This window comes from Pyrus communis, chromosome 15 (genome assembly GCF_041283825.1).
Source record: "Pyrus communis isolate YQ-2024b chromosome 15, ASM4128382v1, whole genome shotgun sequence".
In the NCBI taxonomy this organism is placed as follows: Eukaryota; Viridiplantae; Streptophyta; class Magnoliopsida; order Rosales; family Rosaceae; genus Pyrus; species Pyrus communis.
The window spans coordinates 882,255-1,020,028 of record NC_142579.1 but is presented as its reverse complement, the minus strand read 5'-3'; the positions used below and the strand labels follow the sequence as shown (position 1 = coordinate 1,020,028).

Here is a 137,774-nt window from a genome sequence, read left to right as displayed (position 1 = left end):
GCCCCAAAAGGCTTCCTCAAAGGGTACCACCAGGCATGTACATATAAGGCCCAAAGACCACACCCTCACGGGCGATGTGGGATACTACAATCCACCCCCCTTAGGAAGCTCGACGTCCTCGTCGGCACACCACGACCGTGAGTCTGGCTCTGATACCAAATTGTCACATCCCGGTCTCCCGCCTTGAGGATATTGTCCGCTTTGGCATTCCTGGCTTGGACTTGGTCGCAGACACCAGGCTACCGCACGGTTTTGTTTTTGCAGGCAGCAGCCCCAAAAGGCCTCCTCAAAGGGTACCACCAGGCATGTACATATAAGACCCAAAGACCACACCCTCACGGACGATGTGGGATACTACAATTATTCATTGAGTGTATTAAATTGACAAACATTCATTGAATAAATTAAATAAACTGTGTACCACCGTATTTTTTAAAGATGAAGTTGCTCTAATTACGAAATGAGAATCGAATGCTCACTTTCCATTTTTTTTTCATTGTAATTAAAAATATCTTTAGTGACAATAATCTGGTTTGGTCAGTTACGAAAATGTAACCATAGTTATTGCCGGGAGCCCAACTAACATAGGCTTTACCTGCAACATCTATAGCGCACACTTACAGTTACAGCCGAGATTCTGTGTCCAAATCAAACCATGATTCCACACAGAAAAGCAAGATGATCCCCAAATCTTCCATACCCTAGATCTCTCCGATCCATTCGATACTGAAGAAGGTAACTCCTTCTCTCTCATTTGTTTTACCTTTTGATTTTTCTGATGGATTTTTTTTTTATTTGAACGAATTAATCAATTTTGGAGCTTTTTAGCTTATAATTACTGCTCTTATTTTATTTTTGTAGTTTGAATTAGTTGGAGATATTTTTGAGGAACCCAGTTTGATCTGACTGATTTTTTATTTTTTATTTCTTTTGATTTGTAATTTTTTTGAAGTTTGTTGGTAGATCATGAAGCGGAAACAAGCGTGCAGGGGGAGAGGACGGCCGCGAAAGAACCCGAATGTGGTGAGTGAAAGGGTGGTGAGTGAGAGGGTGGTGAGTGAGAGAGTGGTCAATGAGAGAGAAAATGCTTTCTTGAATTTTGTAAGTCACAATGTTGAAGAAGGAAATAATATTCTTGAGTATTATAAAACTGATGATGAGGACCGCAATGATGAGGAATTTAACCCCGAATTGGAGATTGATTCGGGGAGTGATTCTTCTTCAATGAGGAGTGAATGGTCAGATGGGGATCAAAATGTGAGCTCTTTGGATAGGACAGTGCAGAACTTGCTTAAGAGGTATGGTGAAGTGAATCACCAGATGGCAAACTCATCGAAGCAGATTGATGGTGCGCAAGTGAGTCCATTGGCAGTCTCGGGTTCTAGCTGTAGGTTCCAGAATGAGCAAGAATCGCCTACACATGAACCTCGCTCTAACAAGAAAGAATTGGGTGCTGCCCTTGCGGTATGATGAATATTTTGTAATTGGTCTCTGTTATAACATTTTGGTTTACAATTTTAGGCCCTGCTTATGTTCTTGTATGTTCTTAATCAGATATTTTGTTATGCAAGCTTATCTAACCAGATTGTGCTTAATGTGATTGAACTTACTGATGTTCTCAAATTATTTTACTTTTAGGTTATTAGGAAAGTTATGAAAATGGATGCAGCTGTACCTTTCAACATTCCCGTGGATCCAATAGCTCTGAGGTTACCTGTGAGTGTGACTTTCTATTTGTGTGTTGTCTTACTGTTTTTCTCAAGTGATAACATGACATGGTGATCGTCATGATATAATGCTCTGGAATATGTCTTCCGGTTCTGTACTGTCTTTTATGTCTATTGCGTTTAAAAAGCTTTTAAAAAGGGATTGTGGCTTCTAGCAATAAGTACATCGAGATACCCTGTTAAACATGTAAGAAACTAGCTTTTGGGGTACAAGCTCGACTATCGCTAAGAGCTTGTACATTTAGTGGAAAAATTACCTGAATGAGATGTTTTGTCTGCACCAAAGTATAATATTAATGCTATGACTTAGCTATCTAAGTATATACAATGAGTGTTTGGCATGCATTATTAAACTGAATGATACAAGCTTACCACTAAGCTTGTAAATTTTGTGGAAATATGACCTCAATGTTTTGTTTTGTCTGCATGGGACTATATTATAATATGAGTTACCTATCTAGGTATACAAACTAAGTGCTTAGTAAGCACTCTTTTATGCTGAATGTTGGAGGCTGTTACCTGGACGTGACATGGGGGAGCGTCATATCTATCTCTAGTGATTGCTCCAAAGTGCTCACTCATCCATCTAAGGAAGAGACATCACAAGGTGGGAGGTGTACTTTCTATGTTCTTCAAATCATGACAATTCCAATTGAGCATTGGCGGCTCCTCCTTGCATTCCGACTTCCCTCACTTTTTCATTTCCTATAACAGTTCACAGTCAAAAGAGAGAGTGAGGGGTGGGATAGTTTGGTTGGGGCCTCTATTCTTGTGTGGTTGGCTTGCAGTGAAGAATGGTTTTGGGCTTGAGAGGAAAGCAAAAGCTGGAGTCAAAACCTATTATTTTTATTGGCGCACACATATATTTCCATTCTTTTACCAAGTAGGTCAAAAAACCTGATTTGATTTCATTTGATTGTATGAAAACATCGGTTTTGATTATTTATGTATTTGTATATACATATTATTGTACTTTTTCTATCTTGCTTGCATAATAAGTAATGCCTAATGTATATAGAACAAAGGTTACAAAGTCAGGGTCAAAAGTACCAAAAACCGCTGCAGTAAAAGCCTGAAAAGCACTTAATTGTGGTCAGAAACAGAATAATGTATTGTTGGAAGATTTGGATATCCTATGCGTTTAGAGGTTACTCTCTCTCTCTCTGTCTTCTATACTAAGGGATTTGTTAGCAGCCGTTAAATGATACAGTTTAGCTTTACCATGAGTAATTAGCATTATCTTAAAGGTCCTTGCTCGTTACTCCCAGTTCTAGGTGGAACTCTTATCCACTTACACAACTTCCCTCTTTTATATATAAAATTCTTTCGTTTCTTCTCCCAAAAAAAAAAAAAAAAAAGTCTCTGTTCTCCATATTATTTTATACATACATACATACATCTGCAAGTGAACGCACATTAGGGTTTGTATGCTGTTCTAGACATTATGTAGAATATGTTTTCAAAAAGGAAAAACAAGGCTTTTTGTAAAGTCTTAAGGTTCTATTTCACAAGTTGGAAATGTTAGCTTTCTGAGAGATGATTTTAATTTTTTATTTGATGTTATTACATACAGACCTGCAACGCCACACTGGTGTTATATATGTCGTGTGTTTTGAAATGCGTTGCTGCCTTCTTTTATAATTTTCCTCTTCCTCTTACTGTTTTATTTTCTACTTTTTTTCTTTTTCCCTTGGGTGTGGGTGTGGTGGCGTCTGGAACCAGGATTACTTTGATGTCATAGAAACACCAATGGATTTTGGAACAATTTGCAACCATCTTCAAAATGGTACAAAGTATACAAACTCGGAGGATGTATTCAAGGACGTCCAATACATTTGGGAGAACTGTACCAACTATTACAGTGAGGGTAACTTTCTTTTGGACCTTATGAAACGGGTGAAGGAGAAATTCCTGAAATATTGGGCAGCTGCTGGTTTGTGTAGTAAAGAATGTGGGACAAGTAATGGTAAGGTTTCATGTTCCTTTTATTTTGTTACTTTATTTGGAAATGTTTAAAAATGTGAAAGGGTAAGCTGAGACTCAAATTATAATAATAATAAAAATACATTATAGTTAAAAGTATGTTGACTAGTAATCAACGAACACCATATAATTCAACAATCCTTCAAACTTAGAAACAAAACAAACATAACTCACAGACCGTTTACTACATTCAAAAACCAATTCCAAAAAGAGAAGCCATTTCATCCATTCCGTTTCCACTACTTCTCATTATTTGTGTTAGGGACTTGAGACATTTTGGGTCTTTATTATTTTATTTAAGAAGTGTCAGTTTACCACAGATAGTATAAGCATAAGCCTCAGCAGAGTAGCGCACGTCTTAGCCAAAATGTGTAAATGGCATTATTGCTAGAATGCCTAGAAATTAGCTATCTTCCTTAAACAACTGATAAACAATGCATTTCATACATGCATTTGCCTTTGATAAGTTTGAGCTCTGATAAACTTATCAACAAAATAGGGGGTCTTTAAATGATTATCATTCTAAAAATATAAGGTTAAGAAAGAGAGAAAACCTGCAATTAAGGCTCTTTCTGTTGTGGGCTTCAGATCTATGCAGCCTTACCCTTGCTTGCAGAGAGGCTAGTCCTGTTTTAAACTTGGCAACTTTAGGTTGATATGAAGTAACTTTGCAGTTGCACAAAAACCTTATCGTGGAAGTACGTTTATTGAATTGTTCTATAAAGGCTTCGTAGTTCTCATGCTTGAATGATACTTGTATTACATATGGTTTAACTTTTTTGTCACTGCATGTTTCATGTTGTGGTTTTGATCAAATATGGATTGACTTTGATTAATTCCTTAAGTGCTCGCACTTAAGTGTGTACGTACACAGTTTTATCACTTTTCCCACCGTGTATAGGTGTGTGCAGATAAAATCTTCTAAATCGATAGAACCTTTGTAGACATCATTATTCAAGTTTTTTTCCGCATACTATTTGTATATTAAGTATATTGTTTAAGACCATAAGAATCTACATCTGAGTTCATTTTATATCAATATTATATTCACACTTGATTAATGTTAATAATATAATATTTTTAAGCACTTCCTCTGTGCTTCTTCATAAAATCACTTTAAAATAATTTTAAGTCATTTTATGGAGAATCACATGGGAGGTGTTTCTCTACAAATAATTTTTCAGTAATTTTACCAAGAAGCGCATGGGAGGTGCTACTCCCTAAAAGTGATTTTGGTCCTCTTAGAATCGTTTTCAAATGAACCCTAATCTTTTAATTGCTTCTTATGATATTTACTTAGGATGGGGCATGCATATTATATATTTCATTACCACTGAAGGCTACCTCTTTCCTGTTTATTAAATTTTGATTATTTTCTTTCTAGTTTTACCAAGCTCTAATGTGGGGAAAAGGAAGACACGAGGACCTACCCGTAACCTTAAACTAGCTCAAATTCCTCCTGGAGAAAGATTCGAAATCAGCTGGAAGAACCGGAGGGCCGTAGGTGAAGGCTCCACGTTTTTCAAATCAGAGTGTACAGCCCTGGTTAGGCAAACACGGGAGATACCCCTACAAGTCAAGTCATGGAAGGAAATCCCATTTGATATTAAAAAGAAGGCATTTGAACATGTCTTGGTCAGTACAACAAAAAATTTGGAAGTAGTTCACAGTAGACCAATTAATTTTCCCTTAAATCCTTATTTTTGCATGTTCATTGTGTAATATTTCTTCGTACATGTTCCTCAGAAGCGTTTCAAAGTTGAAGATCACATGAAATGGGTGTTGGATCAGATTCATAGATCCTACCACAGTTATCGGCATCACCTTAAGAAGACGTGCTATGAAACATGTGAGACGATTGAGGAAGCACGTGAAAAAGTACCACCAAATGTTGCAGAGGATGATTGGCAGTATCTTGTAAATTTGTGGAGCTCACCTGAATGGCAGGTACTGCCAAATGTTACATATCAAAGAAGATAACAAGAGAAAAAAAATCAAGAACTTTACATTTTTCCTATTTACCTTTTAGTTCTCTACTCTGTTTATTTGTATACATTGATGGTCTTTTCCTTAAATGCAGGTACTTAGTAAGCAAAACAGGGAGAATGGTTCCAAAAATAACATTATTCACACATCTGGCTCCAAGAGTTTCTCGCAAATCCGTGAGGAAGAGGTAATGACCTGTTTTATTCACTGTCTTGTGTTTAGTAATATCTTACTGAGTTGCTCATCTTTCTACTTCTTCTTGTTCTCTTTGTTTTTGGTAGAAAAATAAGACTGGAAATGAGCCTGGCCGTACACTTTTCTGGGAACTCACCCATGTGCGGCCTGATGGACTAGCCGCAAATCCAGCTTCACAGGAGGCATTGGTATATATTGAACCTGGAATTAAATTATAAAAATGCAAGCATACCTAATTTTTAGTTAATTTATTATGTATGTTGAGTTCCATATAGGTTTGGTTTCATTTCTTCTTTATGTGAAAAAATGAGAATAATATTTAATTTTTCCTAGTTGTTCCATTTTGTGAACGCAGTCGAAGCTCAAGAGACTTTATGCTCAAATGGCAGCGGAAAACTCACAGATGACTGAAGATGAGATTTTTGTAAAGGTTTTTGGACCCGAGCGTTCGTCGAGGGTGCGTGGTTACGGGGATGGTGTAACACGTAAAGAGTTAATGGAGCCATCATCATCGTCATCGTCTATTGTCAGTGAACTTAAAAGGCAACTTGAGGAATCAAAGCAGCGACAAGAGGAGTCTGAACGAAAAAGTGCTGCTGAGGTACAGAGCTTGAAAGAGCAACTTGGTCGGGTTGAGGGCTTGCTATCAGAGCAAATGAGTCGGTTTGAAGGTCTACTAGTACAGTTGACTAGTCATATGCAACCCCCTTCCCAGATTGAGAGGCCTACAGAAAATCAACTCTCTCGAAATGGTAGGCATCTTTGAATACTTACTTTCTAAGGAGTTATTGCATAAGTTTTTGTGGAAAAACGGATTTACTAATTTTGATACTTTATATTGTAGTATGATTCATTTGCATTGAGAATTTAATTTTCTATTTTCTTGTCTGGTAAAAGACTGATAGGGAAGAATATGAATGAGGCACCATAACATATCAAGTGTTTCATAATTCTTCATTGATAAATAAGTTAATGAAGTGTTTCATAATTCTTTATATTGTAGTATCTGGGTTGGTTTGACAAATACGAAGGTTTTCTGAAATACTCTGCCATGCATCTTCCTAGTGAAATTTTGGCGTTGTGTCTTTGTTGTGTAGAAACGATGATTTTTATGAAGTGTGCAAATTTAATAGTTTTGATGGGTCCTTCCTCAAATTAGTTTTCCATTTAGTTGTTTACCGGTGATAAATTCACTCGTGGCTTGCATTGCATAAATTCAAGTTTATCGCTGAGATTACTCGCTGAACGCCCTCTGGTTCATTTCGTGCATGATATGTTTTGATGCTCAATTCGTTTGTAACAACTGTTGTTTTTGTTCTCTTTTCTCAGGTCGGTCACGGACTTCCCGACCTAGAAGATGAAATCCATATCAGCTATGTTTATGTTCTGTTTATCCATCAAGAAGCTGAAGTAATATATTTTGGATCATAGTATTATATTTCATTTGACGCATCAAAAGCTTTTTTGTGAATTAGATGAATGTGTTCAATTTGCCATGGATGGTTAGTGGATTTTTTGTTCAGTTATAACTGATGAAATTGTATCAATGGATCATTAGGGTTTTTATGGACATTTTAACGGAAATTTAACCTCTAGTTTTTGTTTTTAGAGTTGCTGTCCAGAACCGCAGCTGGTGATGGCAAGATCAACCGATAGAAGCCAAAGAATCAGCAGCAAGGGTGTTATTGTTTTCGGAAAATCGTTTGGCGAGTGAAATGGGAGCAGCCTAAACCGTGAAAACGGGGGTTTTGATTGATCAAAAAGAAGAATCTATTTAACTGACATGCCCTTAGGCACGGCCATACATAACATAAAATGATCAGATTTTGAATCTTAGTTGATGAACTGATCAAATCAAACATTAAACATTGACGACGTAGCAAATTGTCGTTGAAGACATTTGAGCCAACAAATCTACTTCACAAAGATGATTTAAGAAAAGAGATTCAAACTCAACCGCAAAGAGCATCTAATTAATTAATCTTAACACGCATGGTAAACATAACATTGATTGATAAGCAAAATTTGAGAGAATTAAAGACTCGTTTGGTATGATTATAACTATTCAGAACCCTAATGCGCAATGTTATACATAAAATGCAAGTGACAAACTGACTTCATCTTGGTCTTCAAATGCCTCAATACCTCGCATCATTTTTTCTATAAAAATGAAATCTAAAGAAATTTAGATAAAGACAAAGATGTGTCTTTTGGTAATTGTGCAAAGACTTGAGAAATCTAGAGTTCTATATATTGATAGCAAGTAAAGGACTAGAAAGACGGTTCCTGTCAGCGACTAACTTAACATCTAATCTAACAAAATCTATCGTTTGACAAAATAAAAAAATAAAAAACACAGTTGGCATAAATCTGTGTGCATAATCAAGTTTTGATAGGAAAAACACAGTTGGCATAAATCTGTGTGCATAATCAAGTTTTGATAGGTCTTATACGTTTTAATTTGTTCAACCAATTTGGAAAGTGAGTCATCTTGACGTTAACTATATTATTCGTTCATCCTTATCTTTATATTAATTACTCAACCCAATTTGCAATTACAGCTCCAAAACTCGTTTTACACGAGGAATGAATTGAATTTGAACAGCAACAAATTCACTACAATTCGTTTATCTTTAAGATTAATGCCCATGGGTTTGAGAACCTTGGCAGCATTACCAATCCCTACACCAATAAAACTCAAATAGTATCTTGCAAAAACCCAGAACCTGTACTCCCTCTGCAACTCGCGAAGGACCAAGCTCCAGTCCACTGCAACTTTAACAATCCAAGGTCCTATGCACCGCGCCTCAAGCTCGCTGCCACACTGTTCTTCTCGCGCGCAGCCTGCATCGTCAGCCTTGCGTCTGCCCAATTTCGGAACTGCAAACAGCACGGTCTCAGCAATCCGCGGCTTCGGGGGCTGAAGGTTTTGGAGATTTGGGCTTCGAATTTTTAGGATCTGTGGAATTGGTGAGAACCGGAGACGGAGCGAAATCAAATATGAACCCAAATTTTTGAATCAAATTAAAAAACAAAAAGAAAAGAAATCGGAATGAAATTGAAACAGAACAAATTGGAATGAAAGATCAACTTCTTGCCGTTAGTGTTAGTAGCTTTCCAACAGAAGAGGGGCAATTTGGTCACTTAACACAAGTGCATTAAAATTTGTCTCTTCTTAAAATAATTAAAAACCATTGTCTCAGTTCAAGATTAAAGTTTAAAAGTACACCTTAGGTGTAATTTTTCCTTAATAATACTATGTAGTAGTAATCGAAACCTAAAACTATTGTAGTATCCAAACTAGGGCTGGGCATTTTAGAAAAAGAACCGACTGAACCATTCGAACCGCACCGACGGATTGGTTTGGTTTATTTTTTTAATCATAATTAATACGTGTAGTAATATAAATAATTAGTTATTTACGAGTTACTGTGTATCCATCACATGTAAATAAAACTCGATTCGTTTCAGAATCCTTTTTCCTTTCATTCAAAAAGCAAATAGCAAAAAGAAAAGGCAACCTTTCTGTGCCTAAAAAGTAGAGAGCAATGAAATTATGAAAGGAAAACAAGGTCACCATTTGGAGAAGGTAGCAAATGCTCTTTGGTGCTCTCCTTGGCTGCATTATTTGTGTTTTCCTTCAAGCAATCAATCATATTGGTGATACGTTATGTTGCTTTTGGAAAAAGAATTTGTTATGTACTATCATCTTCACACAAACCAAAAACCAATCCAAATCAACCCACCACTATCGGTTAACCGACCTTATCGGTTTTAGATCCAACTTGGTCGGTTTCAGTAGGCAATTTTGCCCAACCAACTAGGTATGTTTGGTTTTGGTTTTGGCCCAAAACCGGACCCAAACCAATCCATGCCCACCCCTAATCTAAACTCATATGCATGCATATCGTTACACTAAATAACAACAAAGTCTTATTTCACTAAGTGGAGTCCTATATGAATCCTAAAACATCATTATGCTTGATTTTGATTAGTTATCGTCAAATTAGTTTAAATTTTGAGATTAGTGAGACAAATAGATTAAATTAAAATCATCAAACAATAATCAATAATCAATAATGTATTGAGTATCACCGTCACTTTAGTGTCGTGAGCAAAAATATGTCCAAAATCAAAGGCTTTAAGTTGGTGACTTGATGGAATATTAGTTGGAGTTGAAATTGATTGAATTTTGAAAAGGAAGATAAAAGGAGAAAATATGAATTTTAGCCCAAAACACCTTTAACTCTCCCCAGCCTGTTGAATTTGAATACCCTCAAATGGGCTCATTTTAGCCCAATTAGATGGCCCAACAGTATCTATACATTATCGCTCTCCAAACTTCCCCTTCCGCCATCTCGCGGAAACTGAAAAACTCTCCGCGCTATACCCGTTTTTCAAAAGTTTCTCCACGAAACGTAGAAAAAAACCACAGCGAAACGTTTTCTTCTTCAAATAATCAGCTGCCTGCACTGGTACAGTATCTTTCTCTTCCTCGTTCGAATAAAGTTTGAATTTTTATTAGTTTCTTGGGTGTTGAGGAATCTAGGGTTTTCTGCAGTTGTTTGGTTTTCTTGTTTTTAGGGTTTTGTGTTGCTTTGATCGAATTTGGGGTTAGAGAGGTGCTGGAAAAAAAAAAATAAGAATGATTATTTGTTTGGGTTGTTTAGTAATGCTTTAGATCTGTTTAAATTCGAGACGTTTAACATTAACAATGAAGTTTCTAATTGACCGAATAGTTGAAAGTTTTTATATTTTGGTTTCCCCAATTGCAACTTAATTTCTTGGTTTTTATTTATTTATTATTATTAATTTTTGCTTAAAAAGTTGAACTTGTATGAAATTATGACTTAATCGTTATAGCTTTTGTGGAATGAATTGGAAATTCTGTGGTATGTGCAGTGTGGAGCAGGGATAGTTTACTTTTTGGTTAGGAAATGAAGCGGAAGCGAAAGAACAAGAAAGGAAAGCCCAAAGGGTCTGTGGGGGGAGGAAATGAGGCGGTTTCAAGTGGGGCTATTGTAGATTTGGAGGATGGTACAAATATGGATGAAGACGGTAATTACGAGAATAAGTATGAGTCTGGAATGGAAGTTGATACCCCTTCGTCGACTGGGACTGATCAGCATATCAATCTTGCCAATATTAATCCTGACGGTTCAATTGATAGGGGGGTTGGGAAATCAGTGGGAAGAGTTAAAGTGAAGCTTAAGACTTCGAGAACAATGGATTCTCAGCCTACATCATCAGATGCATACACTCAAAGTGATACAGATAGAAGTGGCCAACAAGTTGGTTTGGAAAGACAAGGTCTGGTTTCTGAGAAAATGGAGGATAGTGCCAATTCATTGCATGAAGTAAACGTTGGTGCTTCTGTGAACACGTCGAAGAAAACTGGGGGTATAAAGATTAAGTCATCAAAGGTGTTGGGGTCTAGTGTCAACCACAGTACTGATCCTGTTCCTGCACCGACTGAGAGTCCACATAAAAGAGAATCAAAGATGGCTGATCAAAGTTCTCGATATAATAAGCAAGAATTAGATACTGCACTGACGGTATGTTGAGAATTTTGAAATAGATCGTATTTCTTTTGGGTCATGTAAACCTTTAATTTAGTGTCACCGGTTTCTGTTTCAAGTATGCTTTTGTGTACGTACTTATATTTGTCTTCACTTATCACGTACACAGATAATAAGGAAGGTGATGAAAATGGATGCTTCTGAACCCTTTAATGTCCCTGTGAATCCTGAAGCTTTGGGAATACCTGTAAGTTTGATTTTCGTTTGTACTCAATGTACATGCATGTTTTGGTCTTCAGAGCTAGAAGGTGAAAATTGCAAAGCAGTAAGGGAAAAAGGTGAAAAATCCTCAATAACACTCCTACAGTCCCTAAAAGAGAGAACTTCTGAAAATTCCTTGATAGGCAGTTTAAACTGCAGCTCACATTGTCGCAAAATACATTATTCTCCTTAAATTACTAAATCCTATGAAGCACGGATACGTTGGTCACCCATGTTTACAGAAACAAAGGAAACAGCTGCTCATGGTGCGTTGAATACCCATGTTTTTCACAAAGTATGCACTAATGAGAAGAGAAAAAATTTTGGTTGCTTTCAACAAATCTTCTGTTAAATTGTTAATTTTTAGGAACTGTAAATGCTTTTCAATCTCTTCTCTTCTATCGGGCATGTTCCTTTTCCATGAAGTAGGCATTGTAAGCTTGTTCTGATTTTTTACTCCTTTTAATTTTTGGGATATTGAGGGCTTCTCAGAGGGTTGTGGCACCAGATTCTGTTTCCTTGGCTGGATACTACCTTATATTTGTTATGCCTGAGGCTTGATTCATTTGTATAGCCCATTGTTTTACGTATATGCTTTTTAATGGGATGTGATACAAGTGGGCCTGATGCGTTGGTCTTCAGAGCTAGAATCACGAAATGATTTTATATGGATGTTTTCAAAGTGTAACCATGCTCCCTAATGTGCAAAGCATATGCATACCGATTATTTGCTAGACTTCTGTGTGCCTCAATTGGATGATCACAAGACTCCTACAAGTTCCCGTTGTGACTCAAGTCCATCAAAAGTGCTTAGTTTCGAGGAACTATATTGATAAGATTATTGAATAGTTTATTTATGTTTATTGCATGCGACTCTTGTCAGATACACATTGCACACAGATTTGAGCTTGAACCTTTTCTTTTTCCTTGGTAGGTTTTTTTTGTATGCTCCATTTCATCTCTTTGAGGTTTGGTTTCTGAATGTTATGCTATGAATGCTGTATCATACCTATTTTCTTTTCTTCATGCTTTTATTAATGGCATTGTGTTTTGTTTTGTGGGCATGGGGTTTGTCTGGAATCAGGATTATTTTGATGTGATAGATACACCAATGGATTTTGGAACCATATGCAACAATCTTGAACAGGGTGGCAAGTATAATAATTCTGAGGATGTTTTCAGAGATGTTGAATACATTTGGAACAATTGTTATAAGTATAACAGTAAAGGTGACTACATTTTGGATCTTATGAGGCGGGTGAAAAAGAATTTCACTAAGTATTGGACTACAGCCGGGTTGTATAATGGACAACCAAGAGGAACTAATGGTGAGGGTTTTACAGTTTTGCCTTTTCCCTTCTTGATACTTTTTAATCTTCTTTTTCTGTCCTGAATTTGACAACCAACCTCCTTTTGGATGCTAATACCATAGCCTTCTCTGGGAATTTACCTATTACCTACCCATATATTATTGCAAGATTACCAGAGTCATTGATCCCGGAAGTAATAAAGAACTACAAGATGCACTTAAAGGCAATGGTTGTGAAACCTTATTGAAAGAAGAGGATGTAAATAATGACCGCTCCTTGATTGGATATATGTGATATGACTAATTGTAGGTTCATGTTTCGAACTGTAGTTGTTGAAAAGAATAATGTAAGAATTGAACGTAATGTCTGCTAAAATGCCAAAGTATTCTATGCTGGATCCGAGAATTTATTAAAAATTAAGCGAATAGTTTGCTCTGAAAGTTTATATGTAGTTGATGGGTTTCTCTGCTTGTAATATGCAAAGCTATGCTCAGCTATTGACTTTGCTTCAGGTGGCTTCTCTGGTTGGTTTAGATTTTTGGAGTCCCTAGTGTCCATGTTTATGACAGCTACCTGAGCTTTGTTAATTATCTTCATGCTAGGTGTTGAAAGCCCTCAAGAGATAATGGCTTCATCTGATCAGGGAAAAGTACATTTTAAAGGTGGCCAATCAAAGCAGAAAACACGAAAAGGTCATGGGTATGTTTTTACATCTTAATCTGTGTTGATTTGTTCCTTGAAACTATCAATCAATATGATATGCAGATTGTTTCTGAGTGTAGTAATTTTGAGAAACTTCCTTTTATGGTTTAGGGTTTAGGGTTTTTGCACCTTCCTTACCAATATATGTAATTACCGGTAAATGCCCTTTTTTTTTTTTTTGACAAGCAACGATACAGCGATTTATTAATAGGAACCAAAAATTACAAGAGGATTTATTAATGGCTTTTATACCAGCGAGCAATAGCCATTACAGTTGTTGGGCAGTAGGTTCCAAAGCTCATACCAGCATATTTATGTCATAGTATAACTAACTATGAGTCCCTTCTTAGCAAATAATTGGGCAAGGCTGTAAAGCCGTGGTAAAAGGCTTTTCCCTTGCTACGCTTGATTACAGTGTCACACTATTATTATGCAAGGGGATGTTTTATTTCCTGATGCTAACAACATCTGCTTTCTCATTCACTGTATTTATTTCTGTGTTTCATTTTCTTATAGTCGATAAACAATGTGTTTTTTTTTTTTTTTTTTTCTGTGCTGAGGAGCTTAGGTATGCCTTGTATAATTTTCTGGTTCCATGTAATTCCTTTCGTTTATTGCATTCTCAAAACAATGATGTTTTAATCCATTTGACCTGTTTCTTGAGGTGGAGGGAATTTTTGGGTTCTGGGAGATTGTTATAGCGTATGCCTGGGTAGAGGCATGTTTCATATGATACATGCGAGTCAAAGTCAACCAAAACTGTTGTAGTTGCTTTTTCTTATAAATTGTGTATGCAGGTACTGTACTCAAGATTGTTGTAGTATAGTAATTTGTATTCCCTTAATTTTTTGTAATGTTAACATTTAGAAGTGAACATCACATCCCACAGTTCTCCCCATGCAATGAACACAAACACAGATAAATTGCATGCAGTGTTGCAACTTCAAAATGATATTAATTTGATCTCTTAACTTTTATAGCGCGATACTAGAAAAAGGTTTTCTTATGTTTCGAGATTTCTTCCATTTTCAGAAGGCATCATAAAGCGGATTGCTTATGTGCTATCTGTGTTCTAAAGCGCCGTAGAAGGGAGCGTGAGGAGAATGATCAAATTGCAAAGGGCCATGGAGCTAGTGATAATAGTCTTGCTCAAGAACTCAAGCAAGAGGTAAATTGGAAGTTTTAGTCAATGGATCCATTCAGAAAATGATTATTAAAGTGGGTTTTCCCTTTGAATTCCTGCAATCAGATGCATTGCTAAGTATGTAATTAAGTAAATTAGTAAATACATAAAAACTATATGAGGAATTTTAAGAGATGTCATGAACTAGTAAAATCTTTGCTAATTCACCATTAGCTCTTTATTTCACATTTAAAAATTTTGGAAAACTAATGAACAGGGCTTGAAAACTTTGAGTTTTAATGATAAGGACCAAATAAAGGGTAAAGTGAATAGTACCAGGATTGATTTTTTAGTGTAAAAATGTGGTTTTTCATTAAAGTGAACAGTACCGTGGGCTTTTCGTCAAAACTCCCTAATTAAATTGCAATTTTCATTCAGTGTTAATTTTTACAGATCTGATCTGCTCTTTGGAGGGTGTTTTCATTTGTGTACAAGTATTGAAATTAGGAAGAGTAACAGGAATTCGAAATTGGACTTTTCTGAACTGTAATTTTTCGTGAGAATAGTAGTATAACCAGTTGATTTAATATTGATTGGAGCATCTTGTGCCATACACAAATGAATATTAAGAGATAGAGAAGAAACTATTGGCTAATTTTTTTTCATGCTTAGGGAGTATTTCCAGGAGGACAAGCGCATTGATATTTGAGTATTTTCTTTTTGCCTTTCCTTTAAAGGCTTGTTGCATACTGTAAGTGTGGGGTGAGCCCATAGCTAGTTTGTGGGTTTTTTTTTCTTTCTTTTGTCATTGGTTTGGACCCAGTTTCAGAAACTTACTTACATTAGTCAATTGATTGGTAACCTGCCTCTTCCTACTTGGAGTCCATCCTTGATGATTTAGTAGGCTAAAGTACTCTGATGTGCAAGTTTTAGCATGGATGGCTCAAGGGAGAGTGGATACCTGTGAGCTATTGAAAAGAAGAGGCCTAATATTAGCTCATCACCTTTTTGGTGCATTTCAATAGAGCTGAAATCGTTGATTGCCATTTTTCTTAATTTTCCCATTGCCTTGGGGTTGTAGTGTATGTTATTTTGAAAGCAGGGTGTTGTGTGATTACCCCTTAAGACGTATCTCCCATCACCAATAATTATACTTTGAGGTTTTACATTATAAGGGACTGCCTTGGACAGTTGCCTTTTACTTGTGAAAAAAGACATTTGATAGTTAAATTACAAACTTGGTTAATGTAAGTTCTTATTATCTATTATTGATGTATTTATTTTCATTATTGCTACTGCTACTGCTGGTAATACTACTATTATTGTTAGATGATTATTAATTTATTACTTTTGAATCATCTCTCTTTAGGAATCTTCACTTGCGGAAAGTCCAGGTGGGAATTCATCTTCGGATATGGATGGATCATTGGAGCCCAATGCAGATGCGGAGGTAGAAGAAAAAGGAGAGGATGTGAAAATGGGGGTATCCAAGCAGCAGTATGGTCCTTCAGGGGAGAAGCACGAGGAGGAGGATGATGATGATGAGGGGAATGAGGAAGAAGATAGTGACACAGAGATGAAAGATGAAGATAATGGTGAAGCACTAGAGCAGTTTGAGAAATCAAGAGAAGAGCCTAATAAACAATTACAACCGATAACAGCAGAGGTTTCCGCAGGAGTCCAAACTGATACAAACAAAGATAATACATCAATGCAACAGGAGGAAGGACTTGTAGCAGATAAGCAACCTAAGGTATAATATTTTGCTTTCTTTGGCATCACCCATGTTTGAAAAATCTTTTCGTAAATAACATCCAGATATTACAGAACCTTCACCTTTCTTCATACCAATAGAAAGTAGATACACTTCAAATTATTATAAATATTTTTACTTAAGTGGGCAACCGGATATAGCAGGAGATACAATGGTTGGCGTCCTGGTTGAACATATATTTAACAACAATGCAAAAGAATTTCTCTATCAAGTAACAGATTCGAGGTCACAATGGATACACATCGTTTTCTTTTCTGTATTTGTTTTAACAGTCTTAGTCTAAACTGTGAAGTTTAACAAAACGTGCTACTGCAAAAGGATTAACAAAACGTGCCACTGCAAAAGGAGCACGTTTTAATCTTTATATTTTTATGAGGTTTGAAATTTGCATTTGAAACTTTATTCAATTTTGAAGGTGCATGTGAAAATTACTCACTCATGGCCTAATTCAGTCGCAGGAATCGCAAGAAAGGAGGCATAAGAAAGTGAAAGCATATGAAAGTCTGCAATTTGAGAATCCCATGCTTTTGGACCTATGTGGGACTCTCTTCCCTAACAATAGTAAGTCTATCTGGAGTGGACCCCATTCACTGGTTCAGCATCGCAGTTCTCGTACCAGTTCCATTCACGCAGCTATTAACATGCTCATGAAGTAGGTCCTATCTTTTGGGCATATGAGGTAACTGAACATATCTCGGTACATGCATGCTTGTGCAAACCAGTGTTTAGTTGTTACTGATGCGTAATGGAAAATCGAGCAATAGGATGGAAACTCGGCTACAAATGTTCTAGATGGTAGTCTTCCAGTTCCTGTCATTCTCTACTTTCTTTCTACTTGTGTTTGGGAAGTAATAGCTTGAGATTTTCCGATTGCATACTGGTCAGTCTTGGTCAGAACCCAAGGACAAGCTGGAGACCTAATACGTTATTTACAAATGATGTAGCAGCAAGAGATTCTAAATTGGCTCTCTTAGGAGCATATGGAAATCTTATATCCATTGTATATGTAGTTATCTGACATCGTTTGGCACTCTAGCAATGTGAGGCAAAACTCGTGCCTGTGGTTGTTTAATCCTGTGGAATTTGTGGCGAGTGGTGCTAGAAAAGTATTAAACTAGAACTGGTTTTTTTTTTTTTTTTTTTTTTTTGTTTTTGTGTTTCCGAGGAGAAGAGATTCAAACTTCGGATCTCTTTCAATGACTAATGTTGTGCATGACTTGTGTACTGTTTTCATAGTAAGTATTTTTGTAATGTGAATGTTTGGAGTTGGTTGTCAGGACTCAAAGAGGATCGTTGTGTATGACTTTACCAGGTCATTTTGTTTTTTATACAAGCAATGGTCTATACTAAGCTAATTTAAACTAGGAGAGTTAGGTGTTCAGTCATATCCGAATCCATGGAGGTAAAACTGATTGGGCTGATGATTTTTGGTTTAGTCTGTTTTCAACATGTACTAGTGTCATCTCACATCTAGTCTTCGAAAACGGGTTGTGTTTGTATGATTTTTGGATTATACTGATTATCTCAACAGATCGTGTCGTGTCAAGTCGGTTATCTTAAGGAGCTCTTAACAAATGATCCGACAAAGACCCAATGTTAACGACTAGTGTCATAGAAATTGTCATGCCTATTGATTTGGCAAACGATATCTTTACGGATGACCTGAAAATGACCCGACTTGTTAATGGGTTCTTAAACCGATGATCCAATAATGATCCGACACATCAACAAATTAACCCGAAACTTGTTATTTGTGCCGCTTCTTGTTGGGTTAACAAGTTGTGCAATAGTACTACTTTAGTGATATTCCTCTTCACTTGTAAGTGATAGGTCTTAGCTATGATTCTCATTAAAAGCGAATTTAAGCCACATTATTGTTAACCTATTGTGAGGCTAAATTCATCTCCTCTCTTTAATGTAGATAATATCGTTTAAATAAAAAATTAAAAATTAAAAATTAAAAAAATGGTCGTGGAATAAATGGTCAAGCCTAATCACATCCCACGTTTGGTACTCGGCAAAAAGGAGCTACTAGTATCGACAACGAGGCAAACCTTAAATACGGAAATAAAAGAGTGTTCATGGAATCCGCTATCGATTTCTAACCATCAACTTGACATCTACTATTAAAAAATGCTTGTGTTTATGAACTTCCTGAGAAATTTGGGTCGACAATGTCTGCGCGGTAGGCTTGAAAAATTGGCGACGAGTATAACCCTGAAATTTGAATCACCAATATCTACTGTACGATACTGTAGGCTTTGGTACATTCACGCACTAGTCCGATGAACTGGTGCAAATATAGAACGTTTGCCCTCCATGCAACCCCTGAGGACACGTCTTCTCTGAAGATTCCACAGAAGTCCACCGCAAGCATCTGACAGAGTAGCCGTGTTCATCTCATGGCAAATCGTACTTCACTTGTCCAAGGTACAGACCACAGGCAGGTGCCATGGGACTAGCAGCAGTCACCGTCTTTGCATTCAAGATCCTCTCGACTGTAAATTCCAATTTGTTTAGGAAATAAAAAAGGGTTAGCTCGTTAGAGGAGTAGGATCAAATTACGAAGAACAAAATCGATGCTGCTCACCATCAGGTACTTTTAAATCTCCGGTGCCGATGCACTTGAGTACACCAACAAGCAGTCTAACCTGCATAAATCTCAACAGCCTTAGTAAATAGGTTGTAAACCGCTTGAACTGGAGGTAGATAGACTATAAATAGACTCCAAGATGAATTTCCAATCAATTTTTGGTATAACTCTCAGTTTCGGTTGGCATCATTTGAAAAGAAAAAAAAACTAATAAATTACCCAAAATATAAGTGTGGTAGAACTTAAACGATTCTGTAGAACTCATGACACAGTGCTAAATAAAGAGGGCACAACGCATTTATACGAGAGATATACAAAATAAAATTTTGAAAACTCAACAAGGAGAACAAAAATTTCAAGTAATACATATAATGAAAATAAATCCCTGTTAATTATGTCCGAATTCGCTAATGATAGATTTGTTAAGTTATTTTACGGGGTATGGTGGTATTGTCATTAGGGACGGTAACACTGAAGTACTTTTAGGCTAGCAAAGTACACACACAAAAGTAACCAAAAACAGTGCAAACTCGAGAAACGCTACCCTCTCCCTATGAACAGGAGTCAAGATAACATAAACAGCAGGTGTGAATGAAAGAAAAAAAAAAAAAATACAAGAAAAATTACGTTTAGGAACAAGAAGAAAGCATACAACACATACAATAAATAATAAGCAAGATGTTTAGGAAGAAGAAACTCAACCTGGTGGTATAGAAAAGAACGTGCTCGTGCGGTTACCACAAAGCAACGGTGTTTTTTTCTCACGCCAAATCCTTGTCCTTCATTGAAACTAGAGGGTGTATCAGTCTCTGATTTGTTAGCGTGGGCATGAGGATCTTTCTCCACTAAATTGTTCTGTTTCCTCTCCATTATTGATGGAAAACAAGGAATTGACACTACCTCAGAAACATTAAGTTCATCCAACGTTCTGATCGGCGACTTTGCCTTAAATAACATAAGTTAAAAACATTATTCTTTTCCTTAATTTAGAGAACATCAAACACATAAAACACATACAGGAAATAAAAGGAAAGAATATCCAAGATAAGCTAGAATGAGTATGCTACGGTATAATGTCAATAGTAAAGCATTCAACACTTCGAAATATCTTCCTAATTACGTAAGTTACCTGTTGAAATATTTTCCTAGTACTTAGTAAAATACGGAAAGGGTATACTACATAAATAAATAAGTACATGTATTATTCCGCAACTTTACTAAAAAAAATACTTTGGAAAAATTTGGCCATTTTTTTAAATTTTAATATTTTATTTATTAAAAATATTTATTTATTTTTAATACTTCAATAATATATTACACACAAAACGTATGTACGTACGTGTCTAATACTTTGGAGTTATAAAAAAGGTTGAATTTTAAGAATCATTAAAACGTTTACAAAAAACGGAAGTATTTTTGAAAAATACGTACTTACATGTATAATAAGCGTATTATATGTGAATTTACTATGTCACATATAAGTTCTTGCCAACCTTTTGGTGAACGTTAACTCACAGATGCATCCTCAATCTGAATGAAGGTTAAGAAAAGGAATATCTCAAGAGACAGTGGATACCAAAGACCATAAAGAGACGGGAATATCACAGATGCTTTATCAACCAATAAAGATACATCTCATCATATACTTTTTTTTTTTTTTTGTGGGTAGAAAAGAAACAAAAACCTCATAGTATAGTATCAGCAAGCAAATAATGGGAAGTACATTAAAGCCTAACTAATTAGGAGGTAAGGAACAACCTGACAACCTGCTGCCCTAAAGGAACTAAAATCATGATGTCCAACCAGAACTTTGCATGCTTCCTGCATCAATTTGAATCAAGGAAATTGCATTAGATGAAAAATTAATGACCAGATATAGTTTGAGCAAACATAATATTTGCCAAAACTGCAAAGGAACCTGCATAGAGCAAAGATCCAGCTCCTCAGGTACATGCCATGCCCGGTCTTTTTCAAAAGTTGACAAAGGCTCTGGTCCGGACAGAAAACGGTAGAAGTACCTGAGGAAATTTCAACAAAGGCAAAAAAAAAAAATTTATGTATGGCCCCTGAATCTCAGGCCTAACTACATCATTATTCAAACACAATCCAAAACAATATTGCTATGTTATATATTCTAAACAAAATTAGCTTACTGTAACTCAACCATTGAAAGGTTATGATCCATTCTACAGAAGTTTATCTGGTGGATACCACCATACCATGTAAAATGGCAGATAGCTGCAATCTAGTTTACATTTGCCAGACTAACTTGAATATTCTACAAGTCAAGTAAGCATGGAAAAATATGTATGCGTACCATTAAGAACATATATGAGTCCCCAGACATAACTTAAGGTTGCAGTTGTTTTACGTAATTTCAGATTCATGAGTACCTACGTGCGCTCTTGGGCTTTATATCGAGCATGAAAATCAGCTGGAACACTTCGGACATCTATCAACATCACGTCACCTTCATTCTTCTGATGGAACAAAAACGAAGTGTCAGGATCTCCTCATTGAAATAAAACTATAAAGTATATATTGGCTATGGTTTCAAATCCGCAATTCCAGATATACAATCAAACAAAGTCTCCATCTGATATTTTTGTGATTTGAACAATCAAAAGAAAGCACACCTGTAAGAAATGATTCACTGCTTTTTTTACCACTGCAGGTTCATGGGGTTCTAACTGCATTTCAACAAAATAAAAGTAACTTTGAAATCAACCAGAGCTGTTCAAATATGAGGGTGCCTCTGTGTATGCATGCAAAACATGATCCTCTACCTACACTGAATACCAAAATAGGGCTATTAAAAGACAACAATTATCACCGACGCACTTCTTTAACTAAAAGTCCTTGAAATTTAATTATGACTCAAAGGCCTAGTCTTTAGCTTCAGAATATGATGTTTCTTAATGGATTGATAAACATCAAATTTAACAGCATTTCACTCCACTTGCCCCGTCAATTATATGCAGTTGTATTATAAGTTAACATATTAATTTTCAAATGAAATACCACTTCGCCAGGCTTCCTTTTGCTAATACGCTCAACATCTACATGACAAACATTCGACAAGGCATGGACTCCAGCATCCTACAACAGCAAAAGAGAATACATCCACCGCATCTCCCAGTTAATATAACGCTTGCTAGAAAATAAAGACGACAAGGTGAAACTTAATACTCTTAATCTTATACTTCTTATGAGATAACAAGTCGAAGAAAACCAGCAATAGTAAATTCCAAAGACAACAAAGTCCCAAGTAGACTTACCGTTCGACTTGAACAGAATATCGAAACCGGCTGCCCAATAAATTTACGAAATGCCTCCTACAAAAATCAAAAGATCAATTAACCAACCACTTGATTTGCAGCAAAATTAGCATTTCGAATGGAAGAAATTGAGGTTCCACCATAAAACCAATTGGCAATATGGGGAGTAACCCAACCTCTTATAAGCCCATGCAAGGTCCCTCCTCTCATCAATGTGGGACTAATTCTCAACCATAAAACCAATTGGCAATATGGAGAGTAACCTAACCTCTTAGCCCATGCAAGGTCCATTCTCTCATCAATATGGAACTAATTCTCAACACGAATAATACATAAACTGCAACGATCCGAAGCGGAGGAAATGAAAGGACAAAACAACTTCAAGGGCAATGAAATTTTCATTGGTAACGAAAAAAGATTGAGCATTTATCATTCAATCTCAAATTCCACAGAAATCACCTCAAGAACGCCAACAACTGTGCGGCAATTGGACTGCTGCTGCGAGCCCGAAAAGCGAGTACCAATGTACTCGATTGCCAGAAGATATCGCTGGATTCGAGGGTGTTGGCTCATCGATTGCGGTTGCTGTGACTCCTGATCGCCGTCGCTGAGATCGTCGGCGGGTTTGGAAATCTTTGAAGGCCTTTGGGGAGATTGGGAGTTGCTGATGCTATCTAGTTCGAGTGGGTGCTTAAGATTTTCTGACATTGGACTCCAGAGTTTTGGTGGTGCAAAGTTTTGAACTTTGGGAAATCAGGGTTTAAGGGCTTTAGCTATTGTTTGAATGCAGGGTTGTATCCGAAACCCGACCCGCATTTCATATGCACTGTAAAAGAAAAATACAATGTAACCATATGTTTGGACGAAGAAATTTAAAATTACTAAGAAATTTTAAAATGACGGAAATTGAATTGACAAGATTTTATTTTCTAGAATTTGTGAATTTTCTTGTTTGGTTAACCTAAAATAACAGAGAAATTGAATACGGAATTTGTTATTTTTAAGCTCTCAATCATAGAAATTGGGAAACGACGAATATTTTCATAGAATTTAAACTTGGGAATTGGAAGTCCCAAATTCCAAGTTTTTTTTTTCACGCGAAAATTCTAAATTCCTATGTTTATGAGTCCAAACAAGGGTTGGTTTATGTCAATTTACAAATTTTGATTTTTATGTAAATTCCAAGTTTATTTCCCTTATCCAAATACAATGTAAAAAAGTATCAAGACAAACTTACATATATGCACAAGTCTTACCTATGCACTTAAGCACTAATCAATTAGTGATTTAATATGCATTTAGTTCGACTGATAAATATTTTTTTATGATTTGAACCGTTTGCTTTATAAATCTTCTTTAACAGTTATCCTTACCAAAATTCATTCAAATCGAAAAGATGTTTTTGTTCTTTTATCTAATTGTGACATAGAACAAAGACAAGAACGGTGTCATCGGACTACAACAAAATGATCAGGTCAATGATCAAATAGCTAAATGATTCTCAATTTGACTATAGTTAACTTTAATTAAGTTCGACTCTAGTAAATAATTTATTATAATAAGTTCATTACATGGCTGAGCTAAATCCAATGGTGGAGTCTGCAATCACTTGAGCAAGTAATTATGGATGTTGTATTCACACACTTTTTATAAATTTCTATCATTTGGTTTCTTCTGTACAATCCATCCTCGAATGCCGAAAATTAAAAGGAGTGTAAAATGTAACATATAACATGAGGTGTGTGGATAGCACCACACTTAATTATAACTGAACTAAATTTTCTATTTCGTAAAGACTAAATTAAGGATAATACTTGCATTCCTCTATTGGGGATGAGCTCATTATCCACTTGAAATAACGTAGTTGAAGAAAGTTGAAATTCTAACGTAAAATCAATTGGCAATTGGGGAGTGTCTCAATTGTTTATAAGCACATGCAAGTCCCTTATTTCCAGATAAGGATCCTCTCCGAATTCCCTTTGTGGGAATTCTAGAGATCCTTATATCCTAGTCATTCATCGTACATCATGCAACCAATTTTCGTTAAGTATTATTTGTGTTTGATTTTAAATAAAAAAAATTCAAAAAATCTAACTGCACGATATACGATGAATGGTTAGAATGTGAGAATCCCCACAATTTGAATCCAGATGAGATTTCAAATCCCTTATTTCCCAAAAAAAAAAAAAAAAAAAAATTGTTGGGTAAATTACAAAAAACTACCTCAACTATTGGTGTCATGACACTTTCATATCTCATCTTTTAAAATTGACAATGTCATACCTCATCTTACGAATTTGTGCCAATGTCAGACTTCCGTTAGTTTTTCTATTAATTTCTTAGTTAAGTGCTGATGTGGCTAGAGACAGGACATATTTTTTTATTAAAAAATAATTAAATATTAAAAAAAATTAATTATTAAAAATTTTATAATAAAAAAAAACCAAAAACCAAAAAAAAACCCATCAACCCGTGTCCCCCTTCCCCAAAAACCCAGATCCCTTTCTCTCCCACCCAACCTTGAGCTGGTCCCTGTTCATGTCGAGGAATCGAGGTCGTCGATGATGTTGATGTCTTCCTCGAGAAGAGATTGAAGGCTCTGATCAACTGCTATGCGTGCACGGATGGGAAGCTGGACCTAGCGAGCCCGATAGGGTTTGTGAGCTTGGCAGCGGCAATCAGAGAGAAAAGGAGGAAGAGGAGGTGAAGAGAGAGAAAGGTGATGAGGTGAGGGAGGAGAGAAAGGTGAGGGAGGAGAGAATTCGTGCGTTCCATGGCTTGTAAGTCTGTGTTTTGGGGAGAGAGAAAGAGAGAAATGAGATAGGATAGAAGGGGATCTGGGTTTTCAGTGCACCTTCTCGAACCTCGCCCATTTTCTGAAACTTGATTCTGGGAATTGATGGTTTGGGTGTGCAGGAGAGGAAGGGGATCTGGGTGTGTGTAGGAGGGTGATGGGTGTGTGAGAATGGAAAAGGATCTGGGTGTGGGTTTGGTTTCTTCTTTTTTTTTTTTTTTTTTTTTTTTTTTTTTTTTTTGGGTGTTAGCTTGATTTTTTTGGTTTCTTCAGTGGGGTGGTGAAGATGGAGGAAAAGAGGCGACGGTGGGGTGGTGAAGGAAGGTTGGGTATGGAAGGACCAAGGGAGGGATGGGTCGGGTTGGTAGGTCGTGGTGAGGGAAGGACGAGTGCGAGTGGGGAGAGGGATGGAGGAGTGAGACCGCATCCCAAATAGAGGAGAGAGAGAGGGTGATGGAGGAAGGTTGGGGGGACGGGAAAGGGTTTGGTGGCTGTCAAAGAGAAGAAGAAAAAAGGTTGGTGCGGTTGGAGGAAAGGGAAGGCCGGATCCCTTAGGCCATTTTTTAATTTTTTTGGTTTTTAATTTTTAATTTTTTAATATTTAATTAATTTTTTAATAAAAAATGAGTCTCATCTCTAGCCACGTCAGCACTTAACTCAGAAATTAACAAAAAAACTGACAAAGGTCTGACATTGACACAAATTCGTAAGATAAGATATGACATTATCAATTTTAAAAGAATAGATATGAAAGTGTCGTAACACCAATAGTTGAGGTAGTTTTTTGTCATTTACCCAAAATTGTTTAACAATTAATATTGATGCCCGTATTATTAATTTCTTCTCTAAGTTTCTGAAGCCTTCGCTCTCATGGCCGTTTCCGTAAACTCTGGTGGCATTTGAGCAAGGAGATGTCCAACTCGGGAGATCCTCAGGCGGAGCAGTCGGAGCTCTTAACAGCTTCTTCCATACAAGCAACTTGGCACCGCCGTCGGCCACAGAGAGCCTTTGCCAATTTAGCGAGGGTCGTAGCCACAGAAGGTATTACTACAACTAACCATGATACCATGGAATAAATGCAACTCAATTGCACGATGCGTAAAGGGGGATTCTTGTTTCCGAATGTCAAAAGGTCGTATCAAAACGTTACTAGAAAATATAATGTAATGAACGGTTGTAATTCTAAATAACAATGAAGGTTTTTTGTGATAAAACGTCACATCTGTCATGCTAATATGTTGCAAGATGCAATCGGAGATAACCATTGAACCTCCCGTGTACATGAGACAAACAAAGTGACCGAAAAACAACACAAACTGTTTATTGAAAAATCAATCTTTCGATATAGAGAGAAAAGACAAGCATTGACTAGTAAGACCACTTGTTCACATGAAATTCAAAACTCACCCGCTAAATAACCCAAGCACAAAAACTAAACTCACAAACCAGCCTTGATAGAAAAATTGAAAAAAATATATAGCTAGAATTAAAAGGAAAACAAAAAAGAAAAAAAGATGATAAGAATCAAAACCTTCTGGACCTTAGGCAATGTGTATAACTCAACATGCCTAATTGTAGCATCGCTGTCATCACGGGCAGGCGTCGAGGGATAGATTTTTCGTGAGCGAGATGAGAGAACCCATCCTCATCCCACCAGATTCGACATCGATGTTTCTCCCTCCACCATTCATATGCTTCTGCAAAATGTGGTTAGTGGGGTTAGACCAAAATTAATTAACTGCAAGTTTTCTGCACGAATGTCACGATTAATGAAAACAAACGAAAGTGAACATTTGCTTTTTTTTTCATTTACTTTATGTCGAGTGTCACCAAAGCATCGTTAAGTTTAGGGAAATCATATATCTACAAGTACAATATGTAATAGAATACCATACAGTTGGAAATAGTCATTTGAAAAAACCAACACAGCTCGTAAACTCAATAAAGTAGATGTCGTGCTAAAATGCATTAGACAAAGAAAGGAAAACTTACAGTGAAATCACCATTATCGTAATTTTCCATTTTCAAAGTTGCCGGTTTATTGCTCCTTTTGGCTTGCAGAGACTTCTCCCGATTTTCATAGAACGTAAAGTCATCTAGCAAAGACGTTTTAGCCGTGTAACTTTTAAAAATGTTCAGCATTTCCAAACCTTGCTTGAGGCCAATCTGAAAATTATAATACAAGTTAAAACACTCTTAATTCAATCATGCCATAACAATGAAACAGAGAACATCCATCAGGGCAAACAAGGAAAACGAGGTTGTCATGTTTCACGGAAAAATACTGCTGCCGATGAGATAAAAAATAAATATAGTACCTCCTGAGTGTCCCGGGTAAAAGTTACTGGTCTGTTGTCATTGTTTTCAAGGATAATGTGCCGCAACTTAGAGTTCGGTATGTCCTTTATTACATGCCACTTTACTGGGAAGAACCCACTCCACTTGTCAACTTGCCAGAAATCCATATCTTTATTAAAATCTACCTGTCCAATCATCTCAGCTACACCAACAAACTGTCCACTTCCGTTTACCTGAGAAAAATAATAAAAGTTCAATCTCAAATGCAAGACCTGGGAAACGAGACACTCTATAACCCAAAAATCAAGAGAAATTGCATATATCAAACTCACTGAGAAGAAGAGGAAGATGGGACACTGAGTGCTGGTCTGCCTCAATTTCAATTCCACATCATGAAATGTTGCATCTAGTTTCTTATTGCCATTGGGAGTGCTGGCCCAAACATCATATTTAATGGACTTATGGACATCGTCTTCACTGTAAGACTTGATGACATAAAACTTTGCTTTTTCATAATCAGTCTGAAAATCTGGCAAGTTATATTTATCTCTACGGACACTAATTCCTAGTTCTTCCTTCTCAATTGGTGAGTCTAACGGAGAAATCTTGTTGTGGGACCTTGGACCACGTGTCAACTCAGCTGAGGATTCAAAATCTTCATTCCTGTTATATTTTTCCCTCAACTTGAAACTATCATTTCCATTCACAATTCTTCCATTAGATTTGTAGTATGTTTGACCAGTAGGAGGAAACAAACCATATTTCTGGTTGGTAAATGATGAGAATCTTCCAGCTGGTGGGTATCCCTTCAAAACACCCGCTGAGAAATCATTACCCAGATGAGGAATCTGTGGATTTAAATTTATACCAACAATTTAGACGGTTCTGGTTATATATCAGCAAATAAATTTGGAAGTTACTGAACCAAAGTTGCAGAAATTCTGTTCCGAACCTTGTTTGGTGACTTGCTAGGTTGTGTAGGGAGAGGCTTAGAAAACTTGGTTGGGCCATTGGCTTTAGTCGATATAAAACCATTTGACCTAGATAAAGCAGTTGATGCATGTCCAGCCTTTACATTTCCAAAACCAGCATTTGCTGCAGTCGAGACGTTTCCACCAAATGTTGTGTCCCAGGAATAACAAGGCGCAGCTTCTGATCCATATGAAACAGGTGGTTGCATATATCCTGAGGAAGGATAATACTGTTGTTGGCCAACACCTTGCCCATCCGCTCCCATCAGAGTTCCTGGGGCATATGGGTTATAGCTGGGAAGGTAATACACCATTGAACCATTGTCTGACTGCGCACCATGGAACAGTAATTAAGAAAAAGAAGAAATTGCATGCTCAATTAGAAATGATCACATTCATGAATAAATTAAGCATACTAGACCCAATTGAAACAGCTAAAAGATGAGCATACCGTATGTGAACCATTAGCATGCAGATAACCGTGATCATCCATCTGCGTAAACGATCCAGTATATCCTGCACCCCAAAAAACCCAGAATTTGAGTACTAAAATGAATCTAAGTCGCAGAAATAACATGTACTTTGACTAAAGCACAGTTTAGACAAACCAAACTACATTAAGCACTCTTCTAGAAGTGTATTCACGTCTTTTATTCCACATTTGACACAGGGTTTCATGTTTTTGACGAAAAATACAGCTTTAGTATCTCAACAACATAATCTTTATTGCACTTTTCACGATGGATTTCATGTTTGAACTGTATACTCATGCTAATTGCCTAGTTGCAATCCTTACAAATAGATAGATGGATTGCATAACACATAAACCTTTAGTAACAGCAGCAAAGTTTTCATTGAAAAAACAAATTTTATTGCTCAAAGGGAATCACCACTCAAAAATAATCAAAATACAATAAGACTAAACATGCAAAAGATGATAATAAAGATCTTACGTTGCTTAGGTGCATAAAGAAGAACTTCTTTCTTCCCAAGTAAATTAACGGCTTTAGTAGAACTCTATTACATAAATAAACTATGGAAAGTCAGACCAAACACAAAGTACCATTTTGACATCTAACCTGGGTAATAATAATTGTAACAGCTAGTAGGTGGATAGTAAGCACCATGCTCTCCAACTGAGACTTGATCGGTCTCACCTTTGATGCTAGAGGTGGCATCCAATAAAGGAGACATTGACTTTGAATCAGATGGTATTCCGTCTTTCCCAGAAACCTGCAAGAGAAATACATAGAAAAGAACAGAAATGAGAATATTATAGTCGAGGCCGAACCTTCAACATTATCTAAAACACAACCCATGTCCAAATATAAACATCACAACTTGCAATCTAAAAAAAATCAAAACTTTAAGGATACAATAAAAAACAGATGCAAAATTGGTATTGGAATACAAAATCCAATCAATAAAGAAACAATCAAAACGGCTATAATTAAAGGACAGGGAGGGGGCAGAAAGCAGGGACAGATACAGAAAAAATGAAACATCAGGTAAAGAAAGGATTTACATACCACTTCTTGCTCACTCAATCCAGTAACAGGATCTGCCTTCAATACAGTGGATACAGGCTCCACTGGAAACAGATAGTCAAGAAAAACATCAGATGTTTGCCCATCCAAAATAAAATTTTCCATTAATTACGCAAAAATTGATATCAATCGGGTCAATCATATTAAATAGAACTTCAAGCAAATCATTACATAGATGCATAAACTGTAGCAAAACGAAATCATAATATTTTAGTAAAGAAAATTTGACTGCAACACAACAATTCATGGAATTTTCTACCATGAAAGCACATATCTACAGCTTCCGAAAACTATTTACCCCCAACACTCAATTCAATCATTTAAAACAAACCCAAAAATTATTTAACCTAAAAACCCTGCAAATATGATTGTCTACTAAAACTTGAAGCAAATTCCACTAAAGACTAAGAGTTAGTCAATAATTACCTTTCTCAATTTTCTTTTCGCCCGCCATTACCAATCCTTGAAACCCAATTCAGCCTAGAACCGAACAACAAAGAAGGAAAAAAAGAGGAGGAAAATAGGGGTTAGTAAGGTGTAATAGCACTATTATCTTCCTAGGGTTTATAAGCCGCACAGCAGTGTGACCCTAACTGGTTAAACTTTCAAATTAAAGAAATATATTAATTCTAATTAAAAATTCAGTATGAACTTAACCCTTAAGTTATCCTTTTTTTTTTTTTACAAAATTTGACCAGTATTTCAAAAGAGATTTGAAAAATAAGAGGGGCAACTTATGCAACAGGCGTAAATTAGCAAATCCATGAATTAGGTCGTGAAAAAGATTTGATTTTTCCCTTGGAAAACACTAGATTCCATTTTCCCTTCTGATAGGGACATCTGGGTCATCTTCCTTTTTTCTAAAAAATAAAAATAAAAATAAAAATTGAAAGCTTCACCAAAAAATAAATTAAAAAATATAGGAAGCGGAAAAATATGAGGACAAATTAATTAGACTTTTCAAAACAAAATCTCAACCCTGAGATATTTTTCAAACGCATTTGAAATTCTTCTTCCGCAAGATTTGTTGATTTGATGAAATCAATGCAAGAAAAGAAGAGGAAATTTTAAAATTGAAAAACTCGTTTCCTTTTTTCCCAAGAAAATCTCTCTGGTTTCAACGATACTACAAGCAAAAAAATCCAAACAAAAATATACCAAACTAGGAAAAAAAAAATAGATGCAGAAAGGGGGATTCATAGTCGATTTCACGTACAACGCAAGAACTGAAAAATTAAAAGTTGAAATTTGAAATTTTAATTTAATTTTCATACAAAAAACAAGAAGCTTCTACCAATCAAAACAGCGAACGAAAGCGTTTCGAAGAACCAAAAATTTGAATTAAATGAACAAAAAACGCAAAAAGTGAGAAGAGAAACGCACCTAAGAAACGCGGATCGAAACGAGTGAGGCCGATCTGCTGCGATAAAAGGAAGAACCGCTTCTGCGATTCGAATTCTAGAGAGGAGAGAGAGAGAGAGAGGTGTGAGACGAGTGTGCGACTGTAGAAGAAGAAGTGGGAGGGGAACCGGCACTGACGCACTGTGTGGTGTAAGCCCTTAAGAAATAATGGAATGATCGAGGGTCACGATTAGTTCCTAGTTCTTTGAAGAAGGTTTTGGAGCCGTTGGATTAGTGTGGTCAAAAAAGCGGGTGCCGACGTTTTGGGAAGGGCTTTCTCATTTAATTTCCCGTTGTTCGTTTGTTTGGAGGGGATTTGAAAATTTGCTACTTCGGGTCGGTTTTATGTTTTATGATTTGTTTTGCTCGTTGTCCTCCGCTCCGTTTTTAGCAAATAGTTTGAGCACATGACTTTTCGGGTCGGTTTTATGTTATATGATTTGTTTTGCTCGTTGTCCTCCACTCCGTTTTTAGCAAATAGTTTGAGCACATGACTTTTCACAATCGCATTTTAAACCTCGTTTAAAAATGTTTTCAAAATGATTAAAATTTAAAAGTATTATCAGTGTAAATGTTTTAAATCAAATTTTAGTAATAATCTAAATGAATACATAAAAAACATTGTAATTGCTTCATGCAAGCACTTAATGTCACATCCCGGTCCAGGCTCCTACCACATCTTGAACTCGACTCTACCATAGCACGATATTGTCCGCTTTGGGCCTCGACCAAACTGACACACCCCGACCGAATTCAAGGTGTGATGGCTGTCACGTGAGGGTGACATAGCCATGTGCATAGTGCGGAAGCGAAAGATAATAATAAAAGTACGAATAAATAAAAATCAAACTACTAAATAAACTAGTTAATGTAACACACTAGTGTGAGACTAAGTGGGATAAACATAATCAGAGCACATAAAGCCTAAGTGCAGTCCAGAAGAACGAATACTAATTACACAACACCCAAAGGTGATCCTACATTTGTGATGTTCTGTCAAAACCACCATCAAATCGTTGTGAGCCACCAAAGCGCTTCTAACTAGAACCTGCAGGGGCGTAAAACAGAAAATGTGAGTGGGCAAAAACAAAGTTTTTCAAAATCATTTCATTATCAAAAGTTTTAACCCCTTGCCGTAAAACCTGTATAATTTCCCAGAAAATAGAATATACACATATATCGAAAACATGTTCAGAAATATGCCATGTCGAATGCCTCCGCATAAATGTAAGTAACCTAGGTAATGTCAATCAATGCAAGTAACATGTCAGCCGGAGTCACCTAACGTGACTTGTACGGCTGAATCTAAAGCTCAAAGCCCCAACTCACTAACTATACCTGCATACGAGTCGGAACCACTTAAAGTGGTCTGTATGGCAGGACTGGGTGTAAATAAATACGCTCAAATACTACGATCACCTGAAGACTGGGCGAATAATCGCGGGTCACCTATGAGTTGGAACCACCTATAGTGGTCTGTACAACGAGACTGTGCACCTAACTTGGATCCAAGATGAGCGTGTGGTGCGGGAGGTGAACATCACGTGAAGGACTATGCCCTACTCTGGACAGGAGCACTAACACCGGGGATGCAGGTTATGAGCTCTTTATGCATCTCGCATAACCACTAATTCACAATCATAAACCACAAACTTAACCTGTGCGTCCACAACACTAAACATACATATATGCAACTACTAATGCATAAATAAATAGGCAAACGTTATGCATGGCATTTAAAACATATAACCATTCCATTTCATTTTATGGGAAAAACCACTAGTATATAGGTATATATGGAAAACCAAAAGCCCACTCATTGGTATGTGGAAGGGTCGTAACCCCCTTGCCTCGAGTGACTGCGCTCGTCCTTAGGATAGGTCTCACCTATATGCGAAACAACTATAAAAATCGTTATCCATTGCCGCGTATTGATGATTTGTTTGATCAACTTCGAGGTGGCGGTTAGGGAATCCGTTAGTTTTGGCCGCGCGTGGGGGTGCGTAGGTCCGTGCACTCGCCGGCGCGTGGGGTCTCGAAAAATTATTTTAAAAATATGGGGATGTTCGTGAGGTTGGGTAGATCACGTTGGTGTATTAACACACCCCATTTGAGCATTGTATGAGAAGTTATTACCTAGGTTTGACAAAACTTTTCAAAATCATTTCATTATCAAAAGTTCTAACCCCTCGCCGTAAAACCTGTATAATTTCCCAGAAAATAGAATATACACATATATCGAAAACATGTTCAGAAATATGTCATGTCAAATGCCTCCACATAAAATGTAAGTAATCATGTTAATGTCAATCAATGCAAGTAACATGTCAGTCGGAGTCACCTAACGTGACCTGTAAGGCTGAATCTAGAGCTCAAATCCCCAACTCACTAACTATACCTGCACACGAGTCAGAACCACCTAAAGTGGTCTGTACGACAAGACTAGGTGTAAATAAATACGCTCAAATACTACGATCACGTGAAGACTAGGCAAATAATCGCGGGTCACCTACGAGTCGAAACCACCTATAGTGGTATGTACGACAGGACTGTGCACCTAACTTGGATCCAAGATGAGCGTGTGGTGCGAGAGGTGAACATCACGTGAAGGATGGTGCCCTACTATGGGCGGGAGCACTAACACTGGAGGTGCAAGTTATGAGCTCTCTATGCATCTCACATAACCACTAATTCACAATCATAAACCATAAACTTACCTGGCACTTACATGTGCGTCCGCAACACTAAACATACATATATACAACTACTAATGCATAAATAAATAGGCAAACGCTATGCATGGCATTTAAAACACATAAGCATTCAATTTCATTTTCTGGAAAAAACCACAAGTATATAGGTATATACGGAAAACCAAAAGCCCACTCACATTTTCTGTTTTGCGCCCCTCCAGGTTTTAGTGAGAAGCGCTTTGGTGGCTCACGAGGACTTGACGGTGGTTTTGACATAACATCACAAATGTAGGATCACCTTTAGGTGTTGTGTAATTAGTATTCGTTCTTCTGGACTGCACTTAGGCTTTCTGTGCTCTGATTATGTTTATCCCACTTAGTCTCACACTAGTGTGTTGCTTTAACTAGTTTATTTGGTAGTTTGATTTTTATTTATTAGTACTTTTATTATTATCTTTTGCTTTCGCACTGTGCACATGGCGACATCACTCTCACTTGACGGCCAGCACGCCTTGATTTCGGTCGGGATGTGTCACTTAATGTGTTGTTAGAATCTAAAATCAATTTGAATAAAAACGCTTTTATTCATTTTAAAAACACTTCCAAATGAACACTCGTTAATTGCATTTATTTTAAAATTTGAATGTATGATACATGTATTTTAACGTTTTATACAAATTAGATGGGGGGTGGTTGTTTGGATTTGAAAAACATGACATGAAGATAACAAGAGTGGAAAAGTACGGAAATGAAGACACTATAAAATGACGATAAATGTCAGAAAAACAACCATTAACTCTCAAATAGCAAACTAAGATGACGTTTGTAGGTGGAGCACAAGAAGGTGGGAGCTTTCTGTTTTTTTTTTTTTGAACAAACGATAGTATCTACTAAGGGGGAGGGGTGGGCTTGGCCTTACAATGAGTTAACAATAATGTGGTTCAAATTCTCCTTTGGCGAGAATCGAACCTAAGACCTCTCTCATGCAATTGAAGAGGAATACCTCTAGACCATAGTACTAAATGGCAAGAAGGTGGGAGTTCTAGAGGAGAATGAGGAGTTTATTCTCTCTAACCCCTAAAGAGAGAAGTTCTTGCTTTTCCACATCTTTCGGCTTTATTTTCTGTGTTTATTTTGCTTATTTTATATATGTCTCCCGTCTAATTGATGGACACATATTCTTTCACTTAATCTCGTGTCACTTAATACTACAGTTTAAAGATATTTCTCTTCACTTATTAGTGAGATATTTCATATCCAAATCTCGGAAATCGTAAATTCGGTGCCAACTTTCTCAGTGTTATTGTGCCTCCCTTCCTACCCAATTATCTGACTAATATCAGTACAAAAAATAAACAGGGAGATCCATCACCCTCGTTCTACTTGAATCTCTAACAAAAACTCTCCCCCATTTTATCTAAATTTATAGCAGAAATAAATGTGTCACAGAGAAGGGATCGTAGTAAACATGTCGTGCATATGCTGTAATACGATACAAAAGAGTGGCCCATTAAGTTTGCATGCTCTTAGTTGCCCAACTACAATTTTACAATATTTAGGCCTGAAAAGGCCCAACTTTATCATCCTCCCTCCATAACGCTATCTAATCCTTCTCCCAAATTTATTTGATTTGCCTAGCAAATCCCCTTGATAAATCAAAAGAAAGAACCTACTTTCACATATAGCACGGCTAGCTTCAACAAAATCAAGCCACTCTAAGACTATATATATATATATATATATATATTAAACTCCAAAAAATGATGGAGAAAAAAAAAAACATGATCGTTTCTTATTAAACCAAAGTATCTTGTTTGAACTTGGGACATTTTCCGTTTTTATCGACATTCTTGGATTTTTGGGAAGTGGCTAAAGACGAGGACGACTGAAAGGATTCGGGAGAGTGACGAGGAAACTCCGATAGCATCTGAACGACTTCTCTCATCGTCGGCCTTTCGACGCTGTTTTCTTGGATGCAAAGCATTGCAATGAAGAACATGTGCATTACCTCATCTTTGGGCAGAGATATTGTAAGCCTATGATCAACAATATTTGTAACGTCCTCTTTGCGACAATTCGTTGCTTTCTTCGACCACTGCACAATGTCCACGCCTTCACCGAACTCGCCCACCGGCCGACGCCCTGTCAGAAGCTCTAACAGCACAACTCCAAAGCTATATACATCGCTCTTCTCGTCCACCCTCAGTGTGTATGCATACTCTGCAACACATGCATGCATATATAACAAGCATCAGCACCAAAACTCGGAAAGAAAATAAACCCACAAAAAAAGGGGCTAGGGCCCAAATTTGAAACAAAGCAAAAAGTAGGGCAGAAAAATAAAAAAGTGAATGGATTGATGCGAGTTGCAACAGGGAGAACCGAAAGGAAAGCAAAGCAGTCGGGGCTTTCAACGGGCAGTGGTGGCCTATATATAATAAACATGTATGTATATAATTTAAATGGGCGTGCATGTCCGGTTGGCTTTCACGACAGTCAAGTGCTGTTGGATTAGACATCACTGTCAGACTTCTGTCCTGTGTTGTGTATTGTGTGTCATTGTCAGATTGACCTCACAGAGTACTGATTCTGATATCAGACCGAGAGAGCGGATGATAGCTTTCACGTCAACCGGTTTTACAATCAGGTAGCATTTTATTATATTAATATAACGAGATGTGTCAAAATTTATATATATTATAATTTTATTAAAAATAAATGATAACAAAGTGATAAACTCGTTTCATATAAATTTTTTTTCAAGATACGGTACTGTGTATATATAATGAGTGCATTTTTGTTCATCATCATTTAGTGTAGTATATGCTCACTACCTTATTTATTATTATTAGATGAGTTTGAATTTTGAGATTTGTGCTTATTCACTACACGAATCTCGAAATTCAAACTCATCTAATAATGATAAATAGAATGATGATCATACACCCCACTAATGGTGGTGAATAAAAATACTCCCTAATACTAAACAGTGGACCTCAAAATAATGAGTAGTCTGGCACAGAATTTAGGAGAGGAGAGGAGAGGAGAGAGGCAGTTTGTGTGTTTTGTGCTACCAAGAAAATTCCATGCATAATGATCTTATTTGTTTCTTCCCTCTCTCTCTCTCTCTCTCTGTCGACGGTGGACACAGATCGCGGTGGTTTATGGACATGCCAAATTTTAGTTTAATTTTTCTTTTCTCCCTTCGGTTCAGGTCAAGTGCAAGGAGATATGTGTGTGTCATGGTTTTTTCTAGGGTTTCGTGTGTACTGGTACTACATGCATATAGATTTTTTATGGGAGGGACTTCGAGAGATTGTGCAGGTGTAGGCCTTGTGATACTATAGGAATCACATTTACCAATTAAAGGTATTAGGAATCCGAATCACACAACTCAAAAATCAATAAACAAAAGAAAAATAAGGAATAAGAAAATGATTTACGCTCTTCTTTTCGTTTTATATAATCTTGTTTAATTATGTATATTATTTTCTTTTGATTTATTTATTAATAATTTAAAAAAAAAATTATACGTGTTTGACTAAAAAATGTGTGTGAAAATCAACTCCATAAGAAATATAGTAAATGAACTTAGGTTTTCTTCTTCATCGTTTTTTTATTTTATTTTTTTTATGTTAGAAGATGTCTCAAGATGCAATTCCCCTCCCCTTTTAATTAAGTATTTAAAGAAAAAATTTCTAACACCTAAATGGACCCAAAATTTAGACCCAAAAAAAAAAAAAAAGGACCCAAACTAACACCTTAAGTTCTCAACCAAGAAAACAAACTAATGCCTTACATGATTACACTGGTATGTATATTCTTTATGGTCATGATCAAGTCCAAATGATAAAGGAAAAGTAAAGATTTTTGCATAAGAAATCATGTCCAATTAAAAAAAATGTAAAATATTAACAAAAATGATTTTATAAAATCCAAAAAACTATATTTTTGGACCAATACTTAAGCATTGAAAGCTGACGACTATGATTGTCTAATGATGTGGCCCACAATTTTGACAAGAGCAAAAATTCACATATTAACTAACTTAACTACCAATGTAGTACCAACTTTGGTCAATGCATTGATACATTAGACAACTGAATTTGCATAGCAATCTTTCGTTATAAACAAACCTAGGAATAAAATCATAGTAAAGTAAAATTGATAGAGAAGAAGAAACAATTAACATACCTGGTGCAATGTAGCCATAAGAGCCTGCAATTGCAGACATGCATTGAGACGTACCCCCATCCATCAAGAACTTGGCAAGCCCGAAATCCGCAACGTGCGCTTCAAAGCTCGAATTGAGCAAAATGTTGTTCGATTTCACGTCCCGGTGAAGAATCAATGGAGAACAATCATGGTGAAGGTAACACAAGCCTTTGGCAGCTTCAATTGCAATTTTGTACCTCAGATTCCACCCCAAGAAACCTCCCTTCTTCCCATGCAGTGCCTCTCCCAAGCTTCCGTTTCTCATGTACTCGTAAACAAGCAGATTGGTCTCCTTGTTAGAACAAAATGCCAGCAGCCTCACAATGTTTCTATGCCGAATGTTGCCTAACGTTTGGATTTCGGCTTTGAAGCCATGATCGTGGCTATTCGGTCCAAAACCAAGTAGCTTTTTCACTGCAATTTCAACCCCATTCGGCATTTTTCCATGGTAAACAATCCCTGCTCCCCCTCTTCCAATCACATTCCCGTCCATCACGCATTCGAGGATGTCAGCAATTGTGAATTCCAGCTTCTGGAATGCAGTTATTTTCCATGAATCAGAACCGTTTCTTTTGAATGATTTGGCCTTGATGATAGCAGCCGCAGCGAACACAAGTGAGCATACTAGCAGGCCTAATGCAAAGATTAGCTTGAAATCCCTGTGGGTTTTTTGGGGTGTGCTTGTGATTGTGGTGAAGTTACAAGGGTTATTTAAGAAAAAGCCGCAAAGGTGGGGATTTCCGGCGAAAGCAGAAGCATTAAAGAAAGCGAACTGCCCTGATTCTGGTAGTTTTCCAGAGAAATTATTGAAGGAAAAATCAGCAATTGTGAGGCTCTTCATGGTTCCTATTGATTTGGGAATGTTTTGGTTCAAGTGGTTTCTCGATATGTTCAAGTAATTCAGGATGTGAACGTTGGAAATTTCTGGTGGGATGGAGCCGGACAGGTTGTTCTGGCTCATGTCGAGGTAAGTGAGACGGAAACAGTTTCCGATTTCTGGTGGGATTTCGCCAGAGAGCAAATTTCTGCTAAGATCAAGCTTTAGTACTTGATGGAGTTGGCCTATTGAAGGTGGGATTGGACCGGAGAATTGATTTCTGCTAAGTAGGAGGATTTGGAGGGAAGAGAAATTTGAAAGCGAAAATGGTAGAGGACCGGATAGGAGATTGTCCGACAGATTAAGCTGGCCTAATTTCACTGGCTGCGACGAGCTATTAGCATTCTCCGACAACATGCCAGATAGGTAATTGTTTTGCAACTCTGCTAAATTCAGCAGAGGCAAATAAATTAAGCCATTTGGTATGCTACCGTTTAGGTAATTCTGCCCCAACCTCACTCTAGTGAGACTAGAACATGTCCCCAAGCCTTGAGGGATTGGACCGAAAAGAAAGTTTTTCAAGAGAATTAGTATTCTTAGCTGATTGGATGAACACAAGTTTGGTGGGATTTTGCCGGTGAGCTTGTTCGAGGACAAATCGAGCAGCTGAAGCTTCCCATTCTGGCCAAGTTTCTGCGGGATGATCCCGGTGAAGTTGTTCATCCACAGCCCGAGTGTTTCCAAATTAGGCAAGTCTGCGACGTAGTCTGGAATCGAGCCATGCAATCTGTTCATGAAGAGGTTGAAAAGCTTGAGCTGTTTGAGAGTGGAAAACTCAAGTGGGATTTCACCAGTAAGTGCATTGTTGGAGAGATCAAGATTGACCAAGTTTGTCAAGTTGCCCAGATGCCTTGGAATTGAACCTGAAAGAAGATTGATGTACAAGTAAAGCGTGTCGAGTGCCTTCAAATTCCCCAGCTCGCGGGGAATTCGCCCGTCCAGTTCGCAGCTCGAGAGATCCATGTGAACCATATTGACCAATTTTCCAAATTCCTTTGGAATCCCACCTTCAAAAACATTGTAATATCCCAAGTACAGCTCTCTCAAGTTAGTGAGGTTGCCCAACTCACCCGGAATTTCGCCAATGAGATCATTGCCGGCAAGTGACAAGTACTCCAAGCTGACTAAATTCCCATAAGATTTTGGGATTTTCCCACTGAAAAAATTGCCTCCAAGTTCCAAGAACCTGAGCTTGTTCAAGCTCAAAATCCCAAGTGGAAGAGGAGCAGTGAAGTTGTTGTTATAAGCATCAAACACTTCCAAATTGGCAATGCCTGAGTAGTTCCAATCCAGTCCTCCACTGAATTGGTTGTTGGATATGTTGAGGAACTGAAGGCTTGTGAGATTGGCAATGGCAATGCTGCCAGTGAAGTTGTTTCCTGCAAGAGAAAGGTCGGTGAGGCAGTCGAGGCCTGAAACCAGTGGAGATACAGAGCCGGATAGACTGAAATCTGTTAAGTCCACTGCAACAACTCTTCCTCTATTGCACCGAACTCCGACCCACGAACAAACTGATCGTGGAGACGAAGAATTCCAAGTGCTTAAGGCCGGTTTGGGGAATTGGAAGCCTTGCTTGAGAGTGACTAAAACATGAAAATCACTGACCAAGGTAGAAGCAAAACAAGATGTGCCAACAAGATAGAAAAATGTCAAGACAATAAAGGGGAAGACCATCATGCATGTGTGTTATTGTTTCCTGGAAAATAGTCAAGAAAATAGGTGTTGCAAGTATTCGAAGAGAAGATGGAGGGATTTAAGCATTTGAGATTTTCCGATAAAGGACAGGAAAGTAGGAGGAATCTGAGAAAAATGAAGTGAGTATGGGGTTAAGGAATCAAACATCTTCTTTCACAAAGAGTCTTCAAATACAAGGAAGAAGTAAGCCTTTGCTTTTCTCCTTTTTGTCTCTTTATTTTCTGTTCTTTTCTCTTCTCTCAGAGAAGAGAGGAAGTTTGAAATTCTGGTAAGCTAGGAGCCTTCTTCAGACAAAGCAAAGATGGAAAAAGCAGGAAGAAAAAGGATAGAAGAAGGTTTGTTGAAAACTTTTTATTTTTGAGAAAAAAAATATGAGAACAAATGAAATATAAGAGCCGTTGGATAACAAATTTAAAGTTAATATTTGGGAAGGAAAGGAAAAGTTCATGAGATGATGCTCTCTCTTTCATTATTATATGACAAAAATGCCCTTTAGCTTTAATCAAAGGGGATGTGCTATGCTAGCTCTTTATTGCTTTGAATGAGAGTGGTGGTGATGGAGCTGCATTTTCAATTCAATCATTGAAAATGGTAACATTATCTCGAAGCTTTTGGTAAATGACTGTATTTTTCAAAATCTATATGATGATGTAGTTGTGAGAAAGAAAAAAGAAAGGTGATAGGGAAGAAATATTCCTCAAAGTTGCAATGTGTGAGTGAAAATCGAGGTTATAGCAATGAAGAAATACGTACAAATAAAATCGATTATGAGTTTTTAATCAACAATGAAAGTGAGAGAAAACTAAATCATGGTCTTATACATAAATTATTGAATGTTTAGAATTAGGTACAAGAATGTTTGCATAAATAACTTTCGTATGATTTCCACAAAGCAATTGATATGGTACAGCTAGGTAGCATCTTTTGTTCTTCATGATCATGTCATAAAATTTATGTTTGCAGGAATTGTAAAGAAAGCATATAAAGACTTATTCGATCGATCATGCATGGAGGACCCATCAAATAGTAAATATAATACATATGATAGCAACCATGCATGCTTGCCTCATCATGTCATGACAATCTGTAAGCATCACAGTGTGCGTGCTTCATCAGTCTGCAGGCATAATTGCACATAGATAATTTTCTTAATAATGCATGTGGTTTAATATCTTAGTAAATATGATGTTGGATTCTACCTATGTATTCTGGATTTAAAGTTTTTATATTTTTTAAACGATTGTAATAGTGTTTCGAACCCCACCCTCAACAATAATAATTAAAAATAAATAAATAAATTAGAAAAAAAAAAAAAACACCACAACAACTATAAGTCAAGCCTTAGAAAAACAGTTTATAAAAAAATAATAATAACTAAACAGAAAAAATAAAAATAGGGAGTGGTAATTTCCCATATGTAGCGTAATATATAAGTCGAGAGTCCTTTGATCATTCTTGAGTTGGAAACATGTGCCTGCTGCAACATGTACAGTGGATAGTAAGAAGTAAAAGATGATGATTATTAATATATGATTACTATGTTTGTTAGAATGATCAATATATAATTACGTTTGTTGTGTGAATATGTAGGCTGCATGGAATAAGGAACCAGTGCAGTGGAAGCTTTTACTGTGCAATGCAGCAACAGCAGCTTTATTCCGTTCGATCTCCTTCCTTGCCCTACACAGCCGGCCAGCCGGGACCAACTCTCTATGTACAATGTAAGATCGATGGCGGTAGTATATTTAAGTATTTCTTAGAAGATGGAACAGTCTTAAAGAGAGGGCTCAAAAGTAAAAGCAGATATATAGACATGCTCAATCTGCTTTTTGATCTTCCACTTCAGAAGAAAAACAAATAACGAAGAAAGAAAAGAGAAAAAATAATAATAATAATAATACTCCCCCCCCCCCTCTCTCTCTCTCTTCCCCCTTGGCCAAATTCACACGGAAAAGAGTGTTCTTGTGTTAACTTGAACAAACTCTCTCTATCTCTAAAGAAAAATCCATGGCCCTTCATACATGGGAAAGAGTGCTCTTGTAGCAACAAGAACTCTCTCACTCTCTCTCTCTCACACACACATATACAAAGTCGTAGGGTTTTGTCATGCAAATGCAAGTACTGTAGTGGTTGGCTTGGATCCACACTATGATACTCCCATGGCAAGGAAGGAATAATTGGGTGGAAGAGTGTGCTCTTTTTGAGGAGTCTCAATCTGTCTTATTGAAAGGCAGGCCTGCCATTTTTAAGGGTCACTGTCTTTGTGGCCTTGGCTAATAAACCCTAATGTGGTCACTCACTGTACTGCTTAGTAATAGCATAATTGGGATACGAGTCTCAAGTAGTTAGTTAAACCCCAAGAGGGAACGTACTTCAACTTTGTCTAAACATTTCTATTTGATGTGAATTATGCAAACAGCCAAGAGAAGGATTGGATTGGTAATCAAAGATTTACACAATATTGAGATACTATTTTGTGATCAGTCGTCCCTTCGTATGCAACAAGTTCTAGTCCACAGGACCATTAGTTATCATATCGGGTGCATCACATTGTTAAATTTTTTCATAAATGGTATGAGGTATTATTTTGGAGGGGAACTCCAGAATCCAAAGAGTGTGCGAGTCAAAGAAATGTTTCACGTCCGAAATTTATATAAAAGCCTTATAAGTTATATGAATTAAGCCATTTTTTCGTATTGCCACTTAGTTTTTAATTAGGTGGAAACTCAACTCAATCATGGTATTAAAGAATGTTTATTCACATGTTGAATCTGAATTCCAATGGCTAGGTGATCTTAAAAAACACCGAAGTGTTGGACAGAAATTTGCATGATACAAGTAACTATAGCCTAGAAAGAAGCAGACATTTCTCAAAGTCATGCAATTAAAATTGTCTGTCTCTGAGCCTCTCACAAATTCATATCAATTGTGATGGAGTATGTAAGAATGTGAATAAATGTTAAACATCGAAAATTTACAAAATTTTGCAGGGCCTATAAGAAGTTGGGTGATCTTATTACCTATTGGGTTTTGGGTGGATCATCAAAGAAGTTTGTTACTAAGTTGATTAAGAACATTCACCTTTGCACATGAGGTCTAATCTTCAGTTCTCCTTTCCCACAAATCACTTGTGTAAAAATACTCAAATGTAACTGTCACATCCCGGCCCAGGCCCCCACCACATCCCGGGCTCAACTCCACCGTAGCACCATATTGTTCTCTTTGGGCCCCCACCACACTCTCACTATTTTGTTTCTGGGAACTCACACGAGAACTTCCCAGTGGGTCACCCATCATGGGATTGCTCTCGCACGCTACTCGCTTAACTTCGGAGTTCCCGTGGAACCTGAAGTCAGTGAGCTCCCAAAAGGCCTTGTGCTAGGTAGAGATGAGAATATACATATAAGGCTTACATAATCCACTCCCATTGACGATGTGGGATGTTATAGTAACTATCTACAATCACGTGTTTATTTTTCACCTAATTTCTTAATTAGGTGTGGTCAATTATGTATAAATTTTTTTTTTCGTATTAGGTGTAACAAATTATATATAAACATATTTTTTCCTCTCTTGAGAATAGAGATAAATAGATGGTTAATTAGTTTTGCTATACAAATAGTAAGTAAACAATGTGGGACTGCAAAGTTTTTTATATTGACTTCACATTGCACTACCAAATTGCCCAAAAGAGAGAACCATATTCTCCTCTCCTTTTGGCAATTGGGACAATTTTGTTTTTCTCACTACTGATTCGAGTTAAAAGAATGTACATATGTTCTATATACTATATTGGCTTTAAAAAAAAATTAAATAAACTGTTAATTTTTCAAGCAAAGTGATTCCTTCGAATATATTGTAAAATATGTGTAGAAAATATATTGTAAAAAAACTCACAAATAAGCAAAACAGATAGCCAAAGGTCAAGACTGAGTGCGAGTAAAGAGATACCACTTACGTGGTTCGACAGCGTCACTTTGTATCCATGTTCATGGGAAAGGAAGATTGCAAGTAATTTCTGCAATCTCAATCTCACAACCATATACAATATATAGAACCAATTGATCTACTTCGAAATAATTAATTAGTAAAGAAAAGGAGATTAAGAAGATCAATAATGCAATTTGAGATTATTGTTGACACAATCTCTAATATATGTCTTATCATTTTATAGATGGCTCACATGTATTAAAAAAGTTACTACTGTCCACACATCATTTTTTACTTCACACACATCTTTATCAATTTCCGGCCGTCGGATAGAATGAATTAAAGAATATCAATGACAAAAATTAACAAAGGTATGCGAGAAATAAAAATAGGTATGTAAAAAGTAAAAATAGATATGTGAATAACACTGTCCTTACAAAATGTATCAACAATGATGTTAGTCTGATCATATTTCATAAATTGCCAGCAAACGATCTCAAAAAGTAATTAAATATAAAGAGTAAATGGGTTAGGGGAACTAAAGGAGGACAACCACACAAATTGGTGCCAAATGGGATTAAACAAGGTTATACAAGAGAGACAACATGATTACAATCTCACGTATGAAATCAATGTTGAGACGGAAAGAACATTATTGTCCTTTGACTAGAAAGGAATCAATATTTGACGCTGCAACCCTTTAATCAATATTTGCTTTCCTCAAAAGATAGGGAATTGAGTTTACTTAAAGGAGAAAGGAATCATCCTTGTAAATAAGGTGGCAAATAAAAGGTGTCCTTGTAATTTGACGGATAAAAAGAATAAAGAGAAAGAGAGACACTGTGCTATACCTCTCTTTCAACGTTAATTATGATGCATTTTAAAGGATAAAAACATTATGCTTCACATGAATGACAAGAAAAAATTAATGCATATGATATGGATATTGTTAACGTGAATATCTGGATGACCTGGTTCCACTCTTGCTATGAATCAAAATCTATGAGAATCCAGACCAGTAGTACTTATGGGAAATATCAAAGATCAACCAATATTATCAATGTTTAGCTTTAATTTTTATGCTACACAAGATCCATTCATTAAATCATTTTACACATCAAATATTTAATGACGAAATTAATATTTACAAAATTATCATGCGTCAATTGAACGAATATATTTTTTGTATTGACAACGATGGGTATAACAGTTAATTGATGGGGAATCCGTTACCCGATGGGTATAGTTATGGATAATACTCGATGGTTAATTAACGGTTATAGATATGGTTAATTTTCGTGGTTATGATGATGGATATAGCATTTCCATCCCTAAACTGAATCGTTGACATCCCTATATATTGTAATTAGGGGTGCAACTTGAGTTGAGTCAATTTGAATCTGCCAATGCTTAACCCGATTTCAAACCCGATCAAGAGGGTTAAAATGAAGTAAAAGCCTGCCCAAACCTAACCCGACATCAACCCGATTATTTATTGGGTTGGCTTGGGTTGATGATTTGCCCGTCCATGTCAACCCAAACCCAATCGATTTCTAGCCCGAATAGTTACAAGTTTGGGAGGGCTATACTTGAAGTTTGTTGTTTCATTTGAACAATGAATGATTGTGTTGATTTGACGTTTCTTTTGGTTAAAACATTGGTATTGTCTATGTAAATTTGAATTTTAAATATTTTTGACGTTATTTAGTTCAAAATATGAGATTTATCTTATAAAACAATGTGTTACAATATTGAAATTGATAACGTTGGGTATACCCGAACCCATCCCAGGTAAGCTCGAGCCAATTTAAACCCGAACGCGAATAAACTCGCATGAACCCGAACCCAACCCAAACCCAAATTAGGAATGTTGAGTTAGAGTTGGGCTGATCATCTAACTCACCCGAGTTGCACCCCTAATTGTAATAAGCCCAAGGTTTCTCTCCTTTTCATGTAATATCCATATACAAGCATATATACAAAACTACTGCAGTGGGCGTAGCCGGTTATAGGAGAACAACATTATTGCTAGCTCATCGTGAGGTTAAGCCCACCCCTTTATTCTTAGTGTAGATAATATTGTTTGTTCAAAAAAAAAAATAGTCTTGTAGTTGTAACAAAGCTAAGTCTATTAATTTAGCGAATATTAAAGCGTGTCATTAAATAATTAATAAGTTAATAATTTATTAATTTATCGATTAATTCATAACTTATTGTTTTATCAAGGTGTTCTTTATTTTCTTAAGTTTTCTACATCATATTTAATTTCTTGTTTTATGAATTAATAGTTTTACATATTTGTTTAACCAAGTAGAATTTATGAATCTATTCATTTTTTTCCAAAAATAGATAATATTGTTCAGTGTACTACATAATTCATTCTATGAACATATAACCAAGCAAAAGCACTATGTATCAGGTGTGAGGATGTGAAGGTAAAAAAGTCTCACATTGGTGAAAAGAGAATGGTTGAAAACTGTTAGCGCACAAAATTTGCAGGTTAACAAATTAAGATAATAAGCCCTTAGAGGGTTCTAAGTACAAAATGAAATTATTTGGACCCAAAGGTTTAAGTGGTTCACTCTTCAAAATTAGGCTACATCCACTATGGTACTTGGATTCATATTGATATTAAGATTAAAATGGCGCTTGGCGAATAAAAATACTCTCACCCTTTCAGTCGTCCGACCTCCATTTAGGTCTTTACCCTTTTATATAGGCCCTCAATGAACCCCTCAACTTTAAGTCTTCCCACTTGGCATTTAATGCACCACTTACTTAGCCTAGAGTGTTGACATCTTTTCCCTTTTCAATCCTGACATTCAGCTGTAAAGTGATTGGTGCTCAGCTTGAATAGCGCGTCCTGTCATAATAGTACGAGCTGAGTACTTCGCTCAGTCTTGGTTATCCAACCCCGCCTACTCGAGCATCGTTCCGATTGCCTTTACGTCTTGTCCTAAGCCTCTATCATTGAATGATGGTTGTCATGCAACGTGATTGGCATCTGGATAGACCTATCTTTTGAGAACTAGTGCCATAAAGTTGTCAGTCTGTTCACGTGCCCATAGTGGTTATGAGCCTTCATGTGTTCCCATGCTAGATTGATGGGCCATCGGCTGTTTTGCTCAGACATATCATCTTCTAAGCACTTTGGGCCTTGGTCTTCTCGATCTTTCTTGGGCCTTCTAGCTAGGGCTTTCGTCTTGGCCTACACCACTATTTGGGCTCAAAAGTGCCATGCATTAACAAAAACACTTTTGGTGAAAATGTTTTTGAAACCAATACTTAGTAAAAATACAAGTAAATCCTGAAGAAAAAAAAAAAAAAGATATTTAGTACCCTGCCTAAACCCTAGACGCTAAATGTTGTACAAATATACATATGCACAACCGGACATTCAAATTTTGATTACCAAAAAACTCTAACGAGCCATCGACCATGTAAATTACGGGTTTTTTTTTCAAGCTAAAACGATATTTGTATTAGATGTAAAACCAACACACGATGCACGGTGGGAATACAGGTAACCTAACTGAATGGAGATGTAATGAAATAGGTACAAATAAATACATAGTCCTCCAACTACATTCATAATCTTACACTATTTATGCAAGGAAATAGAGATATAAGCATGTGGTCCAATATCTTAATAGATAGGGTGTTAGGTTTCTACTATTGCATCCGGTGTTCAAAACTCTTCCGCCCTTCAATAATAATAATTTAAAAAAAAACATTCATAATCTTACACTCTTTCCGCAAGAGGGGGGAAGGAACATAAAAGTATATTCCTTTAATTATATCCAACAAGGATATCTTGTAACCTCAAAAGAAGAAGCACAACATAAACATACATAACAAGACAAACAATTTACGTACGCTAAATTTTGCTTAACCATCTCAAGCACATGCAAGCAACAATATGCATTTCACATAAATATAATTCTTCAAAACCTTTGTCCTACATATATATATATTAATTTTTTTCTTGCAATTGTTTAATCTGAGATTAGCCTTTGATGTTTGATGGTTTATTAACTAATTAATCAAGATCAGACAATAATATCAAGGCCCTGACCCAGCAAGCAACTAAGATTGTGTAGCTAGGATATAGCAATTTCTTTATAATATATGCAAGATTATGTTCAAGTTTTTGTTTCATTCATAGCATGAAAAAGCTTCTTAACTTATTTGAATGACATACGCATGCAAAGCAACGCTTAAATCTGAAAATTCTTGTCTTTATCTGATTATCTCTTTATTTTCTTTATAAAGGTTTTGCTTTAGTCTGTAGTTTTATCGAGAACAGTACTTCCAGGACCAACATCAGTTGGAGGGTTTTTCGTTTTGACTAACTAAATATATCCAACGCGAGGCTACATAGCGTGTTAGGGTTAAGTTTTGTTTAATTTTTTTTTTATAACAAACAATATTATCTACGCTAGCCTTAGCCACATATGAGCTAGCAATAATGTAATTTAAATTCGCTTTTGTCGAGAATCGAACCAAAATCCTCTCATTTACAAATAAAGAAGAATAATAATACTAAGTGGCAAGTTTTGTTCTATTTTATACAAGCACGATTCTATTAATATGTGGATCAAATTATTATTTTTTATAAATTACCCAACTTTTAGCTTGATTAATTTTGAAATGGCCTCAATCTTTAAAAATATTTCAAATAAATACATAACACGTGGAAGATATCGGTTAGGTCACGAACATTGAAGGTGGTGTGACCAAAATATACTTAATCACATGTGCGGATTTTCTCTGACACCTCATCTATGATGCTTTTAATCCCCAAAGCTGTAATATGTTTTTGCCAAACAAATTTAGAGTTGTGTCATTGCTTAATGTTTGTGACTAAAGGAGCAACTTGAATAGGAATATCCAATTTCGATCGATTCTAAGCCGAAATATTCCATTGAATTCAAATCCAAAATCAAAGTTCCGATTCTGAAACTAGAAATGAAATGCGTTTATGATACTTTTTAGATTTGAACTGAAAACATGCATTTCCGAACTGTTCATCATGATCAAAATTATCCAACAAGAAGTGAGCAAATGAATGCATGTTATAGTTCTTGATAAATGACTAGGTAACATTATAGTGTTATTAGTGACGTTGATCACTTATGGATTAGCAGCATAATGCCAATTGCCAAAATAATATAAACAGGTCAAGGTTTTATTAATCAATTAAGCATTGGCTATATATAGCACAAGCCATGAAGTTTACTGTATATTTTGATGGCTATTTAATTATGTGAGGTTTAAATTGATAATTCTATCATTGTTGTGGCTCGACAAGTGCTATTCGTGTCATATCAATTCTTAATCATATCTCTTATCATGATAATTAATTAAGGATACGTACCAAAGAGAATCTAGCTAGTGACATAATTAAGATTTGACTTAGAAGAATATAAGAACATATATATATATATATATATATATATATATATATGGTGCAGTCTGATTGATGAGACTATGACTCTGCCAAAACCCTAATCTTTCAAGAAATAATAATATAATATAATAGGAATATGTCATCGAAGGTCTGGGCTTAAGGGCTGGTTTGGTATTGCTGTGCTTTGAAAAAAAGCTGCTTCTGCTGTGCTGTGAGAAAAAGCGGCTGTGAAAAAAAGTAGCAGAGTGTTTGGTAAACTTTTTTGTGAAAGTGCTTTTGGAAAAAAAAAGCAGTATGATAGTGTTTGGTAAACTTTTATGTAAAACAGCTGTGACTGTGTAAAATGACCAAAAAGGGTATAATACTAGATGTGCCATTAATTTAATTTTCTTAACCAATAAAGGTGAATTACTAAATATACTTTATTTGTAAAACAAACATATTTATAAACTTTATCTTAAATATTAATTAGTATGACAAACTACTTCAATTGAAATATTTTAGACTGAATAGTTAGAATTCATTAGTGCAATATTGTTAATGTACTTAATTGGACATGAAGACATAGAACCATGCTCTGTAATTTGCTAATTGTATTTGTATGTATCCCTAAATGTAAATATATAAATCAAAATTGGAACCGTTATGATTCTCGACTTCTCTGCGATTTACTAAAACATGGGTATTAAAACGATTCCAATACTTAAATTTTTGTGTGTTTAGTAATACAAACGAAGTTTAAAACGGGCTAAAAATCAAGAATCATATCAACTAACGGGGCTAGTTGAGAACTTCAACACGAACCAATCAACGAGTGTGACTAATATTTGCATGAAATGCACCATAAATTTATCACCATCAGTCGTTACAAAGCACATAAATGACGTGCAATCGACCCTAGCCTATGGAGCTTTTTGAAACTTACTGCAAATTGAGTACAAGTTGCAACAAATTTAACTTAAATCCGATGTTTATATGCTTACAATCGAAGCATTCGTTGTGTCAGGATTACCGTAGTACTCAAGCTCGACGAAAGTACCTCCTCCTTCTCCCTTGGCAAGTCTTCCCGGATTGACACAAATGCATTTAACCTGATCTTTCTCTTCACCTCTTTCGCCTAGGTTCAGTACCTATACTCAAAAAAGTAAAATCCCCGTTAGCTTCTGTAGGTAAACATTTCAACATCTTGGTTACATATCTCTCGGTCGCAAAATTTAAAACCCAATCTCTATCGGCGCGAGGTGAGGTGCACCTTTCTGTACGATTTATTGGAATTGCTTTGACATTGAAATTGGAATTGCTTTGACATTTACCTTCACAAAATACTTCATGTCAGAGGGTAAGATGAGAATATCTGGGATCAATGAGATGTTTAGAGCTTCGAGAGCAAGCGAAAAATCCAATGGAGTGTCTTCTGCTGGTGGATACAGAGGATAAAAGCTGTCCCAAAAAAATTGCAAAATAAGTTTAGAATATCAGATAGTAGAGCCCCTCAAACCATATAGATCTACTACCATCATGCGCTAGAACTTCTAAGAGATTAGGACTTGCCTGCGTTGGCTAATTATATGGTTTGCAAGTCTACTCATGCGGTCACTGGTTTGAGAACATCCAGAGAGCAGCAACCTATCTTGACCTGAAACCAGAATGTGGATGAAAACTTTATCCATATCATATCATACTTTGGCTTATCAATGCAACTAAAGCAGGGATCGAAAGATTTGTAACGCCGATAGATAATATAAAATGGTCATGGATAGAGAGAGTTCTTCAACACAACTATTACACAACGCTTGGAGAACATACCTTTCTAAGAATCTCAGTTTGGAATATTTCATCAAAGCTCCTGTCGACTGTTCCTTTCTTAATTTCTGGATGTTCAGAATCAATAAATGGTCCTAGCTGAGGAAAAAAAAAAAATCAGTTCGTAAACAACATGAATGGTTCAAGTAGTATAATCTTGTTTAAGAAAAATCCAATTCAAGAAAAGTTGGTACTCACCAATATAAGCAACTGAGGCAGCTTTTTGCTTGCATATGCTAGAAGCTCTTTCAGAGGCTCAAACAATAAGTTGTCTGTTGTGGTAAAAGGACCTGATGCGATGATCTGTTTAAATACAGAAATTATAGGCTACCAAACACTGATAAACAAACTTGCACAAAATTACTTCGTAGCAAGCTCTTCAGTGGATAACGCATTACTATCACCACACCCGCAGAGTGACTAGCCAGAAATCCTATCTAACAGGTGACCTTAGTGCTTTGACGGAATTATTTTACCATGAGGTCAATACATATTTGTACATCTCAGTAACAAAGCTATCTCAAATTTCTATCTTAATTTCATTCTTTAGCTCATTGATCACAAATACAGCGACTTAACAAATCCAAATTCTTTCAAACTTTCATCTTTTCTTTCATCACTCTAATGCACATCACAGCAACTATCCTTTTGCATTTAAAACCTTGAAAACCGAAATACCCAGCATTCTAAATCACCAAATTTCACTAAAAATTGAAACAATATCCTAAAAGAAATTGAATCCAGACATCACCAACCCATAAAAGTAAGAGATTTTCAATAATCAACAGAGTCAACAACAAAAGAAACATTAAATTAACAAATAAATGAATAATTAATCAGTTATGTAAGAAATCGGAAGTGTAAAACACACCTTGAGGGGTGGGTGGGGGGAGATCGAGATGGGGCATTGAGATTGAAGGCTGTAACGGAAGAAATCGGACTCGTGAGGGCAGAGAGCAGAAGAAGAAATTAATCGAAACGAAGCTGCCAAGGCAGCGATATACAACAATATTACAGATTTATCCATAGACGGTGAACAACGATAACTAGTCGAATCGACGAATGGGAGGAGAAGAAGAAGGAAGAGGAGAACAGGGAAACGAAGAGGAGAACACAGGCGAGAAAAGGGCAAAATCGAAAAAATGGAAAAACCAAAATAAGGGTATGAAATTTTACGAGAAACAAAATCTGGGATAAGAAGAATTGCAACGCAGCAAAAGAAAATAGCAGCCAAACCCTAACCTAAAAATTTAATTAATTAATTATAGCAAAAATTGAAAGCAAGTCGAGTAGTTGGTGCCTGGAAGGCGACGGCGGTGTGGCGTTGAGAGTGACGGAGAGAAACGAAAAGGAGGAGGAGGAAGAGGTGCAGCGGCGGGAGGGAAGAGGGGTGTAGAGTGCAGCGGCGGGAGTTTTTTGCAACAGAGAAGGAGAGAGTGCAGAGTGTAGGATCGGGAGAAGGAGAAAGGAGAAAGGAGGGGGCAGTTTTGGTAAATTGAAAAAATTCATTAATGGGGTACTGTAGCTCCGCGTTTTGGAAAAATAAGCGGCTTCTGAAAGCTGCAAAATGCAGCTTCCACTTTTTGGCTTTTTTTCATGTGAAACTTTGAAATAAAGCTGTTTTGGGATGTTTACCAAACACCAAAATCCTTATCAGCTTTTTTTCATGGCAGCTTTTTAAAAAAGCACCTCAACCCCAAACTGGGGCTAACTAGGTGGATCGTGTGCTGTACAATTATATGACATCAAAGCTTTGGCGATGGTGGAATTCCAAGTCATGTTGAAATGAGTGTCATCTTTGTCGTCTAAAAGATATCATTGCCACTCATGTCAAATGGGACGTCGTCGTATATTATCTACTCAGCTCTACGTTGAAAGTAGGTATTATCTCGATTATTATTGCGTCTTGGGTTACTATAAAGAACCTTTGGGTTAATATAATGTAGATAAGCTTTTGGGTTACTATAAAGAACCTTTGGGTAACCACTCGTGCATGTATTTGATATCCTATATAAAAATGGTCTAATGATAATGGAAATACACTCTTATTTCCTCCTCCTAATCCCTATCTTGTTTCTATTTTCTTTTTTTCCCTATATTGTATTTCCGACAATACATGTATTATATGACGATATTGTTAAAAAGATACTTTGAAAAATACGATCATTTTTCTTAAATTGCAACATTGATTTATTTTTGTTGTTTTAATAGTGTGTTGCCACTTAGTACTACGATCTAGTGGTTTTCTTCTTCACTTATAAGTGAGAGATTTTTGGTTCGATAATTTACATGAAGAACTACTGAACTCAATCACTTGCTGCCATTACTCTTTAATTTTATGCTGAAGTCTATCCTATAAAAGTACTTAAATTGGATCAAGGATCGATTTTTAAGTTTTGTCATAAACCAAATTGGTTACTTCCAATTATGTGGATTCATATTCTGCTGTTTCTATTTTATTACACTCAAATTAGTCAAATCAAATTATATTTAAGTAAGAGGTTTAGGGTTATAAGTGAGAGGTTTTTTGTTTGATAATTTACATAAAGAACTACTGAACTCAATCACTTGCTACCATTACTCTTTAATTTTATGCTGAAGTCTATCCTATAAAAGTACTTAAATTAGATCAGGGATCGATTTTTAAGTTTTGTCGTAAACCAAATTGGTTACTTCCAATCATGTGGATTCATACTCTGCTGTTTCTGTTTTATTACACTCAAATTAGTCAAATCTAATTATATTTAAGTAAGATTATTTGCTAGACTCAAAACAAGCATGTTACTTATGGCCCCAATACTTATAACTCAAGGTTTAACTCTCGGGTTTCCACCACAACTCCCAAAAAGTTCTAAAACCTGAACCCAAACAACATCTAAATCCCTAGTATTCGTTTGACAAAGAACTCCATTATGGTGGATTATTTTTATTTTGGGGGTTGGAGGAGGGGAGTTAACATCTGGAGTTGATTCTTTAATATGAGGGAGTTGATTTTTATACACCATTCTCTATTTCGTGGCCATTATTAAACTTATTAAACAAAACAACATATATGCTACATTATGCTATGTAGAAGAAGAAAAAGACTGTGTTCATCATGTATTTCATAGCTCGTTTAAAAGTGTTTTTAAAATGACTAAAAAAGAGTTTTTGATAACAATATTTTTGAAATCAATCCTTAATAAAAATGCCAAGTAAATTCTGAAAAAACATTTAAAGTGTGATTTAGAATCTAAAAACATTTTTTTTCTAAAAATGCTTAGTCATTTACAAATCACTTTCAAACAAACCCTTCATGCAACAGTGTACTTTGACGAATTTTGAATCACAGTGACAAGTATTCCTCATGATTCAGAACATACTACATATTTTTTGGGTGTATTAGTGGTGGCTTCACCGGCTTACATGCTACATCTATTTTAATACAACAATATATATACTAAGTGGCGGATGAGTAAATTAGTATCAAACTTTTTGTCTACAAATTTAAACTTAAGATCTTTTATTTATAAATAAAGAAAATTACCACTATACCATAATCTAAAATACATGTTAGGGCTTGTTTGAAAGTGCTTTTTGGGAGAAACACTAAATATGAGCTCATTTGGATGTGCTTTTTACATGACTGAAAACGCTTTTAATGAAAATGTTTTTTGAACCAAACCTTAGTAAAAATGCAAGTTAATTATGGAAAAGTACTTAAAGTGCTTACTGGAAGAAGTACATAACTGGTGCTTCTTGCAGAAAGCACTTTAAGTGCTTTTGGAACCAAAAACATTTTCTCTAAAAGCGCTTTCAGTCATTTTAAAAGCACATCCAAGCGAGCTCTATGTGTTTTTTGCAAGAAATACTTAGATTGCTTTTTAAAAGCACTTAGATTTTAAAAACACATCCAAACGAGCTCTATTACACTCGTTTTTACCTGAAACTGGTTCCAAATTAGCTCGTTCTTGGGCTAGTCGACCCAGGTCCAAGACCTAACAAATTTTCCAAGTTTAATGTAAGCCTTTTGTCCAACTTCTGTTGGACCGAGCCTGATAGTTACTGGCCTCGTACACAAGGCCCAACGTAACCCCAACTGAATTGTGCCCTAAATCTAACGGATGACAATCCATGTTATCATTTTATCATTTTGACAAGTTAATCGTAGCCGTGGGTTCCACTTTAAAAGCACTGTAAGACCCCATTAACATAGCTAGGGTTCGCTCAGTCAGTCTCACCGAAGAAAATCCATTGCTGGTTGCGCCTCTTGCTTCCTACAATTTCCCTCTCTTCCTCTCGATTCGCAGGTAGCATCGTTCAATTTCTCTGAAAATTTTAGGTCTTTCATATAATTCATGGAAATTTTTTGTCTTCTTTAATTTGTAGTTCTACCAATGCCCATAATTCTTGGAAATTTGAATCGAAAGTTTAATTTTGGATCGATAAAATGAAATCGCTTTATGATTATTCTATTTTGTAATATAGGACTGTTAGGTTTTTGGGGTTTTCATAGAATTTCCGTTTGTATTTGTTGTGATTTTAATTTGTACTTGTTGCCCTGATCACTGTGGACATGTTTGATACTACCAACTTCCTCCGTTGGCGAAACCGAATTGCTTCCCATGAGAACATTGTGAGTAATCAAGGCTGGGGTCTCAAAAGGGCTCTGGTTTTACCAAAACCCTAATTGGGGTTTTGGAAAGAAATACCGAGGAGCCCGAGAATTGGCACCATTTTTGTGCCATAGGCCTTTGGTTGTTGGGAGCATTTGGTGTCGCCGATTGGAGAATGTGGTTGTATTCTACCTTGCTTTCGGTTTACGGGCGTCTCGTTTGAGATTTCAATTGTTTTGTACGTTTTGGTGATTCCAGTTTATTTTCAATTGTTTTTACAGTTTTAGGATCTTTTACAACCAATTTTTGGACCTTGAAGTTGTAACAGTGCAATGGTTTCTTGCCAGCAATTTTTTTTTTTTTACAGTTTTAAGATCTTTTGTCATCAATTTTTGGATTTTTTGATAGTTATACCACAAAGATTAGTTTTTGGCGTTTGGTAAAATCATTTTTGTAGTTTAATTTTATGTTGATGCTGTATTGTTTTTCTTTATCAAAGTGTGAAAATAATTTGTTTCATTATTTTACCTGAACGTGTTATTATTGTTTGAAATACATGACTGAATTTATTTGAGTAATTGTAAGGAAATCTGAGGTTTTGAAGCTTTGTAGACCTAGTTTGAGAAGGAAGCATGTCTCATCGTAAGTTTGAACACCCAAGACATGGCTCTTTGGGGTTTCTTCCAAGGAAAAGAGCAGCCCGCCACAGAGGAAAAGGTTTATTCTTTGTTTTCAGTTTTAACGTGCTATTTAGTAGTCTGTGTTTCTTTGAAAGTTGCAATTCAATGATATATTGACTCGTGTTTGTTTGAACTTGCTCCTGATTTTTTTTACAATGAAATGCACTGGCTTTTTATCTCATGTGTGTGTTACTATTGTGAAGGAGCGTTATAAGTTGCACGTAACTTGTGGACCTGTATTTTAGCCATTGGTTCAGTTATATAGGAATGAGAATGCTTAGTTGGTACAGATGTGCGTGTTTCATCTCATTTTATATCATAACTAATATTTCTCATACAAGTTGTTGGTTTCTCAGTGTATATCCATGATGGAATGCTATTGTATATTTTATCCACTTAGTTTGTAGCAGCAACATTTGTATTTATATCTTAAGACTATTTTTTTCTGTTACTGTTCTTTATGAAACTGTTTAATCTAACTTTAGGGTTGTTTTCTCAATGGAAAATCTGGCTTACATGATTTTGTTTATGCAGTGAAGGCCTTCCCTAAAGATGATCCAACAAAAACTCCCCGATTGACTGCTTTCCTGGGATACAAAGCTGGAATGACCCATATTGTGAGAGATGTTGAAAAACCCGGGTCAAGTGAGTTGGTCTATTGTTTTGGCTTGTATTTTAGGAAACTCTTTACTTTGAGGAAAACTTTGTGATAAAAAAATTAATAGAAATATAAGATAAAAATTAGGAGAATTACATTGATGACATTTTTCAGCAAAATTTTTGTATTTGCATTGTAAATTCTATAGAATACTATGATGTTTTGTATGTACCAGAACAATGCTTGTGCTGATTTTCTTGATGTTTTCTTGAATTAAGCTTTACGCGGTTTTTATTGATCAGTGGTCTGAAGTTTTTGAATTAGAAAGTTACGAGGGATCTATTTTCTATTATTCTATGTTAGTTCCCATTTGTATTGAATTGTAGTATCCTGTTATTGACTTGTCTTAAAAGAGTGTTGTAACCTGTTCTTCCGGTTACGTAAGTGTAGTAGTATTGTTTTGTGGCTTGTTCTTTGTGCTTGGTCTAATTATATATTATCTGTACCTGTATTATGTTCTGAAATTAATATTTTTCCCTGCAGAGCTACACAAGAAAGAAACATGTGAAGCAGTTACAGTTATTGAAACACCACCAATGGTGGTGGTTGGTGTTGTTGGTTATGTGAAGACACCCCGTGGTCTCCGGTCCTTGGACACAGTTTGGGCCCAGCATCTGAGTGAGGAGGTGAAGAGGAGATTCTACAAGAACTGGTGCAAGTCAAAAAAGAAAGCATTCAGCAAGTACTCAAAAAAGTATGAGAGCGAAGATGGGAAAAAAGACATCCAGGCTCAGTTGGAGAAAATGAAGAAATATTGCACTGTGATTCGTGTTTTAGCCCACACCCAGGTAAATGATTTTGGTTTGTTTTCTGAACAGAAAAAAAGTATGTGATTACTGGAGTGTTAAGTAAAACAGTTACCCTGTTTGCTGCCATTCCGATGTTCTATTGCTAAACTTTTATATAGAATTTAATCTTTTTTTGGCTTATCTTTTGCAGATTAGGAAAATGAAGGGATTGAAGCAGAAGAAAGCCCATCTGATGGAGATTCAAGTGAATGGTGGGGACATTGCAAAGAAGGTTGACTATGCTTATAGCATGTTTGAGAAGCAGGTTCCTGTTGATGCTGTTTTCCAGAAAGATGAGATGATTGACATTATTGGGGTTACTAAGGGGAAGGGTTATGAGGGTGTGGTGACTCGATGGGGCGTCACCCGTCTTCCAAGGAAGACCCATCGTGGTCTACGTAAAGTAGCCTGTATTGGTGCCTGGCATCCAGCTAGGGTGTCGTTTACTGTTGCCAGGGCTGGGCAGAATGGTTACCATCATCGTACTGAGATGAACAAGAAGATTTACAAGCTCGGAAAGGCTGATCAAGAGTCACACTCTGCAATGACTGAGTTTGACAGGTTGGTGCCTCTTCCTTTGTAATTTTCTTCTTCGTTTGACTTCACCGGGATCAAATTTGCATCATATTTGCATCATCGGTTTACTTGTACGTGTTGGAAATTGGGTTTAACTTGGAACTTTTACTTATGATATTTAAATGTTTTTATGTTCAGGACCGAGAAGGATATTACCCCGATGGGAGGTTTCCCACACTACGGTGAAGTGAAACAGGATTACCTTCTAATGAAAGGCTGCTGCGTGGGTCCTAAAAAGCGCGTTGTTACTTTGAGGCAGACGCTTCTGAAGCAAACATCTAGGGTTGCTCTGGAGGATATTAAGCTCAAGTTCATTGATACATCGTCCAAATTTGGCCACGGTCGCTTCCAGACTACCCAAGAGAAGGCGAGGTACTACGGGCGGCTCAAGGCTTAATCCGGCAACGGTGATCGATCCACAGTAATCCCCATTTTCTTTCATTCATTACTAGTGATTCAGACATTTTTATGTTTCTGGTTTGGATTGCAAGTTTTGCCTGCTTCCAGTTTTGTGGTGACAGTTTATTGGATTCTTTCGTTGTTTTCCCGGTTAATTAATCCCGGGAAGTGATCGTTTAGCTGTTTCTGTCGCGTTAGCTCGTGGTTCTTTCTATTCCTGTTCAAGCTTATTGCACAAGAAGATTTGAAGGGCGATTTCGATGAGTGTTTTGGATTAATTCTTAGTAATAATGCAGAAGAATTTTTGAAAAAATACTTAATTTCTTTCTGCGAAAAGCACTTTTAACAATAGGGCTTTTACTACTTCCAAACGAGTAAATAATTTTGACGATTTTTTGTGCTTATCCACCCTGACACCGCCCATTGTTAATGATATTAATCTCATGATTCGAATTGGTAAATTTTCAAGTTCTTCAGATGCATCATACGCTAATAGAAAATTGTTAAAATCGATTAGCCATTTGATTATTATTGTGAAAGGGACCCACACGTTTGTAGAAAGTTTTGGGTTGATGTTTTGTCACAGCCCACATACGTATTTGTTGATCCGAAGAAAATAAATAAATAAATAAAAAAGGAAACTTTAAAGATTATTTTAACGAAAAATTATATTTTTATACTAAAAAAATCAATCATGTTACTATTTACTTTATCCTTATTGTTAAAACGTAAAATTTTCAAATTATTTTCATTAGTTTTTTTAATAAAAAAGGCAAAATATAGCATGTGAAGTGGTAAAAACTGGTAGTACATATATGTCCTCCTTGAGGGGTGCAAAAACCAAATCCAAAACAAAAACAGCAGTCAGAGTCAGACGGTGAGACCATGTTGAACAATGAGAATGGCGTCGTTGTCGGAGGTCACGAAGGAGAGAGATAATATTAGTGTGGTTAGAAGTAGGTCGCTGATTCGAATTAAGTATTTATCTTTTCTTTTGATTGTGTACTATGTAGTGTTTTCACCTGATGGCAAACCTTAAATAAAAAGAAAATATTTGCTAATAAGAGGTTAAGTGAAAATGTCCTCTATTTAAAGTGTCGAGAACATAAGATATTGAGTTAAGTTACAGTCTAAATTCATTGTTTGACAACAATTATTGGCATAAGATACATACGTTCTGAAAACTTTAGTAATGTTGTTGTTGTTGTTGTTTTTTTTTTTTTTTTTTTTTTAAATTTTAATTTAAGGTGTAAAAATATTAAAAATATGAAAGAGTAATGTTGTGGTTGTTATTTTTGTTTTTATTTTTTATTTTTTTTTTAAATTTAAGGTGTAAAAATATTAAAAATATGAAAGAGTACTAGTTTAGATAGGCCTTCACATCAGTCTCAGACATGGTGATGGCCTTGTTGACAAAAGGCTTGCACTCAATGGCCAAGGCTGCCCCTCTCTTCCTCATTTTTCTCAGCAATTTTTTATTATTATTATTATTATTATTTTAAATTTATTATTAAGAAGGAGTGAATGAGTTCGAAATTATTATAATAATTTAGAAGAGGAAGGAGTTTTGAACTTGGCATATCTAAAAATTCAATACTCTATCCATTAGGATATTGAACCATATGCTGGATTTATTTTCTAAAAATTCCCCCTTTTTGTGTAAATCGGCTTGTGAAATGTGTAAAAAAATAAGAAAACCGCATGCGAAAATCACTCTTCTTTAATTTTTCTATCTTACTCGTGTCTAATTAGAATTCAAGATTTCGATAATAAATTCTATGGTCCAATGAAATATTATATTTTTATTCTTAAGACCACGCTACAAGGCTCTGCTTTGTGAGTCAACATGGCCCTTTACTTTAAAACTTTGCTTTGAGTTTTGGTGGGTTTTTCGTTGTAAAGAATTCAGGTAATTGGCTCTAGTGATTCTGACAAAAGTCTCAAAAGGGCATCTTTTATTTATAAAAATATGTATATGAAGAACAATTTGATGTGGTCTACATGTCACCTCCTCCTTTTTGTAGCTTTGGTCTTTTATGCATGCTAATTGCTTTTGCTACCCCTATTGCCCCATTTTCTTTCTTCTCTTGAATCATTCCTTTCTCGTTGGAGTAAAATCCACAACAAATTTCCATGTTCGGAATTTAGAGATTGAGATATCAGAGCCGTTTTAGAGAAAGAAGATTTGAATTATGCAAGTTTTTTAATTTTTATGAAACATACTATTAAAATTGATTATTTTTAAAATTAAAATTAAGTGACTCGAATTTTTCGATCTATACACTTTGAACAATCCGAAGTAGATTTCAATACTTCCTCAACTGCTGGTACAGCACAGCTATGATTGATTCTATATATCCCTCTCTCTCTCTCTAGATTTCCCACCTTAATTTTTTCATTTAAATTTAATTTTTTTGGTATTTTCATATTAAAATTTAATACACACCTTGCACCTGCAGCAGCCTTTAGTTCGTTTTAATAATCTTTAGCAGCTTTTTCTTTCTTATGTCTTTATTTTTTTGCTCTTTCTTTTTATTTAGTGGGTAATTATTGGAGATTATGTGAGATATTGTTCACCTTTCCATGATTACACTCCAATGCTAATGTTGGATTTGAAATCTTTGTGACGTTTAACCCAAAAGTTTAAAATTAGGTTCCACAAATTGAGTAGTTTCCCAACTCTATTTTTTTTTTTTTCCTTTCTAGATTATAATTATAAACTTGGAAGATATGGAGTAGTTGAAATTAACGAAAGATTTGACGCAAAACATAGTGTAGTTGTGTTCTATAATTCTTATAGTCGACCATACTTAATGGGATAAAGGTTAATTGTTGTTGTTATAGTTATAAACTTGGAATGATCATGTTTGTGCATGTTGGTTAAGCACTTGATGCATATAATCTTTTACTCATTGGTAATTTATGTAAAGAAAATGTAGTAAAGCCAAGAATGGCTAAGAAATCATAACTTAGTGCTAATTTCCACCAAAGGGCAGATGGATTCATGTGGGTTAATGAGTAGGTTTAGAAATGCAAATTGTGACCTAAATGAACTTTTTTAGAACAGTGTTTGACTCCTTACGTTAAAAAGTCATTCTTCTTTCTCTTACAATCATTCAGTCTCTTTTTCGTCATCTAAAAATCATCTCTAGAAAATTCATTTGATTTAGAGACTATTTAGTCATCCATAAAAATCAAACAAATTGATTTAGAGATTTATTTACCATAATCGTCGATTTGTTTAACACATATGAATAGCTAAACAGAATTCAAAATGAATGATTTTTTTTCTTCTAGAGATGATCTTTAGATGATAAAGAGAATAAATGGTTTCGATTATGACGATTGTATGATGAAACGATATCACATAATCATTCAAGAATGAAGGACTTCTCACATGTAAGAAGCCAAGTATTTTTTTTTTGTATGCCAATGATATTCTAGTCTAAATTAAGCTACGAGGAAAATAAATTAAACTTGGTGCAGTGGTAATATAGCTGACTTGATTGCGTCCATATTTTATTACCCTAATTAAATGAAGTTTAGCACTTAAAAAAAGTTGTCAACTTTTAAAAAGCACCAAAGGGAGCGTTGTTTTTGGCTAGACAGACAGGGAGGCCCATTCTTTTGATTTCTTTAAGTTTGCTTCTTCAGACAAGGTATAGTATCCATTAAGCTAGGCATCAAAGATCATGAAGAAAAACATGAAAAGATGTACTACCAATTGCCAAAGCCAAAGGGATTATCATATAACTTTGTCTTTACATTTTCTGTGGCATTGGAGGATATTATAAAGCTATATAGCTGGGTGAGAGCTGTTTTCTTCTAAATAATACAATCAGAAGTGTGTGTGTGGGTGACTTGTTCTTCTGTGGCAGCTAGTTAAGCTATCGGATCGGAGACGATGATCACGGTTGCTGCTGTATCTGTGGAGCAGAAACAATGGATTTACTGCTTCTAAGACCAGGTTAGTCCTTAAACATCTAGATTTTATGTCATTGCACTGCTGATTATGTTCCTAATAGTGTCCGAAAAATCTTTACTCTTTCGGTTGATCCCATTGGAACTTTTAGGTCTGTTGAAAATGTTGTTGAAGTGATTTTTTATACAAGCAGGATTCATTAATTCAGTCCATTTAACTTAATTCAGTGATTATGTTGTTTTGTGCATTTTCTGTAATGTGATTAGTTAAATGAATTAGAGTACTTGACCAAAAACCCAATGCTGCAACCTGAAAATGCATAAATGTTGCCCCCAATTTCAATGCAGTAAGCTGTTTCTTTTGCTGCAGACTTGGGCGTATCCAAGTTGGCTTTAGCAATTCGCTCCCCCCTCTGCTTGCAACTCCAAATTCCCCACCCCGTACTTTTAGATAAATTTAGTATAGATTATCGCTCCAAATACTTGTTTGGTTTTGAATTTTCAACAGAAGAAATCCTTTATGTCTCCTGTATTATGCAACATAAATTGAGTGGCAGATACATTTAAGTTGTTGATTATGGAATTTGTTTCCATTTTTCTGGTTTTCGTTTATTCATGTTGATTTCAGCAGAGTATTGGTTTTCATGTGTTCCTTTTCAGTTTGAGGTTGAAGTGTTCAAAATGTATGTGCAAATACAAACATACAGATGAAGAAATATTAGCTGCAATAAGCATACATTTGATTACTCTCGTTAATTAGTTCGTAGCTTACCCATACCAAATACCCGAAATCAGCTGCTTTGTAGAGGGGGGAGGAAAGCAAAAGCCTAGTGACCGGAGACTATGAACGAGACTGGTTCTGAAAGACCAAAGCCATGGAACATATACTACACAAGTTCAGACCCTTCTTCTTCTCAATCAGGAATTGATCGACAAGTGCAATGGAAAGGCTCCGGGACATCGAGCATGAGTGCCATTTCTTACGGTTTTGTAGCCACGGCTATCTTGATTTCCATGTTTCTTATCATGGCTATCTTTGAACATTTGTTTAAGCCAAGTCCTAATTCCTTTTCCACGCCTCAAGCTCTCACTCATCATGCTTCTCCCGAGTCCGGACATTTTGACAAGCATGGAAGAAATATTCCACAAACAGTAAGTTTGTTTCTACTTGGTATATATTGTTCTCGAAAGAAGGCAATTACATGTACTTGTTTGAGCTAGCTGATCATAATTTGTTCATCGATGTCACAGGTTTCAACATCATATGCGCCAGATTTCTCAGTAGTGATGCCAGGAGAGCAGTGTCCGACCTACATTGCACAACCAGCTCCTCTGCCGAGCTGCTCCAGGGAAGGGATTTATTGGCCTTCCCATGAACATAATAAATTTGTACTTCCTCGTTAGGATGATTGTAGATGATGCTTTCACTGCGGCGTTATATTATAACTACCGAGAGAGGCTGTTTGTATATCAATTTCCTGCCTGCGAATAACCTATTGTCCATTGACAGGGATTTTACCGCTATCAAAAGTAGAGATAAAAACATTTAAAAATGCTTGCAAGAGTACAAGGTAGTAGTTGTAGTATAAACGGCTCAAACATGATTGTTTTCCACAAGGATTGAATAAATAATTTGTGTTTAAAACCAACTCTTAATTAATTATTTAAAACAAAGTTTGGAAAATATTGATTTTGAGATTTAAAATAATAAAAACGAATTTAAATTAAAAACAATTAAATACATCAACTATAAACCAATTTAAAGAAAATCAATTTGTAAAAGCCCTAGGTTCAGCCGTCACCTTAATAATCCTATGTAGTTCTTCCAATTATATATGAACTACCCATGCATATTTTGAAGGTTAGGTTTTCCTAAATATATTCTACTTGGAACCTCCAACATAGAATGTATATCTAACGTGCAACTCGTTTGGATGTTCGGATCAAATATGAACATGAAAGACTCATTAAGTTTTATGAAAACCTTTTAAAAAATCATGCAATCCTTAAGACGTGATGTTCATCCTAAATGAAATTACAATTACTAACCACAAGAAGCTAGCGCCAATTTCGGGGAACCTTTTGACCAAATTACATCAAATTACTTTTCTAAATATCATTAATGGTCGCGAATCACTAAGACAATTATATAGCTTAAAACAGTGATTAATAATTCAAAACATACATGCATAGTATCATAAGTAAATTGAAAAGAAACTACATATTCTTGCTAAGGCTCGTGGCTTCACCCTAGCAAACGAAATTAGCTATGAACAATCATAAAACAAAATATTATTGAGAACAAGGATATAAAACACCTTGAAAAATAGTGCGTGCGCTTCCCTTCCTCTCTTTTTTAAATTAATATTTTCCGTTAATATTCTTGAGGGTGGAATCGTAATTTAACAACGTTTTCGGCCTCACTACTATAATTTTCACTTATTTTTTTAATTTTCGACATAAATACTCTACTAAATATACATTTGTTGCCCAATAAATTGTAAATCCGCTTCCAAATGCCTTATAAAATTTTCCTTAATGGTCATTGAAAATATTTCGCAAAAATAAAAATATTGCAATTTTGACAAAAACGGTTTTTAGTCAGCTTCTACAACTTCGTACATAAATCGTTGTTAATTTTTCACCTTCATCTCCCCATGAAGTTTGAAGATTATAGTAATACTTTTCGTTATATTCTTGAGGGTGGAACGCTATTTTAACAATGTTTTGGGCCTCCCTACTATATTTTTCAATTATTTTTTTAGTTTTCAACTTAAATAGTCTACTAAATATACATTTGTTGCTTAATAAATCGTAAACTTGCTTCCAAATAAATAAATAAAATAGAAAAGGATACGATCAGTACTTCCATACCGATTGTCCACAGTAACTGTCGCTACTTTGGTAGCAACAGTTACAAAGACGAATCGCTAGCTTTGTACCAAACCCCTCTTTTCAATTTTTTCTTTTTAGTTTTTTAGTTTTTGTTTTTTGCTTATGTTCTCTTACCATAACAACAAACTATCAAACTCATATTCTTCAAAATATATTTTTTCATGCAAAATCTATTATCGTACATATTTAAACACTTGTAATCAACGATTTAAAACCTAAATTTAAAGATATTTGAATTTAATAGTGGTTATTCAGATAAAGTAATGTACGAAGAAAAAACTCAAAGGAATAAACAAAAAAGCAGAAAATAAATTAAAAAAAAATGGAATTGGGAAAGATCGATACCACGCTACCGATCCTCACCCAGTCGTATTTAAATCATTGTTCAATCACCGTGAAGTTTTGAAAATTAAGGTAAGACTTTCCGTTAAGATTCTTCAGGGTAGAACCCTATTTTTGGGTCTCACTACTATATTTTTCACTTATTTTTTTAGTTTTCAATTGAAATATTCTACTAGATGTACATTTGTTGCTCAATACATCGTAAATCCACTTCCACATGCCTTACAAAATTTTCCATTATGAAAATAAAAAATTTTCATTTTTGACAGAAAACGTGGGTTCACACTTACGTTTTTAGTCCGTTTTGCAAATTCGTACATAAATCGTCGTCCAATCTATTCATTTTCGCCTTCGCCTCATCGTGAAGTTTTGAAAATTAAGGTTGACATTCCATTGATATTCTTGAGGGTGGAATCTAATTTTAACAATGTTTTGGGTGACACAACCTAACCTGGAATGTCCACCTGGACTTTGAATCGAGCTGTACTAGTCGACACCAGAAAGGTGACGAAGCCATATAGTGTTGTGATGTGGAAAATATAAATAAATTTAAACCTAAAAGTGCCTAAATGCAAGAGTGCGCATGTGAGCGGGAATGAACCCATTTCACACGTGATGTCAAAGCATAAGTAAAGTATAGTAAAGTAGAATGAGAATTCTACCATGAAAGGTGAACTCCTAAACCAAGATTTGTCAAGAATCCTCGTCGACATGAAAGCTCAGCTACTAAAACCTAACAAGGGTAAGTGAGCCTAAATATAAAGCTTGTAAAACCTTTTCAAAAATGTAATAACCCTTTGCAGTAAAACAAGTATTGTTTCCAAATATATATACTACATATATTATGAAAACGTTTATCATAAACAGTAATATCACCATAACGCAACAATTCACGATATTCAGGATATAAAACGCATGACCATCGGTAATCACCAACAAACATACAATATCGGGTCCTCATTGACATTTGTTGACATGAGTTCATGCAGAGGTATTCTGACATGAATAGGACTGAGTATAATAGTAATTTATGCTTTAGTACTACAATCACGTGAAGACTGGCGCTATGCGCGTCACATACGAGTCCTAATTGCCCATAGCAATCTAGGACATGACTGGCACCTACAATGGATCCAAAGTGAGGGAACGATGCGATGTGAACATACACGTGAAGCCTGGCCCTAGCCTGGACGAGTACAAACACCAGTGTAGCACACGATGAGCAAATAATGTAATTATAATCATATAATGGTAAATCGATAATTCAATAATTCTAGTCAATGCAATACTATTCATGACCGTAAATCTAATTAAGGCATCAATAATAATACGCACACCTATGCATCCCATAGAACGTAGCATAATTTCATAAATAATGTTAATACGCTAATTCTTTTAAACGTTATTTTAATCTAAGTGTAATGTGGAAAATTCTTTATCAAATATATAAATGGAAACTAAATAAATATATAATATTTAAAAAGCAAAGCTCCACTCGCAAATCATGTCGTTGGGTCGAACTGCCTCGCGGGCTACGAAGATTATTGCGATGTAGTTCACCTAGAAATTAAACCGTTTACGTATATAAATTTGCGTATTCGTATAAAGTACGGCTAATAAAGAAACTATTTTAAAAAGGTTGAATTTTGAAAAACGGCGGCGGATTTGGGTTCGGCATGTCGAGAAACCTAAGGAGGGACCTCTGGTTCTTCCACGAGCCGACCACCCACACGCGTCCACGAGCGCCCACGCGCCTTTGAGTACGATTGTATAGGCCTTCCTCACGAGTTCCCGCAATTTTGCAGGTTTTAATCCAAATTTCAAAGCTCTGTTTGAGCTCGTTTCTTAGCCAAAATCAATGATTTAAGAACCAAATAAAAGATAGGAATGTAGGGAACAAAACTATACCCATTGGAAGCCCAGTTGTGGCTGGCGTTGGCCCAAAAAAGGCTGAAAGTGGTTGCATCATTTGCCTGAAAATCTGGGGGAAATACTCCCCGAGATGTTTTTTGCATTATATCACCCCCATATCTCATTTTAAGGTTGAAAAACAATATAAGGCTTCGAAATAAGAAAGATGTGAAGGTTTTGAGGCTCACCATGGTAAGGGAAGGAAATGAATGGTGATACGACCATTGTACAGTGCATGTTCAATGGCTAGGTTACATTTACAGCTCGAAGTCCTAGTTTCTGGGTTAAGAAGCTTGCAGATCTTATCAGGGTAACAAGTATAGTGACGTTGATGGTGGTGATCTCTGCCTCACGACCGTATTATGCTTGCCGAGATGAAAGTATGAAAGGGGTTGAGGGAGCTAGGTACAGGACGAGTGATAATGCAAGACGAGTGACAAAGAGAATTAAGGTGGTGGCGAGTGATAGAGAGAGATGAGGTGGTGGTCTGAAATTCATCAGAATGGCGAAGGTGTGGTGGTGGCACAGTGAAGTTTTACCAAGAGGAGAGAGATATAGTTTGAGTGAAAGAGAAATAGTGTTTAAAAAAAGAGGGGAGGAAAGGGTTTGAGAGTTTAAAAGAGAGAGAGAGAGAGATGTCTAGGATAGTGGGAAGAAGATGACACAAGGACAAATGGGAGAGGAGACCCACGTGGGTGGGTCACACAGACATATATATCCTATAAGAAAATAATAAAATAATAAGGAGAAATATCTAGAATAATGAATTTACTAAAATGCCCTTCTGCTTTGTAGTTTCGTAAAATCTACATCGTAGCTCCAAATTTGATTCTGCTTGCGCCTATGGGTTTGTACTGTCGAGTACTGTAGGAATACCGTAAAATAATAGCTCATACACGTCATGAAATAATGGTCAACGAAAGTCAACAATCACCTCTAGAGGTATTTTGGCCAAATCACACATTTAAAATGAATAAAATCTTAAAATTAGGGACAGGTTGTTACATTAGGCCTCATGACTACATTTTTCACATAATTTTTTAGCTTTCGCCGTTAAATGTTCTACTAAATAGACATTTATTGCTCCAAAAACAAAAAAAACCACTTCAAAATGTGTTATAAAGATTTCATTAATGCTCACTGAAAATATTTTACAAAAATAAAAAATTTGCATTTTTGACAAAAAAATATGGGTTAACACTCATGATTTTAAGTTAGTTTTACAAATTCGTACATAAATCATCGTTCAATCTATTTGTTTTCACCTTCGCCTCATAGTGAAATTTTAAAAATTAAGGTCAAACTTTCCGTTGAGATTCTTGAGGGTGAAACCCTATTTGACAATGTTTTGGTCCTCACTATAGTATTTTTCACTTATTTTTTCAATTTTTGACTTAAATATTAAGTATACATTTGTTGCTATAAAAAAAAAAATGTCATAAAACCGCTTCCAAACACCTTATAAAGTTTTCCTTAATGCTTGCGGAAAATATTTCGCAAAAAAAATTTGCATTTTGACCAAAAAAACGTGGGTTAACACTCACGATTTCTAGTCGGTTTTACAAATTCGTACATAAATCATCATTCATACTATTTGTTCTCACCTTCGCCTCATCGTGAAATTTTGAAAATTAAGGTAAGACTTTCCGTTGAGATTCTTGAGGGTGGAACCCTAGTTGACAATGTTTTGGTCCTCACTATTGTATTTTTCATTTACTTTTTTAGTTTTCGGCTTAAATATTCTAGTAAGTGTACATTTGTTGGTTAATAAATCATAAAACTGCTTCCAAACACCTTTTAAAGTTTTCTTTAATGCTTGCGGAAAATATTTCGCAAAAATAAAAAAATTTCATTTTTGACCAAAAAAACATGGGTTAACACTCACGACTTTTTAGTCGGTTTTGCAAATTCATACATAAATCACCGGTCAATCTATTTATTTTCATCTTCACCTCAATGTGAAGTTTTGAAAATTAAGGTGAGACTTTCGATTGAGATTCTTGAGGGTGGAACCCCATTTGACAATGTTTTGGTCTTCATTATTGTATTTTTCACTCATTTTTTTCTTTAGTTTTTGGCTTAAATATTCCACTAAGTATACATTTGTTGTTCAATAAGTCATAAAACCGCTTCCAAACACCTTATAAAGTTTTGCTTAATACTCGCGGAAAATATTTCGCAAAAATAAAAAACTTCATTTTTGACAAAAAAACGTGGGTTACACACTCACGTCTTTTAGTCGGTTTTGCAAATTCGTACATAAATCACCGTTCAATCTATTTATTTTCACATTCTCCTCAATATGAAGTTTTGAAAATTAAGGTGAGACTTTCGATTGAGATTCTTGAGGGTGGAACCCCATTTGACAATGTTTTGGTCTTCATTATTGTATTTTTCACTCATTTTTTTCTTTAGTTTTTGACTTAAATATTCCACTAAGTATACATTTGTTGCTCAATAAGTCATAAAACTGCTTCCAAACACCTTATAAAGTTTTGCTTAATACTCGCGGAAAATATTTCGCAAAAATAAAAAACTTCATTTTTGACAAAAAAACGTGGGTTACACACTCACGTCTTTTAGTCGGTTTTGCAAATTCGTACATAAATCACCGTTCAATCTATTTATTTTCACATTCTCCTCAATATGAAATTTTGAAAATTAAGGTAAGACTTTCCATTGAGATTCTTGAGGGTGGAACCCCATTTTATAATGTTTTGGTCCTCACTATTGTATTTTTCACTTTTTCAGTTTTCGACTTAAATATTCTACTAAGTATACATTTGTTGGTCAATAAATCATAAAACCACTTCCAAACACCTTATAAAGTTTTCCTTAATGCTCGAGGAAAATATTTTGCAAAAATAAATAATTTCATTTTTGACACATGGGTTAATACTCACGGCCTTTAGTCGGTTTTGCAAACTTGTACATAAATCACCGGTCAATCAATTTATTTTCACCTTCACCTCAATGTGAAGTTTTGAAAATTAAGGTGAGACTTTCGATTGAGATTCTTGAGGGTGGAACCGCATTTGACAATGTTTTGGTCCTCACTATTGTATTTTTCACTTTTTCAGTTTTCGACTTAAATATTCTACTAATTATACATTTGTTGGTCAATAAATCATAAAACCACTTCCAAACACCTTATAAAGTTTTCCTTAATGCTCGAGAAAAATACTTCGCAAAAATAAAAAATTTCATTTTTGACAAAAATAACGTGGGTTAACACTCCCGGCTTTTAGTCGGTTTTGCAAATTCGTACATAAATCACCGGTCAATCAATTTATTTTCACCTTCACCTCAATGTGAAGTTTTGAAAATTAAGGTGAGACTTTCGATTGAGATTCTTGAGGGTGGATGTCATATCCCGGCCCAGGCGGGACGACTTCCCGGGCCTGCTCCACCACCGTAGTACGATATTGTCCGCTTTGGGCCCCGACCACGCCCTCACGGTTTTGTTTTTGGGAACTCACACGAGAACTTCCCGATGGGTCACCCATCCTGGGAATGCTCTCGCGCGCTACTCGCTTAACTTCGAAATTCCCATGGAACCCGAAGCCAGTGAGCTCCCAAAAGGCCTCGTGCTAGGTAAGGATAGGAATATACATTTAAGGATCACTCCCCTGGGCGATGTGGGATGTCACAATCCACCCCCCTTAGGGGCCCGACGTCCTCGTCGGCACATTTCCGGCCAGGGATTGGCTCTGATACCAATTTGTCACATCCCGGCCCGGGGCGGATCACTTCCCGGGCCCGCTCCACCACCGTAGCACGATATTGTCCGCTTTGGGCTTACCATTCCCTCACGGTTTTGTTTTTGGGAACTCACGAGCAACTTCCCAGTGGGTCACCCATCATGGGATTACTCTAGCCCCCTTCTCGCTTAACTTCGGAGTTCCTACGGAACCCGAAGCCAGTGAGCTCCCAAAAGGTCTCGTGCTAGGTAGAGATGTGAATATACATTTAAGGATCACTCCCCTGGGCGATGTGGGATGTCATAGTGGAAGTCCATTTGACAATGTTTTGGTCCTCACTATTGTATATTTCACTCATTTTTTTCTTCAGTTTTTGGTTTAAATATTCCATTAAGTATACATTTGTTGCTTAATAAATCATAAAACTGCTTCCAAACACTTTATAAAGTTTACCTTAATTATCACGGAAAATATTTTGCAAAAATAAAGATTTGCATTTTTTACCAGAAAAACATGAGTGAACACTCATGATTTTTAGTCGGTTTTATAAATTCGTACATAAATCATCATTCAAACTATTTGTTTTCACCTTTGCCTCATCGTGAAATTTTGAAATTAAGGTAAGACTTTCCGTTGAGATTCTTGAGGGGGGAACCCCATTCGACAACGTTTTGGACCTCACCATTGTATTTTTCACTTATTTTTTCAGTTTTCGGCTTAAATATTCTACTAAGTATCTCAATGTTTCTCAATAAATGATAAAACCGCTTCCCAACACCTTATAAAGTTTTGCTTAATGCTTGCAGAAAATATTTCGCAAAAATAAAAAATTTCATTTTTGACAAAAAAACGTGGGTACGCTCACTGCTTTTAGTCGGTTTTTCAAATTCGTATATGAATCACCGTTCAATCTATTTATTTTCACCTTCGCCTCAGTGTAAAGTTTTGAAAATTAAGGTAAGACCTTCCATTGAGATTCTTGAGGGTGGAACCCCATTTGACAAAGTTTTAGTCCTCATTATTGTATTTTTCACATATTTTTTAAGTTTTTGGCTTAAATATTCTATTAAGTATACATTTGTTGCTCTATAAATCATAAAACCGCTTTCAAACACCATATAAAGTTTTCATTAATGCTCGTGGAGTATATTTCGCAAAAATAAAAAATTTCATTTTTGACCAAAAAAACTTGGGTTAACACTCACGATTTTATGTTGCCGCCAGAAAATATTTTGCAAAAATACAAATTTTCATTTTTGACCAAAAAAACATAGGTTAACACTCACTGCTTTTAGTCGGTTTTGCAAATTCATATATAAATCACCTTTCAATCTATTTATTTTTAGTTTCACCTCAACGTGGAGTTTTGAAAATTAAGGTGAGACTTTCCATTGAGATTCTTGAGGGTGGAATCCCACTTGACAATGTTTTGGTCCACATTATTGTATTTTTCACATATTTTTTTTTCTTCAGTTTTTGGCTTAAATATTCTGCTAAGTATACATTTGTTGCTCAATAAATTATACAACCGCTTCCAAACACCTTATAAAGTTTTCCTTAATGCTCGCAGAAAATATTTTGCAAAAATAAAAATTTGCATTTTTGACCAAAAAAAGTGGGTTAACACACTCACGATTTTTAGTCGATTTTACAAATTCGTACATAAACCATTCGTTCAATCTATTTGTTTTCACCTTCGCCTCACCGTGAAATTTTGAAAATTAAGGTAAGACTTTCCGTTGAGATTCTTGAGAGTGGAACCCCTTTTGACAATGTTTTGGTCCTCACAATTCTATTTTTCACTTATTTTTTTATTTTTTGGCTTAAATATTCTACTAAGTATACATTTGTCGCTCAATAAATCATAAAATTGCTTCCAAACACCTTATAAAGTTTTCCTTAATGCTCGTGGAAAATATTTGACAAAAATAAAAATTTTCATTTTTGACAAAAAAAACGAGGGTTAACACTCACGGCTTTTAGTCGGTTTTGCAAATTCGTACATAAATCACCATTAAATCCATTTATTTTCACCTTCCCTTGAATGTGAAGTTTTGAAAATTAAGGTGAGACTTTCCATTGAGATTCTTGAGGGTGGAATGTCACGCCCCGCCTCGAATTATTTGCTTTATTTCGGGAAAATAATAATATTAGTGATAGGCCTAAACTAAACTCATGTTTAGTTTGTTACTATTTCTTTTATATTACTTCTAAATCTCCAACCGATTTAATTCCTATAAAATTTACCATGTTTTTACTTACCATAACAATCAATTAAGTTACCAACTTAATTCCCCAAATTCTTCTATCAAGCGACCTCTAATTCAAAGATTAATTCTCGAATATTTAATCTTACTGGTATTATGGCTGCATCTAACGTCTCGTTAGATTGCCTACATACCCTAAACAAGGATCAAGCCATTTGTAGTTTACAAATTCCAATTCAATTAAACTTTGATATTTCCACACATAACTAACAATCACCATCTAGCTTCAAACAAGTGTATTACATTAGTTTCTTAATTATTTAATTCTAGAACAACAAAATAAGCCAAAAAATACGGCGTCGGCTCCCTGGCCATGCACCGCCACCGATGGTGGTCGGCCGCACTCCACCGTGCGGTTTCTACCCATTTCAAGCTCAAATCCCATGATTTTTGAGGTGTAGTAGGAAGAGGGAAGGTTATGTAGGGTTTTACAATGGTTAATTTGATGTAATTCGCCGGAAAAAGGGGCGAAATCCCACCAGAAAAACACGAGAGTACCGATCGTGTCGGGTCCGATACCCAGGTCGGGGGATCCCCCGCTCCCCCTTCTCTCTTTTTTCCTCCCTTTCTCCCTCTCCCATTGGTCCTCCCTCATTCTCTCCTTTCTATTCTTTTCTTTTAATAAAAAATATCCATTTGTTTCTTCCTTTCATACCAGCCACACACATGGCTTTTTCACATGGCTCCAGATTTTCTAGAGCCTTCTAAAGATATTTTAAATTACCAATTTATCCCCGACTTTGAACGTTAATAACTTCTTCATTAAAACACCGTTTCACGAACGGTTTGCGCCTACGCGTTCGTGAGATCGAGCTCTATTCAAGCATATAAATTGTGACCTTGAAGGGTCTAGAAATTTTAAATAATTAATTTCCAAAAATTAAACCTCGTAACTAGTTTAATTTAAAACTTAACTCACATCAATTATTATAAATTCTCGAAAAATCAAATAAAAGCTCAATACTACAATAATTTCCCAATTCCATTTCCATAACCATAAATGTAAGATCCCACATCACCCAAGGGAGTGATCCTTATGTGTATATTCCCATCTTTGCCTAGCACGAGACCTTTTGGGAGCTCACTGGCTTCGGAGTTTATCGGAACTCTGAAGTTAAGCGAGTTCGCGCGAAAGCAATCTCAGGATGGGTGACCCATTAGGAAGTTCTCGTGTGAGTTCCCAGAAACAAAACCGTGAGGGCGTGGTTGGGGCCCAAAGCAGACAATATCTTGCTATGGTGGAGTCGAGCTTAGGATATGGGGAGGGCCCGGGCCGGGATGTGACAATTTGGTATCAGAGCCTAACCCTGACCGTGGTGTGCTGACGAGGACGTCGGTCCCCCTAAGGGGGGTGGATTGTAAGATTCCACATCGCCCAAGGGAGTGATCCTTATATGTATATTCCTATCTCTACCTAGCACGAGGCCTTTTGGGAGCTCACTGGCTTCAGAGTTTATCGGAACTTTGAAGTTAAGCGAGTTCGCGCGAGAGCAATCCTATGATGGGTGATCCACTGGGAAGTTCTCGTGTGAGTTCCTAGAAACAAAACCGTGAGGGCGTGGCCGGGGGGCCCAAAGCGGACAATATCGTGCTACGGTGGATGTGGGGGGGCCCGGGTCGAGATATGACAATAAATCGATTTATTTTCGATTTTCTCTACGTATTCATAATTACGAATATTTAATTCATATATTTAAATTTTTAGATGGAACCCCATTTGACAATGTTTTGGTCCTCACTATAGTATTTTTCACTTACTTCTTTCAATTCTTAGCTTAAATATTCCACTAAGTATACATTTGTTGTTCAATAAATCATAAACCTGCTTCCAAACACCTTATATACTTTTCCTTAAAACTCGTGAAAAATATTTCACAAAAATAAAAAATTTCATTTTTGACAAAAAAACATGGGTTAACGCTCACTGTTTTTAGTTAGTTTTTACAAATTCGTACATAAATCGTCGTTCAAACTATTTCTTTTCAACTTCGCCTCACTGTGATGTTTGAAAATTATAGTAATACTTAAGGGTGCAACCCAATTTTAACAATATTTTGGGCTTTCGACTTAAATAGTCTACTAAATATACATTTGTTGCTCAAAAAATCTTAAGTCCGCTTCCAGCTGCCTTATAAATTTTCCTTAATGCTCACGGAAAATGTTTCATGAAAATATAATATTTGCATAAAAAAAAGGGTTAACACTCACGGTTTTTTGTCGGTTTTTACAAATTCGCACATAAATCGTCGTTCAAACTATTCACCTTCGCCTCATTGCGAAGTTTGAAAATTATAGTAGTACTTTTTGTTATATTCTTGAGGGTGGAACCCTATTTTAACAATGTTTTGGGCCTCCCTACTACACTTTTCACTCATTTTTTTAGTTTTCGATTTAAATAGTCTACTAAATATGCACAATAAATCGTAAATCCGCTTCTAAAAGCCTTATGATAATTTTTCTTAATGCTCATGGAAAAGATTTTATGAAAATAAAAAATTTGCATTTTTGACAAAAAAGTGGGTTAACACTCACGCTTTTTTGTCAGTTTTTACAAATTCGTACATAAATCATCGTTCAAACTCTTTATTTTCACCTTCGCCTCACTGTGAAGTTTGAAAATTAAAGTAATACTTTCCATTAATATTGTTGAGGGCAGAACCCCATTTTAACAATATTTTGGGCTCGCTACTATATTTTTCACTTATTTTTTTTAATTTTCGACGTAAATAGTCTACTAAATATACATTTGTTGCTCAATAAATCGTAAATCCGCTTCCAAATGCCTTATAAAATTTTCCTTAATGTTCACAGAAAATATTTCGCAAAAATAAAAAATTTGCAGTTTTGACAAAAAAACGTGGGCTAATACTCATGGTTTTTAGTTAGTTTCTATAAATTCGTACATAAATTGTCCTTAAAACTATTTATTTTCACCTTTGCCTTACCGTGAAATTTGAAAATCATAGTAATACTTTTTGTTATATTCTTGATGGTGGAACCCCATTTTAACAATGTTTTGGGCCTTACTACTATATTTTTCACTCATTTTTTTGGTTTTCGATTTAAATAGTCTACTAAATATACAGTTGATGTTCAATAAGTCGTAAAACCACTTCCAAATGCCTTATGAATTTTGCTTAATGCTCACAGAAAATATTGTGAGAAAATAAAAAATTTGCATTTTTGACAAAAAAATGTGGGTTAACACTCATAGTTTTTAGTTGATTTTTACAAATTCATACATAAATCGTCGTTCAAACAATTTATTTTCACCTTCGCCCCACTGTGAAGTTTGAAAAATAAAGTAATACTTTCCATTAATATTGTGGAGGGAGGAACCTAATTTTAACAATGTTTTAGGCCTCACTACTATATTTTTCACTTATTTTTTTAGTTTTCACCTTAAATAGTCTACTAAATATTCATTTGTTACTCAATAAATCGTAAATCCGCTGCCAACTACCTTATAAAATTTTCCTTAATGCTCATGGAAAATATTTCACAAAAATAAAATATTTGCATTTTTTTACAAAAAACGTGGGTTAACACTCACAATTTTTAGTGGATTTTTACAAATTTGTACATAAATCGTCATTCAAACTATTTATTTTCACCTTCGCCTAATCGTGAAGTTTGAGAATTATAGTAGTACTTTTTGTTATATTCTTGAGGGTGGAACCCCATTTTAACAATGTTTTAGGACTCGCTATTATATTTTTCACTTATTTTTTTAGTTTTCGACTTAAATAGTCTACTAAATATTCATTTGTTGCTCAATAAATTGTAAATACGCTCTCAAATGCCTTATAAAATTTTCCTTAATGCTCCCGGAAAATTTTTCGAGAAAATAAAAAATTTGCATTTTTGACAAAAACCGTGTGTTAACATTCTTTGTCTCTACAAATCCTCAAAAGGAATATTCTTCAAAACATGCCATTTTGACCTCCAAAATACCCAAAACGTTCAGAAACGTCAATCTGAAAAACTGTGCGCTGGGCCTTATTTCATCGCCGTGGTCAAACGGCTTGGTCGAAAAATCTGAAACTTTGACACAATCATCGTGAAAAACTCACGAACATCCTTCAATTGGAATCACTCAAAAATTGATCCGTTTGATCACTCTTTTCTCCAAAGGAAATCAAATGTTCTACATTACATTGAAAATATATAATAAAGTATCAAAATTCTACTAGAATAAACCAATAAATTATAACTAAGAATAGAGTAAAATATATAGTAAAATATATAGTAAAATATTGACTCATCATCCATCACCAACAGTTGTTGACTACTTTGAAACGTCGTCAAGAATCTGATCTTTCTTTCTGTATTTTCTGTTTTCCTTTTCTGTTGAGCGAGTCAGTGAGAGAATAAAAACTCCATGGTTATTAACTATGTCGTTAAGTGCATGACTACAGATGGATATTTGCTGAGTTGCTCCGAGTACTACATCCAAAGTAATGAAGTAAGGAAAGCTCTAATTTTGTATGACTATTGACACTAGAAAATAGAACTGCAAACATCCTGTACACCTTGGGAAGGGGTGATTCGAACACATGACGTACAAGTCTCCTGCATCTGGATCATTGTTTTAGCTTCGATAGGATCCCTGACTTGATAAGTTAACCCAACGAGCTCTTGTATTTTGCGTTTGTAATTAAGATTGAAACAGAAAATGAAGGTTTCTTGGCAAGCACATTGAAAAAAATAATTCAAGCACCAAACTAAAACTCGGAGATTTGACAAACAAAATCAAAGCACTGCAAATAACTATTAATGCATGAGTCACCATATCAACTGCAGAACTTCCCTTTTTAGTTCCAAATTCATACAGTATTCGCGAAACACACATTACTAAATTACTAATTGTATACATGTTGTAATTATACTGCTTTGCACTTACCTGTAACTTGAAAAACTAAAACGTAAAGGCAGATGTACTTGATCGACAGTTGAATTTTGATCTGTAAAATGACCAAGAAGAATGCGGTTATCTACTCAGCGAGTCACCATTTTATCAACAGTGCTCCATTAACAAAATCATGCCTAGCGATATAAAGATTTTGAACAAAATAAGCAAATAAATATGATGCTACACAGTTGTAACATTGATACATACTTTAGCATCTAAATAAAAGCTCAATTACCAGAAAATGGTGGATGATGAGATTGGTAGAATTCACTCAGTGTTATAATTTGTAACGATCTGAAAGTGTCATGGATCCCGAGATGTCAAGATTCTGCAGTGGTCTTTTGAAGAGGAAGTATGGCAGGGTTTTTAGCTTAGGGCAGGCATGAATTCCTGGAGAAGAAAGGCATGGCATGATTACTGTGAGTTCACAATCGTCTTTCTTCCACCCTTCCACGCCTTCCCACTCTTCCCACTCCGACATTTCATAAAAGCTCAGTTCTTTCAGTTTCGGGAACACTGAGGAGGATGATTTGAATGATGTGTATTCCCAAAAACTCAGCACCAACCTTCTTCACTCTTTCCATCCATCGTAGTGTCAGTCTTTCAAGGGACGGCAATTTCCCAAGAGGAGGCAAAGTTCACACTCATCCCAAGCACAAAGAGTAAGGATTCTCAAATTTTGCAAAGTCAGAGCTTTTTTTTTTTTTTTTTTGGTTTAAGATTGAATTGCGTTTGACTATTTAGTGAACGCTATGTTTGTAGCTCTTTTTACTTATTATTAATAACATTTTTAAACTTGCAATCAATGAGTGCTAAACTTCGTTTTGATTTAAGTGATTGTTTTCTAGTGTCAATACATTGTCTTACCTTTTTTTAAACTATCCCAAGGAATGGGCCTTTTATAAATTTCGCATAAGGCCCCCAAAATCTCAGAGACAGCCCTGCGTTTGAGGCGCAAGGTATACAAATTGTACAAATCGCAGATACTGTCAGGTAATATCCCCAAACCAATATTATCACACAAATCAGCATGCCTCAAGTGTATCAAATCACCAATCTGCTAGAGTAGTTCTTTGATGGAGTAACCACTCCAATTTAACGTCCTCGGACCTTTCAACTGTGAAATAAAAATCAAGTCTACTGTTGAAATTCTTAACCGAGAAGCTCTGAGAGTACGTATGTTCTTGCGACTGTGAGATGAGATCGAAAGTGGACGTTGGCCATAAGGAACAAATGTTAAGGTCAAATGGCGAACCTTATCACCCAATACCTCTATTTCGTTCTTACCACCCTCAGCTTCCGTAAGCAAGCATTCATTCTTGGTGAGAAATTGTCTGATATCATGCATTTTGCAACTTATAACTTTACCACTATAACAGTCCTTAAAATCTTGGAAAAAAACCGTGCAGCTAAGTTATCAAAAAAATGTGTTACCAAGTATTCCTTTATCTTTATTCTCATTCCAGTTAAGATAATCTTGTGCTATCCACGAAGTAATCAAATAATCTTTGTCAAATACCTAACCTTTTGGAAAAATAGCACAAAATAAAAGCCAACATTTGATTGTTGGGGCCAAATCATAATAATGTAATACGAGTGGTTGGAAAACTTCTTGCTCGAACTCTTCTAGCTCCCATATCTTGCTATTTAAAACATCATTCCATTCTTCATTCCCTTATCGTGCATGAGACTACCTAAAGCCTTTGCAGCAAGAGCCAACCCTTGCACTTCTTTACAATATCCTTGCTTATATCTCCAAACAAGTTAGACTCATCCAGTTCCTATCAGAAAATGTCATGTCATGTCATTGAAGATTGACAAACAATTTTGTTCACCAAATTGATCATGTGAGTGGTTGCTCTCATCATACTTGCAACCTTTTGTTTTCGAGTAATCACCAATATTCTACTACCTTTAGCACCACTATGCATTAGCGGTAGTTTTAAATTACCCCACTTCTTACGGTCTTCTGTCCAGACATCATCTAAGACAAGCAGAAACATTTTGCTCTTGATGGATCTAGACTTACATTGCAAGACATGGTCCAACTCATTTGAACTTGGGGTCTTGTTACCACAAATGGCATTGGCTATCTTAATCTCATCAAAAGAGTCTGACACACAAACCCATATTCTCTATTGAAAACGAGCTTTAACATTGTCATCGTTATATGCTAACTGGGCCAAAGTTGTCTTCCCTATTCCTCCCATCCCTACAATAGGGATGATAAGGGACTCCCTTCCGTCTTCACTTCTATCATTCAACAGCCCCTTCACCAACATGTCCTTTTCAATTTCCCGACCAAATATCTTAGATACGTCGACAAAAGACGATGTTTTCTGCCGTTGAGGTTGTTGAATGACTCTTTCTGTGTGTTGAAAATTATACATTTCTCTTTGCTTAGCAATCACGGTTAACCTATCATTCAAATCTTTGATCTTGAGAGCAATGTCATGCCGGAAAATCACCGGATCCCAACTTACATGGCCAAAACAAAAGCAACGGGAAGAAATAGAGAAGCATACCTTCTTCTTAGGTTCTCTTTCTCGCTTGTCTTATTGTTTCAGAATTTCAGTGTTCCACTCGTCCAGCACGTCCTCCAATTCGTAGGGTATTTGCTTCAGCTTGTCCAACCAGTTTCTGACGCTGGCCTCCTTTACTTGCCTTTGCTCTGCATCGTCCAGCGCAGCTTGAATATCATTGAGATTGCTAGTGAAATCTTCTTCTTCTTTCCTGACGTTCAAGACTAATTTCAGCTCTCCTTTGATGTATCGATAAGTTGCTGAAGCCAACCGTTGTAGCAGCATGGAAACGAGCGCATCCGCCATTTTCGTGTAAGAAGAAAGAAATTGATTGAAAGTGGAACGAGAAGAAAGAGCAAGTGTATATGAACAAGAATTGCACGACTGCTTGTGCTGTTTCCTCCAGCAAGACTAGCAAAAACGCCAACTCTAATTATATATAATAAAGGGTATCGTCGTTAGAAATTAGAATTAAAGATAACGTAGAAAACTTGATCGAGGTCATGGAGGATTGAAGGCAGATTGTCTGCCCTCCTGATACAGTGCCCTCCCCCATGCTCTCCTATTTGTACGGTCATGGTTAAACTATGTCAACATTTTATATTACTATTGCTTTTTGTCTTATTATCTTTATAAGAAAAATTAATATAAAATGTTGACGTAACTTAACCGTGACAGCACAAAATAAAAGGGCATGGGAAGAGCACCATATCAGGAGGGCAGACAATCTGCCTCTGGAAGGATTAGGACAGCCAATTTTCCCCCTTTTTTTTCAGATAAAAAGAATAATAAGTTTCAAGTTAACTTTATTAAACAATAAATGCCAATTATTGCTTTTTTTTTTTTTTTTTTTTTTTTTTATAGACAATAACGTTAGCGGGTTAAATTGTTTAAATGTTAGAAACAACCGAATAAGTGAAAATCGAGCCCGCACCAAAGTATATAGGTATTATTGCTTTATGCCGGATAAATGCCAATTATTGATTTAAACGAGAGGTCTTAGGTTCGATTATTGTCAAATGCGAATTTAAATCACATTATTGCCAGCACATTGTGAGACTAAGACCACCCCCTTTCCTCCTTAGTGTAAATAATACCATTTGTCTGGTTAAAAAAAAAAAAGAAAAATAAAAAACATTTCACACTCAATAATTCAAAGAAAACCCAACTTAAGGCGAAAGACTTTTTTTTTTTTTTTGGTCAAACTCTTGGAAGTGTTTTTCTATAAAGTGGTTAAACAAAACTGCCAGCATTACTATTCTCTCTCTCTTTTTTTTTTTTCCCTTTTAAATGTGAAAATACCCAAAAGAATAAGACTAGAATTGATACCTGAATCACCCAGAGGCATAATATTATATTAAGGCAGGCCATGGAAAAATGGATAGTCTACAAGGAAGACAGATGAGACCGCCCCTTTTTTATGTTCCGGTAAATTCATCCAAATCTGGACATGGCGCCACCGCCCCCGTCACGCCTAATCACTACCGCCTCTTCCGGTAAATTCATCCAAATCTGGACATCATGCCTCCATGCCTTTCGCGACGCCTTGTCGCTAGTGAAAGCCGAAGCTCAGCTCTTGATACACACCCCATCCAAAGATTTACACCATATAATTTGCAAAGGGTAGAACCCTGCCCTGTTCTGAACTTGTGAAGGTCAGAAAAATCTACATTGCAAAAACAAATGACATCGGAGGTGAGAAATGAAATATACAACACTACCGCAACAGCCTCGGCAACTCTCACAGTATCGAATACCACCACCCCACCCCCGGTTCTTCCTCCCAGTACCAAACATCTATACCATTTTTACTTTTTTCCAATTTTCTTTGACAACACGCGGAATCCGCTACTGTCCCTCCAACTCTTCTTCGTCAGGTAATATTACAGTCAATAGAGAGTATTTCACACGGAGGGATATCCTGCCCTTCTCAACCACAAGCCTTGCCCCCGAGACAACCCAATAACCCGGAGTCTCCTGTGGCCCTCTTACCATCTCCGTTGTGTCAACGAATTTCCAAAGCTTTGGGGCTTGGATGGGAACCGGAGGACCTCCAGGGTAAACGGCAGAGTTTATGTTCACATCTGCTGGCCGTGGAGGTGGTTTCTGAACTGTTGTAAAATGATGGCTGATTAGTGTTGATATGAGCCCGGACTTATGTGCCAAGCCTGGTGATCCATCCCACTCAGGATGCTTTACCTTTGTCGCACCAGAAACAGTAGAGAAGCGGAGTCTCAAGAAGAGGATATTCTTTATTCCATAATTCTCAACCTGTAACTGGGCTCCAGTTACTATTGAAAGATCCTCATCAGACTCCACAGGGGCAGTGCAGACATGGGAAAAGTTCTTCCACTGGACTTTCTCATAGTATTTACGATCATAGGAATCACGACGAAAGTTTCCATTTGGATCATCTTCGAGTTGGAAGGTATTTGGAAGAGAGGTGAGGTGTTGTAAGTGAATGGCCAAACGGTTGCTTCTTTTGCCCTCTAAATACAGTCGCAGACCAGTCACTGGCCTCTTTCCCACATCAACCTGATATCAACATATAACAAATAAGATTTCTGCCGGTAAGGAAAACTATTCTTAAGCACGACAAATACTCATGGATCCTTTTCTCTTTTTCTGCTCAACAGTCAAGAGGTTTAGTTTATGCCATGGAATTATTGGAGCATCATAAGAGAATGAATAGGAAAGCAGTAAATGACCACTCAAACAGAAGCCATCCATACAGCATGTAGTTTTTCCCAAGTTAATGGATGAATGTCTCATTTGGTTCAAAGTTCGAGATGATAAAAAACATAAACTTAATTAAAACACTCATGCAACAAAACTTTACTTCCGCTTAAAAAAAAAGGTAAAGGAGACACTTTACCAGACTGGTGTTGACGTAAAGTTTGGGCCCCATTAAGCTAAACTGTAGAGATACATTGCTTTGTTGCTTCCGCTGTGGACCAAGGGGCAGGTCACTAAAAACTGGTGCCCATTGCCTTGGCAGCTGAAACTCCAAAAACTGATGGAGTTCTTCAATTGGTGGTTTATCTGTAAGAATAGAATCAGAATAAAAATTTCCACATGTTAACTTCTGCCGTGTTAATATATATATTTGTTTCTAAGAAAATCATGTTGTCCTAGTTGATATTTTATTTCCTAGAAGAGAAGAATATACGGTGAAGAATATTTTTCTCCAAATTACAAATAAAAGCATTTAGAGCTATGCATACGCATTTGAGATATTTTATGTTTAGGAAACGCCTTTAAAGTAAATTAGTTGTCTCTATTTAGTTTCCCTAACAAAAATATAAAAAAAATCCAAACAAGATTATGGTCAGAAAAATAATTGTCATCCAAGAAATTTATGTCTAGAAAAAGATTTAAGAAAGAAATGAGCATTAGAGATTTGGCTAGACTTTAGCTTGTGGCTTTTAAGGGGCTATAAATAGTGCCCATGAAGTAAAGTTGGCTACTTGTAGACCCTAGAGTTTTTTAAAAGGCTGTATAACAATTTTAAAGGTAGTGTGGTGGCTGTTCCATTGGAGAATTTGCATAAATTTGTTTAATAAAATAGATGGAACAACAGACCCTTGTACCATTAATTCCCCTAAGAGGGAGGTTGTGGATTTGTGTCCTACCACCTAGTGTTCCTTGGTATCACACCTCATATTAGGACTGCACATAATCTTGAACAAGCATCAGCGACTAGAAACCTGAAATTAGACTCAAGGGCCATAACAACAGCCGATCTTCAGAAGAAAACCCAACTCCTACAACTGAACTAAGTAAATACAAATCAGCAGCTTCCAAAGGCACGTGCTCACAAACACATGCTGCCAAACTGAAATGAGACCATGCATCCAAACAAGATTCCACTTGATCAATGATCCAGACTGACAATCTGGCAACCTAATAAACCAAACTATTTGGTTGAAATTTTAGTACGGCACTTACTATTGTTCAACATAGGAGCCTGCTATTATGACGCGCACTTATGAGGGTCAAGATTTTCAAAGCAGCAAATAGAAAATAAAACGTAAAAGTGACGCAAACAGAAAAACTTTTGCTTACATCGTAAATAAAGGTTTATGGCATGGCTCAAGAATCCACTCCCAGGGACTCCATTCAACAGAGAAGTAATTGGTATAAATGACATTGTGATCACATCAGGCTCCAACTGAACACTTTGTAACCATTCATTATGGGATATATTTCTCATCTCACTTCCACCTCTCCTCTTGCAAATGATTAAAATGTCCTGCAATTAAAGTAACTTAGAATTGAAAATCAGAAGTGAAAAAGTAGGGATTTATTTTATTTATTTATATATATCTGATAACCGACGAAGCCAGTTAGACAATCAACAAGGTTTAGTAACTATACGCACTTCCTTGTGTGAATAAGAACTTGATGGACTAGTATCTGCAAACCTTAACCGCTGCTCCCTGATTTCAAACTGAAAAACAAATGATTAGATAAGAAACTTTTTTGAACGGGATAAAAAGGATACATAACTTATGCATGTTGAGTTAAGAAATTAGAATACAGTAGAAATAGAGAAAAGCAGACTTAGAGCAAATTCAAGAGAACAACTTTTTAACTTAATTCTTGTATTATCAGTACTAATAAGAAAATCAGGGTTAAATTACAAGGAATGGCCTATTTATAAAGCCAATCCATAGTTGAAGAAAAGAATTATATAAGCAATTCAAAGTAAAATCTCACAAATTCCTGCCAAACTAGCTTGCCACCTATGCTGCAAACACCACAATTCTCATCGCCTACTGGTTCCATATAACAACATTTAATCATTGGTTGATTATACTCTCTTATAACAATGAAACTTTCATGATAAACATTCTTCACACAAAATGAAAACTTTAGGAAAATAAAAAAGTTTGCACGTCTTAATCTATTATGGATTCATCAGAAGCTTTTCTTTTCAAATCATTTTGATCAACTCACAAAGTTTGGCACACCTAGGAAAGGATACATCCTTGGTATCCAGACACCGTACACTTACTAGAAACTCTGAAATAGCAAGATTCATTATTACACTCACAACTACGTTCAAACACTTTTTAATCCATTTTTTTAGAAACAGGTCATTACATTGACAACTACTTTCTCACCATAAACTAAAAAACAACTATTTTATTATCTAATAAAGTGGACAGGATTCCTTTTAAAGAATTAAGAACTAAAACTAATAATTATTTAGCAGTCCCAACTTAACGTAAGGAATCAGATTGTATGCTTACAATTCATTGGAACATTTTAAACACTCAGCTATTAAATGAGATAAAATTAACCACCATACGAACCTTGCCATTCTTGTAACCTTGTTCCGAAGGCATACCATACCGACCATTGGCATCTAAAAACCTTTTATCTGCCATATCCTTTAGTTTTTTCTGTATATCAGCCGGTTGAAGAGTTGAAGAATGCTGCTGTTTCATATATATAACATCTTTCCCTCCCATCTTCACACCAACAACAATATGTGTTCCAAATCTCTCTATAAACCTAGAATAAACATAAAATATCAAAAAAGACGTTCCAATTTCCAAAATTTTAATACAGTCAACATGGATATATATATATATATATCATAACATGCCTCGCAGAAGACTCAATCCCATCTATTACTGCATTTTACTAATGCCATACAGATTATACCGATAAATGCATCAACATGAAATTAATTATTTCGCTGGAGAACCATGACACCCAAGTATTGCAGGAATATGCATAAGCATGTAACATGCTTAAGGTCCTCTGAATTTAATGCAATTTATTTCAGGCAACAGCATTTTAAAAAAAAAAAGTATTCAACAATCAATTTCCCCTCTTCAACGGGGATTCAAGACTAAGATCAGTTGATGAAACGAGAAGAATATGTCCCATGAAAAGGTGGAATAATGCAGGCAGAAGGAGAAGGCATACAAATGACAGATACAGAAAATTTCACAAATACAGAAACCTCACTTGGTACAGATTTAAAAGGTAAAGTATATATATTGGACAAGCTTTGTGAAGCCTGATTCTTGCTTGTTTCTTTTCTTATTTATTTCCCCTTTTGTAACTTCCACAAAACAAGAAACATAGGCGCATGGCATAGGCAAACAACTAGCATATGAAGTACATTACAAAAACAAGCTTCCTATCAGAAGTTAATAAAGGGTAGTTCTATCACACACCCATTTTTACTTTCCACACACCCCTCTCAATTTTCGGGCGTCAGATTGAATGAATTGAAGATCAATGGCCAAAAATTAACAAGGGTGTGTGAGAAGTAAAAATAGGTGTGTGAATACACTTTCCTTAATTAGCTCTATATGAAGCTTCAAAGACAGAGCTTAGCATTAATGTTGTAATTTGACTAAAAACTCCAAAAACCTCTCACCTTGCTAATGCAGCAGGTTCCCACGATGATGGGACTGCTTTAATAACATTCTCGCACAGTACCATCTGAGATTTTTCCAGTGCAACAGTATAGAGAGTGATGAACACCCCATCAAAAGCAAGGGTCTTAGTGTTGGCTGCATCTTTCTGCCAACTACCTGAGAAATCAAACATAGAATTGAAGAGACCTGAGGGTATTTTTCCAGTCAACGATATTTCCTGATTGAACTGCTCTGACATCTGCAAGAGAGAGAACAAATTTAATTTCTCCTCTACTACCGCTTCAATGCTTAAAGTAAAATCACAGTTGCAAAACAAGATTCTACGAAAAGACCATATATTTTACTGAAAAGGCGGCCTCACCGCAACCCAATCCCCATAACCAAACAATATGAAGCCTGGATTTTGCCATATGACATTTTCATTTTCGTCTCTTATTTTCTTGGGGAAGGGAGGAGTGGTAACACGCATTGAGCTATATCAATGTAGTGTTCATTTTCAAATTAGTTATATATCTTTAATGATCAGGTAATCATAAAACACTTTATACGTATAACATTTTTCGCTTGATGTCTTCCGATCCCAATGTGAGTCTTATATGTCCTCCACTACTACTCTAGATTGCAACCAGCTTCATAAATGTTTTAAAACAGGCCAAGCCGTGACAGCCACGCATTTGAACATTAGGTTTAGATTACAAAACTTCAAGAACGACATGCATACCAAAAATTAAATAAATAAGAAAAACATGCGAGAATTGTGATTAAGAAAAACTGAAGATACCTGTTGGAAAGAGAGAACGTCGGACCTGAATCGTGTGCGCTCTCCTTTATCGCATTTAATCGATTTGGGAATATTTGGGATGGTAATCCCACCGGGAAGAACAATCTCGTGGCCTCCATCGTCATCGATTTCAATCAATCGAGCAGTGTGAGACTCCCCTTTACAGTACTTGAGCCTTAAATCAGTGGATATATCGTATCCACGCCCAATCGATGCAATTGCAATCTCAGCAGCTTCCGGAGCTGGAGCCTTAAGTGCCATCGCTCAGCACATCGCTCTCGTTCACCAAATCAAGATTAAATGTCTGCATTATATCCAAAAATTGAGTTTATATATAACAAAAAGTTCAAATTTAGAAATTATCTTTCTGCGGAGACCATAAATTCAGCTGAAAATATAGAAAAAATGGACAAATTTTACAGAGAAATCAGATCGAGGCTCAAGAACTAACCAAAAATTGAATTGAATTTGCGAATGTTGACGAGGATTCAATGCACTTTTTTGAGTGGAGCAGAAACGCCGTCGTTGTAGTCGGAATTCCCGCGAATTGCGCAATGCCAGTGCGAGATTCGGCTTGGATTGTGCAAAAACTTGGCTTGAATAGTGGACTGACTGGGTTTTCGAAAGACAGAGAAACCCTAGTCACACAGGCAGAGAAGAGATAGAGAAAGAGATAAGTCAAATGAATGAGTGAAAAGCACGGGAGTGATGAGGGAGAGAGATTGTAAAAGTAGGAGTTGCGGAGTTTGACCGAATTTAAAAGAATTTATTGACTCGTCGTCAATGACAACTGAGAACCAGAAAAACAGAAAGTAAAGTTTCTTATTAGCTTTTAACAAACAGTATATAGTACTGTTTATTTTAACAAAAAATCATATTTTTATACTAAAAAATCAATTTTTGTACTATTTATTTTACCCTTTATTTTGTTCTTATCGTTAAAATTTAAAGTTTTCAAGCTATGTTCATTAATTTTTTTTACTTTTTAAGAAAACTAACGAAAACGTCAAAAAGTTATAAAAAAAAACTTTAATTTTAATAAAAAAATGATAAATAAAGATGTAGTAAATAATATTAGGAAATAATTAAAATGTGGTTTTTCATTAAAAGTGAACAGTAACAAAAGTGTTTTGTTAAAACTTCATAGTTTTTATGGGTTCTACTAAGGTCGAGAGAGCTATGTTAGATCAGCTAATGATGGAGTTTAAATTTACGATGTCAATCAAACACTTTTGTATCACTGTGATAAAATGTCACTTGCAATTGCTCATGACATTTATGAGGAAGATAATTGTTATTGGCTCCTGTTATTGGCTCCTAGGACTAATACAGTTCTACATAGAATTAAACCTTAAACTCTTAATCCAGTAGTCATATGTTTTCAGATTTAGGTGATTTTTTATAAACATGATATTTGAGGGAAGACAGTTCAGTTCGTTGAAATACATTAAGAAGTGATTCCCATATAAATGTGAGTAAGAAATTAAATAAAAAAAATGATGTCACATATTTATAAACTGACCAACCTCCCAAAAAAATAAAAAAATAAAATGGAACCATTTTTCTACAGCTCTACCCTACCTGCATTCGTTTCCAAATCTGATATGTTTCACTTTTTCATCTGCACTGCACTCCAAATACCAAATGGTCAAAAATCTACCGACCTGTATTAGTTTTCAACTTACATGGCCTCTCATCCACAACTTGTCTCCCTCCAGCTTCTTCTCACCTTTTACAGGCCCATCCTTTCTGCCTTCCATATTTCCATTCCTTTGTCTTTATATATACCTACTGCAAATTATCATCTTCCTCCTCATTCTCCTCCTACCACTTGTCACTAGCTCCACTTTCAAACATACAAAAATGGGTGGATATTCGAAGATCAAAATCATGGGTGCTGGTAGTAGTAGTCGCTCCCGAAACTCAAGATCCATAGACTTCTCAGATCTCCAATCATTTTCCCAAACCCAGAAATCTACCCCAAAAAACCCTACCTCCTCAAAGATCCAAGAAGAAACCAATCTAAATCTGCAGCACATGAAGAAAAACAACCCCACTCATGATTCTTCTGAGGAAGATTGTCAGAACAAAGGCAATGGTGGAGAGAGGTTTGGCACTCATGTTATGCACAAGAGGAGCAGCTCAGTTTCTTCTTTTTCTTCTTCTGCTTCTGCTTCAGCAACTGGTTTAGGTTTAGGTTTAGGGTTTCAATCAGCATTGAAGGGAGCATTCTCATCCATGAGAAGATCTTCTTCTGTGTCAGAGAGGTATTGCAGGATCCATGACCAGTCTGCAACTACAGCTTTGACATCTTCCATTGATGGCAATGAGGAAGATGATGAAGATCATCAAGCAACAAGATCTACGAAGAAAAAACACAAGGGAGGAGGCAAGATCCTCAAAGTCTGTAGGCGCTTTTTTAGAATGTAGCTATTCTAGCTTGTAGATTATTATTATTGTTCAATGAGTGAAATGTATTTGTTTTTAAGAAAACTAATAAAAATAGTTTGAAAATTTTGAGTTTTAACTATAAAGATAAAATAAAGGGTAAAGTGAATAGTATCATGATTGACTTTTTAATGTAAAAATGTGATTTTTTGTTAAAGTGAACAGTACCGTGGGCTTTTCGTTAAAACTCTCTTTGTTTTTTGGTCTCAGAATGAAATTTAATTTAATATGTATTATGATACTTAATGTACCGGATCTTCTTTTCGGCACACTGAAAAAAATTTCTCACACTGGTGCACTGAGCTCTGTATCTTATTTTTTGGTTGAGCAATGAGAATTGAGATGCTCTTAGTTTTTTGTTTGAGCTTTTGAGGAGGAAAAGTGGATTTTGGATGCTGCCATTATTGGACATTTAAAATCATATATCTCAACTTGTCTTTGTCAACAAAAAAAACTAATGAAATTACTATTATATTCTCTATAAAATAATTGAAAGAAAATATTAGAAAAGAAAAAAAATGCAAGCGTTACAATATGTTTGGGTGAAGAAATTTAAAATTATTAAAGAATTTAAAAATAACGGAAATTGAAATGACGAGATTTTACTTTCTAGAATTTCTAAATTTTCTTGTTTGGTTAACCTAAAAGAACAATGGAATTGAATACGAAATTTGTTATTTTTAAACTGTCAATCATAGAAATTGAGAAATGACACCTATTTACATGGAATTTGAACTTGGGATTTGGAGGTCCCAAATTCCAAGTTTTTTTTCCACGCGGAAATTTTAAATTTCTATGTTTATGAATCCAAACAAGAGAATTGGTGCCTGTCAATTTATAAATTCTAACTTTTACCAAAATTCTATGTTTATTTCCCTCATCCAAACATGATGTTAAAGTATTGCATAAACTCACATCTCCTTCTCTCTCTCTCTCTCTCTTACTTGTCAACCCCCTTTTCGTCGATGCCTGCCGTTAAAAACAAATAGCTCCTCCAATAAAAAAAATAAAAAATAAAGAAACAACTATTGGAGGAAAAAAATTAAAAAAATGTTTGTTTAATAAAATATTAGCACACAAAGAAAAAGTTAAAAACATAAAGACATGAATATCATGTTGCACCGACGTACTTGAGATTCGAAAACCCTCCCATTCACACTGTATGAATAATAACTAGAGGCGTGCTATCTAGTATCCACACATCTCTTTTTATTTCTCGCACATCGATGTATGGGAAGTAAAAATGTATGTGTGGATATCACATCTGTATGGAAAATGATCATCGTTTGATCATTTTGCTGAGAATCCTAGAGATTTCGTGATCGTAACCTGTTCATCGTACATCGGGCAATCATAAATCATTTAAAAATTAAAAATTAAAAATAAATATAAATAGTACCTAACGAAAATTGACCGTACAATGTACGATGAACGCTCATAATCACGAGATACCTAGGATCCCCAGAGAAAGGATCCAGCGAGGATCCTTTTCCCACCCGTATAAAAAAAACATGATTCGGGATTTTTCAATAACACCAGTCTTTGTCACATTAAATATGAGAAATAAAAAAAAAGATGTGTAGATATCACATCCTGTAACAACAACATGATTCGGGATTTTTCAATGGCACCATTCTTTGTCACATTAAACTAAGAAAACGTTCTGATGATGCATGCATTACATGTGAGCCAAACGGTCGACTTTAGATGTTACAAAACACCGGGTCACCTTAGCATGTGTATTTGAAAAGCAACTTTCATGAGAAAGGTTTACCGTCTTGTTACGTCTGGTTCAAGTTCTTTAATGCATTTTAATGTGAAGAACATTATTGGATCGAGACTCCACGTAACGATATACTCCTATCATATAAGTCTTTCTCATGTGTTTGCAAGTTTTTGACTGAATCTAAGGAGAAAAACTTGTGAAGGAGCACCGTGACCGCAACTCACAAAAGGATAAGACCACCTGTGTTTTGGTCACGCCAGAAATCATGATGGTCTGATCTAAGACCTTTTCTCAAGGAGCTTAACGATGGCATGAGAGAGCAAGAGAATACCAAAGAAAAAAGCACAAGCCAAGATGAAAAAGAAAAAACACCTAGAAAACCTGAAGTGAATGATAGATATATACCGACAGTTAATCTTCTGTACACTTCTATACAGTAAAATACATTTCAAAGTCCCCAATGGAAGATGCCTCGCTTCGCCTTGTGTTTTAAACGCGACGAAATGATTCCAAATGCAACCTACCTACACATGTTATTGATTTGTGGTACTTTCAAATACACACAGATATGAAGAAAGTGCTCGGGGTTCAGTAAGTTGTTTGCCACCCAAAAGAACGGTATCCCCAATTTCGGCTCAATACCTTGGATACGGACTAGTTTGATTTCAGCATCATCGAATTGGTTGCAAGACTTTGTATGTTCGCTTGACTTTTCTACTTCCTCTTTGGCTCCTATATCGCTCTTGATTGCATCTTCAGAGGAAACCTTTTGTTCATCCTCCTCACCTACCGTTGGTGATTCTTCAGGGATCAAGGATTTGTCAGGAAAATACTCTGGCAAAAGGCTCTTGATTGCATCATTTAGAGTGAAGCATCTACCTGTAACGCAAGATAGATGAACTCAGTCAAAACTTAAAAGATTGAACCCTAATATGATCAATCTGACATGCTCAGTGGTACCAATTTAATCAATAAATTGATGAGGCCACCAACACATTTACACCTGGAACTGATGTAGAATTAAGCATTCATTTATGTGAGACATGACAATAGTTCCTGTTCGGGCATTCTGGTCGTTAAGTTCACCCACTTCCAGAGGCCAGGTTGGGAATCAAGACGCGGCTTTGTTTCAAGCATAAAACAAAACAAAACAAAACTATGAAGAGAGATTTGATGTCTGTCTGTCTGTATGTCTGTCTTTTTAACATGCACACATGCATGAATGTTTATGATTGAAGTCTGTCTCACTGTCCTCAGATCTCATCCTCCCAAATCTAACAGACCATCAATTTCAACGAAATAATAAGCCACATGATTGACATTCTCTCTTTCAAATAAATAACAAATTCCGTTGAAGAACTAAGCAACCAAAATATAGAACTATGTAGCTGCAGGAGCCAGGACGACTGGCAGAAAAGCGAGAATAGATTTCCTGCCTAGAGTTTTTTACGAGGAAATGTTTCTTATACCAAAAAGGTGCCAAGAAAACCATTCTTTCACACTTATTCAGACATCTTTTTTAAAACAGTGTAGGGGAAACGCTTAAATGAGAGCTTGATTGGTAAGAAATCAAGTGTCAGTTAAACCCTACCAGCTTACCCAGAACAGGCATGAAAACTAAGAATATGATGTGGAATCCAATTCCAAAACAAAACAGGTCATGGAGTACCGTGGAAAGAACTGCAGTCCATGCAGCTTCAGTACAAAACAATCCACAAGAAAGTAAACAAAAGGTGTTCTTTCCATCACTGACCATATTAATAGGTAGGCCAAGTCTATTTTCTATTAATTGAAAAAATCCTTGTTCATAAGTTTACTGCAAAATGTAAAGGGAAATGAAGCACATATTTCTGAGAAGGGTTTATGAGAAATAAGAAAGCTGCCTTACCTCCTTCTCCTCCTTGTATCTCAACAGGCCGGTTAATGTAAGAGACTTTGTCCCAACTATCAATCTGAGGTGCATCTTCTAAATCATCAAAATCCTCACCGACACTCCAAACATATAAACGAACTGGAACACGACCTAAGAAAGATCAATCATTTGAAATTTAATTACAACATTAATTGCGTATCTAAAAACCTTCACTTCAATTTCAAAAGTATGATGCTCTTTCAAAGTTTTTGTCATTCAATTTTAACCTGGGCTATTAGACAGAGAGATTCAGGTAAAGGGATACAACCTAAATATCCACTTTAAGTCTATACTTGATTAACACTACGCTATACACCCTTTTGCAGTTCTTTCTTATTACATATTGCAAGTCTGCAACTACTTCTAGGCAATTAGAAGCCAGAGTTGCTTCAAAAACCCAAGACAATGTTTCAGTACTGTTCTTAGTCCCACATGATCAACTAAACTTGGTAGTGATGCAGGAGCATCTAGGGGGCCTTCAGGATCTAAGGGGCCTTTGGTTCTAGTTAGTTTTCTGTCATTGTTATTTCCTTGTCCTTATCTGTCTTTTTTGAATTTTAGTATTTTCGAGGGCTAAGATTAAATAGTTATCTGCAGTAACGCTAGTACAAATACTCTCTCAACAGGCTCTGTATGCAGTTTTTACCCTTTTAAGAAATTACAGACTAGAGAGTTTACCTTGGGTCTCATTGCCCTAGAACATAATGATCAACATTCCAACTTTGGTCCTATTTCCCTTTCTCTCTATTCATATGCTTGTTATTTGCTGGTTTTGCACTGCTGCAGCAACCAAACTGCCCAAACGCTTCTGTCCTACATCAGTCTGCCTAATTACTTCAACCCTAGGTCCAGAAATCTCTCTAAAACCTTTAAAATTCCTAAAACTCCACAGTTTTTTTAACATTTTGCCATCAATCAACCTAAGGCGAAAAGTTTTAACAACCTCTTGTTATCTGAAATCTCAAAAGCTAGAATAGTAACACATAAAAATTTGACACAGGTCATCCCAAATAGAGACTGTACAGAAAGTAAGGAACTGATGATAGCAATGGAATTGAAGCAAGGCAGCAACTTCAAATAAGGAGTGGGTTGGAAGTAAGGTGTGGGCTTATAGTTCAAGTTAGGAAGATAATATGAAGTTGTAAAGAGATTTGGCTGGAAAATGTGAGCACACCAACCATGAAGACAAGCTAGAACATTAAATCTTCGCTCACCTGCCTTCACTTGTCCAGAAACATCAGTTTCGCCCATATTTGGTCTGGATTTTGGAGAGCATGAATTCTTTGCTGCCCATTCTTCCCCAACAGTTCCAAGCTTAAGTTTAGAAGATACCCGGAAGTAGGCTTCCAAATTACCTCCAAAAAAAAAAGTTTGAGGAAGTGATTAAGCTAAGACGGCTCATTCATAAAAGGCACATCCACAGCCATAAGTAGAAATCAGACAATTAAGACCTGAATCAGATGAAACAAAGGGAAAAGAAGGGAGGAACCATGCATAAGCCATAATATTAGCAGAATACAACCTTAAGAAACTATGTGCATGCACGAAGGTCTGAATGCAAGTCTTAGAATGTAAGCATCAACCCCAAAACCAATGGTGGACAGGTGGCAAGATCTATTACGCACACATTGCAAGACTTCCATCTCCAATGTGGGATAGTCTCAACAAAATGATAGTGCTACGTAAACAGTTATTACCAAAGTTTGGTGACTAATGGTCAACATTCCACTCCAAAGATTATCCCTATATAAAATGTTTAATTATAGGTAACATTTTTTACAAAAATTTATACAAATTTTCTTATACCTTCTCAAATATATGTAGATATAAAATATCTCGTAGATGGGTAATCACCTATATTTGTTCAACTTAACTAAAACGAACGAACCCAAAAAAATGTCACAAACTCCAAATCAGCAGCAATTAGCAGGTATACCATTTAAGACTGAACGCCAAAGCTCCACCTGATCTGGCTGAGACATGTTCATCACATTCTTACAGTTTCCATTTATTATATATGCAGCCTGCAGATTAAGTAAATGCCATTAAAAAGTAATTTAAGGACATCTGCATTGTCATACAAGACTTTCCAATGAAAAATTGTAACTTTATCACTAGATCCCAAACTAAACAGTAAAATCAAACTGAGTCAAATACAATATATGGCAAGAAATAAACAGTTGTATAAATAGACAATATGAATCTAACAAAAGAATCCCTGACCTCTTTCAAAGAATTGATAAAGCTCCACTTTACACTATCTTCACCATCACAAGGAATCAATATGTTCCCCGGATATCCTGTAAAATGCACCTGCACAAAGATACAAAATTGAGAGCTGATTCCCTGTAGCACCAGAAGAAAAGGAGGTGGTGCAAGACAATTTATAAAAAATAAAAAAGATCATCACAAAATATTGTTGCTTGATTCCCCGAAACTCCCCAAATCCACTTTGCAGACTTGGATGAGAATTTGGCGCCCTTGACCTTGGGAGGCAGAAGACTCTAGCAAATAGCTAGAGGAATCAACCCCAGACCACATGGGAACAAACAACAGGTATGACCACTCGATTACACCTCATTGGCAGATAATCCAAAAATATACAAAACTCCATTCAAGGTGTTGTGTACTGTGATGTAAATGAAATGACAATGAAATGCTAAATTTACGCGTCCACTCATCATAAAATTATTGTTAAACATATTACATGGTCCATCCAAACTTATCCTCTACACACAAATGTATAGTTAGATGTATGTGAATCCTATAATTAGTTTATACCAATTAACCTACTAGGCTGATAGCTAAACTAGTTTGTTTAAATTGAGTTATAACCTTTAGAAATTTACTGAGAGAAAAAATATTAGAGCATTACATATCGTATAAGTAACATCTAATCAGTCTAATTCAATTATTTGTGAAAAAAATGGAGGATAACTATTACGTCATTGGTGGTAAGTAATGCTGGTTGAGGTAACAGCAAGGCGTGGCAGTGCTAGTTAGATGGTGGCAGGGATGGTGGTCACTGTAACACCAGTGGCAGAAACAGTGTAGCAATAGAAATGGTGGCAAATGGGGCAAGTTGAAGTGGTGGCAGGCAATGATAGTGGCAAAATGCAGTATTGTAGCACCAGTAATGGTATTGAAATGTTGGGAGAAGATGATGAAAACCAAGTCTTACTGGGTTCGATTAGAATTGGCTAGGTCCCATATTCATTCAAACGAGAATTCGGTTTTCCCACTCCCACAAAACACACCTGGCCATTTTTTTGAGATTTCCCAAACTCCACCAAAACAAGAGAATAAATCTTGATGCCACATAGCAGCTTGATAAGTGTTTGTGACAATAATTTCTTGGGTGGTGCTATCCACACACCCATTTTTACCTCTCACACACCCCTCTCAATTTTCGACCGTGAGATTGAATGAATTGAAGAAGATCAATTGACCAAAATTAACAAGGGTGTGTGGGAGGTAAAAGGGTGTGTGTATAACACTACCCTAATTTCTTATCTGCTTATCTGTAGTAAGTTAGTAACTCCAAAACGTTCAGCCTTAGAATAAAATAAATAACTCCGTAATGTCCAAAATCATTTACCAAGAATAACTTCTGAAATACACTTATGCATGTATGTGGTTTCTGATAGCCAGCCATCTCCTATTTACATATAAGAGAACCAAACGCAGGTACGATTTCTGTTCATAATTCTGCATTTCTTTTTTGTGACTAATTTCCTCCTAAGTTTCTATAAAAGCTTCCAACGCGAAACTAATGGCAGCCTCATCAAATTTGAAACACGGGAATGAAAAAAGATACCCTGATAAGAAAAAATATTTACCGTGAGATTCCAAGGTCTTTCTGGCTCTGCACATAGAAGATCAAATAGAACTCCTGTCGGTATATACCTGCAAGAAGCTCTTGCAATGTTATGAAACAAATAAAACTAACACGAACCTAACAACTTATGAAAGCATCGTGCGCTAGTCATTCACTCTTTCCTCCCTCAGTCACTTCAAAACACGAACTTCTGGCACGCAAACCTTAAACAGGCATGCAAGATCATTTAAAGAACCAAAGGGGCAACAACAAACAATTAGAGAGAAACCAAAAATCTAGTGCCAATTAGACTGGCAGTCACTAACATCAAAAATCAAATGGCATATCAATTATCAACACTTTGTTTCATATACGAAAACCATCACATTGAGCATTGTAGCAAAACCGAATTTTCGGGTATGGAAAAAGAGGAAATGGGCGCATACCATTTCAAGGGCAAGCCTTTGTACTCGAACCAAATGGCGTCTAAGCGAGGAGGAAGTGCAGAGCTGAAGTGAGGTTTTAGAACCGAGGCCAACAATGGCAGATACCCAATCCGAGGAGCTAAGATCTGAAATCAAACAAGTTACAGAGAGAGAGAGCAACAATCATAGTAAATTAGGAGGGTAATCGGAGGCATAAATGGAAATTTTAAAGAGAGAGAGAGAGAGAGAGAGAGAGATATATATATATATATATATATATATATATATGTATGTATACAGAGGTTTAGTACCAGGGCAGGTGGGGGAGCAGGAAGAGTGGCGACGTCGGATTCATGGAGATGAATCTGCAGAGGAATTGCTCCGCCCCATACAAACCTCTGTGCTTCCATATCCATATTCTTCTTGTCTTCCTTGGCACAATTCTCTCTCTCTCAAACGGTGTCGTTGTGCTTCCGCTTCCACACAGAGACTGAGTTTTACACCGGCGAGAATGCGAGGAGGAGGAGGGATGGAGGGAGGAGGAGTCCACAGCCCACTCGCTATGTCCTCTTTGCGCTGCGATCGTATGCTTCTCTCATACGTATAAAATGTTATCAAATTGTAAGCGTAAATCGAATTACGTAAGGAATTAATAAACCTTATTTATTACGTGGTTCAATACGTAATTAGTTAGGCTATTTTTTATGTAAGTCTAAAGTTTATACAGAGTGTTTTAACGCATTGGCGGAAAATAATAATCTATGAATCATAATGCAGATTCAATTTTCACTAATTCTTATTTTCTGATCCATTAACGTTGTTGTTTATAAAAAAATAATAAATAAATAGGTGCTTTAACGAGAAGAAAAAATATTTTAATTTCTCCTCCACTTAATCTATATTTTATTCCAAGAGTCTCATATTCCAATTTCAAATTAGACAAGTATAAGTTTTGATTCCATTTGGTATCATGTTTACTGTAATTCCTTTTTACTTCCACTGCTATAACTTTGATATATGATTTTTTTTTTTTTTTTCATTTAGAGCGTGGAGTTTTATACAAAAAGTATCGATGCAATTTGTATATGAACTATTTTTTTTATAGACGATTGGATCTTCTCCACTAAACGTCATTTTTACTCAAATGATGGAGATTTGAACTTGGATGTAAATAGGCAAGCATAGTGCTCTAACCAACATGACTAAGCTCTAATTTGTGGTAGTGAAGCCATTTAATGTCAATGTACTTAATTCGATCAAATTATATCATCATAAGAGTCGATCAGCTTTTTCTACCAATAGATAGTCCTTTGTTGTAGCTCATAAAACACAAAATGTAACTAGTAGTAAGATAAAATAGACGAGCAAATAAGACGGATGGGCATGGCAGCACTCAGAAAAACTAATACATCACTAGCTAGAATTGATAATCGGGAAGAAATTGAGTGAGTATAGGTAATAGTTGAATTATATCCGAAATTTGTCCCTAATAAAACGGACCATATACAAAATGTTTGTGGGTAGGTGAGTGATGAAATATGCGTACGAAATAAGGGATATTAGCGTTTCCGTTTCATGCAAGTCATTCTTATTCTCGTACAAAAACGAGAGATTTAGGGAGATCCGTAGAATTTCATTCAGGAAAAACCTAACAAGAAGCTTCTCTCTCTCTCTCTTTCCGCTATTTTTGGATGATTCTTCTCAGTCTTCAAAATTCTCTCCCCAATTCAATCTTCTTTCTCTTGCAACTGCGCCACCCCTCGTCCGTACAAAGTAGGCTCTAATTAAGCATAATGGGAAACAAAATTTTTGTATAAATTTTTAAATAATAAAAATTACAAACATTTTATTAATTTTATAATTCTTTTTCAAAGTCGGATTTTGATGTTTTGATTGATTAACGCCATCGTTGCAGATTCCGGGGACTTTCATGACGGCGATTCAACGTCCCTGAGGAAGAGGGGAGGGGGGCTGCAGTCGCAGACTCGCTGAATTGATTAGTTACATATTTTGACATGAAAAATGGCCGGTGAAATTGGCGGTAGTTGTGGCGGTGAGAATGACGCGCCGTCCTCCCCCAAAAGCCGGATCAAGTTCTTGTGCAGCCATGGCGGCAGAATCCTACCCAGGCCCGCCGACGGGCAGCTCAAGTATGTTGGAGGGGAGACTCGCGTCATTGCATTGTCCCGCGGCATAACATACGCAGGTGCGCATTTTGTTAGTCTATTTGTTTCTTTTTGAATTTTAGGTGAATGAGATTTGAACTCGGAACTTCATAACCATACGAAATTTCTAAGAACATATATGTCTAAAGGTACATTGCCTTATCTACGTTTCAGAGTTGATGGAAAAGCTGAGTACGTTGTCTGACGGGGATATGGTGTTGAAATACCAGCCAGCCATGGAAGATCTCGATGCTTTGGTCTCTGTGAGAAACGACGAAGATCTAAAGCACATGCTCGACGAATATGATCGACAAGAGAGCGATGGCAGCCCGAGGCCAAGAGCATTCTTGTTCCCGTCCAAGCCAATCATGATCGAGAGTCCAACCCCGCCGTTGGAACACCAGCTGGAGCAGCGTTACATTGACGCCATCAATGGAATCATCCGATCGCCACCAAAAATGCAGCCTCCACCGCTGCAGCAACAGCAGCAGATTGCTCCGGTTGCCCCAAAGGTCATCGCAAGTAGCCCCATGGGCAGCCTTGGCTTATATTCAGCGTGTTCATCGCCAAAATCAGCATCTCAATCAGCATCCCCTGAACACCACGCGGTTGTGGCTGACATGAGCACGGCAGGTCACCGGTTCACGATTTCACCTCCAGTGCATAGAGTGCACAGCTCTCCAAGTATTTGCAGTGCATACCAAGGCCATGTTCAAGGGCGTCACCAACACCCTAACTACCACCAAAACCACCACCACCACCACCAGGCGTACCAGTCTTCGTTTAGTGCAAGAGCACACCACCGAGGGATTAGGACTCCACCTCCTCTGACCTCGCCAGGTATATCGGAGTCTGGGAGCGCAAGGTGCTCGTTGATGGGGCCGAATATTTCTCCAGGTCAAGGCCAAAATCATATTCCTTCCAACTTATCTCCTAGTAGCAACAACAGTAGTCCTAGATCATCACTAAGACTCAGTGGTGGCGGAGGAGGACGAGGTCATGAAAGCCTCCCTCGAAGTCCTAGATAGATTGTGTTGGTTTGTTACTATTGGTATTGGTTTTCACTGCTAAATCCTGTTCTTTTGCATTTAAATCAATCGACGCTTTAACCAATTTGCAAGGGCTCTAATCGCCGTAATGTTTCGGTATCGGTCTTCTTAAGTCCTCTATTTAAGTACAAGTAACTAGTCCTCTGTCATCTAAACAACATTGTTTCTCATTCTCCATAAAACAAAAATGACACAGTATCCCCAACACCACGATCCCATCCCGGCAGAATCATTCTAATATACACATTTAATCTAAATAGTATAAGCAAGAAGGCTACTAACTTCTGTCCAACGGTCTTGCTCACTTGCTGTCCGTGAAATCTGCATCGATAACATCACCGTCGGGTCCCTTGCCGGATGATGAATCTGAAGACCCACCAGCTTCAGAACCGGGTGGAGTTGGCCCTGCACCAGCACCAGGAGTGCCGGGCTGGTTGTAAAGCGACTGGCCAAGCTGCATCACTTCCTGGTTAAGGGTAGCGATGGCATCTTTTATGGCCTGAGTTGAACCCCCTGAGACTGCATCCTTGAGCTCTCCAAGTTTTGCCTCGACCTTTCCTTTAACTTCGGCTGGAACCTTGTCTCCCAGCTCTTTCAGTTGCTTCTCTGTTTGGTAGATAACTGAGTCAGCCTGGTTCTTTGTGTCGATGGCGTCTCTCTTCTCCTTGTCTTCCTTTGCAAACTTCTCAGCTTCGCTAACCATCCTTTCCACCTGTACATTTGCAGGCATTTCTCTTAATATAATTCAAGACTTAAAAAATGCAAACGAGTAGTTCCAAATTTAATATCACAAAGCTGACAATTTTAAAACTTGCTAGTCGACTAACCTCGTCACTTGGCAAGGTACTGGCACCAGTGATGGTGATGTCTTGCTTCTTCCCTGTGCCCTTGTCCACAGCAGCGACGGATAGAATACCATTGGCGTCAATGTCGAATTTGACTTCAATTTGAGGAACCCCTCGTGGTGCAGGGGGAATACCATCCAAACGGAAGCTCCCAAGAGACTTGTTATCTCTAACAAATTCTCTTTCTCCTTGAAGGACATTAATCTCCACACTTGTCTGCCCATCTGCAGCTGTTGAAAACACCTCCGACTTGGAGGTCGGTAGAGTCGTGTTTCTTGGGATGATCTTAGTCATGACGCCACCAAGAGTCTCCAAACCCAGTGATAGTGGTGTCACATCCAAGAGCACAATGTCACTGACATCTCCAGCTAATACACCAGCCTAGAATCAAGCGAAAAAGGGATATCGTCAATACGATAATAGCAACAGAAAACACAAAAAATTAAAAAATAAAAACCAATAACTTCACAACAATAGTCTTATAACAATGGACATAACATGTCACCAAATTGAAGAAAGAAATCATAGAGACCGACCTGAACTGCAGCTCCAAGGGCAACAACTTCATCAGGATTAACTGTAACATTTGGTTCCTTCCCTGTCACCTTTCTTACAAGCTCCTGCACAGCTGGTATACGTGTTGAACCACCAACAAGTATCACCTCATCTATATCTTTCCAGGCAAGCTTTGCATCCCTCAAGGCGGTTTCAACTGGTGTTCTAAGCCTAAAATATCAACAAAATTATAACTTTACTTTAGAATCAAATATATACATTAAGGCATCAAAGGGGATACATTGAAATTAGCAACCAAAAAAGCTACAGCCAAATATGCAGATATCCACAATCTCAATTGCAAATTGAAACAAAGGTCCACACCTGTCGAGCAGATCTGAGCACAACTCCTCAAACTTCGCCCTTGTAAGAGTTGTCTCAATGTGCTTCGGCCCATCTGCAGTTGCAGTAATGAAAGGCAGACTGGAACATAACAATTATCACCGATAAAACATTGTTAGGAATGAAAACAGCCCAGACAGATGATCACAAGAGAATACTCAACAGCTGAAAAATGCTTCAGAATAATGAAGGTTCTCAGATATTGGCAACATACCTAATGTTAGTCTGAGTCAAAGTTGACAACTCCATCTTGGCTTTCTCAGCTGTCTCTGTCAGCCGCTGAAGAGCCTGTTTATCCTTTAACAGGTCTATTCCTTCATTGCTTTTGAAGTCTGCAGCAAGCCAGTCAACAATCCTCTGCAAAATAACAACATAATCAAAACCATATCACCATTTAGGCCTCCAAACTTAAACTAAAAGGAATAAAGTTTTTAAATATAAAATGTTTAAGAACTCGTTTGGATGTGTTTTTAAAATGATTGAAAGCGCTTTTAGAGAAAATATTTTTGGGTTCCAAAAGCAGTTATGTGCTTCTTCCAGGTAGCACTTTAAGTGCTTTTCCAAGATTTCTTTGCATGTACACTAAAAATTTGTTATAAAAATATTTTCACCAAAAGCGCTTTTGGTCATTTTAAAAGCACTTCCAAACAAGCTCTAAGTGTATAGTCATGCATAACAAAATTTAGAAGAAATAGCGAATCCAAACCTTATCAAAATCATCGCCTCCCAAATGTGTATCTCCTGAAGTAGATAGAACTTCAAACACACCATCACCAACCTCAAGTACTGTAATGGAAGGAGTGCAATTTAGAAAAAGATTTAACAAAAACACACAAACCAACATTTGCACGGCCATAATGGATAAAGAACACAACCCAATAACAAACACTGTACCTGAAACATCAAAAGTACCACCTCCAAGGTCAAATACCAAGATAGTTTCATTGTTCTTCCTGTCAAACCCGTATGCTAAAGAAGCAGCAGTAGGTTCATTTATAATCCTAAGAACTTCCAAACCAGCAATACGGCCGGCATCTTTTGTAGCAGTTCTTTGAGAGTCATTAAAGTAAGCAGGCACAGTGATCACTGCTTTACCAACTTTATCATTCAAAAACTTTGAAGCATCATCCACAAGCTTCCTCAACACCTAAACCAGCAATAAAACTAAGTTCAACAAAATTTGACAGCTAAAGTACATTGTTTCCAAAAACTAACCAAGTTATGTTAGCAGAACCAGAATCATGCAAATGGCACACTCCAAAAGGTTAAATAATTTTGAAGGTAACTGCGGAGCGCCGTAAAGTTTAACATTTCAAAATTCACATTAGCAGACAAGAAAAAAGGGTTTCGAAGAACTTAACCACCACCAACACGAAATTACCATCAACCTTATTCATTTTCCGAGCGGCCAAACAGAACTGTAAGTCAATTTCGCAACACTCATCACCAAAACTACAAAAACAACACCCCACCACTGTACGACCACCATTGACTACCAACAAACGACGTCAAAAATCATAATTTTCAACAAATTAAAACGTAATAATACCACAAATTACTCTAGCAACTTCCCCTTTATTGAAATAAGTAAAATTTCAACAATCCCACTGCTAAAAAACACAGAAGCAAGAAAAAAATAAACCCAAAAATGTCAGTAAAAAATTATACCTGAGCTGAAATTTCTTCAGCGGCGAACTGCTTGCCGATAGCAGGGCAGTCGATCTTGACATTGCCATTCGCATCCCTTACGACCTTGTACGACACCTGCTTCGACTCCTCGTCCACCTCAGACATCCTCCTCCCGATGAACCTCTTCACGGAGAAGAAGGTGTTCTCGGGGTTCACAACGGCCTGTCGTTTGGCAATCTGGCCCACAAGCCTATCCCCGTTCTTCGTATACGCCACCACGGACGGCGTCGTTCTCTGGCCCTCGGCGTTGGTGACGATGGTGGGCTTCCCGCCCTCCATAACCCCAACGGCGGAGTTCGTCGTTCCCAAATCGATTCCCACAACTTTCTCGTTGACTATCCGGAGCGGCCCCACCCTTCTGACGCCGTTGGGTCTCACGCTCACAAACGCCTTCGACGGCGTCGTTCGGCCCAGTCCCTGACCGAAAAACGCCGACCTCGGGGTTGTGAAATTGGGCTTGGTGCTGAGGACGTTGATTTGAGAGGTAGCCATTTTCGAGAGCTTTCAGGTGAAATTAGGGTTTACTATTGAGTAGCAGAAATCCTAATCCTTCCCTAGGTATTTGTAGAAGGAGAAAAGCGAGGAGAGAGGCGAAGTGAACCGAGAAGATGAGTGAAGCTGTAGAAGACGGAGGGTTTTTTGAGGGAGAGGGAGAAGGTTGTAGAATGATCTACTGCCCGTGAGATTTTTGATTGACGGGCAGGGGTTCCTGGCCGTTAGATTGCGAGCTGCCCGTTGGAAGAATCGGGGTCTTTCTTTTATTTTCTGGTCCCTTCTTTTTGGAGGCATGGGCGGCTTGGCCCTAACCGGATTAGTTTGGACTTATTTCTTTTTTTCTTTTTTCTTTTTTTTCTTTTTTTTTTTTTTTTTTTTCTTTACACTAAGGACGTGGAGATATGCTTAGTTTTACGATTGATTATTAATAATGTGATTTAAATTTACTTTTAAAGAAAATCGAATAAAAAACTTTTTATTTACGATTGAATAGAAATATTACTAAATCGTAGTATTAAGTGACATAACTTATTTATCTAAAACCTCTTTTCTTAAAAAACGCTTAGAACTAATTTTTAAAGAAGCACATATCAAAACTTTACAAGTGATTTTTGTAAGACCATAAGCACTTTTAACTTGCAGGGCTGATTTGACATTATGATGCTTTTAAAAAAAAAAAAAAACTTATTAACAAATCTGAAATATCAAATGTGTTTGGTAAAACAAATTCATTGTCAATCACATTAGAAAAGTACTAACTTCTAAAAAGATAGCTTTTTCACCTCTTGTGATAACAAATCCACACCTCGGTCTTTTAAGTTTTTAATATTTTTCTTCTTTAAATGTTAATGGTATGTAGAAAATATTAAAATATTATAAAAATATAGAAAAAGTAATTTAAAGTGTGAATATAGAACGTCGGTTTTTACTGCTTAATGCATACATGGAGCCTGATCTTTTTTCAAACTAAAGAAATTAATAATGCTCTTCTGCATTTAAATAAATCGATGCTTAAACAGTTTGCAAGGGCACTAATCGCCCTAATGTTTCGCTGACGGTCTTCTTAAGTCCCCTAATTAAGTTCAAGTAACTGGTCCTCTGTCATCTAAACAGCATTGTTTCTCGTTCTCCATAAAACAAAAATGACATACTATCCCCCAACACCACAAACCCATCCCGGCAAATCATTCCCCTATACACATTTAATCGGAATAAAATATGAAAGAAAGCCACTAACTTCTGTCCAACAGTCTTGCTCACTTGCTGTCGGTGAAATCTGCGTCGATAACATCACCGTCGGGTCCCTTGCCGGATGATGATTCTGAAGACCCACCAGCTTCAGCACCGGGAGGAGTCGGCCCTGCACCAGCACCTGGAGTCCCGGGCTGGTTGTAAAGCGACTGGCCAAGCTGCATCACTTCCTGGTTAAGGGCAGCGATGGCATCTTTTATGGCTTGAGTTGAACCCCCTGAGACTGTCTCCTTGAGCTCTCCAAGTTTTGCCTCCACCTTTTCTTTAACTTCGGCCGGAACCTTGTCTCCCAGCTCTTTCAGCTGCTTCTCTGTCTGGTACACAACAGAGTCAGCCTGGTTCTTTGTGTCGATGGCGTCTCTCTTCTCCTTGTCCTCCTGTGCAAACCTCTCGGCTTCACTAACCATCCTTTCCACCTGTACATTTGCAGGCATTTCCCTCAATATAATTCAAGATTTCAAAAACACAAACGAGATGTTCCAAATATAATATCACAAAGCTGACCTCATCACTAGGCAAGGTACTGGCACCAGTAATGGTGATGTCTTGCTTCTTTCCTGTGCCCTTGTCCACAGCAGCAACGGATAGAATACCATTGGCATCAATGTCGAACTTGACTTCAATTTGAGGAACCCCTCGTGGAGCAGGCGGGATTCCATCCAAACGGAAGCTCCCAAGAGACTTGTTATCTCTTACAAATTCCCTTTCTCCTTGAAGGACATTAATCTCAACACTTGTCTGCCCATCTGCAGCTGTTGAAAACACCTCCGACTTGGAGGTAGGTAGAGTTGTGTTTCTTGGGATGATCTTAGTCATGACGCCTCCAAGGGTCTCCAAACCCAGTGACAGTGGTGTCACGTCCAAGAGCACAATGTCACTGACATCTCCAGCTAATACACCAGCCTAGAATCAAGTGAAAAAAGGTATCATGGGTCAGTACAATAATAGCAACAGAAACTGTCGCATAAAAGATAAAAATAAAATGAACCAATAACTTCACAAAAATTGTCATATAACAAAGGACATGGCATGCCACCAAATTGAAAAAAGAAATCATAAGAGACACACCTGAACTGCAGCTCCTAGGGCAACAACTTCATCAGGATTAACTGTAACATTTGGTTCCTTCCCTGTCACCTTCCTTACAAGCTCCTGCACAGCTGGTATACGTGTTGAACCACCAACAAGTATCACTTCATCTATATCTTTCCAGGCAAGCTTTGCATCCCTCAAGGAGTTTTCAACCGGTGTTCTAAGCCTAAAATATCAACAAAATGATAACATGACTTTAGAATCAAATATTTCCAGAGCTCATGGAACCAAAATTATACCACCAAATATAGCAACCAAAATACATTCCACAACATTAGGCATCAAAGGGGACATCTTGAAATTAGCAACAAAACAAACTACAGCCAAACATGCAGATATCCACAATATCTGAGCATGTTGAAACAAAAGTTCACACCTGTCAAGCAGATCTGAGCACAACTCCTCAAACTTCGCCCTTGTAAGGGTTGTCTCAATGTGCTTTGGCCCATCGGCAGTTGCAGTAATGAAAGGCAGACTGGAACAAAACAATTATCAACAAACAGATGACCACAAGAGAATACTCAATGGCTCAAAAATGCTTCCAAATAATTAAGGTTCTCAGATATTGGCAGCATACCTAATGTTAGCCTGAGTCAAAGATGACAACTCCATCTTGGCTTTCTCCGCTGTCTCTGTCAGCCTCTGAAGAGCCTGTTTGTCCTTCAACAGGTCTATTCCTTCATTTCTTTTGAAGTCTTCAGCAAGCCAGTCAACAACCCTCTGCAAAATAACAACATCATCAAAATCATATCAATATTTAGGCCTCTAAAACTAACCCAAAGGGAATAAAGTTTTTAAATATAAAAGGATCCGAGTGTATAGTCATGACATAACAAAATAAGAAGAAATAGTGAATCCTAACCTTATCGAAATCATCGCCACCCAAATGTGTATCTCCTGAAGTAGATAGCACTTCAAACACACCATCACCAACCTCAAGTACTGTAATGGAAGGAGTGCAAGTTAGAACAAGGTTATACATAGATCTAACAAAAACATGCAAACCAACATTTGCACGGCCATAATGGATAAAGAACACATCCCAATAACAAACACTGTACCTGAGACATCAAAAGTACCACCTCCAAGGTCAAATACCAAGATAGTTTCATTGTTTTTCCTGTCAAACCCATATGCTAAAGAAGCGGCAGTAGGCTCATTAATAATCCTAAGAACTTCTAAACCAGCAATACGGCCGGCATCTTTTGTAGCAGTTCTTTGAGAGTCATTGAAGTAAGCAGGCACAGTGACCACTGCTTTGGTAACTTTATCATTCAAAAACTTTGAAGCATCATCCACAAGCTTCCTCAACACCTAAACCAGCAATCAAACGAGATCAACAAAATTTGAAACCAAAGGATTACATTGATTCTGAAAACTAACCAAATTTTATTAGCAGAACCAGTTTCATGCGAATGGCACACTTTAAAAAGTAATATAATTTTGAATGCAGAAGTGGAACACCGTAGAGTCTTAATGTTTCAAAATTCATATTAGCTGACAAGAACAACTGTTTTGGAGAACTTAAATATGCAGTTAGCCTTCATCACTGTTATCTATACATGCAATTTTAACAGCAGCGAAGCTCAGTTGTGCTTAATTCTACTCACCAGCTTCATTCAATGCAAGTTCTACATAGTCCATTAACCACAACCAAAACAAAATTACCATTAACCTTATTCATTTTCCTTCACTTTCCCAGCGCCCAAACAGACCCGTAGACAAGTTTCGCAACACCCATCACCAAAACCACAAAACAACACCGCACCATTGTAGGACCACCGACAAACGACATAAAAAAAATCATATCTTTCAACAAATTAAAACGTAAAATACCACAAATTATTCTAAAACTTAACCACATTGATATAAGTAAAATTTCAGCAATCGCATTGCCAAAAACACAGACGCAATAAGAAAATAAACCCACGAATGTCAGTAAAAAGTTATACCTGAGCTGAAATTTCTTCAGCGGCGAACTGCTTCCCGATAGCAGGGCAGTCGATCTTGACATTCCCATTCGCATCCCTTACAACCTTGTACGACACCTGCTTTGACTCCTCGTCCACCTCCGACATCCTCCTCCCAATGAACCTCTTCACCGAGAAGAAGGTGTTCTCGGGGTTCACAACGGCCTGTCGTTTGGCAATCTGGCCCACAAGCCTATCTCCATTCTTCGTATACGCCACCACGGACGGCGTCGTTCTTTGCCCCTCGGCGTTGGTGACTATGGTGGGCTTTCCGCCCTCCATAGCCCCAACGGCCGAGTTCGTCGTCCCCAAATCGATTCCCACAACTTTCTCGTTGACTATCCGGAGCGGCCCGACCCTTCTGACGCCGTTGGGTCTCAGGCTCACAAACGCCTTCACCGGCGTCGTTCGGCCCAGTCCCTGACCAAAAAACGCCGTCCTCGGGGTTGTGAAATTGGGCGCTGTGCTGAGGACGTTGATTTGCGCGGAAGCCATATTCGAGAGCTTTCAGGTTGTGCAGAAACCCTAAACCTTCCCTGGGGATTGGGAGAAGGAGAAGAGCGAGGAGAGAGAGGCGAAGTGAACTGAGGAGATAAGAGAAGTGGTATAAGAAGGGTTTTTCGTGGGAGAGAGAGAAGTTTAGGTGTTGCCAGCTACCCGTGAGATGGGTTCCTGGCCGTTTGATTGCGGGCTGCCCGGTGGAGCAATCGAGGACCTACAATTCGGAGGCGTGGAACGGGCTCTGCTTCAAGGTAAGGATGTCGCATTGGGCCTAACAGATGGGCCTAAGACTTGTTTCAAGGATGTTTTTTTTTTTAAGAATCCGATCGATTAAGTGCTCGTTTGAAATTAATTTTAAAATAGTTGAAAGTGTTTTTATGAAAATATTTTTGAAATTAATTTTTAATAAAAATGCAAATATTAAAAAAATATTTGAAGTTCTTTTCACAAAAAATACATAAATAATGCTTCTTGTAAAAATCACTTTAAATCATTTTAAAAGCACATTGAACTCGAAGTATTTTTTGTAAGATCATGAGAACTTTTAACTGTTTTCGCGAGACATGGTCAGTGATAGATTATTGGTTAACTTATTCGTACTTTTATAAATAAATTTTTTTGGGAGCCAAGTATTTTGTTTTTTTCATGTATAATTACAAGCAAAGTTGACACTTGTTGGATTATTTCGTTAATTACTTTGCTTGTATTCCAAGACATTGTATATATAAAAGTGGGTTGACTCTATTAATGAAAGTATCCAATTATTATATTTGTATTATTTGTTTAAGTTTTATTTTGTGCATGTGTGCACTCTACCTTCAAAACTCCAATTTTCTTCAATTTATTTGAGAAATAATAAAGGAACTTTGAGATTCTTCTTAGACTTTTTGTCACCTCACAGTTTAATATAAATTCTCATGCAAATATTATAAAATATTATATAAAAAAATATAAGGTAACGAAAAGTTCATAAAAAAAAGTCTAATATTAATTCTCATGTGAATATTATAAAATATTATGCAAAAAAATGAGATAACAAAAAGTCCATAAAAAATCTAATTTTAACAAAGTCTCCTTAACAATTATCTTTTTTTTTTTTTTAGTTTTAATGAAACACTTCCGGTACTGTTCACTTTTAATAAAAAAATCATATTTTTACCTACTATTCACTATACATTTATTTGTCATTTTTCATTAAAACTAAAAAAAATTTGAACTTTTCGTTTGTTTTTTTTTTTTTGGCCATTGGCCACCAGCCTCTCCTCATTGGCCTTTTCAGCTGCTTCACCCCCCCTCCCAACGTCATCAATTATGTTGAACTTACTACCGTCACATCCCGGCCCTGGTGGGACCACTTCCCGGGCCCAACTCCACTACCGTAGCACGATATTGTCCGCTTTGGGCTTACCATTCCTTCACGGTTTTGTTTTTGGGAACTCACGAGCAACTTCCCAGTGGGTCACCCATCATGGGATTGCTCTAGCCCCCTTCTCGCTTAACTTCGGAGTTCCTACGGAACCCGAAGCCAGTGAGCTCCCAAAAGGCCTCGTGCTAGGTAGAGATGGGAATATACATATAAGGATCACTCCCCTGGGCGATGTGGGATGTCACAATCCACCCCCCTTAGGGGCCCGACGTTCTCGTCGGCACACCACGGCCAGGGTTAGGCTCTGATACCAATTTGTCACATCCCGGCCCGGGCGGATCACTTCCCGGGCCCGCTCCACCACCGTAGCACGATATTGTCCGCTTTGGGCTTACCATTCCCTCACGGTTTTGTTTTTAGGAACTCACGAGCAACTTCCCAGTGGGTCACCCATCATGGGATTGCTCTAGCCCCCTTCTCGCTTAACTTCGGAGTTCCTACGGAACCCGAAGCCAGTGAGCTCCCAAAAGGCCTCGTACTAGGTAGGGATGAGAATATACATTTAAGGATCACTCCCCTAGACGATGTGGGATGTTACAATCCACCCCACTTAGGGGCCCGACGTCCTCGTCGGCACACACGCGACCAAGGTTAGGCTCTGATACCAAATTGTCACATCCCGGCCCGGGCGGGACCACTTCCCGGGCCCGCTCCACCACCGTAGCATGATATTGTCCGCTTTGGGCTTACCATTCCCTCACGATTTTGTTTTTGGGAACTCACGAGCAACTTCCCAGTGGGTCACCCATCATGGGATTGCTCTAGCCCCCTTCTCGCTTAACTTCGGAGTTCCTACAGAACCCGAAGCCATTGAGCTCCCAAAAGGCCTCGTGCTAGGTAGGGATGTGAATATACATATAAGGATCACTTCCCTGGGCGATGTGGGATGTCACAATCCACCCCCCTTAGGGTCCCGACGTCCTCGTCGGCACACCACAGCCAGGGTTAGGCTCTGATACCAATTTGTCACATCCCGGCCCGGGACGGATCACTTCCCGGGCCCGCTCCACCACCGTAGCACGATATTGTCCGCTTTGGACTTACCATTCCCTCACGGTTTTGTTTTTGGGAACTCACGAGCAACTTCCCAGTGGGTCACCCATCATGGGATTGCTCTAGCCCCCTTCTCGCTTAACTTCGGAGTTCCTACGGAACCCGAAGCCAGTGAGCTCCCAAAAGGCCTCGTACTAGGTAGGGATGAGAATATACATTTAAGGATCACTCCCCTGGGCGATGTGGGATGTTACACTACCACAATATTTTTCTTCCCTTTTGAAGAAGTTGTCTTAGTGGTCACTCAATACTACGATCTGGTGGTATTTCTCTTTACTTAAAAGTGAGAGGTCTTAGGTTCAAATCTCGTAGATGACGAATTTGATACCAAATTAGGTTGCTCATTGTGTGACTTAGTCGAACTCCCCCTCTCTCTTTAGTGTAAAATATATCGTTGTACTAAAAAAAGAAACACTTTTGGTGATGTAAAAGTGCTTTTAATTATTTTAAAAGCAGGTTTTAATAAAATGGTATTCCATGTTGACTGCTCGCACTTAAATACATACCATATAATGTAAAATAATGAAGTTATATGGGTTTTATTTTTATACACTGCAGGGTTATAATTCACTCCTTAGTAATGGAATAATGGATAACCAATTAGCAAATTAACGGGTGCACTCAATTGGAATTTTAAGGATTTTAAGAGAGTTCAAGACATCGATTTTGAGAGAATTTTTATATTAGGTTTTAGAGAAGTTTATAAGACTTCTGTCATGAAGAATTTTTTTACAAGGAGCACTCAATATGCTAAAAACCAATATATACAATAAGTAAAATCATGTATTCATAGGAGGAAGGAAACGTATTAGTCCCAACTAATTAGGGTAGTTTCTCTGTCCCCTTCCATCAAAGTTCAAATTTCTCTCCGTATATATTAGAGTGTTACAAATATATATATGTGTGTGTGTGTGTGTGTGTGTATGGGGTGTCATATCCACACATTTTTTTTTTTACTTTTTACACACCTTTCTAATTTTCGGCCATTGAATCGGATAAATTGAAAAAAAATCAAATAACAGAAATTAACAAAGTATATGTGAGAAGTGAAAAGGGGTGTGTGGGTACCACATCCCTATATATATCGAAAGGGATCTGCTCCGGATCCTCTCCTCCTAATCCATCAAATCAGGAGATTCGTACCGTTGAAATTTGATCCAACGGCTACAAACAGGAACCCACTAGTTATAATAACTTCAGTCGTTGAATCAATTTTCAACAACACGGATTATCTGATTTGGTGGATTAGAAGGAAGGAATTCGGAGAGAATCCCTTTCCATATGTCTCTATCTTGTAAGAGGTAATAAACCTAACAGCCTAAACTTTTCCGGCAAGCATAAATGCCTTGAAGGTAACATTTCTGACCACGTTAGGCCCTCCCCAAGCTCTTTGAATCTCTTCAATCACCTCTTGTGATAACAAATCCACGCCTTGATCTTTAGCTGTATGGACTGATGAGGACGACCTTAACATCCTCAACACCCCTTCAAATGACACTTCCTTTGGTATTTCCAGTGCCACAGGCTGCCCTTCAGAACCCAAACCAATGCTCTCAAATGGAAATGGAAGTGTCCTATACCCTTCCCACAAGTACTCCCTCTTCGGGTCCCAAAACGGTTTACTTGCTTCATAAAAACGCTTCAGTACATCCTCGATTTCGGCGTGTGTTACGCAAGCATTGTAGCCCCAAACTGCAATTACACCTCCTGGCTTACGCAAAACGCGCTTGACGAGCGAGTAGAACTTTGGGAGGTCGAACCAGTGCACGGCCTCTGCCACGGTCACTAAATCAACTGAGTTTTCGCCCCCTATTAGGTCAACCAACTCGAGGATGTTGGAGTGCACTCTTCAATTGGGACTCACTTATATCAGTTCCTATTACTTGCTCATAATGCTCTCCAAGCTGCACAAAGTAAAAAAAAACAGCACAAATTAGTACTCTTATTTTCTACAGTACACCGTTGTATGTGATCCATCGGTATTTGAATTGAGACTGTCATAATCTAGTCGTCCAATATACCAGTGCATTTTGGAATTTTCGGAAATTAAGAGGAGTACTAACAGAGAAAGCAGCTTGGCCATTGCCGGTGCCGACATCCCAAGCTAAAGAGTGTTTTGGTGTGAGAGCCGCCAGCATGGAGTACCATTAATCCTTGGGGTACGTTGGCCTTCCTACCAAGTAATCTTCTGCCTGCTTGTCAAATAAACCTGCCATTTTTCTGAAAATATATGTAAATATTTAGCCTTAATTAAAGAGAGACTAGCTAATGAGGAAGAGTGTAGTTATGGGGGTTTTAATTTAAAATGAACTTTAAAATGAAAACTGATTTAGTAACTACCTTCAATTTTCAATACTAAAAACCAAAAATAAAAACTAACAAGCTAAAAGTTATCGGACGAGTTTTCAATTTTTCAACTTCAATTTTTGAAAGAAATGAAAACTAAAATAGTTATCAAATCGAACCCTGAGGACTGCAGGAAAGCTAAGACAATTCTCCTTTCTCTTTGAATAGTCTAAGGTACGGGTTTATGGCCATTGTACCCTAATTAATTTTGACTAATCAATACCTGTTGAATTTGACATTAGAGTTACTTATGCAAGTGTTTCTTTTGCAGCACCCTCCCGTTTTATCTCCAGATTTTGCACGACAAATCTCTTAGTTCATAGATTTGATTGTAGCTAGCTCAGAATTCATGCATGATCAAAGATTCATTTTAAGAGCTTCTGTTTATTGATCCATAATGTTATGTTTGGACGAAATATTTTTAAAAAGCCCAAAGCATTTTAGACTCGATTTTTTAAAATGCTTTAGAAGAAAGTATTTATGGAACTTAGGCTAAATTCTTGGAACTTTAAAGTCCCAAGAATATTCAACTAACAATATTGTTAAATTGTCATGGAATGGCTTCAAACTGTTACAAATACATTGAAGCATAACTTTTCCAGCAAGCATATATAAAACACTTTAGCCATGCACCTTTTTATCTAACAAATTCACACCTTGTTCCCTAGATGCAGTGACCGGAGTTCGGACCTCAAAATCTTCGAAAACCGTTCAACGACAGCTCCTTCGGAATGTCCAGCGGCAACGGATTCCCCTCGCTTCCACAACCAAGGAAAGGGAAGTGTCTTATTACTATCAAACACATACTGGAACTTTATTGTCCCGAAAGGGAAGGGTTGTGCAAACAAGTTGATTCACAATAGGATCAAGTGCCAAACAAACTTCAATGTCATCGGAGCCCTAAACGGAGAAAAGACAATAACAATACGAAAGACACTGAAAATTACATATTCGCCTCCACACGCTTGTACAAGTATGATGGCAGCCTTGGAGTAGGCACAACTTCTACTGGGGTTGCCATGTAAGTGACCGCACCTGGATTTTCGGACATGTCAATCTCCTTTGGGTTCACGCCTTCGGGTGGAGCCCAACTGAAATGGTGCAACAGATGACCCAACATGGAGGCAACCAAGTTGATACCGAGTTGGGCTCCAGGGCATACTCGCCTGCCAGCTCCAAATGGAAGTAGTCTAAAATCATGGCCTTTGATGTCAAAGTCTTCTTCTAGGAACCTTTCAGGACGAAATTCATTTGGGTTTTTCCACACAGCCGGGTCACGCGCTATAGCCCAAATATTGACATGAACGATCGAACCCTTGGGGACGTCGTAGCCACCAATCTTGACATCGGCATTGGCTCGGTGTGGGAGCATTAGCGGTGCTGGTGGGTGCAAACGCAGTGCTTCCTTTGCAACACATTGTAGGTAAGGAAGGTTTGAGAAATCGTTTTCGGTCAAGACCTGGTCCACCCCAATAACCTTATCTAGCTCCTCTTGAGCCTTTTGTTGCACCCTTGGGTTCTTAATCAGTTGGGCCATGCCCCATTCAGCTGTAATAGCTGTAGTGTCTGTACCGGCAGCCATCATATCCTGAACAAATCGCTTGCTTCATTAGTTTTGAATGTAAGGAAAGTGTGCGCGATGACTATCTCATAGTGCTAATAACAGTTTCGTTAACTAATGAAAAAGGAAGCAACAAAGTGAGGAACCATTGATGTATTAATGTATACTAACTTACCCAAAGAAGTCCTATAATAGTGTCCATACTAAGGTCATACTTGTCCTTCAAGGTAAACAATGCATCCACGAAATGGTTCTTGGCAACGCCACCTCTGGAGCGTGCCTGAGTGTGTTCGTCCATGATTTCCCTGGTGAGTTTGTCTCTGTTTGCCTCATGTCGAGCAAACGCCTCTTCGTCAAACGGGCATGCCCAACGCAACCACGAAATGTGCTCAGCCACCGAGAGCGATCCGCTCTTCTTCACTCCATTGGCAATAAGAGCTCTGAATTCTTTGCCTTGCTCGTCTGTGATTTCATCTGAGTTGATGAAACGTTTCCCAAATGCTAGCCTTGTTATGTTGTTGAAAGCCACGGTTCCCAAATACTTCCTTACTGTCAAACTTTTTCCTTTGTTTTCTGTAAAATGGTGAGTAAATTGTTAACAACAATCACTTAACTGGTATAATGACGAGTTCGCAAGTGCATTCACCCAAACATATTCTTCCTTTGTTTTTTTTTTTTTTTTTTTATATATATATTTATTAAATAATAAGAACTTAAAAAGATAACAAGTTTTGAAAGATCACATTCTGAATAAGTCGGGAGGGCTCTCAAACCACACTGGACAATTATTAATTGGGATGTCAAAAGTCAAAATACTGAGAGGCCAAGCTTTGCGATCCTCTTTGTGAGAATTCAGCAGATCCTCCAATCACGTCCATTGATCGTAAATTGTGCGATCAGTTTTTATCAGGCACTATTTATATTCAATTTTAAATTAAAAAAAAACTTATAATAACTTTTTATTGCACGATGTACGATGAACGGACATGATTGGAGGATCCTCATTCAAGGTTTGCTCTCCAGTGATCAATGTTATCATTCACTAGTGATCCATTAATACCCCCCTTCCAAAGCTACCAATCTTCAATGCTATCCAAAGCTACCAATATTCAATGCTATCCAAAGCTACCAATATTCAATGCTATCAATCTTCCATTAATACCCATCTTTTCTATGTTTTTAAAACGTTTTCGGTAAAATCTTTTGTGTTATGCCAAATTTCTGTCTTTAGTGGCGGATTCAGGAGAACAATTTGTATGATAGGAATATACTATTATAGTAATGTTTTGTGTTAGTAATACAAGGACATGTGAATAAATACTAAACAGACATGAGATGCTATGTGTCATACTTCTTCTCCTCCTTAATCAGGGGTTTATCTATTTGTTGGTTGATTTGCAATTTTCTCCAATTTATTTTAGTAAATATTTACTTTTCTTAAGAAGATTATACTTTCAATTAACTATTTCATAAAAAGTTAAAAAGTTAAGAGAAATACATACCAGGTTTGGTGCAGTGGTTGAAGACGGACTCCACCATAGCAGTGACCTCATCCTCTCTAATGGGTCTCAGATCCTCGAGCCTCTTTGCAGAGAAAAGCTCAAGAGTGCACACCTTCCTCACCTTAACATAGTGGGGCCCATAGTCAGCCCAAATAAGATCCTGGCCGTCCCTGCTGAGCTTTGCGGTTGATCTGTTCCTGTGCCTGTCAGCCAGTTTCTGGTCATTCTCCTTGAGTACTTCCTTTGCAAGCTCTGTGTTGCTCACTACGACGTTCAGTGTGGATCCAATCCACACTGAAATGATGGGTCCGTATTTCTGAGCCCACTCGTTGTAGCAGCGGAACCTCACCGGCGTTATCTGGTAGAGGTTTCCGATGGCGGGCCATGGACGTGGACCTGGCGGGAGCTTGAACCTGAGCCGTTGGTAGAGCTTGTATGCAAGGAAGATGAAGATGATGATTGATGAAATGGGAAGAAGTAGTCCAGAGAAAGCCATGTGAGAGTGCTAATGGTAAAAAAGTCCACGCTCCGGAGAGAGAGGGTTACTTTGTTGGACTTGAAACCTTGAAGATATATATATATATATATATATATATATATATTCTTTAATTGAAACCTTATTGGTTTAAATGTTTGATCAAAATTCTTGAATTATGTACACCTCGGTAAATTAGTATTAATGTAAAATTTTGATGTGGAAATAACTCAAAAACTTCAATCAAAAGTATAAACGACATAAGGTTTGAATCAAGAAAATGTCATGACTAAGAATTGGAACCTAAGTTTTTCATATAAATATGAACAGAGAGATGTATGAAGTTATATTGCGATGTGGAAGTGTGAATCGAATATATAGATAGATGGAATTTAACTCTACATTTGTGGGCTACAAGTCAAGTACCCTTGCCAAGACTCCCAAGGATTTGTGGAAGTTCCTCCACAAAACAGTCGTTGGTCAATTTACAGACTTTTAAGCAGCCAAGCTTTATTCTTAATATTATGCATTTTTTTTTGGAATTTCTAGCTAGTGAATTTATTATTATTATTATTATTTTCTAGTGTGTTGGTTCTAAAAATTTCTAAGCTTGCATGGTACGCAGGTACCTGTGATGGAATGAGTGTGTAAAGTACATCTCGGAAAACATCGAGTCAAATTGTGATGGAAATGATTTGAATTGGTTTTCTTTTGGAAATTGCTAGCCGGACAAGTTCTTTTTTGTTTTTTTTTTTTTTTTTTTTTGGTCAAAAAATAAATTTTGTTAGATTTGTCACCAACAGGTCCGAACTCACATCATCATGTAAGAATTCAATACTTTTCTACGCTATGGTAAATGGTCACTTATAGCAAACACAAATCTTGCTTGCTAGACACGTTTCATTAGAAAAACAAATTTAGAATAAAAATCATGCAAAATCAAATGGATCAAAGATTTCAACACGGTACCCACTTCTTAGAAAATACAAAATAGAAATTGTCATGAAGAGCTTAAACCTTTTTCTTGTTGAGTGTATAAGAAGTCAAGCATAGTCCTGGTGAAACTATACTTGATGTTGTGATCATAATTCTTTTCAAGAGTGCTAACATCTAACTTAATTGATTTACAATGTTAATTCTTTCTTCTTCTTTTTATCATTTAATATAAGTGTAATCATAACTGTGGGCTTAAACATTGATTTAAACTCAAATGTTGAAGTTTAAAGGGTAAAATGAGAAAGTAGGGGGTTTATGATGACCATTTTATTTTGGTTTTTAAGAAGTGGGTTCCAGCTTGTATTGAAGTCTTCGATCCATTCGAGTTTTTCATGAACTTTTTTATTTTGTTTTTTGTTTTCTAATGAAATGGGTCCCAACTTGTACTGAAGAATGGATGAAAATGAAGCGTGTCTAGCGAGTCTTGCTAGACTTGCTTCGCTAGCCGTGTTGAAGAAGGGATGAAAATAAATTGTGTTAGTGAGTCTCGTTGGACTTGCTTTGCTAGCAGTATTGAAAAAGGGATGAAAAAAAAAATTATGTCTAATGAGTCTTGCTAGACTTGTTTCGCCAACGAGTCTGGCTAGCAATTTCCTTGTTTTTCTGGGATGAGTGGACAACAGAGACACACACAGAGTGTTAGGTGAAATAGAGAGAGGATTCTCGAAGAATCCTTTTTGTGAAGATCCCAAAAATCTTTCAATCACATCCGTTCATCGTACGTCGAGTGGCCAGTTTTCGTCAGATACTGTTTATATTCAATTTTTAATAAAAATTTTACAATGACTTCTAACTGCACAATGTACGATGAATGGATGTGATTTAAGGATTCTCTCTCGAAATATTCAGTTCCCTTGCTTTTTTGGGATGAGTGGACGGAAGAGACGCACAGAGAGTGTTGGGTGAATTATTTTTTATCTCAACAGTTCCTATTTATTTGTTTGGAAGGACATGGGCCATCGATATTTTAAAGAGAAATACAAACATCTTTTCAAATGAACCGTAAATTTAAGGAGGTCATTTAACATGTCTTCAAGAAAAACAAGAAACACTACAAATTAAATATCTGCAGCGACACGTTTGTATAACTGTGAAAGCAGCCTAGGAGTAGGCACAACTTGTAAAGGGGTTCTCATGTATGTGACGAGCCCTGGATTTTCCGACATGTCAATCTTCTCCAGCTTCACCCCTTCCACTGGAGCTCAATTGAAATGGTGTAATAAGTGGACCAACATAGAGGTCACCAAGTTGATACCAAGTTGGGTTCCGGGGCATACTCGTATTCCCGCTCCAAATGGAAGTAGTTCATGTCCACGTCCTCCTCGAGGAGCCTTTCGGGTCGGAACTCATTTGGGGCTTTCCAAACCACTGGGTCACACGCTACTGCCCAAACATTTACTTGAACGTTCGAACCCTTGGGGATATCGTAGCCGTCGATGTTAACGTTGGCATTGGCTCGATGGGGGAGCATTAGTGGTGTTGGAGGGTGCAACCGTAGGTCTTCCTTTGCTACACATTGGAATAAGTAAGGGAGGCTGGAGAAATCAACTTCGGTCATGACCCGTTCGACCCCAATAACCATCCAACTCCTCTTGAGCCTTTTGTTGCACCCTTGGGTTCTTGATCAGCTCGGCCATGGCCCATTCAAAAAAAATGGTTGTGGTGTCCATATCTGCGTAATCATGTCCTGCAAACTTATAACCAACCAAATGTCAAGTGTATATTATATATAAAATTTGCACAGTTTTATTTCAAATGTAAAAGATCAACTACAAACACAATATATTAGAACATAAACACTTAATGAGATTATATATAAACACACAAATCACTGACTTGTTTCTTGCAGATAGAGGCTTGCAGAAGCAATCTCCTAAGACAGAAATTCGTCCCTACACCAGTGCAGCAGTCCTTGGACGTCTATCTTGCAGGATACAACTATCTAATCCAAGTTCTTGCACTAGAACTCGGATTCTTGGCGAATTGGTTGTGTTGTTCTCAGCGGAAAAATAAAGGAATGGTTATGTGAATTGTATTCTGTTTCTGTAATGCAAACCATATATATAATGGCATCATTTGAACTTCCCAACCGTTCATGCTTATCAGTTTTTGTTAAAAAGGAAACTGAATGCAACTGTTCATTCAAATTAAAAACTGAATGAAACTGTTTCGGGAAAACTGAATCCAAAAAATCAAAAACGTAACTTGTGTTTTTCGTCCATCCGAGCCCAAGAGCCCCAAGGCCCAAGGCCCATCTTTGACATTTAATATATACACCCAAACTCTCCAAGTCTAAGGCCCAAGGTCCATGGCTTTGGCCCAATTCAATTCAAACTATAAGTGAGTGAACTCACTTATAAAGAGTTGTTCCAAAAGGTGTATGGCCAATGTGGGACTGGCAGTCCCACATAACACAAGTAAGTTCCAACAATACCCCACATTTTCTATTCAAACTCTAGCAATACCCCACATTTGAATTGAAAATAAGATACTAGCTACATTAGTAATGTACTTCCAGAGAACTTAGATATGATACGCATCGGGATAGGTGTCTTTTGGACTTGAACCTTCTCTAGTGAGTACTTATCGGTTTTACCTAATGAAGCAGTGAATTTACTATCTTGAACTGATCATTCTAGTAGTAAAATCGAAACAATAAGTATCACACATATCACATCTGAACACACGTCAATTCATACGGTTGAGTTCATTTTGGTCCTGAACATATCCTGATTTCATGAGACCTTTAGAGAATTGTAGCCATACCAATTCTCAAAGATGCGACCCCACATCAATCTCATATAGGTAATGCTAATAAAGAATATCCTGTTCTATTCATCTTAATCATAAGATATTAGCATTATTAAGAATAGTTGTTCCAAAAGGTGTATGGCCAATGTGGGACTGGCAGTCCCACATAACACAAGTAAGTTCCAACAAACGCGACACAATTATTAGAAACATTCAGGAGATTGCACGGTAATAAAGTTGGAGTGTGAAAATCATTTTCCAAAAGCCTTTTAATAACTACTCACCCAAAGAAGTCCAATAATAGTGTCCTCACCAAGGTCATACTTATCTTGCAATGCAAGCAACGCATCCACAAAATGTTGCTTGGCACCACCGCTCTTGTTGCGTGCTTGTGTGTGCATACGACACTATGGGCTAGTACTGTAGCTAGGGAGACTAAATTTACAAACTAAATTATGTGTCACTATTAACAAATAAGCACATTAATCAGCACTTCAGTAATAATTCAATCATCAACTTTCATATCATTTAGTTTACAAAAACTTGGTCTACAAATTTATTCTCACCAGCATTGGCTAGATTATGGTTCATATCTACCAACCCCACAGTGCTAATTTAATTAATTAATAAGTGACTTTATGACCATGAGATATGAAAAATGCTAAGGGTACTTTCTAAAAAAAAGTGAAACTCTTCATGGACTCTCTAGCACTCTATGTTTTTTACACAATGTGTTATAATGTTGGTATGATAATTAATGTTAAATTGTGACGTGACAGAAAATTTATAAAGAGTCACTTTCAAGAAAATCCTCTTAACATTTCTCATGAGATATTGAGATGTATTGATCCAACGATGAGTCGATACATTATTATTAAAATTAAATACTTTTAAGATACTAGTTTTATCCGATCCATTGGTATTAGATTTGTAAACCTACATTTAACATTTCCCTTAAAAATGAAAACTGGTTTAGTAACTACCTTCAATTTTCAATACTAAAAACCAAAAAATAAAAACTAACAAGCTAAAAGTTATCATACGAGTTTTCAATTTTTCAACTTCAATTTTCGAAAGAAATGATAACTAAAATAGTTATCAAATCGAGCCCTAAGGACTGCAGGAAAGCAAATATATGAAAATAAACCTGCCATTTTTTGTGAAAATGTATGTAAATATTTAGCCTTAATTAAAGAGAGACTAGCTAATGAGGAAGAGTGAAGTTATGGGGGTTTTAATTTATACATGCTGAAATTAACTGTGAATATATTTTCTAGCTATTACTAGTAATAATTTTCAACTTCTTGGACTTTTAATTTTCTCCAGTCCAAGGGCCAAGAAAAGATCAATTCAATGTCATCGGAGCCCTAAACGGAGAAAAGACAATAACAATACGAAAGACACTGAAAATTACATATTCGCCTCCACACGCTTGTACAAGTGCGATGGTAGCCTTGGAGTAGGCACAACTTCTACTGGGGTTGCCATGTAAGTGACCAGCCCTGGATTTCCGGACATGTCAATCTCCTTTGGGTTCACGCCTTCGGGCGGAGCCCAACTGAAATGGTGTAACAGATGACCCAACATGGAGGCAACCAAGTTGATACCGAGTTGGGCTCCGGGGCATACTCGCCTGCCAGCTCCAAATGGAAGTAGTCTAAAATCATGGCCTTTGATGTCAACGTCTTCTTCTAGGAACCTTTCTGGACGAAATTCATTTGGGTTTTTCCAGACAGACGGGTCACGTGCTATAGCCCAAATATTGACATGAACGATCGAACCCTTGGGGACGTCGTAGCCACCAATCTTGACATCGGCATTGGCTCGGTGTGGGAGCATTAGCGGTGCTGGTGGGTGCAAACGTAGTGCTTCCTTTGCAACACATTGTAGGTAAGGGAGGTTTGAGAAATCGTTTTCGGTTAAGACCCGGTCGACCCCAATAACCTTATCTAGCTCCTCTTGAGCCTTTTGTTGCACCCTTGGGTTCTTAATCAGTTCGGCCATGCCCCATTCAGATGTAATAGCTGTGGTGTCTGTACCGGCAGCCATCATATCCTGAACAAATCGCTTCATTAGTTTCGAATGTAAGGGAAGTGTGCGCGATGACTATCTCATAGTGCTAATAACAGCCCCGTTAACTAATAAAAAAGGAAGCAACAAAGTGGGAAACCATTGATGTATTAATGTACACTGACTTACCCAAAGAAGTCCTGTAATGGTGTCCATACTAAGGTCATACTTGTCCTTCAAGGTAAACAATGCATCCACGAAATGGTTCTTGGCAACGCCACCCTTGGAGCGTGCCTGAGTGTGTTCGTCCATGATTTCCTTGGTGAGTTTGTGTCTGTTTGCCTCATGTCGAGCAAACGCCTCTTCGTCAAACGGGCATGCCCAACGCAACCACGAAATGTGCTCAGCCACTGAGAGCGATCCGCTCTGCTTCACTCCATTGGCAAGAAGAGCTCTGAATTCTTTGCCTTGCTCATCTGTGATTTCACCTGAGTTGATGAAACGTTTCCCAAATGCTAGCCTTGTTATGTTGTTGAAAGCCACGGTTCCCAAATACTTCCTTACTGTCAAACCTTTTCCATTGTTTTCTGTAAAATGGTGAGCAAATTGTTAACAACAATCACTTAATTGGTACAAGGACGAGTTTGCAAGTGCATTTACCCAAACATATTCTTCTTCGTTTTTTTCTTTTTTCTTTTTAAATAATAAGAACTTAAAAAGATAACAAGTTTTGAAAGATCACATTCTGAATAAGTCGGGAAGTTTAAAGTCGGGAGGGCTCTCAAACGAAACTAGACAAGTATTAATTGAGATGTCAAAAGTAAAAGTACTGAGAGGTCAAGCTTTACAAATGAGGATTCTTTCTTGATCCTCTTTATAAGAATTCCGGAGATCCTCTAATCACGTTCGTTCATCGTAAATTGTGTGATCGGTTTTTGTTAGGTACTATTTATATTCAATTTTAAATAAAAAAATTTACAATGATTTTTTACTACACGATGTACGATGAACGATCGTGATTGGAGGATCATTGGGATCCTCACAAAGAGGATCCGGAGAGAATCCTCGTTCAAGCTTTGCTATACAGTGATCAATGCTATCCAAAGCTATTTTTACCCAAAAAAAAAAAAATGCTATCCAAAGCTACCAATCTTCAATGCTATCAATCTTCCATTAATACCCATCTTTTCTATGTTTTTAAAATGTTTTTAAAATCTACCAATCTTCAATGCTATCAATCTTCCATTAATACCCATCTTTTCTATGTTTTTAAAATGTTTTCGGTAAAATCTTTTGTGTTATGCCAAATTTCCGTCACAGGTGTGGTATATGTAGTTTTGGTGGCCGATTCAAAAAAACAATTTGTATGATACGAATATATTATTATATTAACATTTTGTACTAATAATACAAGAACACGTGAATAAAAACTAAACACATATTGACATGAGACGCCTAGTGTCATACTTCTCCTCCTCCTTAATCAGGGGTTTATCTATTTGTTGGTTGATTTGCAATCTTCTCCAATTTATTTTAGTAAATATTTACTTTTCTTAAGAAGATTATACTTTCAATTAACTATTTCATAAAAAGTTAAAAAGTTCAGAGAAATACATACCAGTTTTGGTGCAGTGGTTGAAGACGGACTCCACCATAGCAGTGACCTCATCTTCTCTAATGGGTCTCATATCCTCGAGCCTCTTTGCAGAGAAAAGCTCAAGAGTGCACACCTTCCTCACCTTAACATAGTGGGGCCCATAGTCAGCCCAAACAAGATCCTGGCCGTCCCTGCTGAACTTTGCGGTTGATCTGTTCCTGGGTCTGTCAGCCAGTTTCTGGTCATTCTCCTTGAGCACTTCCTTTGCAAGCTCTGTATTGCTCACTACGACGTTCAGTGTGGATCCAATCCACACTGAAATGATGGGTCCATATTTCTGAGCCCACTCGTTGTAGCAGCGGAACGTCACCGGCGTTATCTGGTAGAGGTTTCCGACGACGGGCCATGGACGTGGACCTGGCGGGAGCTTGAACCTGAGCCGTTGGTAGAGCTTATATGCAAGGACGATGAAGATGATGATTGATGAAATGGGAAGAAGTAGTCCAGAGAAAGCCATGTGAGAGAGCTAATGGTAAAAACACTCCACTCACGGAGAGAGGGTTACTTTGTTGGACTTCAAACGTTGAAGATATATATGCACTTATATAGAAAGCCTTCAAGTGAAGGGATCTCTATTTTTCAAAAAAAAAGAAAAAAAAAGGAATATCCTCATGATCGTTAGATTTGATTTTAATGAAATTCTGTGGTTGAGATTATATGGCTTGTGATTTAATTTTAACCATAGAATTTCATTAAAGTCAAATATAACGGTTAAGAAGGGTATCCACATTATTTTTTAAAAATGAGAATCCCTTCCCTTAAAGGGCCTATGTGTATGTATATATATATACTTATATATATATATATATATATATATATATATATAAACGTATATATATTCTTTAATTCCTTATTAGTTTTCAATGTTGGATCAAAGTTCCTGAATTATGTAACCTCAATAAATTAGTATTAATGTATGTAATTTTTTAAATTTAAAAAAGTTTTGTAATTGCAGTTACCCATATTTATAGAATTAAAAACTCATAATTTGTTATTTAAATATTAAAGACAGATTAAACTCTTAAAAATCTTTATCATAATAATCTTCACAATCATCAATACCAGCCTTAAAACCCAGAACCTTGAGGAATAATGTACTACAAAACATTGGGTACATTCTCTTACGAACAATGTACTGTATATGTCACATCCCGGTCCGGGCGGGACCACTTTTCGGACCCAACTCCACCGTAGCACGATATTGTCCGCTTTGGATCCCCAGCACACCCTCATGGTTTTTTTTCTGGGAACTCACACGAAAACTTCCCAGTGGGTCACTCATCATGGGAGTGCTCTCGCGCGCTACTCGCTTAACTTCGGAGTTCCAACTGAACCCGAAGCCAGTGAGCTCCCAAAAGGCTTCGTGCTAGGTAGAGATGAGAATATACATATAAGGATCACTCCCTTAGGCGATGTGGGATGTCACAATCCACCCCCCTTAGGGGCCCGACGTCCTCGTCGGCACACCACGACCAGGGTTAGGCTCTGATACCAAATTGTCACATCCAGGCCTGGGCGGGACTGCTTCCCGGGCCTGACTCCACTGTAGCACGATATTGTCCGCTTTGGACCCCCAGCACACCCTCACAGTTGATGTGGGATGTCACAGTATAACATGGGTCCATTCTTCGAATAAACCTTGTATGGATACATACGAGGTTTATTCTAAGACTGAAATAAAAAACATATGGGAAAACTCCACATGAACTCATATTATGCATCCATGTTTATAAGTGGGTACAATATTTATTGACGTATGGGTGGACCCAAAAAAAAAAACACATAGGTAAGTGAAATGGGGTACATAATAAAAACATAAATATTGCACCAAAAAATTATAACATGGATACACAAATGAATACAAAATTATAGTGTTCACTTATATATGGATACATAATACAAAATATTTTTGTCGCACTTTTAATTTTTTTGGTAGAATGAAAAAATAAACAAAAAGTTTAGGAATTAAATTGTATTGAAAAAGTAATTAATATAGGATGATAATTAGTTGCATGAAATAGAGGGGTTAAACACTCAATTAAATTCTTATTTATAATACATAAAATAATCTAAAATGTTGATGTAAGAATAACTCAAGGACTTCAATTAAAAATTTAAATGACATAAGGTTTCGATCAAGACAATGTCATGACTAGGGATGGGAACCTAAGTTTTTATATAAATATGAACAGAGAGATGTATGGAGTTATATTGCAATGTGCAAGCGTGAATCGAATATGTAGATAGATGGAATTTAATTCTACATTTGTGGGCGACAAGTCAAGTACCCTTGTCAAGACTCCCAAGCATTTGTGGAAGTTCCTCCACAACACAGTCGTTGGTCAATTTACTTGACTCCAAGCTTTATTCTTAATAGAGTAATCATTTGAAAATTTTGCAAAACTCAAGAAAATGAAAAAGAAAGACTCCTTGTATACCACAATCATCATTTAATTAACTAATTTTTCTTAATTATTAGTTTATTAAATAATAAACTAAATTTAAAATTATGATTAATTCAAATGATGTGGCTGTCCACATTAAATACCACCTAAGGTGATGTGAAAATGTGGTACAAAAAACATGGAATGAATAGCATTACTCTTCTTAATATCATGAGTAATGCTATTCATATCATATTTTTGTACCATATTTTCATACCACTTTAGATGACATCTGATGTAGATAGCCACATCATTTGAAAAATTTGCAAAACCCAAAGAAAGGAATGAGAAAGACTCATTGTATACCACAATCATCATTTAATTAACTAATTTTTCTTAATTATTAATTTATTAAATAATGAACTAAATTTAAAATTTTGATTAATTCAAATGATGTGATTGTCTACATCAAATGTCACCTAAAGTAGTATGAAAATATAATACAAAAACATAGTATGAATAACATTACTCTAATATCATGCATTTTTTCCGAATTTCTAGCTAGTGAATTTATTTATTTATTTTTTCTAGTGTGTTGGTTCTAAAAATTTCCAAACTTACATGGTGCGTAGGGTCAGCAGGAAATTGTGATGGAATGAGTGTGTGAATTACATCTCGATAAACATCGACAGACAAATTGTGATGGAAATGATTTGAATTGGTTTCCTTTCGGGAATTGCTGGCCGGACAAGTCTTGCTTTTTTTTTTTTTTTTTTATCATATCAAACGATAGATTTTGTTAAATTAAATATTAAATTTGCCACCGATAAGTCCGAACTCATATTAACTCAATACATTTCTACTGTGATAAAAGTCACAGCAAAAGCAAGTCTTGCTTGCTAGACACGTTTCATTAGAAAAACAACTTCAGAATAAAAGTCATACAAAAATCAAATGGATCAAAAGATTTCAACACAAACTGGGACCCACTTCTTAGAAAAAAAACAAAATAGAAATTGTCATGAATAGCTTCAACAGCAAAAGGTTGAGTGAGATTTGACATGACACCTTCAATGCCTATCCGTTCGTACTTCTATCTGGATTCACTTACCAAAATTGCAGCTCATTCTACATCGAAAAAAAAAAAGAGAAATTAATAAAAATATTTTAAAAATTTTAAGTTTTAATGATAAAGATAAAATAAAGGATAAAATAAATAATATCAAGATTGACTTTTTAATATAAAAATGTAATTTTTCATTAAAATAAATAATACCGGAAATTTTTCGTTAAAATTTCCAAAAAAAAAACTGCTCACTTACTAAAATTGCAACTCATTCTAGATCGAAAAGAAAAATTGCAGCGAAGCTGGAGCTTGGTCAATCTCATATGTGGACTGTGATGGGGCAAATTTCATTGGTTGTTTTAAGGTAGTATATCAATATTTTTTTTTTTCAAAAGTAATATATCAATATTTATGTGTGTCGTTTTTAATTAAATACACAAGAACATTTATATATGGTATGATAAATCATGATGTTTTTTTCTTGTCGAGTGTATAGGAAGTCAAGCATAGTCCTGGTGAAATTATACTTGATATTGTGATCATAATTCTTTTCAAGAGTGCTAACTTAATTGATTTACAATGTTAATTCTTTTTTTTTTTCTTTTTTTCATTTAATATAGGTGTAAGCATAACTATGGGCTTAAACATTGATTTAAACTCAAATGTTGAAGTTTAAAGGGTAAAATGAGAAAGAAGTGGGTTTACAATGATCACTTTACTTTGTTTTTTTCCGTTTTTTAAGAAGTGGGTTCCAGTTTGTATTAAAGTCTTCAACCCATTCGAGTTTTTCATAAACATTTCTACTTTACTTTTTGTTTTCTAATGAAATGGGTCCCAACTTGTATTGAAGAATGGATGAAAATGAAGCAAGTCTTGCTAGACTTGCTTTGCTAGCCGTGTTGAAGAAGGGATGAAAATAACATGCATTAGCGAGTCTCGCTGGACTTGCTTTGCTAGCAGTATCGAAAAAGGGATGAAAATAAAACTTGTTTAACGGGTCTTGCTAGACTTGTTTTGCTAGCGAGTATGGCTAGCAATTTCTTTGTTTTTTTGGGATGAGTCGGTGAGAGAGACACACAGAGTGTTAGGTGAAATAGAGAGAGGATCCTTACCGAATCCTCTTTGTGAGGATTCTAGGAATTCTCCAATCATATTCGTTCATCGTACATGCTGCGATAAATTTTCGTCAGATATTGTTTATATTCAATTTAAAATAAACAAATTTACAATGATTTCTAACCACACGATTTACAATGAACATATGTGATCTGAGGATTATCACTCGAAATATTCTGTTCCCTTGCTTTTTTGGGATGAGTGGACGACAAAGACACACAGAGAGTGTTGGGTGAATTATTTCTGGTCTCAACGGTCCCTATTTATTTGTTTGGAAGGACATGGGCCACCGATATTTTAAAGAGAAATGCAAACATCTTTTCAAATGAACCGTAAATTTAAGGAGGTCATTTAACATGTCTTCAAGAAAAACAAGAAACACAAAAACAAGAAACACTACGGATTAAATATCTGCAGCGACACGTTTGTATAACTGTGATGGCAGCCTAGGAGTAGGCACGGCTTGTAACGGGGTTCTCATGTATGTGACGAGCCCTGGATTTTCCGACATGTCAATCTCCTCCGGCTTCACCCCTTCCGTCGGAGCCCAATTAAAATGATGTAATAGGTGGCCCAACATAGAGGTCACTAAATTAATACCAAGTTGGGCTCCGGGACATACTCGCCTTCCCGCTCCAAATGGAAGTAGTCTAAAATCATGCCCCTTCATGTCCACGTCCTCCTCGAGGAACCTTTCGGGTCGGAACTCATTTGGGTCTTTCCAAACAGCTGGGTCACGCGCTACTGCCCAAACATTTACGTGAACGTTCGAACCCTTGGGGATGTCGTAGCCGCCGATGTTAACGTTGGCATTGGCTCGGTGGGGGAGCATTAGTGGTGTTGGAGGGTGTAACCGTAGGGCTTCCTTTGCTACGCATTGTAAGTAAGGGAGGCTGGAGAAATCAACTTCGGTCATGACCCGTTCGACCCCAATAACCCCATCCAACTCCTCTTGAGCCTTTTGTTGCACCCTTGGGTTCTTGATCAGCTCGGCCATGGCCCATTCAACAGAAATGGCTGTGGTGTCCATACCTGCAGTAATCATGTCCTACAAACGCGACATAATTATTAGAAACATTCAGGAAACTACACGGTGATAAAGTTGGAGTGTGAAAATCATTTTCCAAAAGCCTTTTAATAACTACTCACCCAAAGAAGTCCAATAATTGTGTCCTCACTAAGGTCATACTTATCTTGCAATGTAAGCAACGCATCCACAAAATGTTGCTTGGCACCACCGCTCTTGTTGCGTGCTTGTGTGTGCTCCTCCATGATAGCCCTGGTGAGCCGGTCTCGTCGTGCCCCGTGCTTGGCAAATGCCTCTTCCTCCAGGGGGAACATCCACCGCAACCACGGAATGTGCTCCGCCATGGCAAGCGATGCGCCAAGCTTTAGTCCGTTGGCTACGATGGCCTTGAATTCTAGGCCTTGCTCATCAATTACATCCTCTGAGTTAACAAAACGTTTTCCAAATGCTAGCCTTGTTATGTTGTTAAAAGCCACTGCTCCCAAGTACTTCTTCACTATCAAACTTTTTCCATTGTTTTCTGCATCAGGGGAATTAAAGTCAACGACTATCATTAATCAAAGAAATATGTGCATACGACACTGTGGGCTAGTATTGTAGCTAGTGAGATTAAATTTACAAACTAAATTATATGTCACCAATAACAAATAAGCACGTTAATCAGCACTCAAGTAATAATCCAATCATCAACTTTCATTTCATTTAGTTTACAAAAACTTGGTCTACAAATTTATTCTCACTAGCATTAGCTAGATTACGGTCCATATTTACCAACCCCACAGTGCTAATTTAATTAATTAATAAGTGACTTTATGATTACGAGAAATGCTAAAGGTATTTTCTAAAAAAAGTGAAATTCTTTATGGACTCTTTGTCACTCTATGTTTTTTTTATACAATGTGTTATAATGTTGGTATGAGAATTGATGTTAAATTGTGACGTGACAAAAAATCTATAAAGAGTCACTTTTAAGAGAATCCTCTTAACATTTCTCATGAGATATTGAGATGTATTGATCCAACGACGAGTCGATACATTATTATTAAAATTTAATACTTATAAGATACTAGTTTTATCCGATCCATTGGTACTAGATTTGTAAACCTATATTTAATGCTTTAATATCAGTGTAAGGTTTTCCACCGTGAGTCGAAAAAATTGAGTGTGATACTAATAATATAAAAATCAAACTCCTACAGTGAGAAGGAAATTTTGCGTTCAACGAGAGTGATCCTTATTTTTTAGTTTAATATATTGAACTCATGAGTGTGATGTCTATACAATAATGATAAGAGAGAAAACAAGTGGCCAATTATAAAATAGAAAAAATGTAAAAGTAGACAAGTCCAATATTTAATGTAAAAAACTAACTCCTTTCAAACTCACACTGTATCAATAGTGTAATACAAATCAAACTCGCACCTCTTAGTTCTTATTTATAAACATTAAACTCACATATGGAAAGCCTCTAATGCAATAAAAATGTCAGAGACAACAATTATATTTGATATCAATTTTTTATATTTTATTTTCTCTTCATTATGCATTGTAAAAGTTCGTCATGACTCTTAAGTCAAATACAAAGTTATATTTGACCATGTATTTAACTCGAAGATTTACAGTTGAAACTCCAATTAGAATGAAATTTGACCACTCTCAAATAAATTCCAAGTGTACATATTGATATGTATTATGTATTTATGGGGGCGTTCGTACTAGGTCATTTGTACGATACATACACTTTTTCCAAATATATGAAGCTCTCCTTAATTTTGAACTAGTTGTCCTCAAGTCATTTGTACGACACATGCACTTTTTTTCCAAATGTATGAAACTCTTCTTAATTTTGAACCAATTGTCCTAATAGTCAACTCTACCGAAAATTCTCTTTTTCATTTATGAGAATCGAAATTATATCATTATTATAAATGAGAAGCTTACGGACCAATGGATTCATAGAACTCGCTAGGATAGACCCTTATTGCCCAGCCTAAAAGCGAACAGCTAATGCGGTTCACTTATTGGACAACATAGAAATTCTATGATCGGTCCATAAATTTCAGATTTCATCACTGACCATATAACGTAGTCACAAGGCCCCAAATGGGCAGAAACATATTTGGGAAGGTCAAGGAAACACGACATACGTGACAAAGCACCTTGTCGAAGTGCTTATTATCGTTGACTTTTCTCTTCTTTTTCCCTTCATTCCCTCCCACGATACCCCAAACTAGTGGACCAATTTGATAACATATATTGACAGCGAATAAATCAAAACCAAACGACTCTTCCTGCACCATATTTTAGTTGACCAATTTGATAACATATATTGACAGTGAATAAATTAAAAGGAATTTTAACGAAAAGTTTTCGGTACTATTTATTTTAACGAAAAATTACATTTTTATACTAAAAAATCAATCATGATACTATTCATTTTATCCTTGATTTTGTCTTTATCGTTAAAACTCAAAGTTTTCAAACCTTTTCATTAGTTTTTCTTAAATATATTATATATATATATATATATATATTATACAAGAGAACAAAAAATTTCACTGCTGATTTTCGTCGTTTGAACAAAAACAAAACAACAATTACTTGCAAAAAGGAAAATGTTCAATAATGTTATATATTGTTTTACAATTTCATTGAAATTTACCATTCATTTCTTGCAAAGATAATATAAGAATTGGCCAAAATGATCACTTTTCAAAATTCAATTGTTGAAATTATCAGTTTTTTAGTATATTGTTAATATCAGATTTTTATTCATTAACATCAAATAGCTATGTCATTTATATTTGATCGTATACTGTAGTTATTTAGTTTGGACTTTCACAATTGAAATTTAACTTATAAGATCATTTTGGCCAATTTTTTAGGGTAATAACGGTTAATTAACAAAAAAAATTGATTGTGGCATATGAAATAAGTAAATTCATGAAAAAAAAATATATATAATTAGAAGCCATACGTACCAGGATTGGCGCAGTGTTTGAAAATGGACTCAACCATGGCGGTGACCTCGTCTTCCCTAATGGGTCGGAGAGCCTCGATCCTCTTGGGAGAGAAGAGCTCCAGAGTGCAGACCTTCCTGACCTTGACGTAGTGGGGTCCGTAGTCAGCCCAGATAAGATCCTGACCGTCCTTGCTAAACTTCGCGGCCGATCTGCTCCGATGCCGGTCCGCCAGCTTCTGGTCGTGCTCCTTGAGTACCTCCTTGGCCAGCTCCGAGCTCGACACCACCACGTTCAGCGTGGACCCCGTCCACACCGATATGATGGGGCCGTATTCCTGGGCCCACTCGGCGTAGCAGCGGAACCTGACGGGCTTTATGTCGTAGAGGTTGCCGACGATCGGCCATGCACGCGGGCCGGGCGGGAGCTTGAATCTGAGCCTTTGGTAGAGCTTGTAGGCGAGGGAAATGAGAATGATGATTGATGAGATGGGAAGTAGTTGCCCGCCGGAGAGAGCCATGTTGGATTGATTGAGCAAATTAAGGTCAGAGTTGGAAGGAGATTGATATATATGAAAGACACTCGGGATGGAGTTGGTGAATGGATTTGTACCAGGGGGAGGGAGGGAGAGAGAGAGAGAGTGGGTGACCCACTAAAGGCGTATGAAATTTGGAGCAGGGAGTTGGTGAGTGAGAGTGAAATGTACCAACTCAGATGTGTGAGGAGGTATATTTGAAATTACTTTTAAAATGATTGGAAATACTTTTGAAGTAAGTAATTTTATTTTCAAAAACACTTAAAAAGTTGGTTTGTTAGGATGTGTTTTTAAAATGATTGAAAGTGTTTTTCGAGAAAATATTTTTGGATTCTAAAAGGACTTTAAGTGTTTTCTGCAAGAAGCACTAATTATGTGCTTTTTTCAGGAAGCACTTTAAGTACTTTTCCAGAATTTACTTGCATTTTTACTAAGAATTGGTTCTAAAAACATTTCCATCAAAAGTACTTTCAGTCATTTTAAAAGCACATCCAAACGAGCTCGCATAAAATAAAAAAGTGTTTTTTTTATCAGAATTTATTTATTATTTTAGTAATAATTTATTCTAAAATATACTTTTACTAAAAACATTTTCAACTATTTTTGAGGCGTACTACTTTTAGATGGAGACTGATCAACACATTGCGCCAGCTGAAATAGAAAATAGTAACTACCCGCGGGTAAGGTTGGATTGCTAATCCGTTTATTATTGATTGATGTGGTTCGTGGCTGAGTACGGTGTGGGGAAGGAAGTTATTGGGTTATGGCGGTTGGTGAAGACTTTTTTATCTTTCTTTTTGTATACTTATATTTTGTTGGATGGCGGTTGGTAAAGCTAGAATCGATGGTAGGGACTTCATCAAGCTCTGCGTAGGGATGAAGGAATCAAAGGTTGGTGATGATGTTACTGGATAAACAGAAAAAGGTAAGAAGTATTGTAGGTTCAAAAAAGCACTTGATGTGTGTCGCACTTCAAGTTCTTTGGTGTTGCAAGTTTATAGAAGGAATCATTTGGGTTCCCTTGTATTGACATGTTGAGAGTTGTTACCAAAATTTAGCATTGCGAACTTCAGCACGTCTATAAAGATTTTTTTTTTTTTTTTTTTTTTTGTGGTGGATAGTTTGGCTAATTATAATTTTACTTTAGATTTAGGTAATTTTTATTTTGATAATATTACTTTTTGTTCCATTAG

General features: G+C 36.7%; 16 protein-coding genes, 2 long non-coding RNA genes and 3 pseudogenes across 34 annotated transcripts; 6 read left to right on the top strand and 15 right to left on the bottom strand.

Annotated features, from left to right (window-relative positions):
• Positions 1 to 406: 406 nt before the first annotated feature.
• Positions 407 to 7,727, top strand: LOC137714064 (uncharacterized). 7 transcript variants are annotated; one of them, XR_015956923.1, is made up of 11 exons: positions 420 to 735; positions 964 to 1,464; positions 1,639 to 1,716; positions 3,450 to 3,693; positions 5,095 to 5,345; positions 5,457 to 5,657; positions 5,791 to 5,883; positions 5,978 to 6,079; positions 6,247 to 6,643; positions 7,221 to 7,393; positions 7,501 to 7,727. XR_015956923.1 is itself a non-coding variant. In XM_068453379.2 (11 exons), exons 2-10 carry the CDS (start codon positions 967 to 969, stop codon positions 7,250 to 7,252), a joined length of 1,896 nt encoding a protein of 631 aa, XP_068309480.2. In that variant the 5' UTR covers positions 463 to 735; positions 953 to 966; the 3' UTR covers positions 7,253 to 7,301; positions 7,501 to 7,727. The 7 variants fall into 7 exon arrangements, 3 of the variants coding, with proteins under 3 accessions (XP_068309470.2, XP_068309472.2, XP_068309480.2); XR_011065390.2 differs by having other exon boundaries at positions 441 to 735; positions 953 to 1,464; XR_015956924.1 differs by having other exon boundaries at positions 463 to 735; positions 953 to 1,464; positions 6,225 to 6,643.
• A 722-nt stretch (positions 7,728 to 8,449) lies between these two features.
• LOC148690330 (uncharacterized) lies at positions 8,450 to 8,990 on the bottom strand. The gene is made up of 2 exons (XR_015957195.1): positions 8,733 to 8,990; positions 8,450 to 8,697 (listed from the first exon to the last, which is right to left on the bottom strand). It is a non-coding gene; the product is annotated as an uncharacterized LOC148690330 (long non-coding RNA).
• A 1,229-nt stretch (positions 8,991 to 10,219) lies between these two features.
• On the top strand, positions 10,220 to 17,865 carry LOC137712972 (uncharacterized). Of its 2 annotated transcripts, none has more exons than XM_068452192.2 (8): positions 10,220 to 10,366; positions 10,794 to 11,446; positions 11,580 to 11,657; positions 12,756 to 12,999; positions 13,584 to 13,680; positions 14,716 to 14,851; positions 16,176 to 16,559; positions 17,033 to 17,865. In XM_068452192.2, the coding sequence occupies exons 2-8, from the start codon at positions 10,829 to 10,831 to the stop codon at positions 17,234 to 17,236; spliced, it is 1,761 nt and encodes a 586-aa protein (XP_068308293.2). In that variant the 5' UTR covers positions 10,220 to 10,366; positions 10,794 to 10,828; the 3' UTR covers positions 17,237 to 17,865. The 2 variants fall into 2 exon arrangements, with proteins under 2 accessions (XP_068308293.2, XP_068308301.2); XM_068452200.2 differs by having other exon boundaries at positions 10,238 to 10,366; positions 10,804 to 11,446.
• Positions 17,866 to 18,537: 672 nt separating this feature from the next.
• LOC137710395 (uncharacterized) lies at positions 18,538 to 23,209 on the bottom strand. 2 transcript variants are annotated; one of them, XM_068449401.2, is made up of 10 exons: positions 22,911 to 23,208; positions 22,452 to 22,508; positions 22,195 to 22,272; positions 21,810 to 21,863; positions 21,571 to 21,653; positions 21,092 to 21,191; positions 20,932 to 20,994; positions 19,876 to 20,118; positions 19,171 to 19,231; positions 18,538 to 19,078 (listed from the first exon to the last, which is right to left on the bottom strand). In XM_068449401.2, the coding sequence occupies exons 1-10, from the start codon at positions 23,157 to 23,159 to the stop codon at positions 18,981 to 18,983; spliced, it is 1,086 nt and encodes a 361-aa protein (XP_068305502.2). In that variant the 5' UTR covers positions 23,160 to 23,208; the 3' UTR covers positions 18,538 to 18,980. The 2 variants fall into 2 exon arrangements, with proteins under 2 accessions (XP_068305502.2, XP_088541002.1); XM_088684876.1 differs by lacking the exon at positions 22,195 to 22,272 and having other exon boundaries at positions 22,911 to 23,209.
• Positions 23,210 to 26,541: 3,332 nt separating this feature from the next.
• Positions 26,542 to 31,769, bottom strand: LOC137743835 (YTH domain-containing protein ECT3). Of its 3 annotated transcripts, none has more exons than XM_068483772.2 (10): positions 31,445 to 31,769; positions 30,488 to 30,541; positions 30,044 to 30,105; positions 29,594 to 29,747; positions 28,966 to 29,030; positions 28,496 to 28,843; positions 27,876 to 28,391; positions 27,564 to 27,776; positions 27,238 to 27,411; positions 26,542 to 26,942 (listed from the first exon to the last, which is right to left on the bottom strand). In XM_068483772.2, exons 2-10 carry the CDS (start codon positions 30,513 to 30,515, stop codon positions 26,835 to 26,837), a joined length of 1,668 nt encoding a protein of 555 aa, XP_068339873.2. In that variant the 5' UTR covers positions 30,516 to 30,541; positions 31,445 to 31,769; the 3' UTR covers positions 26,542 to 26,834. The 3 variants fall into 3 exon arrangements, with proteins under 3 accessions (XP_068339873.2, XP_068339879.2, XP_068339887.2); XM_068483778.2 differs by having other exon boundaries at positions 29,672 to 29,747; positions 31,445 to 31,637; XM_068483786.2 differs by lacking the exon at positions 30,488 to 30,541 and having other exon boundaries at positions 31,445 to 31,610.
• A 3,846-nt stretch (positions 31,770 to 35,615) lies between these two features.
• LOC137715408 (uncharacterized) lies at positions 35,616 to 41,321 on the bottom strand. The gene is made up of 2 exons (XM_068454736.2): positions 38,350 to 41,321; positions 35,616 to 36,375 (listed from the first exon to the last, which is right to left on the bottom strand). Exons 1-2 carry the CDS (start codon positions 40,922 to 40,924, stop codon positions 35,951 to 35,953), a joined length of 3,000 nt encoding a protein of 999 aa, XP_068310837.2. The 5' UTR covers positions 40,925 to 41,321; the 3' UTR covers positions 35,616 to 35,950.
• Positions 41,322 to 51,108: 9,787 nt separating this feature from the next.
• LOC148690329 (uncharacterized) lies at positions 51,109 to 52,478 on the bottom strand. The gene is made up of 5 exons (XR_015957232.1): positions 52,284 to 52,478; positions 52,089 to 52,184; positions 51,834 to 51,918; positions 51,596 to 51,722; positions 51,109 to 51,412 (listed from the first exon to the last, which is right to left on the bottom strand). It is a non-coding gene; the product is annotated as an uncharacterized LOC148690329 (long non-coding RNA).
• Positions 52,479 to 56,242: 3,764 nt separating this feature from the next.
• Positions 56,243 to 59,960, top strand: LOC137735770 (large ribosomal subunit protein uL3y). 3 transcript variants are annotated; one of them, XM_068475213.2, is made up of 6 exons: positions 56,243 to 56,374; positions 57,293 to 57,397; positions 57,895 to 58,005; positions 58,502 to 58,806; positions 58,958 to 59,367; positions 59,521 to 59,960. In XM_068475213.2, the coding sequence occupies exons 2-6, from the start codon at positions 57,313 to 57,315 to the stop codon at positions 59,777 to 59,779; spliced, it is 1,170 nt and encodes a 389-aa protein (XP_068331314.1). In that variant the 5' UTR covers positions 56,243 to 56,374; positions 57,293 to 57,312; the 3' UTR covers positions 59,780 to 59,960. The 3 variants fall into 3 exon arrangements, with proteins under 3 accessions (XP_068331314.1, XP_088542337.1, XP_068331316.1); XM_088686211.1 differs by having other exon boundaries at positions 56,257 to 56,374; positions 57,285 to 57,397; XM_068475215.2 differs by having other exon boundaries at positions 56,261 to 56,374; positions 57,266 to 57,397.
• Positions 59,961 to 63,412: 3,452 nt separating this feature from the next.
• Positions 63,413 to 65,176, top strand: LOC137745563 (uncharacterized). 3 transcript variants are annotated; one of them, XM_088685353.1, is made up of 3 exons: positions 63,413 to 63,748; positions 64,498 to 64,854; positions 64,954 to 65,176. In XM_088685353.1, the coding sequence occupies exons 2-3, from the start codon at positions 64,546 to 64,548 to the stop codon at positions 65,104 to 65,106; spliced, it is 462 nt and encodes a 153-aa protein (XP_088541479.1). In that variant the 5' UTR covers positions 63,413 to 63,748; positions 64,498 to 64,545; the 3' UTR covers positions 65,107 to 65,176. The 3 variants fall into 3 exon arrangements, with proteins under 3 accessions (XP_088541479.1, XP_088541478.1, XP_088541477.1); XM_088685352.1 differs by having other exon boundaries at positions 63,414 to 63,748; positions 64,463 to 64,854; XM_088685351.1 differs by having other exon boundaries at positions 63,415 to 63,748; positions 64,363 to 64,854.
• Positions 65,177 to 81,144: 15,968 nt separating this feature from the next.
• LOC148690328 (putative disease resistance protein RGA3) lies at positions 81,145 to 82,695 on the bottom strand (annotated as a pseudogene).
• An 879-nt stretch (positions 82,696 to 83,574) lies between these two features.
• Positions 83,575 to 90,210, bottom strand: LOC137713020 (MACPF domain-containing protein At4g24290). The gene is made up of 8 exons (XM_068452251.2): positions 89,886 to 90,210; positions 89,435 to 89,738; positions 88,653 to 88,891; positions 87,571 to 87,772; positions 86,634 to 86,702; positions 86,318 to 86,504; positions 85,128 to 85,294; positions 83,575 to 84,787 (listed from the first exon to the last, which is right to left on the bottom strand). The coding sequence occupies exons 2-8, from the start codon at positions 89,693 to 89,695 to the stop codon at positions 84,101 to 84,103; spliced, it is 1,812 nt and encodes a 603-aa protein (XP_068308352.2). The 5' UTR covers positions 89,696 to 89,738; positions 89,886 to 90,210; the 3' UTR covers positions 83,575 to 84,100.
• An 827-nt stretch (positions 90,211 to 91,037) lies between these two features.
• Positions 91,038 to 91,948, top strand: LOC148690327 (uncharacterized). Its single transcript, XM_088685512.1, has one exon. The coding sequence runs from the start codon at positions 91,079 to 91,081 to the stop codon at positions 91,862 to 91,864; it is 786 nt and encodes a 261-aa protein (XP_088541638.1). The 5' UTR covers positions 91,038 to 91,078; the 3' UTR covers positions 91,865 to 91,948.
• Positions 91,949 to 93,985: 2,037 nt separating this feature from the next.
• On the bottom strand, positions 93,986 to 100,393 carry LOC137748978 (autophagy protein 5). 2 transcript variants are annotated; one of them, XM_068489163.2, is made up of 8 exons: positions 100,074 to 100,393; positions 99,784 to 99,908; positions 99,360 to 99,426; positions 97,744 to 97,833; positions 97,457 to 97,544; positions 96,735 to 96,875; positions 95,497 to 95,631; positions 93,986 to 94,487 (listed from the first exon to the last, which is right to left on the bottom strand). In XM_068489163.2, the coding sequence occupies exons 1-8, from the start codon at positions 100,176 to 100,178 to the stop codon at positions 94,129 to 94,131; spliced, it is 1,110 nt and encodes a 369-aa protein (XP_068345264.2). In that variant the 5' UTR covers positions 100,179 to 100,393; the 3' UTR covers positions 93,986 to 94,128. The 2 variants fall into 2 exon arrangements, with proteins under 2 accessions (XP_068345264.2, XP_068345271.2); XM_068489170.2 differs by having other exon boundaries at positions 95,497 to 95,619; positions 100,074 to 100,321.
• Positions 100,394 to 101,491: 1,098 nt separating this feature from the next.
• LOC137728229 (uncharacterized) lies at positions 101,492 to 103,040 on the top strand. Its single transcript, XM_068467076.2, has 3 exons — positions 101,492 to 101,535; positions 101,678 to 101,968; positions 102,102 to 103,040. Exons 2-3 carry the CDS (start codon positions 101,785 to 101,787, stop codon positions 102,953 to 102,955), a joined length of 1,038 nt encoding a protein of 345 aa, XP_068323177.1. The 5' UTR covers positions 101,492 to 101,535; positions 101,678 to 101,784; the 3' UTR covers positions 102,956 to 103,040.
• LOC137713084 (stromal 70 kDa heat shock-related protein, chloroplastic-like) lies at positions 103,041 to 107,181 on the bottom strand. The gene is made up of 8 exons (XM_068452339.2): positions 106,387 to 107,181; positions 105,613 to 105,865; positions 105,425 to 105,504; positions 104,933 to 105,075; positions 104,701 to 104,799; positions 104,358 to 104,547; positions 103,804 to 104,202; positions 103,041 to 103,688 (listed from the first exon to the last, which is right to left on the bottom strand). The coding sequence occupies exons 1-8, from the start codon at positions 106,897 to 106,899 to the stop codon at positions 103,278 to 103,280; spliced, it is 2,088 nt and encodes a 695-aa protein (XP_068308440.1). The 5' UTR covers positions 106,900 to 107,181; the 3' UTR covers positions 103,041 to 103,277.
• A 696-nt stretch (positions 107,182 to 107,877) lies between these two features.
• LOC137713103 (stromal 70 kDa heat shock-related protein, chloroplastic) lies at positions 107,878 to 111,866 on the bottom strand. The gene is made up of 8 exons (XM_068452362.2): positions 111,198 to 111,866; positions 110,307 to 110,559; positions 110,108 to 110,187; positions 109,823 to 109,965; positions 109,622 to 109,720; positions 109,222 to 109,411; positions 108,658 to 109,056; positions 107,878 to 108,569 (listed from the first exon to the last, which is right to left on the bottom strand). The coding sequence occupies exons 1-8, from the start codon at positions 111,708 to 111,710 to the stop codon at positions 108,159 to 108,161; spliced, it is 2,088 nt and encodes a 695-aa protein (XP_068308463.1). The 5' UTR covers positions 111,711 to 111,866; the 3' UTR covers positions 107,878 to 108,158.
• Positions 111,867 to 115,128: 3,262 nt separating this feature from the next.
• LOC137724850 (uncharacterized) lies at positions 115,129 to 116,492 on the bottom strand (annotated as a pseudogene). The gene is made up of 2 exons (XR_015957156.1): positions 116,259 to 116,492; positions 115,129 to 116,099 (listed from the first exon to the last, which is right to left on the bottom strand). The product of XR_015957156.1 is annotated as an uncharacterized LOC137724850 (transcript).
• An 835-nt stretch (positions 116,493 to 117,327) lies between these two features.
• On the bottom strand, positions 117,328 to 120,168 carry LOC137746922 (cytochrome P450 98A2). Its single transcript, XM_068486935.2, has 3 exons — positions 119,605 to 120,168; positions 118,278 to 118,675; positions 117,328 to 118,129 (listed from the first exon to the last, which is right to left on the bottom strand). The coding sequence occupies exons 1-3, from the start codon at positions 120,098 to 120,100 to the stop codon at positions 117,485 to 117,487; spliced, it is 1,539 nt and encodes a 512-aa protein (XP_068343036.1). The 5' UTR covers positions 120,101 to 120,168; the 3' UTR covers positions 117,328 to 117,484.
• A 1,895-nt stretch (positions 120,169 to 122,063) lies between these two features.
• LOC148690326 (cytochrome P450 98A2 pseudogene) lies at positions 122,064 to 122,745 on the bottom strand (annotated as a pseudogene).
• Positions 122,746 to 125,034: 2,289 nt separating this feature from the next.
• LOC137745907 (cytochrome P450 98A2) lies at positions 125,035 to 128,009 on the bottom strand. The gene is made up of 3 exons (XM_068485943.2): positions 127,455 to 128,009; positions 126,026 to 126,423; positions 125,035 to 125,881 (listed from the first exon to the last, which is right to left on the bottom strand). The coding sequence occupies exons 1-3, from the start codon at positions 127,948 to 127,950 to the stop codon at positions 125,237 to 125,239; spliced, it is 1,539 nt and encodes a 512-aa protein (XP_068342044.2). The 5' UTR covers positions 127,951 to 128,009; the 3' UTR covers positions 125,035 to 125,236.
• A 4,278-nt stretch (positions 128,010 to 132,287) lies between these two features.
• On the bottom strand, positions 132,288 to 136,743 carry LOC137741540 (cytochrome P450 98A2). The gene is made up of 3 exons (XM_068481238.2): positions 136,068 to 136,743; positions 133,209 to 133,606; positions 132,288 to 133,107 (listed from the first exon to the last, which is right to left on the bottom strand). The coding sequence occupies exons 1-3, from the start codon at positions 136,564 to 136,566 to the stop codon at positions 132,463 to 132,465; spliced, it is 1,542 nt and encodes a 513-aa protein (XP_068337339.2). The 5' UTR covers positions 136,567 to 136,743; the 3' UTR covers positions 132,288 to 132,462.
• Positions 136,744 to 137,774: the final 1,031 nt, after the last annotated feature.

Bases quoted from the DNA above. Each gene is read 5' to 3' on its own strand.
- LOC137712972 (XM_068452192.2), top strand. From the start codon at position 10,829: ATGAAGCGGAAGCGAAAGAACAAGAAAGGAAAGCCCAAAGGGTCTGTG. The intron at 13,000-13,583 runs GTGAGGGTTTTA...TCTTCATGCTAG, and splicing joins ACAACCAAGAGGAACTAATG to GTGTTGAAAGCCCTCAAGAG. The intron at 16,560-17,032 runs GTATAATATTTT...GGCCTAATTCAG, and splicing joins TAGCAGATAAGCAACCTAAG to TCGCAGGAATCGCAAGAAAG.
- LOC137713020 (XM_068452251.2), bottom strand. From the start codon at position 89,695: ATGGCACTTAAGGCTCCAGCTCCGGAAGCTGCTGAGATTGCAATTGCA. The intron at 88,892-89,434 runs GTATCTTCAGTT...TCTCTCTTGCAG, and splicing joins ACGTTCTCTCTTTCCAACAG to ATGTCAGAGCAGTTCAATCA. The intron at 86,703-87,570 runs GTTCGTATGGTG...TTTGTTTTTCAG, and splicing joins AAGGTTACAAGAATGGCAAG to TTTGAAATCAGGGAGCAGCG.
- LOC137713084 (XM_068452339.2), bottom strand. From the start codon at position 106,899: ATGGCTACCTCTCAAATCAACGTCCTCAGCACCAAGCCCAATTTCACA. The intron at 105,076-105,424 runs GTTTGGATTCGC...GTTATTTTGCAG, and splicing joins GAGGCGATGATTTTGATAAG to AGGATTGTTGACTGGCTTGC. The intron at 103,689-103,803 runs GTTAGTCGACTA...GCAAATGTACAG, and splicing joins GTACCTTGCCAAGTGACGAG to GTGGAAAGGATGGTTAGCGA.
- LOC137746922 (XM_068486935.2), bottom strand. From the start codon at position 120,100: ATGGCTTTCTCTGGACTACTTCTTCCCATTTCATCAATCATCATCTTC. The intron at 118,676-119,604 runs GTATGTATTTCT...ACCATTTTACAG, and splicing joins CAACCACTGCACCAAACCTG to AAAACAAAGGAAAAAGTTTG. The intron at 118,130-118,277 runs GTAAGTTAGTAT...CGATTTGTTCAG, and splicing joins CTATTATAGGACTTCTTTGG to GATATGATGGCTGCCGGTAC.
- LOC137710395 (XM_068449401.2), bottom strand. From the start codon at position 23,159: ATGTCAGAAAATCTTAAGCACCCACTCGAACTAGATAGCATCAGCAAC. The intron at 21,654-21,809 runs GTGTGCTTTCTT...TTGTTCCATCAG, and splicing joins CAGTGAATCATTTCTTACAG to AAGAATGAAGGTGACGTGAT. The intron at 20,995-21,091 runs GTTCCTTTGCAG...AAATTGATGCAG, and splicing joins TGGATCTTTGCTCTATGCAG to GAAGCATGCAAAGTTCTGGT.
- LOC137745563 (XM_088685353.1), top strand. From the start codon at position 64,546: ATGAACGAGACTGGTTCTGAAAGACCAAAGCCATGGAACATATACTAC. The intron at 64,855-64,953 runs GTAAGTTTGTTT...TCGATGTCACAG, and splicing joins GAAGAAATATTCCACAAACA to GTTTCAACATCATATGCGCC.
- LOC137745907 (XM_068485943.2), bottom strand. From the start codon at position 127,950: ATGGCTTTCTCTGGACTACTTCTTCCCATTTCATCAATCATCATCTTC. The intron at 126,424-127,454 runs GTATGTATTTCT...ACCATTTTACAG, and splicing joins CAACCACTGCACCAAAACTG to AAAACAATGGAAAAGGTTTG. The intron at 125,882-126,025 runs GTAAGTCAGTGT...CGATTTGTTCAG, and splicing joins CCATTACAGGACTTCTTTGG to GATATGATGGCTGCCGGTAC.
- LOC137743835 (XM_068483772.2), bottom strand. From the start codon at position 30,515: ATGGCGGGCGAAAAGAAAATTGAGAAAG. The intron at 28,392-28,495 runs GTTCGGAACAGA...TTAAATCCACAG, and splicing joins CTAGCAAGTCACCAAACAAG to ATTCCTCATCTGGGTAATGA. The intron at 26,943-27,237 runs GTAAGTTTTCCT...CACATTTTGCAG, and splicing joins ACGATAATGGTGATTTCACT to AAGCATATGAATGGTGGAGG.
- LOC137741540 (XM_068481238.2), bottom strand. From the start codon at position 136,566: ATGGCTCTCTCCGGCGGGCAACTACTTCCCATCTCATCAATCATCATT. The intron at 133,607-136,067 runs GTACGTATGGCT...CCCCTGATGCAG, and splicing joins CAAACACTGCGCCAATCCTG to AAAACAATGGAAAAAGTTTG. The intron at 133,108-133,208 runs GTGAGTAGTTAT...TCGCGTTTGTAG, and splicing joins CAATTATTGGACTTCTTTGG to GACATGATTACTGCAGGTAT.
- LOC137713103 (XM_068452362.2), bottom strand. From the start codon at position 111,710: ATGGCTTCCGCGCAAATCAACGTCCTCAGCACAGCGCCCAATTTCACA. The intron at 109,966-110,107 runs GTTAGGATTCAC...GTTATTTTGCAG, and splicing joins GTGGCGATGATTTCGATAAG to AGGGTTGTTGACTGGCTTGC. The intron at 109,412-109,621 runs GTGTGAACTTTT...TTGATATTTTAG, and splicing joins TGCTCAGATCTGCTTGACAG to GCTTAGAACACCGGTTGAAA.
- LOC137728229 (XM_068467076.2), top strand. From the start codon at position 101,785: ATGGCCGGTGAAATTGGCGGTAGTTGTGGCGGTGAGAATGACGCGCCG. The intron at 101,969-102,101 runs GTGCGCATTTTG...TCTACGTTTCAG, and splicing joins CCGCGGCATAACATACGCAG to AGTTGATGGAAAAGCTGAGT.
- LOC137735770 (XM_068475213.2), top strand. From the start codon at position 57,313: ATGTCTCATCGTAAGTTTGAACACCCAAGACATGGCTCTTTGGGGTTT. The intron at 58,006-58,501 runs GTGAGTTGGTCT...TTTTCCCTGCAG, and splicing joins TGTTGAAAAACCCGGGTCAA to AGCTACACAAGAAAGAAACA. The intron at 58,807-58,957 runs GTAAATGATTTT...TATCTTTTGCAG, and splicing joins GTGTTTTAGCCCACACCCAG to ATTAGGAAAATGAAGGGATT.
- LOC148690327 (XM_088685512.1), top strand. From the start codon at position 91,079: ATGGTCAAAAATCTACCGACCTGTATTAGTTTTCAACTTACATGGCCT.
- LOC137748978 (XM_068489163.2), bottom strand. From the start codon at position 100,178: ATGGATATGGAAGCACAGAGGTTTGTATGGGGCGGAGCAATTCCTCTG. The intron at 99,427-99,783 runs GTATGCGCCCAT...AGCTTCTTGCAG, and splicing joins AAAGGCTTGCCCTTGAAATG to GTATATACCGACAGGAGTTC. The intron at 97,545-97,743 runs GTCAGGGATTCT...CTTAATCTGCAG, and splicing joins TTATCAATTCTTTGAAAGAG to GCTGCATATATAATAAATGG.
- LOC137715408 (XM_068454736.2), bottom strand. From the start codon at position 40,924: ATGATGGTCTTCCCCTTTATTGTCTTGACATTTTTCTATCTTGTTGGC. The intron at 36,376-38,349 runs GTATGTTAATTG...CATGTGTTGCAG, and splicing joins TTATGGCTACATTGCACCAG to AGTATGCATACACACTGAGG.
- LOC137714064 (XM_068453379.2), top strand. From the start codon at position 967: ATGAAGCGGAAACAAGCGTGCAGGGGGAGAGGACGGCCGCGAAAGAAC. The intron at 5,346-5,456 runs GTCAGTACAACA...CATGTTCCTCAG, and splicing joins AGGCATTTGAACATGTCTTG to AAGCGTTTCAAAGTTGAAGA. The intron at 6,644-7,220 runs GTAGGCATCTTT...CTCTTTTCTCAG, and splicing joins AAATCAACTCTCTCGAAATG to GTCGGTCACGGACTTCCCGA.